Source organism: Tachysurus fulvidraco, chromosome 5, assembly GCF_022655615.1.
Source record: "Tachysurus fulvidraco isolate hzauxx_2018 chromosome 5, HZAU_PFXX_2.0, whole genome shotgun sequence".
NCBI lineage: Eukaryota > Metazoa > Chordata > Actinopteri > Siluriformes > Bagridae > Tachysurus > Tachysurus fulvidraco.
Genome location: NC_062522.1, coordinates 13744411 through 13888589, shown reverse-complemented (window position 1 = coordinate 13888589; position 144179 = coordinate 13744411). Strand labels below are relative to the sequence as shown.

Below are 144179 nucleotides of genomic sequence, written 5' to 3'. Positions count from 1 at the left end.
TGAGAGATTTAGATTTTGTTCACAGCCTGTGTCTCAGTGAGGAGAGCTATCAGGTTGAATGACAGGGTCACACCCTCAGCCTTTTGCTGAATTAAGAGAGGATCGCCAGTGATGAAGTGCAATATTGAAATGCCCATTTGCATAACGTGCAGTGTTATTAAAAGGAATCAGCTCTCCCCAGGACGAAACAACAAATGGAGTGAGTGGAGCAGCGTGCTTTAATATCACAAATTACTCCCAGGGAGTGACCCCTTCACTCTGAGCTTGATTAGAGAGTCTTAATTAGGAAAGATTCCCAACTCTCACCCATCTCTGGCTCCTGCTCCCTGTCTCTCTCTCTCTCTCTCTCTCTCTCTCTCTCTCTCTCTCTTGCGCATATCTGAGAGTTTAGTCGCTGATTCAATATTTACCCTCCGCTCCTGTGCTTGTATGAGTCGGGGGTGATGGTGGGAGGGGGAGGTTGGAAAAATAAAATTAATCATAAACCTGAGCTCCGTGTGCAGGTGCAAACCAATTAACAAGCTGGCATTTAGAGACGCCTTAATTAATATTTTGTCACAGATGAAATCAGATGTCTGACGTGTTTAAACACCCTCCTGGATTGTGTTCCTGCAGCTGAGGAAGCTTAGTGTCCACACACCCCCTCACTCTGTCTTCAGCACCTTGAAGGCAAGCTAGTAAAAGTTAAACACGATGTTTACCTGTTTTATCCCACCCAAAAACATTAACTTTTTCATATCAATCCTGAGAACTCAGTTTGTTGAAGCAATATTGCAGAGCAAGCACATGACCTGACAGAGGAAGCGCTGGTGTTATGCCTTTTTTCACCTGCTGGAGTTCTTAGTGTCAAGGGTCAACTGTCACAGGAAGCAGGAAACATCCCCTAAGGACCACGATGCCTGGAGAAGTTCTCTTGAAGGCAAGACGCCTCTGCCCGGTTTCACAGCACAGCCCCAAACCGCCCCGGGGCATGAATGCATTTCTGTATTTATGGGGCTGTCGGTTCTGCACTGGACACACAAGTCCCCATCCTTGTGTGTGTGTGTGTGTGTGTGTGTGTGTGTGTGTGTGTGTGTGTGTGTGTGTGTGTGTGTGTGTGTGTCTGAGTGGGAAAGGTTGACTCTCGATGATAAATACATCCTAAAAATTGGTAGGAAATAATCAATCATGGAATAATTATTTAACCAAAAAGACATGAAGTTATACACTGTCCCTTTCTTTTCTCTGAGGTATAAATAATGTAAAATTCATTGTCTCAAGGAGTTTTTTTTGCCATTGTTAAAAGCACAATATAAATAATACAGATGGATATATGCACCTCCACAAGTTTTTTAGGGCTTTTGAAAATGCCATACAAAATGCCCCAAGTTCAATTTCTGGAACAGGAACCAACTCAGCCACTGGGGGGTTGCACAAGCCAGGGCACTCTTCACCGGAACAGTAAAATTGGGATAGAATTAAAAATTTGCTGTTGCAATTCTTAACAGGAACAGACAAAATATAAACATAAAATATCAGCTCCAATGACTGATTCTTCAGTTAAATTAGAATTAAAACCACTAAATTCCAACAGGATAAAAGTAACCCACAACAGGAAATAACAACAGGAAAAAAAAGAGCGAGAGATAACATATTAGCAAAAAATAAATGGTAATAAGTACTATGAGACTGGCTATGTATATTTTGGGGCAAATTGGTGGTAATGAGTCAAGAGACAGAACTGGTTTCACATATATTAACACGCTGATCATTAGGGCGTATGGGATCAGGCTAATCCCGGTAATGACATGCCGTTGCCACTGGGAATAAAAGAGGCGGCCCCAGATGTCAGCCTGCGACGCAACGCAACTCAACTCTCTCTTTCCCCTCTTTCTCCCTCCTTTTCACTATCCATCTCTCTGCCACACAGTAAGAATCCTCATGCATGGCACAGCCACTTCAAATGCAAACGAGGGGGACGCAATCACAGCAAGACTACTAATGAGAATCACATGAGACAGAGTGAGAAAGGGAGGGAGATAGATGAATAAATAAAAAAAAAGTAGAGATCTGAACTGTAGATAAGAAACATCAGCAGGAACCCTGATGTCCCCAATTAGGAGGGATGTCACCCCCTGTCTCCTATGCTGTAAGAAAACCCCGGCTCTGTATTCGCCATCACACAGCTCCAACACTGTTAACATTTTAATGTACTGGGCGTGTGCAGGAACACTAATTACCTCACCATTTGGCTCACTTGTGAATCCTCCAAATGGAAATATGATCTCAGGCTTAGGACCGTTACATTAAATTATAATAAGGCATATTTACCAAGCTAGCCAGTAGCCGTGCTTACAATTCAGTCAATTCATTCATCTTATTGACCGCCTAGATCTGGAACCGTAAAAGGAAATGATTGAGTGAATTTTAACAAGGACATGATCTGGGACCATTTTTTTTATTCTTCGCTCATCTTTTCTCTTTCAGCCTGGCCGTCAAAAAAACCCACTGTTTGAAAGAGGCCATGGCACATTTAGATTTCATTACAGGTGCTTTCAGTCTATGCAGATCCTTCTATTGCAGTCTTAACAGGCAAATCCAATCATTTAAAGTGATCTCTCTGAACCGTTTCAGCCAGCATTAAAATTTATGGTCACTTGGAGGTTTATTTTTCAACTTTATTATAAAAGCTTGGGCCTATCTGTGTCGGATAAAATCCTATCATCTCTAGACATATTCTGTCTCCCTCCTTCTCCCTCTTGTTCTTTGTAACTTCTATCTGTGAATAAAACATCTTGTTCTTACGAGGTGCCTCGGTTGTGGCACACAGGAAATGAACATTCGCCAGCTCCAAATTGACAACTTTCATCTCGCAGATCCCTCGGCCGATACATGGTACTGAAGGCTCAGTGAACCCAAATAGGAAAAGGCTAAACCCATTTGTTGTGTCTCTGTGCGCAAACAGTGCTGAGACACATTACCTTTTGGTAGCAATAACAGAAGAGGCTGTCTTAGATAAAGAGGGGAGATTTGATTTTTTTTTTCCCACCCCCTCCATGATTCAAGGCCAGAGCCATGTGAGAGTGTGGAGAGGAGTGAACGCACTGGTTGTATTACTGCGTTCGGCCATGTATTATTAATGTTAACGTGATCAAGGCAGGTGGGAGAACCCAGGAGAGATAGTCCTGCCTAATGAACACGGCTCTCTCTCGCTCGCTCTCTCAGCGGACAAGGCCTTGGCAGCTGTTACTGTTTCGTTACAAGGTGTTAGCCATGATGCCCGAGCGGTCCCTGCAAGTCCCGTATTTAATTTACAAATAATCTACAGCCACTCGTAATTGACACTGTTCTGCCAGCATTGCTGGGTGTCACACACTTCTGCTTCTTGAATTAAGAGGTAAAGGTGGCCCCTAGATAATTGTCAAGGTTGAAACCCCACTAGACTCTGTTCTATAATAAACAATACGCCGTAATACGCCGTTAGGGTAGTTGTCTGTTCATGTAAACAGAAATTTGAAAAAGACAATCTCTATCCAAAACGTATATATTGCATGTATGTGATATAATCATGTTAATGTATACAATCTGTAAGTTTATTATTTCAGAATAAGAATGCTGAAATTTTCAGTAGCTTCAAAATTGCTTTAGTTAGCAAGCAGGTCTTGCACTACTGACCCTATAAGCTGATGCAGAGACAATCAGAGCATTTCCTCTAACCAACGTAATGATTACTATGCCATTTTATATGGCGGGCAATGTCATCACTAATAGTGAGAGTAAAAGTGGTAAAAATCACATACAGAAATAGTTATAGTTAAAAACATGCAATGGAAATCTTTGTAATACAAAAAAACATTTCTTAACTGTCATTGTTATATAGCATTACTTGTCAGTAGCCCAGAATTATAATTTTTTTAATAAACAAAAAAGCAAACTTCTGACATAAAACAGGTCCTGGCTAATCAGCTGTATTGACTGTAATAATAAAGTAGTATATATGTCAATAAATGTTATTGCTGAATAATTTCTTCAAGTAGCAGAAGACGCTGAAACTTGAACATCTCCATAAGTGATATATGGAACACACACTATTTATAAAAAGTGGGAAAAAGTAGCTGTGAAAAAGTGCAGCGCAGCATCCTTTGTCAAGGCCATGGCCAAATGTTTAATAGGAGCATCCTCACACTACCTGCAGCAACTTACAGCAGCTTACATCATTGTTTCAGTCGGGTTAGAAACGCGCACAAAGCAGAGAATAAAAGGGAAAGGAGTGTGTGTGTCCAGTGCGACTTCGACATAGACTGTATTCAGGCTAATAATGGCTATGAGCATTTGAAACTGAGTTACCACAACTGACTCGGTCTGTGTTTTTCCCTTCCCTTGTGAGTCAAAGGTCCACAAAGGTGTGTTTTCAGGTCACATACTGCCCTCTAGTGCACATGAACGTAATTGCATAATATGTGCTTCTCTCTCTACCCTTAGGAAAATACAGCTGAGGTGGAAAGCTAGCAGGGTTCAAAGAAAATAACTGAGCATCCTTTACAACGATGAAATAAAGACAACTCAACGACTCTAGACATCATTGTTTTTGTTTATAGTAATATTGTTGGTGCATAGGTATTCTGCATGTTTCTGTTAACACTTCAACACCTGACACATTAATTTATTCCTCCAACTGAACATGAATGCTAATCTAAAATGTACCTTCTTTATACATCAGACACTACCATTCAACGTTGAAATCCTGTCTTTCATTCCTAACTTTAGAAAAATCCCTCAGTTGCTTTGCTGCAGTGGATATGTGAAGGTTCAGCTCCAATTTTACACACTTTCTCCCCTCCTACATTTTTCAGCAGCTCATCATTAGCCTGTGTGTGAGGCTACTCATGTATGAGCTGAAGAGGTGAATGGGTTGCTAGTTTAGTGGACAGCTCGAGCATGTTTACCTGCAAGATCTCCATACTGATCAGGAACAGGCTACTGCATGTAATATATATAAAGAGAGAGAGAGAGAGAGAGAGAGAGAGAGAGAGAGAGAGAGAGAGAGAGAGAGAGAGAGAGAGAGAGAGAGAGATGAAATCAAACCCGTACAGTCAATACTCTCACATACTTGCATTTAACTGATGCTAATTGTCCTCAGAGAGGTTTAATTATAGCTGTCCCTCTATTTTCCACCTTTTTACTTTACACTGGTGGTACTAGGTACTTTTCACTGTGTACTGGATATGTACATATACGGTAAATAAATAACCTTGCACCTTAAGGGGTTGAGAATATGGTTCTATTTAGATGCAAGATAAGAGTGTTTCTTATAGAAAAACATCAAATGCACACAAAAAGCACAGCGTTCCTTCATTCCCTTACCTTAGCTAAAAATAATTTCTTAATCCTTCAGTCACCAGATTCCATGAAATATACAGTAACTTTAGGTGTATACAATTTAAGAGAAAGTACATTCCATTTTGTACATTGCTAAAAACCTAAATCAATGTAATTTTTAAAGTGGAATAAGAATGATCTTTTAGTCACGTACTAATCAGGAATAGACAGAAATCAAACAAATGCCTTTTACACTCCAACAGAATGAAAACGGTCTTATTATTGGCTCCATACTCATCCTGCAAACAAACAAAAGGTCAGGTGATCCCCGTCATCATCTCCCAATAAAAAGAAAAATGAAATGTCACAGGGAGGTTATAACATAATGATGGTGTATTCGTGCAGGATAGAAAATCCAGCCTCTAATGTGATGCACAGTTTCAACCCTGCTATTCACACAATTTGTGTTTTTATATTTACTTGCTTTTGCTCATATTTTGTACCAACATACTGTGGAAGCAATGGAAAAGTATGGTTTGTGAATAAAACAGGTGTGCCTGCTTCACTGTGTTATTCAGGGCCTCCTCTATTGCTTATGTATTGCGAGAGGGCAATATCACACATGCTTGGTGTGTTGGCTTGAGCAGACACAGCCGATAGTGGCAACAAAATAGTAGTGGAATGCAAGAACCAAAAATTACCTGCACGCAACAGTGATCCAACAGACACAACGCAATCTTGATGTGATACCTAAAAAGTTAACTTTCTCAAGGCATCAAATTAGTGAGTGGATTTGGAACTTGTGCACCCTGTATGAATGAAAGCCTTAAAATCAACACTTCTCTGGGCATTGTCCTTGATCTCACACATGTAAAAGACCTGCAATCTTAATTATTACCTGCAACCTTTATTATTACACATATTGTTATTATTTCTCCCAAATGAATCAAAGTGCACCCCAACAAGAAGGTAAATATGTAAATTCATTGGTATTCAAAAGCCTTTGTTCTTTTGGTAGAACAAAAAAGTGTGCAAGTTGCACTGCTTCGTAGCTGAGCTTATTATTTAGCTATTTATCTTGAAGATTATTATTCAGAAAAAAAAAATAAAGAGTAGAATGCAGTTACAATCCAGGCAAGTCTGGAACCACTGACTGGAAGTTTAACTGTTTTCCTCAAACTGCACATTCTACTCATTTGCTATATTTAGCACAGTTTTATCTAAATGTTGTTTTTTTTTGTCAAACATTTGCACTATTCACGTTCATACAGATCAGTATTAAACTTCTGCACTAAATATTACTGTACATTTGTTAAGTATATTTGCATAGCTTCATAGTTACCCACCCCTTTCATTATAATCCTTATATCTTTATCTTGAGTTAATTATCATTTTTGTATTATTATTTATTTCTATTTATCATCTATATATTTCAAGCTTGTATTATAAAGTAGTTACTGTGTGCATGTATGCAGTCTTTTCTGGTTTTGAGTCCCATTTGGTCTATAGTACATTTCCACCATTTTACCAATACTGTGTCTGCTTAGTATATACTGTGCAAAATCATTGATTTATAAATAACATGAGTGGATGTTTATGAGCACTAAACTTGATTTTGGTTACGGTTACATTGTCTCTATGTGTGTGTGTGTGTGTGTGTGTGTGTGTGTGTGTGTGTGTGTGTGTGTGTTTAGTTATGCTGTATGAGCTGCATCCATGTGTTATTAATGGTTTATATATACTTTTAAATTTGATCCATGTTTTGTAATAAAGTATTATTGTTTAGTGCTTATAATTGTTCAGGAAAGCATTCTTTGAGTTACATGGATGAAAATGGTTATTAAAGAGGAATAAATGAATGGTTTGTTCATAAATTATATAGCTCATAGAATGTTCACGGATTGCAGGGAATAAAATATGGAAACACACACACAAATTTAGTCCAGGTTAGCACTACTACTCACAAGTTTCAAGGTAGAGGAAGAAATCAAATGAAACTGGGCTCAGACTGAATAACAAGCATATCATTATCATTATTGTTTTTATTAGTAGTAGCTAAGATTAATGTGTATGTCTTGGCAAAACATATTTTCAAAAGGATTTCAGAAATCAGTGATAACTTTTCAGTTTATATGCTGGCTCCTCTTTCTAGCTGTTCATTTTGAAATATAAACCGATAAAGAGAGCAGAATCCTCGCAGAAGTCAAAGTAAGTTGTTTAGCTTGCTGTGACTTTTGTATCCAAACAGCCATCAGCCCCTCATTGTTCAGGGGCCATCTCTGACAAAACAGCTAAATCACACTTCTCACAGAAATCCCTCTTCATCTCTGCACTTCCTTCCATAATCAATATGAAGGGCAATGCGTAGGCGAGGACGAGGAGGGAGGATGAAGGGAAAGCAAACAAAAGCATGTTCTGCAAGGGGAAAGAATTAGCGCTGCTCCTGTCTTCACCTGTCGTTATCTGCTTCAGCACTTAATGAGAGCACCTCTATCCCCGGTCACATCACATTTGTTTTAGACAAGTCCCTTTGAACAGCTGGGAGATGTTGAGCCCTCTTTGATCATGAAATCTTTCTGAATTCAAAAATAAGAAATGAGCATCTCTCTCTCTCTCTCTCTCTCTCTCTCTCTCACACACACACACACACACACACACACACACACACACACACACACACACACACAATGAACTTCATTTCTGTGAATAATTTGTTTGTTTTCCACACAAGGCTCTTTGCCAGAATTTACTGAATAATATGTAGAGAGAAAACTTTACATAAAGAAAGAAAGATAAAAGGAAAATAAAGGAAAATATAAAAGGAAGAAAAAAGCTCATGAGGTTTGCACAAGCAGCTGTGTGGGTTGTATAAAATTTTCTTCATTAATGCTTATAAATACAACAAAGGAAAAATAAATAAAAGTGAAACTAGCCACAAGTCATTGGATTTCAGCAAGAGGCTTAATGATGACCCTTGGCATGCCATAGCGCCTGGGACGTCCCCTAGTGAGCGAAAGAGCCTGACGAAAATGAGCCCGTTCCCATTTCAAACAGAATATCAGCTAGATTGTGATCACAGCACCAGCGCTGCTTTCTTAGAGCCTGTTGAGAGGACATGGAGTCACCTAAGTAAAAAAAAAAAGAAAAAATACTGCAAAGTGACCCCTCACTGGGCAAAAAAAATCTCTCCAAATTTAAGATTTGCCCTCTGCTGGCTGCTGTTACTGCAGCACACGGTGACACAAGTGAGGGACGAAAGGGACATGCGATGTTCTCTGGCTGTTATTCCATCTTTAAAGATTTAAACCATCGGGCTGTGATCATACCCTTTGATGTCTTCTAAGCAGAGATTCTCGGGTACAGGAGAGAGAGTGCAAAGAAATGGGTAGAAACGAGTGGGCGAGGGAATGATTGAGAGAGTGAAAAAGAGAAAAGGAGGAGAGATGGATGAAAGATGGACGGGGTGAGCTGTGGAGCAGCTTCACCAGAAAGTAATCATCTTGCTCGGAGTCACAGTGAAGGAGAGCAGGAGAGAGGGAGAAGAGAGGAGGACGGCATGAGAGGGGAGTTTCAGTGCACTCATCCCGACAAAGGGAAGATGAAAGAGGAGAGGTTGAGGCAGAGGCCACGGCTCGCTGTGAGCCCGAGATTACTCGCTCCGAGACCACAGGTTTTAACGCTTCTCCCACCACTCTGCAGTGAAACTTGTTTTTTTTTATTCTTGCAATCTCTCTTTTGCTCTTTCTATCTTTAATCCCTCTTTGACTTCAACACTCTTAGAAGAACAACAGATTTGTGGCTAAGGTCCTGGAATACAAAAGGTCATTATTTCGAGAGTTTCTCAAAAAAAAAAAAAAAAATGGTGCGCAGTTTTCCAAATTCTTCTATCAGTCTTTGCTGCCTAGGTTCAAATAAGGCATTTGAGGAGCATCTACAAATCAAGGGTAAATATTATTTGAAGATTTCTATATTGACACCTAAGTTCTTGCTTACGACATTTACAATCAAAAAACAGTATTTCTTTTCATTTAACAATATTAGCCATCAATACAGCAACATGGCATAGAGGAAGGAAAAGCAACAAGGGATACTTTCCTTGCATTTATTTATTTATTTGTTTGTTTGTTTATTTGTTTTTTTAGCATCTCTTCATTGTTTCTTTTATTTTCTGTCTTTATGTAATTCCATCTGACATGGACGCACAATAAATAAGAAATACTATTGCAGATTTTCACTTTCCCTGATCAACAAAATGAATAACAGAGTGCAATAAACTCAAGGTCATCACTACAGTTTCAAGAGGTGCTTTTCTCAAGGAAGAGTGTGTTATAAAATGTGAGTGCAAATCATGAACAAGTTCTATAAACAGATTTCTTATAAACAGATCTCTTTGTGCCACTTTTGGGAGCATTTCCAAACTGCACAATAGTATCTGGATTATTTGATGAAGGTAAACTTGTAGGCACTTCTGTGTCTTTTTCTGGTATTTACGTATCTTATGTTCTTGTTGGTAAATGGCTAAATCAAGCAGTCTGTAATTTGTTAGAGAAAATACATTTTTTAAATGAGCTGTGATGATCTGTGTACTTCAGCAGATTTCTTTCATAGACAAAATGAACCTTTTCAATTTGTTCTTCAGTGGTTCTTCTGTTAGATCATACCAGATGGACTAGTGTCTCTCCCAACATACATTAGTGAACCTTGACCCTGACACAAGGTCAGCAGTTTTGGTAGGTTCTAACCACTGCAGACTGGGAACACACACACAATCTGCTTTTGTGGAGATGCTCTGACCCAGTTTTCTAGTCATCACAATTTGGCCCATGTCAAAGTCACTCAGATCCTAATGCTTGACCATGTTTCTGCTTATAACACAACATCTTTGAGTGACTATCTGCCTAATACAGCCCAACCATTGACAAGTGCAGTTTAACAAGAATATCAGTGTTTTTCACTTCACCTCTCATTGGTTTTATTGTTATTGATGATCAGTGTATTTTGTGCCTGTATGTTGGACCTAGTGATACTTTGGTACCTGATTCAGGTGTTTATTGATCTTTTGTTTTTGTTGGTAAAAGACCATATCAAGCAATGTGTTATTATAGAAACTTTATTTTTGAATCAAAAGTATTAGATGACTAAGAGCTTATTTAGCATAAATTATAGAAAAGGGGTCATTTTGTGTAGGAGAAATATTTACATTTGTTCCTTTGGCAAAAACTTTTATCCAAAGCAACTTTCAAATGAGTCAGAATCCAAACTCTCAAAGTAAAGAATTTTAACTCCCTAAACTACACCTGGCATTAATACCTGTTTCAACAACTTTCTAATAGATCTGTTCTAGCAAGATCACTTACTGCCCAATTCTTCATATGTTAGGGCTGCTCCGAGGTCGACCAATAGCACTCTCCTTATCTACAGTACTTACAACACTGATGCCTTGATAATAATAACATTAGGCATTTTAAAGTGCCTTAGAGTACCCTTAGGCTTAGGACAAATCAGCAAAGACATTCATTTGGTAATTACACAAGCACAGCTTGAACACCATCTTCAAACCAGTCTTTTTTGTCAAATGTATGCTGTATTATGGGCCTTGACAGAAATTATTTAATCTTGCCAGCATTACAGAGGACAAGCGTCTATTAAACTGCCTAATGAGCTTTTCTTTTGACCCATTTTTCCTGGAGGCTTTGTGCATGTTCAGCAAGAGGATAAACACAAGAAAGATTCATGTGCCATCAGTGGAATTAGTGAACTTCTGACTTTCTGACGGGACTCTATGGGGGATTGATTGCCTTCAAGTGAAACCCTGGTTCACTCTTTTTAGTCTTACCGCATGGAGACATTTTTTCCCTGACCTTTTAATTAAAAGTATATCAGCACGTTAAGAATGCATTCACATTTGAGTTTCAATATTAAAGATAAATCTACACATATACCAATTTGCCTCGGGGTTGTAGCATGGCAGTGTTTTCACCATTACCATCTTTAAAACCCAATCATTAAGATGAAATATTCTTGCAAACAGGGTTTTCTTTTTCTGTTTGTACTCCTGAGGCTCAGTGTTTTTTCACTCTCTCTTTCACTTGTCAGTCTATATTGTTTACATTGTCCTAAAATGGTGTAAATTGAATGTGTGTGTCTGCTCCCGTCAGTAACTACAAGTGTAAAGTGGTGTGTACAGAGGCAGACGCACATCCTCTATGGACTCCGGCTCCTTTAAGCTTCATATAAAGTGTTGTTCTCTGGAGGAAGGATCAACAATCAATAAAGTAACACAAAGCCTCATAATTGTCTTTTTGTAAAAGAACTGCTGTAGATACAAAAAGAACAAAAGCCAGAGATTTCAATCACTGTCACTTCAGAGCATTTCTAAATCATGCTATTTAAGATTACCAGATGAAAAATGCATTAAGTCTTGATGAAAGGTTGTACCATGGTCTGTACGTACAAAACAGCAACATTATGGTGATTACATAAACAAAAAGCTAAACAATGCACAGCATTAGATGCTTTGCATTTACATGCCACCATAGAAAAGAGATCAAATGTATTCTTCAAAAGTGCATAGCTTAATGGCACAATGATATAAAAGTCCATATCAGTACATTTTATCCCTTTATACCTTTTTCCAGAGCATTTAAAAAGTGTTTTATAGCCTGTAATGAGGAAATGTTAAGTTCAAATCCCCGCTATGAGTCCAAGAGAATAGTTTTCCTCTTTTTGCTTCTCAGTGTGATGCATCCAGAGGTATCTCTGAATAAAATATTGAAAGAGCAAAAGAAAGAAATATTGTTCATAATTTGTCAAGACTGATCACCAAAATTATTGATGGTAAATTTATGGTCAATTAGGCCCTTTATCTTAACATTTTACTCCAGTAGCTATTGATGGCACCACTGTGTTCTCTCTGGTCTCTCCACTTAAACTGTGCTCATATTTATTTATCCATTTTTAAATCTCTAGTTTCTATCATTTCTATTCATTACTTTTTTAAAACTTGGATTCTTAAGTTTACTTCTATGCACAGCCTAAGAAGGAGTAACCCAAGTTTTTTTCCCACTGCAAGCTGAATAATGTATATAACTGTATACATGACAAGTTCTTAAATATTTGTGAGAAACTGGATAGAACTAGCATGACTGGCGTCATATCAGAACACTGTTAATTTGCATTAAAAGTCTTCTGCTGTATCCGAAAGTACAAAAGCATCTTCAGACACTTCCATAAAGACACTTCTATAAAGTGTGGCTCTCATGTTTTTGGTCAGAGGTCTCAATCAAAGGAAGCACTGGAAAGGCCATGGACGTCAGTGGCGGTTCGGTCGCTGAGCTTTGACACATCCTCTAAGCTGGAGAAGTGAAAGGGTGCAGCACTGAGCCGAGTTAAGGATCAAATGACAGCACAGATGTGAAATCAAAGGGAATGTGGTGTGCTTAGGCACCTTTACCCATTTAGAGATAGGTGAGAAGGAAACGATGTCTTTCATTGTGGATGTAATGGAGGGAGTGAGGGGAGGTCAGGAAGCAATCATCACCTCAACACCTTCCATCTCAGCATGAGGTACTTCCTGACAGAAGCTAGATACCAGCTCGCTGAACTGTCCCGATAATGTGGAGAGACAGAACGATAAAGTCGTGGCCCCTCTAGCACTTCTGACAATGGAGAAAGTCTAAAGAAAATTGTTTTTCAGTAAAAGAAAAAAAAAAAAACAGGTCTGTGCAACTCACAAAACTGAGACAACTGTGCTAAATAAAAACAAACACAGGACTTCTATATACGTAACTGAGTCATACTAAAGGAAATAGAGAAAGGGCTGATATTTAAAGATTAAAATATTTTAACACAGAATTTAACACTAAATTAAGAGTAATTTTAAGAATTTAGCATTAAATTAAATTTGAAAAAAAAAGAGAATGTTATTCTGAAAGTGATACAATACAAAAATATAATGCAAATCAAAACTTGTTAGAAGTGGTTGGAATTTTTTCCACAGGACCTGGGAAACAAAATAGCATAACACTGCTTAAATTGTATTTAAAAATAAGGATTAGCAGTACCTCATTAATTAAAGTCAAAATCCATTGCATCAAAACACTGGCAGACACTGGGATTTCCAATATATACGAGGGGATATCCAAAAGATTTTAACTCATACGGGTCTGCAGAAACAAAAACCTGAAAATGAGACAAACTAAACAAGAAGCTAGAAAACTCAGGCTTGTATTTGCTTGTAGTTGTTACAAGCGCTATATGCAACACACAGTTTAATTAAGTGTAGACTTAACAAGCAAAAGCTGAAATGAACTACCTTCCATGGAAAAAGAGGAACAAGAAGAAAGAAAAACTTGTAGAAGGTAAAAAAAGAACATAAAAAGACAGGCTGTGGTTTACACTGAAACTTTGTCCTACTCCTGCTTCTCAGTAAGAATTCTGAAAGATCCTAATCATTACGAACAAAAGATTTGAAATAATGTGCTAGGCTCAACAAAAGGAACAGAATATGAAATCCTGAGTATGCTGGGGGTATTTGAACTGTGTTCTCTGTGTCAGGATTTCTACAATTTGGCCTGGCATGGCAGGGAAACAGTGGGGTCGCCAATCGGTGGGTTCATCAGAGACAACCAAAACATTGAAAGTGTTTGATGAGTTAATAATGATGAAGGACGGATCTTCAGTTGGCCAGTTCCTGGTTGTTAAGTTTCCTAAAACTGAACCTTTGGCCAGTGGAAACCAAAATCAACATACCATTGAGGGCTGGGTTCAAAACCACACCAAAAATCCAAGTAAACATTTAAAGTTACAGGTTGAACCAGCTAACATGAATTTCATTATGGTAACTCATAGTGTGAATGGCCCTTACATGCCTGTATGTACTCCTAACAACATCTGAGCATGCTCCCGATGAGATGGATTCTCAAGGTTCTTCCAGATCTAGTTCAGGGCATCATTAAGCGCCTGATACAGTCTGTGGTGCTTCTTGGCAGCTTTGGATGCTCCAATACATAACAGCCTAAAGGTTCTAAATTTTATTCAGGTCTTCATCATCCAGAAACTGCCTACACACTCTGGTACATGAGGCCAGACATTTTCATGCACCAGGAGGAACCCAGGGCCCATCACACTAGCTTTGGGACGGACAGTGCTTTGTTGATAGAGACTTCAAGGCACTTTAAGTCACTCTGGATAAGGGTGTCTGCCAAATGTCAAATGCCATACATGTAAAATATAAATGACTTATTCTTTTAAAGTGAGAATAGCGAAGAATTACAAAGCATTATTAAAGAACTCACAAAGTTCAAGAGCTGACAAATAGCTGAACATCAGGTGCAAATGCTAACATAATGCTATATTACGCATTATAAGAAGTTCAAAGATGAGTCTTTTATTTATAATGCGATCACTGCACACACCTGACATTTTTTAGGACAATTTAAAAAAAACATTTTTGTATACTTAATATATTTTAATTGCCTATGATGGGAATTATAGCAATACAGATACCATATCATACATCATATAAACCTCTCCTGTCTAGCCTGTTTCCTGCCAACCAGAAGTTGATGTATGCACAGAAATTATAATAAATTATTACTTTACTTACTAAATGAGACAGATTTAATGGATTGTGTCTCCAATAAATATCAATTGACAGTGCACATGCACACAATATTCTTTAGTACTGAAAAATTGCAAGGATAGTATTAAATGAAGTTTTGACCAGTACAGATGACATATTCAGCAAGCAGATTCATGGCTATAACGAGACCTTGTGGCAAAGTATTTTTAGATCCCTTTGGCACAGCTGTGGGTCCTTTAAGCCCTCATATGTCATGCACTGTAAAGCCAGGCCCTGTGGCAGTGCCCTGATGTGCATTGCACATAAAGCAAACTCATTCAAACTCAACAGAAACACACATTTGTCTTTTGGCCTTTAGAATGCGAAACTCATTATATTACAGAATAAATCTATAGACTCTATGGCCTGACCCTTACATATTCTTGAAAGAGGAAACTCCCATATAAACTTACCTTGTATACTATAATTGTTGATCAGTACTATTCAAGGGAGAGCAATAAATTAAAGAAAATTTAATAAAAATTGTGAGCAATCAAATTCAGTACAGTCGTATACATCTGTTAGGTACCCATATGGCAATGAATTTTTCAGCACAAACATTTCTCCCTAAGTTTTGCCTATAAATATTTCCGGAGGTCTTGGATGAATTTTTCATGGCCGAGTGGAGGAGATGAAAGAGGCGATGTTGGGATCAGGGGGACGAGAGCACCAGGCTGCTGACACAAAGTAGAAAGCTGCCTCACTTCCAATCTTTATCAGTGACATCCTGCGTGTGTTATTGCTGTAATTATCTGGTGCTTTGTCCCGGCCCAGCCCTCATTACCAGGGCCAGGTGGAAAGGAAGATGAGTGAGAGAATGCCTGGACGTGAAGTGTTCAGGAGGAGCAACATTTTTATTGTATTTAGCTTGTACATAACCATTTTTAATGAGTGAAACATAATAATAAGTTAGCATGTTCACACTGCAATACATTCAGGGGATCCAGTATAAGCTGCCAGTGATGACAGCAACATGGCAGTGAAACCCAAAGTTATCCAAAATGTGTAAAAATTCTAATGAGAAGTTTTGTTGGTTTTCTAATAAATGGGGTGAATAAGATTTCATATGAATAAGAAAAATGACAAGTTCTGTTAAAATGACTTTTTTATACAATTGATTCTCATTACTATTGTCTGATTGATTGATTGATTGATTGATTGATTGATTATATTGTATTTGAGTATAAATATGAAGAAAAACCCTTATTATTTTGCCATGTTATTGATACAGTGCAATACTATAGGAGCAAACATCTTCAGAATAAAGGCACATAGTATACTTAAGTGCTAGATATTTGTGTGTCTAGCATTCATTCCATCAGTTTTGTCCTGTGCAGTTCACATTTCAAAAACTATGCATCAGCAGAATACTTAACAATATATCAATTCCTCTAGAATGCTATAATGCTAGTCAGTTATAAACTTTGTAGTTTTATGCACTGTTATTGGAAGACAAGCAACATTAGGTAGCTCAAACCAAACATATCAATAATAGCAAATCATTATATTTAAAGTAATTTATTATACTTTTACCACAGCAATAACAATTACAATTAAATTATTTGAAACTTTTAAATTAAAATTTTATTTATTAATATCTAATATATTATATGTTCAACACATAAAATGTTTAAACATTTACAATATAAAAATTAATATTTCATGTTGAGAGACAAAGTAGTACCTGTTATTGCATGATATAGCAGCTATGAACAATCATTCCCTTACTAGCATCTCTTTATTTGTCTTAAAGGAAATAATATAAAAACACAGCATGGTAGGAGAATCCATGCAGAAGTCCACACAATCAGAAATCCAAGCACAGGATGGAATTATGAGCTGTAAGTTACTCAATTTTGGTACTCCCCCAAAGAAACAAGCAGTCAGGTGGATTGGTTGATCAAAATTACCCCAGAGTGCATATGTGTGTGTGAATGGTTCCCTGTGATGGACTCACCAGTATTCATGCCTCTTTTCCACCAAAAAGAACCGAGTGCTTGTCCAAAGTTGGTTCCACCGGCTAGAGAGCCATCACAGAGCCGAGTCTGCCGTACCTGTATACGGGTCACGTTACCCAGCACAGCAACTTCAGCGCAGCGGCGGCAAAAACAAACACAAACACAACAACAATGGCGGATGTTGCTTTACTGCTCATGGCTTTGTGAACCTACATTAGCATCCAAACGCGGCGAATCCAACGTGTACGTGCAGCTCCGTGTGATTTGTATAAACGGAGGTTGTAATCGAGAACGTACATAACATTATTTTATTTCATTAACACAGAAAAAAGTTAGCCTTAGCATGTAGCTACCTACTATCATGTGTGCTAATAATGTATCATATTGCGGTAAAGTAAAAGTATAGTAAACATTAGTAAACTTTAGGTACATTATCAAATGCGCTGACAGTAGCCCCGCCCACAGCCCCTAACGCAAGCGGTTCTTAAGTCTCAGGTCTACTTTAGAACCACTTTTCCTGGTTCAGAGCCGGTGCTTTGGCTGTCGAAACAGAAAGAACTGGTTCTAAATTAGGCTCTGGCTCCGAACCAGCACTCAAACTGCCTCGGTGGAAAAGGGGTTGCAGGATAGCCTACAATCCTCCACGTCATTAATAAAGCAATTAATGAGCGAACGAATAAATGAATCTCCAAAAGGCTCTAGACTTAGAAAGACAGCTTAGTGTAGAATTTTCCACACACACAAAAGAAATAAATCAAGCAGTGTTATTTCTCAGTCATTTTTGAGGTTTATCAACTTCCTTTTTTTCCACTTTATTTTGGAGGGTCCAGTTTATAGTTCCTGCTGCTTAGTTGCTTTGTAGAGTGTGTACATTGGAATACCCAAATAAAGTGTTCCCAATGCATGAACCTAAGTTCTAATTCTATGTAATTAACTTACATGATGTTAACAAATTAGTTCTCTGTTCTCTGAATAAAGTAAGTCATCAATAAAGACAGTGCTCTAATACCTCAGACCAGCTTCTCCCTGTCAGTGAGTGTTGCATCCCAGCCCTCTTTCTAGCCTTTTTTTTTTTTTTTTGCTCTTGTTCACATCTTCTCATTTTGTCCTCTATCTCTCTGCACAGCATCGACTCTTAGCTCCTAGGCTTCAGCGAGGCATGAGAGCCCCCGTATACGTTACTGATAATAAATTTATAAGCCAAACCTAGGAGGGAGGAGTATTAAACAAGCCGGCGAATAGCCGCAGTTCGCTTTACCGAGCAGACGTATCCTTTTGATCAACCAAAATAACTCTTCAAAGGCCGTAAAAGCATGCTTAGAAAGTAAAGGGCCATTTGAGCAGGCGTGCAGAGAATCATAGAGGGGTGGGGGTGGAACAGAAACGATTCAGTTTGAGAGTGAGAAACATTCCCACCAACCTACAAGCTAAATCAGGCCTTTGAAAAACATATAGTGCTTTTAATAATTCAGTCTTTGGTGGGATTGAGTATCTTCTTTAGCGTAAAAAATCTGCTATCTCCTGACATAAGATCAGTCCCCATGGGGTTCTTCCTCTTCCTCTCTCTAAGTTTTTTCAGACGACCTACAATAGCAACTGATTAAGGCCTGTTCAATGACAGAACCCAAGAATTCTCCTTAACACTGGTCATTAGCATTGGAGTTTTCCTACTGAAAAAATAGGAGTGATTTTGAACAGTTATAGTAGATGGCTGGCATCTTAACTGGGGTTGTAAACTAACACTCAGTTGTAAATATTTAATTAACTTTGCACCCTGAACACATTCATATTTCATCACGTAACGTTTTCCGTGCAGTTTATTCTCCGAGCAAAGTGTTGGACTGCATAAATATTCCAGTTTAGCATTTTCTTTTCCAGCCTATTACTTACATAAATACAAAAATTTGAGTTAGCATTCCTCTGAGGGCTAATTTAAGAGAAAACACACATTAATTAATATAACCTAGATGAAAAAGAAGAAATCCCTGAACACGCCGCTGCCGATCATCAGGGTTTATTGCCTTCTACAAAGGAAATGGGGATGATTATTGGAGGAAAAGGCAATTATTATTTTACATTATTAGAGACTTAGGTTCCTCAGATTGACAGGTAAGCCGATTTAGTTTCCTCTGGACAAAAGATGCAGAAACCACAGATGATTTAGAGGTCGGTGTCAAAGCAAGGTCAGCAAATACACACAAGTCATTCGTGTTTTCAGTTACAAAGAAATTCAGACCTTTAATACCCACTGTATGAAAAATTACAGACAGAGCAGCTATTACCGACTATTATATACAGAGTATATGACAAGTAATAAAAAATGAACAACTAAAAACAGACATATATATGTCTTTAAATATTACAGTGTTTTTTTTTCCTACCAGGACTTTTTTTACTTCCTCTGTAATAAATGCATTGTCTACTCTGTCTGGCCCAATCCATCACTCTTTGTCTGGCTTGGAAAAAAGCACTTTCCTGCAGTGTGTGTCTCATACCTGCTGCACTCAAGAGACCAGGCTGATGGACACTGCCGACAAAGCAATGCTACATGAGATTGGTAAACTTCGGCGCTCCTAAAATCCACTTGTGCACACACTCCAGGCTAAATTCCTGGCACATCTCTCCATCCCTCCTGTCTCTAAGGAAGGAATGGTCTTTGTACAAACCAGTAAAGCACCTTATTTTCCTCAGACTTTAACCAGAACCTTCTGCCCTGTTAGTGCAAAGTTATGAGCTATGTTTACAAAGAGCTAAGTAGAGACAAATTAGGCAATAAGTGTATTTCTAATTTGCAAGTCAAAGATAAAATTAGGAAGTAAATGTTTGCTTTAGTATGCTTCTGGGCATGTTATATTGAATCATATGCTTTTTTCAAAGAAAGCAGCTGTATGTCAAAATGGTCTTTCAGTGGGAATGCTTTACCCAGAGATCCTGCTTGCATTTGCTAATGCCTCTTTAACATTAGCATTAAACAGGGAATGTTTCAGCACATCAGTGTTTGGAGCAATTACATTGCTGTGAATGCATTCAAACTGAAGCACACTGCTTATTCCTGCTGGCAAATAGAGATTTGATTTCTAAAATGCTCTTTTGTCTTTTGTCAAGGGAAACAGAGAGTCTTCACTAGAGAAGGTGGGCTGGAAGGCAAATCTAGGTGATGTGTGCTCTCTGAGTGCCCCTGGCTCTATCTTGAGTAAGTAAGGTCTGAAAAAGATCCACCGCTCTGCTCAAGCACAGGAAATTAAGCCAAGCTAAAGATTCTCTCCTAAAGTGTATTCCCAACCTACTCTCTCTCTCTCTCTCCCTCTCTCTCTCTCTCTCTCTCTCTCTCTCTCTCTCTCTCTCTCTCTCTCTCTCTCTCTATTCCCCTCTCCCTCTTTTCTCATCTCTTTCTCATCTCACTTCTCTCTTTTGTCTTTACCATGGCAGAAGAAATTACAGATCATGCCATTAGAGAAATTCCCAGCAGCACCTTCTGTTAAGACCTGAAGGTCCTGGCGGAGTCCCTCATCGTGTGATCCCTCAGGTTTGTTCAAAGGGAAAACTCCACCAGGCCTCCAGGGGATGTTTAACTGATCGCAAGGACGAATATTTAGAGAAACTTCTGTGGGGAATTCAACAAGTTCGGCAACAGCATCGTTTAACTGTCAGGTAGCATAATGTCTCAGAGTTCTTTCGTAAAAAGGAACAAAAGATTTAGATTTTTTTTTCTGCAACAAACACAGCGTCACCACAGGGGAAACTTGCTGCATCTCACAACACCAAGCAGTGCACTTCATTTGAATTTAAAACATTGTAGCTAAGTGATTTAAATGGGAAATTTATCAAAAATGATATCTGTGTTGGAAATGTGGTTCCCTATTTTTCCTCTAAATAGCAAACATGGAGAGAAGGAAGGCAGGCAGAGGGTGTTTTTACAGAGATATGATAAATTATTAAAGATTGTCAGATATGAATGTAATGAACCATTAGTGAGTTTTTAAAATATTGGAAATAAGCTTTAAAAAAAAAAAACAAGCTGGTTGTCACTGGCAATAATTCAAGCTATTTAGGTGTTTTCTAGTATGTAAATACACAAACAATTGGATTTCACTGTTCCTTTTAATTAAATAAACTGAACTAAATATTTAAGGTGAAAATTATTACGTACATACCTTTTGTAATTTGTAACAAAATGATGTAACAATGGTCTGTACAGAGGACAAGTGGGACCTTCAGTTGACCATTTCCTTGTTGTATACGATGTTTCAGTGTGTTGTGGAAAATACACTACTCACTATTAAGGGAAAATTTAAATCACACATTGGACCTCGCTGAACTAAAGGTTTTATACATAGGAATTTGTTGAAAACAAAATGAAGCCAAACAACCCATTGGGGGCTGGTTTTAAGATCACCAAAAAAATCTTAGTCCCAAAAGTAAAAGACTGAAATTCAGTTTTCATGAATTTCAACACGGCAACTCATAATGTAAATGAGCAGTGTGTATGGCCCCCACATGCCTGTATGCACTACTGAAAACATCTGGTACATAACAGCAGTAACAGTACAGCTACCTTTTTGTGTGCTAATGCCACCCTCATGGAGTGCATTTCTGACAGTTTGGTCATAAGCATGCACACCAGCAGCCTGCTGGACGTCATTTTGTATGGCTCTTGCAGTGTACCTCCTGTTCCTCCGTGCACAAAAGCACAGATACTGGTCTTACTGCTGGGTTGTTGCCCTTCTATGGCCCTGTCCATCTCCCCTCATGTAAAGACATATCTCCTGGTATTTCCTCCATGTTCCTTAAACTGTTATAGAAGACACACCAAACCTCCTTTTAACAGCATGTATGGATGCTTCATCCTGGTAGAGCTTATCGTTGTAACAAGTAGTGACAAGGACCCTAACAAAACACAAAACTAGAGACAAATCAATAAGAAAGGATAAAAAGAAAGCAATTGTCTGTGGCAAACCTGCAAAACCATTCCCTTTTTGTGAGTTGTCTTGCTATTGCCTCTCTAGCCCACCTGTTGTCACTTTCTTTGCACCAAAGCAGGTGAAACTGATTCACAATCATTTATGCTGCCTAACTGGACAGATTGATATCACCAAATGAATTCACTGAATTAGTGTTTTTCCATGATAATGTAAGCTTTTAATTTTTTTTATTTCAATATAATTAAAAATATTGCAATTCTAACTCATAATTATAATATTATTGGGGGCAAGGTGGCTTAGTGGTTAGCACGTTCGCCTCACACCTCCAGGGTTGGGGGTTCGATTCCCGCCTCCGCCTTGTGTGTGCGGAGTTTGCATGTTCTCCCCGTGCCTCGGGGGTTTCCTCCGGGTACTCCGGTTTCCTCCTCCGGTCCAAAGACATGCATGGTAGGTTGATTGGCATCTCTGGAAAATTGTCCGTAGTGTGTGATTGCATGAGTGAATGAGAGTGTGTGTGTGCCCTGTGATGGGTTGGCACTCTGTCCAGGGTGTATCCTGCCTTGATGCCCGATGACACCTGAGATAGGCACAGGCTCCCCGTGACTCGTGAAGTTCGGATAAGCGGTAGAAAATGAATGAATGAATTATAATATTAATTATACTGGACAGAAATACACTGGTCAGAAATCCTTGACTTTGGTCTAAGCTTTTGGTTCACCTTAATGTTTTACAGTAGTCTTAAAAAAGGAGAGGTAGATATATGCATCAATTGACATTAAGGATAAAGCTGAATTGACATTAAAACAAATGCTGAAATATTTTCAAGCTTTTTATTTTACCTGGGTGGTGCAAAGTTATACTGCAGGGCCCTCTAATGTTCAATCCAGGGATTTATATAATCATGGGGGTTGATATTTATTGTACATACCAATTTGTTATTCAAGATCTCCATTAAGAATTCATTTGAAACCAGATTAGCTTTCTTCATGGATACAAATCATAAATACCTATAAAGTGTCTATAAAGAAAAGCCTCAGTTGGAAAGCTCAGAGTATCCTTGAGCTTTGGGTAGAGTATATTGAGTTTGTGTTGGCTCACACGTTCCATATTTCAGTGAGTTTACATTTTGAATAATTCATCACCAAAATGTGAAAGTTTAAGAAGCCATGATGTACCAACTACAGGTTATTTTGTAAAAGTAGTCGAGTCTGTGGGGTGCCCTTATGCTGTGTAATCAGGGGGTGTTGTTCTGCCCTTTTCTCCTGTGGTCTCGCCTGACCTTCTGAGTGCTAGCCATGTGGATTAAAGTAGTCCATTTTGAGGCTCTTGCTGGAATCCAAACTCCATTATAGATTTTACCTCAGGAGGGGGTGCTATGAGGCCCAGGAGAGACTGTTTGCAATTTTACCTGTGGAAAAAGTTAAAAGGATGAGCTGGTCCTCCCGAAGGGTGGCATAAAGAAAACAAAGGTACCCTATGTGTATGTGTTTGTACAGCATGACTGGCCTGAGTGAAAATTGAGCTTTAAAAAAGCTCAGAAACCCTGAGCAACAGGGCCAGCACCTCAGGGAGAAAACAGAGAGTTTGCAGATCGTTGAAAACCAGATGAAGATTCCCATACTGAGGAAGGGACCTAGTGAACATGTAAAAGGACAAAAGGACAAAGATGAAGAAGTAGCAGAAAAAAGAGAGGGCCTCTGAAGGATAAAACTAACAGTTATTAATGGAAAAAAGTCTTCCCAGTCATCTTTCAGACCCTGTGTACTAACAAGCCAGAGACACAGACAGATCCAATCATGACACGTGTCACTTTGTGGTGACAGGCTCCTTTAATAAGTGAGGAGGCCTCGATGCCTGTGGGAGCAGGGGGAGCAAGCGAGTCCTCACTCTGGGCAATAGCAGGGCCAAAGCGCCTGTCAAACTTGAGCAATGGATGCCCTTTTTAACAACAACTTGTCCCAATTACAGCCACTTGGTGCCCAATTGGTGCCCGGCTGTCTCACAAGCTGCCAAGATAAAATGACCGCACAAGGCTCACATGCCAATTAGCAGACCTTGTTGAGCTGCTTTTCATCACTGAATGTTTTTAAAATATGTCTTAATTTGGAAATGGTTGGGGGTTTTCATGTAGGATTGTGTGTGTGTATAAATGTGAGATAGAGAGAGATGCCCTAAAGATATAATTAAAGCATAATTACTGCTCATCATCTGTGCAAGAGCTTACAAAGTGCCAATGCTGAATCCCAGCTCCTCTCCTCTGGGCAACACACACTAGTTAACAGATCTGAGGAAAATGCAGGCCATCTCCATTTAATGTCCTACTAACAGTATGCATTTACAGAAAAACACAAATGACAAAATCTCCATATGTGACCGGATACCTTTCTGTCTTTCAGTGCATCTTGGGACAATTGCTAGAATAACATCATATGCTACTTTTACTACACAATAATTAATTTGCTTTTGCCACAAATTAGCTTCTCTATTTTCCTGAATGAGACACATATTATCTATCCTTGCTTACCAAACAACAGAAGCTGAAGACTGCACCATTTCATCACCTCAGGCTTGAGTTTTAAAGTTTGTTTACTGCTGCAGCCTTTGTGATTACTGTCTCGTTGAATTCATGAGACACAAACTTGTCTTGCTACACACAGAGGTGCTGCTATTGTAAGCTTCTGACAAGCATGTGTATTTGACACAGAGCTCCTGTCTCATTAGAGGAAACAGAAAGAACCACAAAGATGGCAGATATCTCAGACAGGACACTGGATAGTACAAGGCAGAAGCGGGTAAGGGGGCATCATGATGCAAAGAAAATAATGATGTGTTCTCTGTGGAGGAGGTGACTTGACTCCTCAGTATGATGACATTGCCATAACAGGCCTCTGCAAGCGACTCAGAAGCCCTTTAGACCGTGAGCTATGTCGGATTCAGACACCTTAGGTGTGTCTATTTTTTTAAAAGGCTTATCCTTAGTAGCAATCCTACTTTTAAGCGATATCTAAAATTGAGATGGCCTGCAAGGAACATGTTGCATTTTCTGATGATAAAAATTACAGTCTGTTATGTATGTCTGAAGATCCAGTATTTGTTTAATAAGGGCACAGAGTACTATGAATGTGAATCAGAAGAGCACTTTATTGTGCTTATCTCCATAAAGAAGTCAATGTACATGTGTGGGACTGACAAATCTTTCTAGAAAAATATTTTTGTTCAATATAAGGTTATCAGATTGTTGTAAGAAACATAAAACAATAAGAAGGAACCTGTTTGTTTATAGATGACTGACAGATCTGTATGTCCTGGCCAGCTGTTTGATTCATCAGTCTAAAAATCATTAAGTCACTTTAATAACCAAAATGCTCATCGTGTTTAAAAACGATCATTCACCATTTAGGTTAGGTATCAATTCTTTTTGTTTATTATATTCATATCTATTTTATCCATAACTTATATACACACAAATGAACAGATCTGGCTTGTGCAGTTTCATACTGTTTACCTATGTTGCAAAGATACATAACGAGTGAATGGATGATTTAGGACGATGAGATGGGGACGTGGGTGATGTGTCATTTCAGTACAACAGTAAACATACGACAGTACAAAATGCAATACTTAACAGTAACCACCTCTATTTCAATATTACAGTATATCACCTGAAACTCTGCCATTAATGTTTAACTGAGTGATTAACACTTACATTGAGAGGTACCAACTCCACCTGAACTATTTTTGCTACTTATAAAGGAGCAACACAACATGAGACCTTTACAGATCCTAATGTTAAATGAAATCACATGGATTAAGCAAACATGTATATCAAGCATCAGAGAATGTTCGTTAGTCCTCGTTTTCCATCTTATCATCCTCAGGTTCAGACAAATCTGAGCTTGTGTCTTTGGCATCCACTACAAAAGGATCTTCTCCCTGAAGGGAAAAAATAATTAACACAGATTATAACATCACCCACCTATGTAGAACATTACAAAAATTTTGAGCTCATGAGCATCATCCACCTTGATGTATTTCTCATAGCGGCTTTTAACAGTGTCATTGTTTATTATGGCTTTAGCCGTCAATACACTCTCCCGTTTCAGCTGCTCTTTGTAGACCTTCAGAGGACACAAATAAAGCCATATTTATTTAAAATGAGTGAAAATAATTGGCTGGTACAAATTTTCAAATATTTACAGCACAGTACATAGCTGATGTACCACTTTGGTTTTTAGGTGTAGAGGGGAACGGCGATGTTGCTGGACAGAAGTAAAGACAGCAGGAATGTAAATGTTGCAGGCCATACAGTGCACCACTTCCACCTTCCTCATGTAGTCATCCTCAGTCACCCCTGTATAGCATAAATAAGATTCAGAGGGGACTCCATCAGAGCTCCTTTCATAATAATGGAGTTTTCTGAAATTGCAACAGCCTAAAAGTTTTTTTTCACAATTTGTGATGTGACTATGATAGCTCCACTCAAGTCCGATACACATTAACAGGCTTTGTCTGACGGGTGTTATGATGATGTGAGTCGCATGATGTATTTTGACTCAAATCGGTGTGAAGTCTGTGGTAATTTTGAGAAAAAGCATGACTTACCAAATCTAGCAGAGTTTGCTTGATTTTGCCTTCTTTTCTGCGATCACACAATCCAACATGGGGATTTGTCGTTATATTAATACCCCATGCTATTTTGTTTTGCTACTTTTGCTATTCTTTGTGTCATTTAATAAAGATACTATAGGCTTTTAAACAATTTAGATTTCCATGTAACGTTATAAGAGTATAAGCAGTAGTCCCTCACCACTCTAGTGTCTAGTCTTGTCTAGAAGTTATCAGGACCCCGAAAAATAAACTTAAAAAGCGTAAAGGGCAAAAAACACCTTGTTCTGAAGACTACTGTAAAGCACGGACAGCCGATACTTCTTCCATTAAGGTTAAATGGCTTTTTCTTTTGCAATTCGTTACCATAATCAATATATGGTATACAACATATGTACAGTACGTAATAACATTTTTAAATTGAACCCATGTATCATTTGCCTCGAATAAATTGTACCTCATGGCACAAATTTGTGAATTCAACAGCTGTTACGATTCCTACACTCAAAAGAAAGTGAATGATGGAGCATCAGTCTAGAATCTTAAAGCACCAACACAAAAATCTTGAGGGCATTTTAAGTACATTCTTTGATATTTCTAATTCTTAGATTCGATATTTCACATCTGTTATTCATAAATATTCATGTTATTCATAGTTGTGAATGTCTGTCATAACTCTTATTCTTAACAAAAAATAAGAAACTTGTCCTTTTTGAAGGAAGGTGATGGAAGGATTTAAAGAAACAATTTTTAATTATAAAGAAATACAAATTATAGAAACCCTACCTTCCATCACTTTCTGGTTTGCTTTCTGTTCTGAAAGGCTGCGCAGCTTGCACAGAGCGGACACTGTCTTACGAAACTTGTGTACCATACAGTCCTTAATCAAAATCAAGAGAAAAATTAAATGATCACATTCATGTATACACACAGTGCAAAAGTTTTACGCAGGTGGGGAAAAATGCTGTTAAGCAAGAATGGTTTTAAGAATCTTTTTTTGTTTGTTTTGTTTATTTTTATCAATTTACAAATACAGTGTTCAAACAGAAGAAAAATCTAAATCAGTATTTGGTGTGACCTTTGGCTTTAAACCAGCATCAGTTTTTGCACTTGCACAAAGTCAGGGATTTTGTAGGATCGGAGTCAGAAAGCCGTACCTCCAACGTGGAAACAAGGCTAAGCTACTCAACTATGCATGAAAACATAGGAACTGAGGTACAGAATAATGGCAGCAGGTGCTCCGGCCTGGGGAGTCAAAATTTGAAATATTTGGCAGGCTGGTTGCCAAAGGGATGGAGAGAGGTGCAGAGAAACATGGTGGATGTTCCTTGCAAGATTTGGTCAGCATTAAATGGTCCTCATTGCTGAGGAATACAATCAGATACTTATCCATCATGCAGAACCATCAGGAAAGTATCTGACTGGCCCCAAATTTATTCTGCAGCAGGACAATGACTCCAGGTGACTCCAACAAATGTCATTAAGAACCATCTCCTAAGATAGTGACGATTTTGTCTGGGATTACATGAAGAGACAGAAGGATTTGAGGCAGCCTACATACGTAGATCTGTGGTTAGTTCTCCAAGATGTCTGGAACAGCCTACCTGCGAAGTTCCTTTAAAAACTGTGTCTAAGTATACAGTACCTAGAAGAATTAAGGCTGTTTTGCAGTCAAAGGCTGGTCATAACCAATATTTTCTATTCTGTTCATTTTCTCTCCATTTTGTTAATTGATGATAAAAAATTAAAATAAAAATTTTGAAAAGCATTTATACTTTACAACGTTTTTGCACACCCGCATAAAACCTTTGCACAGTACTCTGTGTATTTTATATCCGAGTCTTACATGGAGAAAGCTAATGACCCGGTCATCAAACTTGGCCTGCCGCCGAATGTAGTCCAGTGTTTCCTGGTGATATGTGCTTCCAAAATGCTTCTCAATGTCTTTGTCTTCAAACGTGCGAAATTTACAAAAGGCACATGTGAAAGCTAGTCTGAAGAAAAACAAAATCATTTTCGAACAGTGAAGCAGTTGCCCAATCTGAAACGGCAAATAATAAACATTCTTGGAGGGAAAATAATAGCTTGGAGGGTTACTCAATTATGGAGCCAACTTTGCTGGGTATGCTGGAGGTACTGAAAACCTAAGACCAACACTCAGGCAAGTCTGAGCTTTGTTTTACCTGTGCTTGTCTCCATATTTCTCGCAGTTCTTCTCTCGTCTACGTCTTCTCTTCTCTCTGACTCGAACACGCTTCTCCTCCACTGATGGCAGAACACACATTGAGGGGAGGAACACAGAAATGGAAAATGTTTAATATAAAAAGTATAGATTAAAGAGGAATTCCCAAGCACCTTAATTTGTAGAACTAACGTCTTCTACGTCTTAAGGAGCATCTAGTTAGTTTGTTTGCAATGAGTCCAATGAAACTGAACACAAATCCAGAAAAAACAGAACATTACATACCAGCTTCTTTTTCTTTCACATCCTTTCCATCAGAGGAAATATGACTGTCCTTTAAAATGGCGTGTGTGTGTGTGGGGGGGGGGGGGGGGGGTAAAGAATACAAAAAAATGAGTGAACAAGAATACATAATAGAAGAAGAAGTAATTACACATGTTTTCCCCTCACCTTTGCAAAATTCAGTCCTGAGGATTAGAAAATGAAGAAAGGATAATTAATACAACACACGTAATTCTAAATATACGCAAGTGTCTAGTTTGTCATTCCTGCAAGTCATCTTATAGCCAATTATGTGACTGCTGCATACAGTTACAGGACAAAATCTTCAGCTAAAGTTCACATCAAGATTTAAAGTGAAGAAAAGTGTGATCACTGTGACTTATTGGGCTGGTTTGAGTATGTCAGAAACTGTTGCTCTCTTGGGATTTTCAAACACAAGAGTCTAGAATGGTGTGAGGAAAAAACATTGAACGAGCAACAGTTCTGTAGGTGGACAAGCCTTGTTGATTAAAGAGGAACGTGGAAATGGCCAGATTGGTTTGAGCTACCAGAAATGAAATAGTAGCTCATACAATCACTCCTTACAAATGTGATGAACAGAAAAACATCAAAACATTGAACTTTAAGGTGAATGGGCTACAATATCCATGGGCAGGAATCCAAGGTTGTCATGGGGACAGATGCACAAACTGTACAGTTGAAGATGGGAAATAAAGAAAAAGAAAAAGAAAAAAGAATAGTTTTCAACTAACCAGTTTGTGCAGGTCTGTGCCCATGATGGCCTCGGATTCCTGTTCTTGACTGACAGGAATGGAACCTGAGGTCATCTTCTGTTGTAGTCCTTTAAATTTAAACCTAACAGTAAATGTTTTGGTTTAGCCTATACTTTCTTTACTTGACACTGGAATGGGAAAATAACATTATTAACCAGCACTTTTTAAAAGAAGCACTCCAAAACAATTTAGAGTAATTTGTTTGTTTTTCTGAAAAAGTTTAATAAAAAATCATTAATCGGTTTATCAGTTTTTGGTTGCATTTTTTTCCCTTGTAACCTTTCAAATCCTTGACAATTATAAATTTAAACATAGGTATCAAAAAATGTGAATCCTTTACAACAGCAGTCATGAAGACCAACCTGCTCTGATGCTCATTTCAACCCTCTGCTTCTTGGCAAACTTGCCCGGAGGAACTGGAGCCATCAGCATCCGTTTTGTGCCACGAGATGCTGATGTGGTCATGTTTGAATAAAAGCTCTGGATGTTATTAGCACCTGTCGACCTGAAGATCTGATCAGATGTACAAAAGCTTATATTTTATCAACACCCATTACCCATTTTATCAGACTGTGCAGTTATACAATTATTGGATTCTTACCAAGTTTCCGATGTCTCATTGACTCTACATTTTTCAACCTGTGAGCATGAATGTATGAAAACCCACTTCTTAAAGGATATATTCCTCTATATGATTAGTGAAATGAAAAAAAAAAGAAAACGCTATAATTTTAATAGAAATCTGTGGTCCAATAAAATACACTAAGAAGAATGACCAAGAAAAACCTTGGGTAAAAGTATACTAAAACGTGGTTAGTTTCATACAAACTTCATACACAGATTCTGATTTTGACTGGAACAATACTGAAGCACAATTGTGTGTTTAATTTTGCCATCTATTCCCACAGTATTCTGTTCTTTCTCTTCGCAGCATCATACTCACCCCTCTGCTTTTCGCTCTACACATTGCAGCAGTATCCCCTCCTCTCCCACGCGAGCCGATGGGTCTAGGCTTTGTGCATGGTGTGTCAAATAAAGTGGACGATCCTGACATATCGCTGAAGGAGGTGTGCTGACTGCTATCACTGTCTGAAAATGGTGACCTGGACCTCCTAGAGGAACCTCGATAAGGCAAATGGCAGTCTAACAGCATATCATCCATCAGAGCAGCAGTCTGTGTGCCATCACAGGAACTTACATCATGTCCAGCATTTGGGGCTCCAAGACCAAAGAATTCATAGGAACCATAGCTGGGGGATGTTTGCAAAAAGCAGAATGAAGATTATTGGCCATATTACTGCAAACTCACAAAATAAATAAATGAACTCGTATAATAATCAGGATTTTAAAAAAAGGATCGTCTCACCTTATCTCAGAAGAGCTGGATGGGAACAATCTGAACTGTTGCCAACTGTCACACTCCTCTAATTGAAAGAGAAGACAAAAATCTTTATGATGTTCATTTATCACACATACAATGCAAAGCAACCTAGCAAAAAAGTTGTGTAAACCCTATTGCAATGATGACACGTCTGTTTCTCAGATGATAACATGACCAAAATAACTTATGTAAATTATGTATTATGATTATTACTATTATTATAAAATCAACAATACAATTATTAATAATATTAATTTAATAATATTAATTATAAGTTATTATTATTATTGTTGTTCATAATAATAATAATAATAATAATAATAATAATAATAATAATAATAAATACTAATAGTAATAAATGCTCATTCACAGTATGTATAAATGTCAATGTATCAAACAAAAAAAAATACAAAAATAAGACTAGCAATATCAGACACTGGATCAGAACATCATAAAGATAAATAGCAACAGCTAAACTTTCTACATGTTTGCAAGTGAAAATATGAGAGATAAATAAATGACAGATGGCCTTGCCTGCATCCTTGCAAGGTGTTGACAATATTGATGATGCTCCATCTGCATATCTTAAAAAAGTACATTCACCATTTGATTTTCCCAATATAACATTTCCGTAATTGTAAGATGCTTTTATTTACAAAACACAGATGAAGCTTCCAGAGTCTGACAAAGAACCTACTTTTGAAAAAGACCATAGGAATTTTCAAATGATCTTGGAGCAATTTCAGAGATCTTTCCTCTTGAATCACCAGACATTATCCTTAACCTTGCATCAAGTATCTATTGAAAAAAAAAAAAAAAAGAAAAAAAAAAAAAAAAAAAAATTATTATTTTACTGTCTCTAGCTACTGAACCTCCCACATCAAACATCTAGGCCAAACCTCTTACCAGTAGGGCTTTATAGGAGTTAAAGGTTATGCTTAGCTATGCACATAACAGTAAAAAAAAAAAAATCAATCAAAAGGTCCAATAAATCAGATACATCTACAGCTAAACAGCTGAATAAACAGCAATATTCAACACAATCAGAAAGCAAAAGAGCTGATTTTCTTTTACTTGAAACTCACAATTCACTGCTGGTTCTCCCCAAACCAACACAGCTGACTTCAATCTTCAACTGATGGCTCCAATCAGAGCAGATAGCAAGAGGCACAGTGTGCTGGTCTACTCTCCTTACCAGCAAATGAATAGAGAAGCTTTACTTCATTCAATCCACCAGCATCCAGCACATTAAAGTTTTCTTTAGTGGGTTCTCCTGAGGAAATCATTAAAGGTTCTACAGTATATAGAACCCAACACCTGGATTTACCTTTCAGCAAGAATTTAAAGAAGTAAATCTTAACCTTTGTCTTAACCTTTTAAAATTCAAAGAGCTCAGAAAGCAGGTATATGAACCAGCGTGTAATTTATTTAAGAAATTAGCACCAGTATAAACACCACTCCTTACTGCCTTTAAAGGCAATGTAGTGTTTACTGCAACATTTGAAGAAAGGATCTAGAACACAGTATATGTATTTTCAGACTTCACACAAGGTTATTGCCCAACGGATACATAATGTTTGTGTTATTTTTCTCATGTAAAAAAAAAAGTCGCTTACTTTTATTATATTTTGAGCCAGCAGATAAATATAAAGACTGCATATCATGATTGGAACTCTTTGTCATGACAAAATGCGTCCGCAAGAGGGCGCGCCAATTCCAAAATCAAGCCAGTTTACTCACTAAGCACACACAAACATACTCACAAACAGGTGCTAAAGGTTTAGCTCTCATTAAACTTGTAATGATTTTATTGAATATGTACTTTTCGGAAAAATATGGAAAGGTTCTCCGACTTTTTTGTGTTTTACTATTTACTTTTTAATTACTATTTTAAATACTACACAAAGCATGCTGAGGTTCATTTAGATTCAAAGTCTGACACTACTCTAGATTAAAATAGAATGAGGTGTTTCTGCCTGAGGTGAAGTGAAGCTTCATAGAGTTTATAGATTTTTATACAGATTTTAGACATTTGTCATATGGCTAAGGACATATCTAGGTATAAACTAAAGAGGAGAAGGATGTTTCTGGATTCGGCTTAAAATCTATAGAACTACAGTAGCATATGTGTGTGTGTTTGTTTATTGAACATCCACAACCTACTTATATATGCCAGTTTCCCTGCTGAAAAAGACAAACCTACCTTCAATTATGTAATGGTTCATTGTAATGAAACTGTAATGGTGTGGTTGTTTAGTGGATACCATTAAAGACCAATGAACACCTTTGGCATCTATTAGGTCACATCTTGGTATCTAATGGACTATTAAGTCATTATTAAGTATCCAGATTCCAGAACATTTCTACAATGTTTTCTTTGGTTTGATGATAATGATTTAATGATGTACACAAATACTATATTTAATAAACTGTGGACAAAACACACTACAAAACTTTTTGGAAACCATTTGGAAGAAGTTTTAATGAATAAAAGCTGCCGCTTTTAATGGTATTTGTAGTTAAACCATTATAATTTCATTAAAGGTTTCTAATGTTTTGTTTTTTTTGCTTCAGTTGCTGGTACCTTGTTCAATGCTACACTTGTCTGTGCAGTTTCAGTCCTTACAATGTCCATATGGATTTTCTCTGGGGTCTACAGTTTCCTTTCACCTCCAAAAAACATGCTGGTAGCTGAAGTTCATACTTTATGTTTGTGTATTTGCTGTGTGCATTGTTGAATGTCAGTCACTACTACATATGTATTTTACTTTGTAGAAAATTGGGTTTATTATAACACAGTGAGGCCTATTTGTAGTAAAAATTAGGAAATTATGCAAGTATGTGAGGAAGTCCGTGGGTCAGTATGTAAATAAATAGCTTATGAAGTATGGTTATGACATTATGAGATAATATATCAAAATGATAAAACATTACAGGATGTCTGTATCTCACATAATTGTGTTTAGTTTGTACACTGAGGAATAGCTGCGTGCCAGTGACAGGGTGTAGCTTTGTGACATCAAGACAATAAAACCCCAAAACCTAATTTGCAGTCCCTACTCACTGTCTCTGCAGACCACACAAAATTAATTTCCCTTCCTGGTTCTTCCAGCACTCCCATTCTGCTGGAGTAAGTACCAGTAAATTGAGTGCGGGCAGCAAGCTCTGGTCCAGTGTGCTACAGCTGTTAGAGATGTCAGAAGCTATAGAACAATTGTACATAATAAACACAGACCACCAAACTCCTTGGTTAGTGAGCAGACTACTTCCAAATTGCTCAATAAAATTCGACAAGACTTTATTATGAAATTACCTTTTTTGGAATTAGATGCTATAGAAATGTGTCCTAACCGGATGTGTAGGCTTTTTGAAATTGAATTGAATGAACCCTAGATGCATGTTGTGTTCACCTGTCACACTACAATGCTAAAAATGAGCCAGCGATGAGATAATTGGCTTAATATCCCTTTATAGTTTGGGTAGAGAAGAGCTAACAAGTTCTTGTGCTTTAGTCAGTGACTGCTTACCTACAAATTGTGCTTTCATGGAAAGGGTAACTGACACCCTGTAATGTTTATTATCCAGTATGACCCACTAGTAAAAGTTCCCATTAATGTGGCATGACTAACAACAAGCACCAAAGTAGCATTTACTGTGCTAAAAAGATTCAAGAATTAACCACTAAACGACATGCTGTTATAGGAAAATTATCAACTTCTTGTAACGGTGACCCAGCATGTCCTGATTGTTTTATTCCTCCCATACTACAAAAATGTATTTATTAAAGAATAACATATTGTGCTGTTAACTGTTTAAAACTACATATGACGTTGAATGTGTTATTATTTTTGTAGCTATACCTGTCATCTTTATCTTTCTTCAATAGATGCAGAAAAACCAACCTGTCATCTTACCAACAACTGGAAAGTGTGAAGTCTTCTGTTCTGAAGGTTCTCTTTTGGAGGAAAATGTAAAGGTTTTAAAGCGCTGACACCCAAGACTCCTTCCATAAATGATAAGAAAAGCTATACAATATCAATGATCATTTGTTTTTCACTGTTAAATAACACAACAGTTCTTATATACAATTATGATTTGTTCTTAGATTATGTGGTGCATAAGCAAGTCCTTGTGAATGTGTTACTACTGTCAAAGCTGCTGCTAAGCAAAGTTAATTAACACCTTCTGAGCAATTAGTTTAGAGAATTCGGATCTGAGAATTTGATAATACTGTAAATTCAATATTACCTTTAAAAAAAAATTAATTTTATGAGCAATCAAAGAATATTAGGAATATAAATAACTTAGCTGTGATAATATATACAATTTAATGTGCAGAATGCTGATTTCACATAAATTACTTTGCTGTGTTTGACTGGTCCAGTCACCTTCTGATGCTTTAGATTTAGCATTTACTTGTGCTAGTATTGCACTTCTAATTTTATAAATGTGAGATATTGCACACTGAACATGTCATGAATATTTGTCAAGTTCATGTCTAATCTGAACATGAAGTGGCATATAGAGTAGCTGGTAACTGAAAACAGTGGGTAAACTTTTTATGAAGCAAAAAAAAATTATAAAGTACAAGCATTTGTATTCCCACTTAAGAGTAATCAGTACAATGTATAGCAGAAGGTTTTAACATAAATTCTGATCTTATACATGTCTTCTGGCTAACATGTGGAAGTAGAATAGTATGTCTAATTATGAGAACAATCATTTTTATGCTAAAGTGTAATGAGCAGCAAAGACCATGCATTGGGTGCACTAATGTTCCTTATGATTTGTTGTCATACACAAATATTTTTCATTTCCAGATTTCTTTCAAAATTAATAAATTACAGGCAGTAACTGCACCAAAATGTGGGTTGTACTGTTTGGAAAGCTGTTAGTTAGAATACAAAACATGGCAGCATAATCAATAAACATGAAAGAGTGCAAAAGGAGCAGTTTGCATTTGAAACATACAATGGTTGTCTTTGTATCAGGGAATTGAAAATATTGCAAACAGAGAAAATCATTGTTTTTAAAACATTTCCAATCAAACCACTAAGATTTGTTTGTACATCAGATATATGTTCTACTACTTATTTAATTTGTAGACAACAGAATCAACTCTAATATGCTTGGTTAATCCCAATTGTTTAAAGCATTTAATTTAGGTGCAACAAGTCCTCGGCCACCAGCTGACCAACTTGTACAAACCATGGTAATAAAGAGAAACATTGTGCCCACTTTGTATAATCCCATTTAACATGGATTCTGGTTTTTGGTCAAATGACCAGCAGAGGGAGATATAGAGACTGTTGACTGCTAAACTCCTACATTCCATTAGCATATGTTGCATTACTTTCCTGATTAATGCTGTCTTTGGCCTCTATCGGCAGGGAGTCGAACAGGTGATCCTCCACAATCAAACCACTTCGGCGCAAGAGTCTGCACTGTCCAAGCTGAGCTGGAAGGCGGTCCAGACAGTTTCCCTTTAACTCTAGATGTATCAGCTGCACCAGCTGGCCAATTTTCTCTGGTAGTGACGAGATACAATTTTGGCCCAAACACAATGTACGCAGCTTGGTGCATTTGAACAGGTGCTTTGGCACCACTTCCACCTTGTTTCCTGTGATGGCAAAGTGCTGGAGGTTCTGCAGGAATCCTACCTCTATTGGAATCACAACAACAGCATTGTAACTCAAGTCCAAATACCTTAGCTTAGGTAAACTAAACAAAGGTGCAGGCAAAGACTCTAGTTTGTTGTGAGAAAGATAAAGGGACTCAAGGTTCTTTACTTGACCTATGGACAGCGGAATGGTGATGATTTTGTTGTGCCAAAGTTTGAGGCAGGTCAGCCTTTTTAGGTGTTGGAAACTGATAACCTCCTCAATAGTGCGAATATTGTTGGATTTCAAGTCTAGCTCCTGCAGATTTGTCAAACTAAAAATGGCATGTGGTATCCTTTCCAGTTCACAATTATGCAACTCAAGATCAGCAAGATTCATCATCTTTTTCAAACTATTCAATACCAAGAGCTTAGTACCATCATTATGCACCACAAGTTTGATCAAATGTGGGGCTAAGTCTGTTATGTTTGTTGGGACCTTAGTAAGGTTGCTCTTCAGATGTAGCACTTTCAGATGCCTCAGGTCCCTGAGGGATTCCAAGCCAATCATTTTGTTATTTTCAGAGTTGAGGTGTCCTAATAAGTAGAGCTCCCTCAAGTTCTTCAACAAGTAAACCCATTGGGGTATCTCTGCAACATCTGTAAACTTGACATGAAGGCACCGTAGGTGATCACGGAGAAAACTGAATGCAGTCTGCTCAACTTTGGAAGGGCAGTGATATAAATGTAGTTCTTGAAGGTTGGTCATCTGGGAAATCTTTGCTGTTATCCGTGCTTCGGGGATTAGCTCAAGCTTCAATATTTCCAAGTCAGTGAGGTCAAACACTGCGTTGGGAACACCTGAGAGCATAAACAAATGGAGCTCTAACTTGTCTTGAGCGTTCCGTGTCACATGTTGTCGTAACTTCTCGAATGTCCACTCATGATTCAAGCTGATTTCTCGTAGTTTGTTTTCACTGACCTCTGAGAGAAAGACACCAAATCGTTTAGAGTATAACTGGTCATACTGGTCTACCATGTGCAAGAGGAATGCAAAGTCATTCTTTACATCTGGTATGTCACTAAAACTGCTCTCCTCTCTCACCTTCTCAAATGAGTACTCCTTCAGAGGGCGTCTGAATAACCAAAAAAGAGTGTGAATGCATACCAAGCCATAAACACAAATGATGGCTATGTAGCTAATGAGCAGCTTTTTTAACATGAATGCCATATTATGAGTACACTGAAATTTGGTGTAGCCAGTTAAATGTTTTACATCAGGTTTGCAATCATGCTCAAAATCAATGTATGCAACAAATGTTGTTGTGTAACACAAGATCAAAATGAACTTGACTGTCTTAATTATAGTTTGAGCGACGTACAGTTTGTAGATCAAGTCACTGTCCTCAACATGCACACGAAACTTCCTCACTTTTTCAAAAAGTGCCTTGGCTTGCTCACCATCTTTCTTATCCAATATGGTCATGCTTGGAACCTCAATAACAGGCTTTTCAGTAGAAAATTTAACACTGTTTTTTCCCAGCATTGGTGTGGATGGGCTTGGACTCCCCTCCTCACTGCTGGTGGATAAATGCTTCGGTAAGGAGAGTCCGCCTGTCATCCTTTGTTTATTCTCCTCCGAGTCTTCACAAGCCGTCTCAGACAATGCTTTAGTGGTCCATGGAGACTCAAAACATTTCCCCAAAATTGACACAAAATGCTCAATTTTTGAACTAGTCTTTGGATACTTGAACCAAAAGTTACTGCTGACCATGAGGACAATTGTGTGAATGAGAGCAAGATAGGGAAAGTATTTTGAATACCAGGGAAGAGCAATATGGTAGCACATCTGGTTGACAAAGACATACTGCTGATAGTCCATGTTAGTTTTCACCCCTGTTGGCTGAGGATGTATGGTAGCTTGCTGAGAGAAATGCAGTTGGTGGACAACTGTGTCGGGCTGGCCTTTGCCCGTTAAAGGCGCAGCTGCTAATGTCACTCTGTTTCCTCCTGTCCCAAAGCCAGAAGCTGTTTCTGGTGGCTTCTGTGTGGTGACAGACTCTTCCCATGAATTCAGAACAGGCAAGCAAACAACCTGGTCTTTGGTTAACTGCATCGTCCCAGCAAATATTGCCACCATAAGCATTACAATGCCCAAATAGTCCATGAACACATCCCACCATGGTTTCAGAATGCGATAGGTTGGTTGGATGTCGTTCAGTGAAGCAACTTCAGTGAGGGTGAACATTCCTATGGGAAAGAACAGAACACCACTGATGAGCATTTCAGTGACTGTTTTCAATAGCTAAGATTCTATATACCCACAATTGAGCTAAATATAGTTTTAGGCACTATTGCACAATTAAATCTGGGTTTACATAAAGAGTGTCTTCACCAGATTCTGTTTGCTTATGATATAGCCCATGCCTAAACACTGAACCATATGCATAAGCCTGATCTATACACACACACACACACACACACACACACACACACACCAACACAAAGCAGATAAGTGGTAAATATTAATATTCTTGTTATGCTAGTTTACATAAGTCCAATTTGCTTTAATATACTACTTTTTGAAAATTAAAATGACATACCTTTACAATATGTAATGATACATTTCGGTTTTCAAAATGCCTTCCTCTAATATCTACTGAATTTTGCACTTTTGGACTGCTTTTACAATATAGATTTATCATTTTATATACATGTATGTATTTTTATAATTAACTCTAATTGCTAAGTAATGTCTAAACATAGCAACCATTTGCCAGGACTTGGGTGTAGTCCACACCTAACGGTATGAAATGCATTAAGATAAACACATTTATAAAGGAGACAGTAGGGTGTTAAGGCTCAGCCCAGTATCAGTTTCCATGAGAGAGCTCTTCAGCTTGCAAATGCTTAACCAACTATATAACACTTGTTTGTATCATCAATCCGAAACTATTAAAAAAAAATAAATAAATAAAAATCCACACACACTCACACATTGCTTGCTGCAGTGGTGGACTGGCCAAAAATAATGTTTTCATGTATTATCAAATTTTGAGCCGTGTTGTGAAGCCTGAGACTTTCCCACCTCCAGAGATAAGATCAAATTCAAAGAAGAACACAATTTCAAAATGGCAAAAATAAATAAATAAATAAAATAATAAAAAAAAATACAAGTGTCTAGTACATTAGTAAAGCATTTGTTATAGGAACAAAATAAATCTTTTTATAGTTCTTCTTATTGGATTAGAAATGCTCATTATTTAAATACATTACCTTTGTTCATTAGCCTCTTTTGCATCAAGACAAAAATTATTTGCAAGTAGACTTAATATTTTGGTGTTTTTGTTTATGAAAACTGTTTTCAGTGTACTGACAGCAGGATCTATGATTAACTCAAATAAAGAGCACAAACAGCAATATACTTATAGCACTATTCAAAATAGTACTGCAATCATAAATATGTTTTAAATGTAATTCTATGCAATATTCTACCAAGATCCAAATTTGTACAGAATCACTAATTTGTACCTAGACACAGTACTTGGAACATACAGTAAAGATCCTCTCCCATTTCAGTCTTTTAGTTCATTCTTGGAAATTTTTCTTTTAGCTGAAGGCCAACATTCTAGTGTTCTAATCTCCTTCTAGTTGATGTTGGAATGGTACTGTATGCAAGTCTTTTAGATCAATATGTTTTGCCATCCTGTTTCAAACATGTAATAATAAATAATTTAATCTGATTAGAAAAATGCACTCAGCTCCACCTATTCCATAGCGCCTTTTTAGTTAAAAATGGCAAATAAACCTGGAAACAGTAACTACTCATAAGATACACACAATGTGGCAATTTGTAGGAGTTTAATCATTCAGTGGAAAAGAGGCTATGGGTTGTACAATTACTTCCTGGGCTACAACTCTCCCAGTACAAATAGTGTAAGGAATAGCTGCAGGAAACAGTAAGCAGTTGAGGTCCTGCATATTTTCCACTCTCAGATCTAAAGTGCATGTCAAGACCTGAATCACCTACAGCAGCCACGTTCTTTTCCCCTCACTGAACTAACCATTCAAGACATTACTTTGTTATTTGCCTTTCCTTTGTAAGGTCTTATCCTCTTTTGTACAGTGCATTAAGGTGGCCTTGATGTCTAGACAGCTGGACACAGAGCAGTTAAAGATGAGAATGGGATTTGCATGTCTGAATGATATACTCAAATAAGCTTCTGCAACCTATAAACCAGAAGAAAATGCAACATGTGCTTGCAGAATAATTTATTCTGTGTTAGAACAGGAGTAAACAGTCCTACAAGTGTTCATTAACTAGTGCATAATTAAATAAAATTATATTGATTACTGCACAAAAAGACAACGAAGAAAGAAAAAACAACCAACCAGTACAACAAACAGAATCACCATCTGCATAGAATTATCCCATTAATGTAGGATTTGTTTACAGAGTAAGAGGGACATGAAGTCTCTTCACCGGGACAATCTGACAGACATTCATGCTTTAAAAACTTATTTTGGGAGAAAAATCCCCCGTTCTCTGATCAAAGAAAAAATAAATAAATAAAGACTCTTCGTGAAAATGACTTAACGTCTATGTCTTTAAAGAGTCGTCATCTCAGTTAGCAGCCTACTGTTAAAAGTCAAAACTTTTGAAGTTTCTGTAATAAAATAAGATGCCTGCCATTAAAAAACTTGAAAGAAATATAGCTCACAACAACCAGACAGACAGTACGTAATAGTGACACATACTGTTGCATTGTGACAATAGCGATTTTAGACACCCAACTTAATTATCTCACTCTTTACACATTAGACTGGCTCATTATCAGTCTCTTTTACTGGCGCTAAACTTATTTAATACTCAAAAAGGCACCAAATATCCAAGATGCCTAGTTAGAAATACATGTTATAGACAAAACATGGTTTAAATATTTTACCATACAGTATAGCACTGCAGTAAAAAGCCTCATGTTAAATAAACAAGGCCTAGAACATGTAACATAATAGGGACATACTGTAAAATACAATCACATTATGACCAAGTAACTGCTTAAATTTACTATAGTGCTATTGTATTATATGCTGTTATACTGATACTTAATGCAGATATGATGAGGTCTCCTAACAAGGATGATCAAGATGATTGGATATAAATAGGGCTTATTCCTTATATAGTAGGCGCATTTATTCAGTGTATTCTAAAGCAAACGATATATTAAACAGCCCAAAAGGGGCTTTCTAAAAATAGTGGAATCAGAACTAATTGGCACTGGAGCTAGCCAAGAATGTAGAAATTATATATATATATATATATATTTGCACAGGATATGAGACTACTCTACAGATACTTGCTGATATTTTAAATGAAGGTTTAGTCCTCAAAATTCCAAAGTATCGATGCATGAAAGGCACAGATCCATTAATGCTAATGTGAACTTTAACATGTAAGACTCTAGTTGGTCTGGTATAATATAACCACATGCAACTGTTTTCATTTAAGTTGTACACTTTTAGAACACGGCCTCCTAAATAAGTGTCCTCGGATGACCAGATATTACAAGAGCAGAAACAGACCGATCCGAATGAGCATGCAAGTTAAGATCTCATGAATTGTTCTTTCTTACTCAGACTTGCTAGCTTCTAAAAAATTCCTAGTTTGCATAGGAGCAATGTTGCTCTCAAAACTATTCAAAACCTCTAACTGAATTGACTCATTTGTCACACAATTTGGTCTAAAACATAAAAATGAGGCAGGACAGAAGAGTGAAAACAAAAGCTCTTCTGATTTACTCTGCAAAGCTTCACAACACTGAGTAATGGAACCACTCAGCTACCATTGAGTCAAATTATTAATAACCATATTAACCGCCGTTTACAGATCCGTCTTGAATGCGACGTGTTTATTGTATTTGTATTATTTTTCATACTCTACCATAATGTATGCTCTATACAAATAGAACTTCATTTATGATTGAAGAGCAAAATGCACTTCAGATGCTGCCGATCAGAAAAAAAATTAAAAAGAGATGGATATCATTTATTCTCTTAAATGTCAGTCATGGTGCCCCATCTATAATCAGGTCACATGCCACACTCTCAATAAAATAAATCAAAAGTATGACATTCCCCATCATGCAGCATGGCTTGATCTTTGTCAGGATATGTGCTTCTGAAAAATGATTCTAAAAGGAGAAGTTAGGAAATATTATTTACAGGAGAGGTAAAAATATGTACAAAAAACTTCTGAGTGTGTGGATACAGTTTCTCAATGCAGTAACTACTAAGGATTTCAAGCCACAATTTACAATATTCTTACAGATACTATATGATCTGTAATCAGTGCAAAAGCTCTTTATGCCATTTGTTCTACTTTTATTGGGCTGTCAAACAGTGAACAGGTCTATGTGATCACCTTCTCTAAGGAGAATACATGACAGGATCTCTATATCGATGCAGATCTAGGCTACGACTGATAATCAGTAAATGAATCTAATCTTACCAGTTCACATGTTCAGAGCTTACAGTGAGAACTGAAGATCAACACAGGAAATCTCATCATCTGTGACAACATTATGCAATAGCTTTAACTGCTTCATTGTGTTGGGCACTCTAATGTTGTAGCCACATGTGTGTGTGCAACCGTGGAGCCTTGTTTAACCCCTTGGTTTTCTCTCTCTTATCTAGGTCACTGGCTGTACCAGATGTACTGATTTGTGGAGTCTTTCATGGAGCCTTTAAAGTGGCACAAGTGGTAACCAATCACAGCTGTTCAAGTATGTGCAAGCTGATTAAATCATTGTGGGGAACACCATAAGCAGACATGTGAAGAGCTCAAGCAGAGGAACACGATGTGATTGGAGAGTTTTCAAATCAATCTAGCAGTGTCTACAGGTCAATGTGTTGTTTGATAACAATGACTGGGATGGTGAAAGAAAATCCCTGAAAGTGTGCATGATGATTCTGCTACCTTTTTAAAATAAAATCCTATTGGATAATTGCATCATGCAGTCACAACAAGTGAAAAAATCCATTTATTCACTCATTCAAGTAGACTGTATATATGTCCTAAAACTGACAGACTGTCTAAAGTCACTTAAGGTAGTCATATGTCATAATATAAAACTTAATTTATTGTTATTTCAATCTTTATACTCCATCACAACGTATCATATCAAGCAGGGTCCAGCTGAAAACTATTAAGTGCTGTTGCATGCTACTTGTAAAACCCTGACTATATTTGTGTTTGTTTGTGTAGTATTACTTGTCTGAGTGACGACTAAATAATTGTAATAAAGCACAAGTAGCCTAAAACAAGGCAGTACAGAATGTTTCATTAGAATAAGCCTCTTGAAGGCATGCAGGTGTTCAGTATCAGGTTTCATACCCACCTCATAGAGCTTCTGAGAATTCTGGGATTTCATAGGAAAAATGAACAGAATCAATAAAAACCGGTTAATCATATATAAAAACAGATTACTTACTGCATCCTAAATCGTATCCTGCTTATGACCCACCATCCACTATCTCATTTCCATCTTGGCGTACTGACAATACTGCGCAACGCAAAGCACAGCCTTGTCCTTTACAGTCCTCATTATAAGGGTGGGGATATGACTGGAAAACAAATGGACGTTTCTTCCCTAGTAAAGAAAATGACAATAGAACCATTTATGTGTCGTACACGAACACCTTGCCCTGTCCTCTGTCTTCTCCTACATGCAGTAGTCGGTACTAACCAGTCTGCACCAGTTTGTTGACGCCTCCGCTTCTCCTTCCTCCAACCTCGGGTTGAATTAAAAAAAACAAAACAAAACAAAACACACCTCAATCCAACGTGGCCATTTTTAACAAGCTACAATCATCCATAGCCACGCGAGCACGGAACATGTAGAGAAAAGAAAGAGCAGGTCTTTAGTATCAACAAGAAATAAATGAAACAATTATGGTTACATACAGGAAGTCTATCAGGGGAGGTGCTTAAGTTTACAAAATCCGGGATGAAGTCCAAACGGCACCTTGTTGGAGATGGAGTGCGCTAGGAAGGGTTAGGAATCTTTTATTTCATGCGCTATGGAGTGCGCTTGTGTAGGGATTAAGGAGTTATTTGGAATTCAGCCCCGGCACTTATAAAAATTAATCTATGAATCTATGAAATTGAATCGAAATATTTCATGGTTTATGTCAAGCTTTTTATTTACGACTAGATATTATTTACATGTTTTGTTTGTTGACTGGTTTTAATATTGAGTGTGACGCTAAAAAACGATAACCCTAAAAATGAGGTACGTCTGATACAAAATGACTCATTAATTATTAATAAATGAATGGAAAATATAGCAAGGTAACTATTTTTTTAATTAATTAATTATTATTATTAATTTTTTTGCATTTTTTTTACAAAATAATTTTTATAAACAGATACATCTAAGGAACAACATCGGATTTATGATTTATGTCTTGTTGAGATTGTATCACATCAGAAACCGCACATTTAAGTATAAACCGATAATATTATCTTTCGCTTATGGCAACAATTACGCATGCATAATGATAAAAGTGGAGTTGAAGGAATAAACTTAATGATTACTCACGAGCAAGCGAAGAGGAGTACAGCACGAGCTCAGAAACCGTTCCTAGGAGGTGTCCTGTCCATAACAGGTGACTTTTACACGTTTTTACCAGGACTGTGAATACTGGCTCCTTTGTTCTGCATCATCTGGAACACTGAAACCTCTAATCCAGAAAGAAAAAAAAGAAGAAAGAAAAGAAGAAGAAAGCAAAGGATACTAAGTAAGTGAAAGCAAGTAGTTGATTTAGTTTCAAAATAAATAAATAACACATTGAGACTTTTGCCATGAATGACTTTTTCTCAGAATAGAAAAAAATAGATTATAACTTACTTCTTATAATTAAGTTTTTGGATCATGGTCACAGAAACTACTTATTTATGTGTTTAAATTGGTCAAACCAACCATTTATTTATTCACAAAGCACAAATTTTAGTTTCAGACAAAAAAAGTAAAACAAAATAAATAAATAAGAAAAGCACAGCAGCGTATGGATTCCTGCGGCAGCTGAAGAAGTTTAACCTACCAAAGGCTATGATGGTGCACTTCTACACCTCCATTGCTGAGTCTATACTCACCTCCTTCATCACCATTTGGTACTCTGCTGCCACTGGCAAAGGCAAGAGCAGGATGCAGAGTGTCTTTTGCTTTGCCGAGAAGGTGATCGGCAGCAATCCACCTCTTCAGGATCTGTACACTTCCAGGACCCTTAAGCGGGCAGTTAAGATTGTGGCTGACCCTCTCATCCTGGACACAGTCTCTTTGAGGCACTCCCCTCTGGCAGAAGCCTGCGGTCTATAAAGTCTAAAACTTCATGCCACCAAAACAGTTTCTTTCCATCCGCAACTGGCCTAATCAACAACATCCATGACCCGGCATGGTCTGTTATTCGCCACTTTAACATTAATAAACGACCCCACCACTGCTCAGACACATTAGGTTAATGATTGCAAACCTTACTGTTCTAATGCACCTTCCTTTCTCACACTGGTCCACTATTGTATATCCTGCACTAATGTAAAGTTAGTTTTTTCTTTCAGTTATAATATATGAAACATTTCTAATTGTATATTTACACTGACCACTTTGCGCATCCTGCATTAGTGTACAATTCATGTCTCTATTTTGCTTACATCCAATTGCTTTATGTTTATAATTATTATTATTATTATTATTATTATTATTATTATTAAGAGTCATATTTGTTTCTTATATTTCTGCTTCTTCTTTATTATTACTATGCACCAACACACCAAGAAAGATTCCTGTACATGTTGATTCATCAGCAGGACCAGTAGAGTTTAGTAAATGGTTGTTGAGGAAATAAGGATGATTAGTGGTTGGTCACTGAGATCAGTGGTGACCAGCGAATTGGTTATTGTGACCAGTATTGATCAGTGGCTGGTTGTTGGGAAACAATTCATCTATTGCAGCTCATCTGTTGTTCATACCAGCAAAGGTAAATGAAAACCCACTTTAAATGAGTTTCTAGTAATATTTACTTTAGAACAATCAATATAAGCACATGAGGTTAAATCTATAATACTTACCATACAGTTCACTGTTTTGAGAAAATAAATATTTGAATTTCATGGACACTCATGTTAACCAGGCATCTTTTTGTTAAAAAACATGTGCTTTCTCGGAGGCGTCCATGCTTCTCCCCACTATGTAATTTGAATCCACCAAGTTCATCAGACTTCCTAATTCCAAGCTGAATGCAACATTACACCATCCTTTTTGCTGTGTTCTCTGGTGGAGAGGGACATCATTACTCTCTCCCCTGTCAGTCATCAGGACACTAATCATGAGTGCCTGTAAACTCACTGGTGTGGAAGAAGGCAGTTAGACATTTCATCTGCGCTGTGACGCAGCATGAGATGGGAGATAAGACTCAGCAGACGTCCTTTTCCTGGGTGACTTACAGAAGTGGAAAGTTATCTGTCCTTGTCTTGGAGGAAGCACATGTTTGCCATGGTTGTTGTGTGATAGGGGAGTTAGCAAGTGGTTCGGAATTAGCAGATGATGAAATTGGGGATAAAGTCCAAAACAAATAAAATATGTTGCAAGAATATATCAGTAATAATTTTAAAGAACATAAGACCTTACTTATCAGTATGTTGGTGTATGTTACCTGGCATAATTATACCGTGCCAGGGTTTAAGTCCTGTTAGGTACTTCAAACCATTGTTCTGCATGGCTTCAAAACTGCATCCATGTATAAATACAGCATCCTGATATTAGCATATCTTATGCTAATTGTAAAAACAGGTCACAAATTAACCATTTTATTCTTTATCAGGCTACACCCTCCACAATGAGATCTCACACCCATTAACTGTATGTCTTAGCATCATTAGCCATCCTAAATATCACTTTGTATGGTGTGTATGTGTGAAATAACCTTTTTTTTTTATTATACTCACATATAATATTCAATAGGTGTAGAATTCTAGCTAAAACTGACTGTCTGGGATAGTGTCATATGAGCTGTAAATAAATACACCTGTTCCAGATCATACCTAAACAAACACCATCATAGAGATCAAGGAGTTGGTTGTGAGTTTTTAAATCAAGGACATTGTTTTGTGGTTTTACAAAACAATGTCCTTAAGCCTCATAAAAGGTTCACCTGCAGGTTTTGTGAATGTGCATCTCAACCTTTACAAACATGTCCATATAACATGTACATATATATTATAGTTTAGAGCTAGTCAGCTTTTGTACAGTTTTGTGACCATATGCTCAGGAACTCCGAGAACACAAGGAACACAATAAAACAAGGATATTAAACTCGTTGTCTCAGAGTTGTACAGAATTCAATTCAATTCAAGTTTATTTGTATGGTGCTTTTTACAATTGACATTGTCTCAAAGCAGCTTTACAGAACATAAACATAGAACAAAAGGTTAATACAAAGAATAATATAAAGATTAATAGAATACAAAATTCAAGATTAATATTAGATATATTTAAATGTGTATGTATTTATCCCCAATGAGCAAGTCTGAGGCGACCCAGGCAGCAGTGGCAAGGAAAAACTCCCTTAGATGGTAAAGGAAGAAACCTTGAGAGGAACCACACTCAAAGGGGAACCCATTCTCATATGGGTGACACTGGAGGGTGTGATTATAAATATACAGACGATTGCAAAAGATCACATGGAGTTCATATCTCCTCTATAGTATCGCAGAGTCCAACTTGAGCTGGTAGATCTCTAGATATCTCAGGATTCTCAGAGTCGGCCTCAACTCAGTGGAGGTCCAAAATCTTCATCGCATGGAAGACGATTGATACAATTTCTGGATGCCTCGGGATGGGTAAAAAGAGAGAAGCAGTGGAGAGGGATAAACATAGCTGCTGTTCATAATATTTTCAAGTCTGCTGTAATAGTGCACAATATTATGAGATGTATTATGTGTACGCCTGACTAAAAAGCTGAGTTTTTAATCTACATTTAAACTTGGAAAGTGTGTCTGAGCCCCGAACACTATCAGGAAGACAATTCCAAAGTTTGGGAGCTAAATAAGAAAATGCTCTACCCCCTTTAGTAGACTTACTGTAGATATTCTGGGAACCACCAGAAGTTTAGAATTAATTCTAAACTTAACAGGTAACCAGGGTAGAGATGATAAAATTGGGGTTATATGATCATACTTTCTTGTCCTAGTGAGAAATCTGGCAGCTGCATTTTGGACTAACTGTAGCCTATTTATTAAACATGCAGAACAACCACCTTAATGCATTACAATAGTCCAGTCTAGAGGTCATGAATGCATGAACTAGCTTCTCAGCATCAGATAAAGACAGGATGTTTCTCAGCTTGGCAATATTTCTAAAGTGGAAGAAGGCTGTTTTTGTAGTATGGGCGATATGATTTTCAAAAGACAAGTTTCTGTCTAATTTAACACCCAGGTCTTTCACCGTCATGCTAACAGTAACAGAACATCCCTCTAAATGGAAGTTGAATTGTGAGAGTTTCTGTGTACTTGATTTTTGGACCAATATATAGTATTTCTGTCTTATCGGAGTTTAACAACAGAAAGTTGCAGCTCATCCAATCTTTTATCTCTCTAACGCACTGGGTTAATTTTGACAATTTAGCTATTTCATTTGGTTTTGATGAGATATATAACTGTGTACAGTCAGCATAACAGTGGAAACGAATCCCATGTCTTCTAATGATGTTCCCTAATGGAAGAATGTATATAGAGAAAAGCAGAGGTCCTAGGACTAATCCTTGTCTACAAAATGGTATTGATCAGACAGGTAGGAGCTAAACCAACTTAAACCCTGTCCATGAATACCTGTGTAATTTTGTAAGCAATCTAGGAGAATGTTGTGATCTATAGTGTCGAATGCAGCACTAAGGTCAAGTAGAACTAATACTGCAAGGAGAACACATACTGACGATGTGGATCACACATTCCAGCTCCAAATCTGCTGTGCTCAAAAACTCCAAGCACACACACAGACATCTCGGCTTATACTGTTTAAATAGGCAGGTTTGAGCCAGTTCTAACCAGACGAAATACAAATGAGATAGTGGTCTGGACCTGTTGAGGAAATGGGTGCATGTGCGTGTGTTCTCAAATGCAACACAAAGGATCTTTGGCAATAGCAACAAGGAGTCTCTGTTCAAGTACACAACATGCGTTCAGAGAACAGACTTTCAACTTTTCATTGACTCTGCTCCTTGTACATTATGAACAATGCTGTGTGTTGAGACCTTGAATTTTCCTACAACTCAATTGTATACAGATCCATTATTCAAAATGAACGATTTCTACTAGTAATCTAGATTCAAAGTGTTTTTTAGTTAAAAAAAATATGCCAATGATAATCAAGTCTTTAAAAAGCAGTTCATACATAATAAGTGTTGATATTTTTACAGTGATAAGCTTTCCTCATGTACAAACAGTGATAACTATCTGAAGGTAAACAAATAGAAGACAAGTACAGTGTAATAAACATGCCATGAGTTTAACTGATACACTTGTCTTTGTGCTTAGTTTTTGTGGGTGGGTGGTTTAAGGTTTAAGTGCAGCATAACTGTTCCCCTGCATGTTTGTGCAATCACATGAGCCCAGGACTAAATTGTTTAACCTTCAGACAGAGTGACAAAGACTTCTCCCACAGAAGGCTGAATGAAATCCTCAGGTTCACTGGCCATGCTTGAAGAGAATGGCAGTGTTTATTCAAGTGCTGAGTCATTAACTAGTACACCAGATGAAGTCCTTTGCTTTAACTACACTCAGCCAGAGGCAATCATATTCTGCACACAAAAACATGAAATCTCTAGCAGATTGAGAAATGAGGCTGTACCCTTTCATCATTAAAACCCTCTTTCCAAAGAAGGTAAGAAGGCACAGAAGGTGTGCATTGGCAGCATGATAAGCACACTGCACCAGCATGTAATAATTTGGCATTACACTATCAGGAACTATACAAGCACATTTTTTATTCCCTAAGGCGCAAAACCAAAAAACTAAACAAATGTAGTCTGCATTCAATTTCTAACATAACTGGAAGTGTGGTAAGGAAAAATGGGAAAAAGCTAGGAAAAATGTCTTATCAGGAAATTCCCCCCGATTATTGTCACAATATGCACTCTTTTATCAAAATAACAGCAGTGTTTTGTTTTTCTTTTCACCTTTAAACCCTCCAAGATGTGAGAGAAGGGTCTTAAAACATTTCTCAGTACAAAGTCTTTCCAGAATCTGTTGTCTTTGCTTGTGGCTTCTTCTCTATACTTTGTTTCATTGCCTTTTTTAAATTTTTAACTTGAATCAAATTCTTTGGGTAGCTTTACATAAGCTCCTTACAATACATTCATATAATAATTCTCCATATTGCTCCATTCCTAAAGTTCCACTGTTATACTTCCAGTATTTTGACAACTGTGCTTGAATTTAATCCAGCTTTTGAGTTGTGGAGAGGTGAAGACAAGGTGTTGAGAGGTGAGGAAAGTGCTTTTCTCACGTACACACAATGTAACACCATGTGTTTTTTTCCCCCCCCAATAGAGTCAGACAAGTGCTAAATCAAATTCTGCTTAGAAAATTAGAGAAAATGTATCCTCATATAATGTAATAAATATTCAGAGTAATAATGGATCCAGTTGGTCCAGTTTCATTTTTACGTGATTAATACATTACAGCTATAAAAAGACCTAGCATTTCAAAACAAAAACAAAAACAAAAAAAACCCCATACATTTGAAATGTTGCCCTCTCTAGGATTAAAAGGCTACTGCAAGCTTCTTGTTGAAGAATATTTTGTAATGTTTTGTTTCAGGTCTGTGTCCACACACACACACACACACACGGTGTACTTACTTACTACTCAGTATGGTAGTATGTGGTTTGGGATGCAGCACAGTAGAGAAAATCTAATTATATTTTCCAATATTATCAAGATCTTCCAGTTTTTACAGAAGTGTTAAACTGAATAAAAGCTTCAAACTTAATAATGTGACTGTAACAGATGCTGAATGCTAGCTAGAGCACAGAAGTTCTGTCTTATAAGGCTCTGTCTTATAACATTCAAGCAGGTCTACAGAACAAAAACATAATGGAAAAGTATTTTCTATTATTATTTTAGGCACGATGATATGGGCCATACCTGAAGTGGTGCATGACCGGTTTATGTGAAATGTCCTAGTAAACCTGACAGCTCTCACCAAATTACTCTGAGATCCTACAACAGCAGCTGCTCAGAAACACCAGGATTTAAGTGTATTTTCCTCCATGACCAATATAGATTTTCCTTTTTTTAACCAAGCAGTACTATGTACTCTAGCTTTAAGGAAGAGTGTAGGGAAGAAACCTTTTGGGAAAATCCAGGAAACCCTTGTCTAGTTCATGTACTCACTGCTGAATTTATTTTTTTTACTGCATTATACTGCCATCTTGGTGCCTTTTATTGTGTTATGCTGCCATCTTGGTGTCTAATCGCATTAAATGCACATACTCACAAACTCTTATTTAGCATCTTAAAACTATGTACTTAATTAAACCAACAGTCTACATAATATATATATGAACCAAACATTACTGATTGAACTACATCAAGTGCATAATAAAAACTTTAAAAAAAAAAAAATAATTGCATTACTTAAGCCAGTTCATGTTCGGCACTTCATTTTTCAAAACATTTTACTCTAGCTGAGACACAACCACAGAGAAAATGCTGACCTGACAAACCCAAACAAACACTGTCCATTATCACCAGTCATGCTTAGCTGCAGCTCTACAGAAATCTGTAATATTCCACCAAGCACATAAATAGCTTCAGCATCTGACACTGTCAGTCGTCTTCTTCTAAAAGCAGGACAGCACATTAAAAATCATGTGACATTACTAACACATCCGCTCACAACCAAAGCGTTCGGATTGAGTGGCATGGCATACAGTACTGAGCCGTGTCTAACTAATGGACGCAAACTCACTTGTCATTTAGTAGTGTTAGAGGATACAGTCAGGATTAATTCAGTCAACATGTTCAATAAATTCTGTTTAAAATGACTATCAAGAAGTGATTGCAAGTTTGCATGATTCATATGAAATCAATGTAATCAGCAAATGAAATATTAAAATTTTGTTCTGGGACGATGCTACTCTCATTCCCACAACTTTTGTACATGTAATGTAGTACGCACCTTTTACCTGGAAAGGTGCCTGTAGTGTAGCTTTAAATCTTTTTCAACAGTAGGTTGAATAGACCCAAAAATGGATAAAATATACCAGTTCATTGACCAGAAAGATTTAGTACACTTTTACTGATTAAAATCAGTATCATGGCCAATTCAGGCTACATGAGTAAACATGACTAAAAGCACTAGAGGTGCTAATGATTTAGAATTCCACTCCCACATGTTTTTAAAGAACTTCTGACTAATCCCACCATCCTCCTGTTGACATTCTTTACCAAACCCTTGCAGCTATTTTTGTTGCCATTTGCATGTAATTCTAACCAACATACAGTCGTATGCTAAAGTTTAGGAACCCCTGACAATTTCCATGATTTTCATTTAGAAATATTTGGGTGTTTGAATCAGCAATTTAATTTTGATCTATCAATAACTGAAGGACACGGTAATATTTCAGTAGTGATATTAGGTTTATTGGATTAACAGAAAATGTGCAATACGCAACCATACCCTTGCCATTTTGTTAATTTGAATACCTGTAACTAATTAGCACTGATTAATTGGAACACACAATTGGATTGGTGAGCTCATTAAGCCTTGAACTTCATAGACAGGTGCATCCAATCATGAGAAACGGTATTTAAAGTGGCCAATTGTAAGTTGTTGTTATTGTTGACTCTCCTCTGAAAAGTGGCAAAATGGAGGCCTCAAAACAACTCAAATGACCTGAAAACAAAGATTGTTCAACATTATTGTTTAGGGGAAGGCTACAAAAAGTTATCGCAGAGATACAAGTTGTCAGTTTCCACTGTGAGGAACATAGTGAGGAAATGGAAGACCATAGGCACAGTTCTTCTTAAGGCCAGAAGTGGCAGGCCACATAATATATTGGAGAGGCAAAGGCGAAGGATGGTGAGCGGTCAAAAACAGCCCACAGACCACCTCCAAATACCTACAACATCAACTTGCTGCAGATGGTGTCACTGTGCATCGTTCAACAATTCCGCGCAATTTGCACAAGGTGAAGCTGTATGGGAGAGTGATGCGAAAGGAGGCTTTTCTGCACACACACGCCACAAACGGAGTTGCTTGAGGTATGCAAAGGCACATGTGGACAAGCCAGCTTCATTTTGGAATAAGGTGCTGTGGAGTGATGAAACAAAGATTGAGTTATTTGTTCATAACAAGGAGCGTTATACATGGCGGCAAAAGAACACAGCATTCCAAGAAAAACACTTGCTACCCACAGTAAAATTGGGTGGAGGTTCCATCATGCTGTGGGGCTGTCGGCCAGTGCCGGTACTGGGAATCCGGTTAAAGTTGAGGGTCGCATGGATTCCAATCAATATCAGCAGATTCTTGAGAATAATGTTGAGGAATCAGTCACAATGTTGAAGTTATGCTGGGGCTGGATATTTCAACAAGACAACGACCCAAAACACTGCTCAAAATCTACTCTGGCATTTATGCAGAGGAACAAGTACAATGTTCTGGAATGGCCATCCCAGTCCCCAGAGCTGAATATCATTGAACATCTGTGTGGTGATTTGAAGCGAGCTGTCCATGTTGGCAACCATCAAACCTAACTGAACTGGAGATGTTTTGTAAGGAGAAATGGTCCAAAATGTATTTGTAATCCAGACACTCATTACAGGCTATAGGACAGGTCTAGAGGCTGTTATTTCTGCTAAAGGAGGCTCTACTAAATATTGATTTTTCTGTTGGGGTGCCCAAATTTATGCTCCTGTCTAATTTCATTGCATTTTCTGTTAATCCAATAAACCTCATTTCACTATGAAATATTACCGTGTCCTTCAGTTACTTGATAGATCAAAATGAAATTGCTGATCAAAACAAGCAAATATTTATAAATGAAAATCAATAAATTGTCAGGGGTTCCTAAACTTTTGCATTTGACTGTAGCTACATAAACATGCTGCTCAGTAGGACAAAAACACCCTGTCCCATCAGCTACATATTTCACTGTGAGAGAGAGAGATGGAAGTGAACCTCAACTTTATATTGAGCATTTTTTCTGATCACACACTTCCAAAACACTCTTCAAATCACTCGTCTTGTCTGTAACAATGAGTTCTGTTAGATTAAAAGGAAAGATGGATTGCATGAATATCCACTACAGGACTAAGGAACATTACGGACTATAGAACACCTGCTTCTAGAATGGGGAATGCGGAAGCTTCTTTGGCTGACAAGCTAAACACCTTTTACGCTCGCTTCGAGGCTGCAGCTAACCACGCTAGTGGCACAAACAGCATGCACACAGAGAGCTGGAAATGTAAAGATGTAAACACATTCACCATCTCAGAGCATGACGTGAGGAGGGCATTCAGGAGAGTGAATACCAGGAAGGCAGCAGGACCAGACGGCATCACAGGTCGAGTTCTGAAAGCCTGCGCTGATCAGCTAGCACCGGTGTTCACCGAAATATTCAACCTCTCACTGTAATAGCCTGTTGTCCCCTCATGCTTCAAGCAGTCCACCATTGTTCCTGTACCGAAGAAACCCAGCCCACCTGCCTCAACGACTACCGCCCTGTAGCTCTGACCTCAGTAGTGATGAAGTGTTTCTTGTCAGAGACTTCATCACTGCATCACTACCAGACACTGAATCCACTACAGTTCGTGTACCGCCAGAACCGCTCTGCTGAGGACGCCATTGCTCATCTTCTCCACACCACAATGACCCACCTGGACTGCAGAAAAGGGAATTATGCAAAAATGCTGTTTGTGGACTACAGTTCAGCGTTCCACACCATAATTCCCTCCAAGCTCACCTCCAAGTTGGAGGTCCTGGGACTCAGCCTGCCGCTGTGTCAGTGGACCTCCAACTTCCTGACAGACAGACCACAAGCTGTACGGGTGGGCAAACACACATCATCCACCCTCTCTCTCAGCACTGGACACCCCCAGGGTTGTGTTCTGAGCCCCTTGCTGTACTCACTGTACACCTATGACTGTGTGGCCACTTCCAACTACACCACCATCATCAAGTTTGCTGACGACACTGTTGTGGTGGGCCTGATCTCCAACAAAGTCGAGACGGCCTACCTACAGGAAACTAAAAACCTGGAGAGATGGTGCCAGGAGAACAATCTTCTCCTGAAGGTCAGCACAAACTTCAGACTTCAGCACGAAACAGGAGCGGTCATACCAACCGATAAACATCAACGGGCCCCCAGTGGAGAGAGTGGACAGTTTCCGGTACCTAGGTGTTCGCATCACACAGGACATGTCTTGGTCTCGTCACACTAACACCCTGGTGAAGAAGGCCCGGCAGCGTCTGTACCATCTGAGACGCTTAAGGGACTTTAGTCTACCCCCTCAGGTGCTAAAGACTTTCTACACCTGCACCAATGACAGCGTCCTGACGGGTAGCATCACTTCCTGGTTCGGGAACAGCACCATGCAGGACAGGCGAGCCCTCCAGAGGATGGTGCGGTCAGCTGAACGTAGCTTCCACACTGAGCTCCCGGACCTGCAGGACATTTACAGCACGCGGTGCCGAACCAGAGCCAGGAAGATTGTAAAAGATCTCAGCCATCCCAAAAATGGACTCTTCTTTTTTGCGTTCAGGGAAACGCTTCTGCTCCCTGAAAGCAAACTCAGAGATGATGAGGATTAAGCTTCTTCCTGCAGGCCATCCGGATCCAGGAGACACCCAGGATCTAGGACTGGACCTCTATGACAGCACAGTGCCACTTTATACACTATTTACACATCATACTGCACCTGGTCACTTTAAGGTCAAACTTTAAAAACCATACACATTTATGTATATGTATATTTATGTATATGTATATTTTTATATAGTTTTCTTATAAAAGTTTTTACTTATTTTAAGTTTTGTGCTAATTATTTTATTCTTATTTTATTTTTTGCTTTTTTATACTTTTTTGATATTCTTTATCCTTATACTGGACAGTTGCATAAAGCATTTCACTGCATATCGTACCCTGTATGTATGTGTATGTGACAAATAAAATTTGATTTGATTTGATTGATTTGATTACAGTTCATGAGTAGTTTACACTTTTCTGAGTGCAAGCATGCGAATTTGAATTTAATCAGGAAAACATGAATAACTTGCATTTGGCAAAGCTAGCAACTAATGTGATCTCTTTTGTTGCTGTTAACGTATAAGACCAGTATTCCACATTCATGCATTTTGCAGTATGTAAGCAGTCACTACAAGCAGCAGTTTTCCCTCAAATATAATTGCATCTTCAGTCTATAAACATTTTCCATGCAACATATATAGAAAACGTGACTAGCTCTGATCATTTAAAATAAAATAAATAAAAATCAGGTGAGTGCTGCTTTACAAACTTTCCAGCAACAAAGACAAAACAAAGCGTGCTCATAATATTCTTCATTTTTATTTTTTGTGTTAACCAAATCTTTTTTGCACAAAAAAAAAAAGAAAAGTTTGAAAACTACAGCAAGCACTTGAGTATAAAATCTTACAGTATAACAGTGCAAAGGCAACTAATGGCAATTAAGAGTCCAAGTTTAATGCCCCCTTTTAAATAGGCACACTTTTTCAGCTCCAAATCATATTAATAAAAATTCCTATACATGAACTTTGTCTAAACAAATGCTTTTTATCTAAAAGAATCTAGGTATATGATATCTAAAACAAACACTAATTTATTTGGATATAGCTGAATAAGCAATACGTGAGCTGTAGAGAGGTAGTGACAGATTAAAAAAAAATAGGTAAGAACCTATGAGTTAGTAGTGATAGTGATGAAATATCACTGTAGAAAAAGTTTGTATGTACAACACAAAATAATAAAACTGGAAAGCTGGCCATCAGTAAGGCTATAAAATGCTTATTAGCAATACTATACAAAATTTGTTCATAAAGAAATAGCTTACAACAGCACACCATAGCACTCTCGTAGTGTATTTAAAGGAGGTATATTTTGAAAGAATTCCCTTCAGCTTGTGATGCAAAAAGAAAAGGACTAGCCAGATTACCTGAGAACACCTAAGTAATTGTAGTGCCACCACTTCCTCTAACAATCAGTGCATAAACCTTCAAAACACTCTGAAAAAAATGACCCAACCAGCAAGTTACATAATTCAATAAAGAACATCTATATATACATATTAGAGTATATTTTGATACAGTTTCTGCACTTGTTATACATATGTATTATAAGCATGCTAAATTCTATTGAATACGATGATGGGATTTTAACATTTCAGTGCAAACTGTTGTAATAGGGGGGAAAACTAGCAAATCAAGAAAAAAAAGATTTTTTTTTACCAAACATACCCTAACATCGGTCAGTGAATGAAATTCCTTTCCAAAGCCTGTGCCAAACAATAAAAGACGATAGAAAAAGTGAAGGTGGTGTGACCACTAAATTAAAGCAAGTTTTCTTCTTCTTCTTTTTTTGGCTGACCAGAGAGACAATGGTTCCACCCACTTGGTTACTATTGGCTACACATTTTCAGGTCTTTGTTCTCATAGATAGCATAATGTAAAATTCTAAAAAAAAAAAAAAAAAAAAAAAAGGAAAATATCATAAAAGTTACACAATAACTGTGATATAGAACCTGTGTAGTAGCTTGGTACTCCAGTCCACTTCTATAAGTGGAGCTGGCTTGCTCACTAAAGTCGTTTTGGTGTAAAAGTCTAGGACAATGATTTATCCATGTAACTTGATAGGCTCCAAACAAAAAAGTTGTGTGTGACATCGGATCTAACTATGGCGTACACTCACTGCACAAGATAAGCCCTTTTCAATCCATCACCACTGTTAGCAACCGTAACGATTCTGCAGACATGTTGTCATTTCATTTATAAAGACAAAATACTGCAGTTTGGCAGGACAACATGGTTCTGTTTATGATTTGTAAAACTTGTACATAGATAACGAAATCCTCACCATTATTAATAATGTAATACATGCAATGCAACGATTCTTTGAATACAATGTTAACACTGAGGCTAATCTCTATTCTTTGATATGGTAGAGAATTCTACATAATAAGGTGCTTATATAAATGAATGATCAATTGTAACATTGTCTTAAATCCTTAAAACAACTAAATCAGCTTTGAAGTACAATACAATACAATACTAAATTCTACTCCAAAGAGGTTTCTGTCCTTTTGTTAATATCATGTGTTTTTCAAATATCTAAGCATTTAAAAGCAGGTACTCACCCGTAAATGTCAAAATATGAGTGGGACACAAGTTCAGTTAAAAAGAATTTGTAACGTTTCCTTTTTTTCTAAACATCTGAGATTTTTTTTAACCAAGGTTAAGGAACATCACTCAGCTTTCATATATTCCCTGACTTCTAAAGGCAGAGTGTCAAACAGGGTGGATTCTACCACAAGGCCACTGCGCTTCAAGGTTTGACAGCAGCCGAGCTCAGCGGGCAAAACTTCAAATTGATTGCCCTTTAACTCCAAATGAATCAGTGAAGTCAGGTAAGAAATCTTTGGTGAGAGCACAGAAATCTTGTTCCTCCCAAGCTTGAGGGTTTTCAGCTTTTTGCAGAAGAAGAGCTCATCTGGGAGGATCTCGATTTTGTTGCTTGAGAGGGAGAAGTACTGAAGGCTCTGGAGAACACCTACTTCTGGAGGAATGAAGCTGATGTCGTTGTTAGAAAGGTCAAGATTGCGTAGCTTGTTGCATAGAAACAAGTGTGAGGGCAGAATCTCGATCTTGTTGTGGCTAAAATCGAGGCGCTCCAGACTGCCCAGCTTCTTGATATGCTCAGGGATGTGAGAGATTGCATTGTGCCACAGCTTCAGGCATGTGAGTTTCCGGAGGTGCTGGAAGCTGATGATCTCCTCAATAGAGCGCAAACTGTTCTCTTTAAGGTCCAGCTTCTGTAGATGGGTCAGACTGAAGATGGCATGCGGAATGCGTTCAAGGTCACAATGAATCAGCTCAAGCTCTATAAGATACGTCATCTTTTTCAGGTTGTTCAGCATGACCAGCTTGGTGCCATCGTTGTGCACATACAGGTGCTGCAAGTGGCTGGACACGTCCACAACTGACTGGGGGATCTTCGTAAGGTTGCTTTTGAGTGTCAAGGTCTTAAGGGATTTTAGGTCACGTAAAGAGTCCAAAGTTATGTTCTTTGAAGCATCTGGACTCAGAGATCCAATCAGATGGAGTTCCTCCAACTTTCGAAGACTGTAGAGCCAAAGAGGAAGTTCACGAATGTCATCAAACTTCACACGCAGGACCTTAAGGTTTTCTTTCAGGTAAGAGAGAGCCCCTGTGTGGATTTTGAGCGTGCACTGGTGCAGAGAAAGTTCCTGAAGATCTTCCAGTTGAGAAACAGCTGGAGGGATTGTGACATTATTAATAATCTCCAGTTTCAAGGACTGCAGTTCGGTGACCTCAAAGACTGTATCCGGAAGCCCTGAGAGCATAAAGAGCTGGAGCTCCAATCGGTCACTAGCATTGGTCTGTAGCTTTTGGCGCAGTTTTTCTACGGTCCAATCATGGTTCAGATTGAGTTGTTTGAGCTTGTTTTCACTCACCTCTGACAGAAACACTGCAAATCTCTTGGAATATAGTGGATCGTATTGGTCAATCATGTGCAACATAAAAGCAAAATCGTTTTTTACATCAGGGATGTCATCAATTCCAGTCTCCTGCCGCACATATTCAAAAGAGTACTCTTTCAGGGAGCGATAGAAAAGCCAGTATGATGTATAAAGGCACGTTAAGCCGTAGACAATTACAAAACACAAATAGCAATAGCAGAGCTTGGAGTAGAGATGGGCCATGGTGTGATTGCACAAAAACTTTTTGTAGCCGGTCATATTCTCCACGTCTGCTTCACACTGAACTGTAATTCGAACCTTTGACACCAGAACACTGTTGTATGCAACAATAAGAACAAACTTGATCACTTTAATAACAGTCTGTCGAACATACATGAGATACAACAAATCCCCTTCCTCCACATGAAGCCGGAACTTTTTAACCTTCTCAAACAGTGCTTTAGCTTGCTCTCCTTCCTTTTTGTCTAGTGCACTCACTGCTGGTTTGTCCACTACAATCCTATCCGGAATAGATCTCAGCGACTGGGTCTTCTCCAGATTACCCTCCACGGTGGAAGTATTAAGGTTTGATCTACTTGCACTGTTCTTTTTGCGGTCTCTCTCATCTGGACCCTCCCCTGACACCTCAGACAGAGCCCTCGTAGTCCATGGAGAATCAAAACATTTTCCCAATATGGAGATGAAGTGCTCAATTTTTGAGCTCGAGCCAGGGAACTTGAACCAGAAATTACTGCACACCATGAATACAAGGGTATGTATGAGCACCAGGTAAGGAAAATACTTGGCATACCAATGCAAAGCTTTTTCATAGCACAGTTGGTTCACAAAGCTGTACTGTTGCAGATCCAAGTTGGTTTTGAGTCCCTTCATCTCATAGGATACAGGCACTGGGGAGACAGGTGGGAGAGAGGAATTGGTCGGATCCCTTGCGAGCTCTGTGTGGTTCAGCAAAGGCACCGTTTGGTTTGGAGCAGAAACCCTTTGAGGAAGACATATGATTTTGTCCTGCATTACCTGAAATAGTAACGGGGAGAGTAATATCAATATTAAAACATTAAAAGCCAGTATAATTGAGTTTCACGCTGATGTATGGATTATCTAATGTTTTTCAACCGCTTATGTCCCAGTGTGGTTCTTCTTCTGGGAAGATAAGAAAAATGAGGAATGTTTTCATCCCAGATAATAATAAATTAAATTGTGCAAAAATAAGATCACAATCAAATAACAAAAATATTTAGAAAAGGAAACAGAATGGGATGGTCATGTTCTATTTTTGTGTACAGACATCAGTGTGATTCACACAGGAAATGAGTGGTTACACTCATGACTCCATGAGACTCCAGAGGGAGACATGCTCAAAGACATTCAGTACAAATTTTCTCAGAAAGAACAGCTCATTCGAGGCTACTGCTTTGGTTATGAACCCAAATTACTTTTTTGATAAAGAGTCATCATGATGTTATTCATATCATGAAAATGAAGGGTCCCTGTGAAAAGCCTTGTGTCTGGTAGGTTAATTACCATTTGCTTTGAATGAGAGGCCCTGTCTGGCGTTTGGCTATAAAGGGCACCACTAAACTGTAGAATAGAGCGAAAGCCACCCAAAACAGCCAGAGTGCTCAATAAAGGCAAAGGGCAAAGATCAAATGGCATTGTATCCACTGATCATTTTAAATTCACTGTGCATAAGAGCATCAGCCCTAAAAGAACTCATAAAACCTGCATGATGTGCCCCAGGCCCACTCAATCATGCTCCAAGAACACAGGCTTTCAGCAGGGTTATGTGTTTCTTCGTTCTATTCATAGCAGGGATATGATACTATAGTGGCAGGAAAAAATAATTCGGCAATGATGCCAAAGATTGAGACGCAAACTCTTCAGATTCATCAGATCTAATCACAGTTGTTTTTAACTGATTAGCGGAATTATCTGAGGGAATTATTAAAAAGAAGCAGGGAGGACACATGACTGGCTGGAGGAGGAGAAAGGAGGGAGACTGCAGGAGAAACTGCATTTTTACAAGCAGGGCAGGGCTTGGGAGGGAGCAAGGAAAGGAGGAGCTGATCTCTGTGTGTGCGCCTGCTGGAATTGCTTCTCCTTCCTGTAAGCAAACCAACACCACTATTTAAGCACACGTCAGGCAACAGTGGCTCGTCTGTGCACAGATGGAGCTTATGTGACTTGACTGTGGTGTGGAGGCGTTTATTTTCCACCCCTTGCACAAGAGGAACACTGTATTGCTCCGTCTTAAGTCACGTTGCCTGTTTATTCTCAATCTGCAAAGAATGTCTTAATTGCCCTTCATTCCAGCCACTCATGTTAAGAATCCCAAACAGAGCAAGTACTCTGCAAGGAAAGGAGTGGGAGCCACATTCAAATTATATCCAAATACTGAGAAGAGACATGAAAGTTGAAAGGCCTGGTACTAACCTGCAGCGTGCAGCCAAACACACCGATCATGAGCATGACAACCGAGAGATATTCGGCAAAGACATCCCACCATGGCTTTAAGACTCGGAACGCTGGCTGCTGTTCCGAGAACTGACGGAATTCCGTGATCGGAATCATTTTCCTGTAGGGAGACAGTGAGGAAACATGAGCTCAAATTAATGAACTTGAACTGTATCTGGGCTTGTCATTCATTTCTGCAGTCTGCGCTCTTGACAAGAGCAAACATTAGGCAAGGATCATTCAGTCTTGTCTAAGGCGTATCACGTTTCAACAGGAAGGAAGATTAGAATGCCATCCTTAAACTGCCCTGATTGCACTGGGAATTAATTTTACTAAAACCGCCTCCATGTTGTGTATCATCATGAAATCCAAGCTTCTGTGCTGCATACATTTCACTTTCTTGTCCAGCAATGTTCTATACCTCTTAACCAAAACAACATGTTCTGTACCAATAATCAGAGTTAATCAGATTAATGATTATTTACGAAAAGACCAAGTATTGAGCTGATGAGCTAAGCCTCCAGTTTTAAATAGTTTGGCCTCAACTAGTATCAGAGGTGCCAACATTACCAACAAGAAAGTCCTAGAAATCAGAATGGAGGAAAAAACTAATTTTTACCACAAGAACTCTAGTGTGTATTGATGAATGAGACAACCATCTTTTCTTCCCCCAGATGTACACCAAGCAAAAGTAAGAAAACAGCTAGGGAACTTTTTACTAAATTTATATTATTAAATATTTAACAATAAGCAGCAGCTATTGGCTCACAAGGCAGCTGTGCGTGAACTCGTACAGTATGAAAAATACAGCACAAAATGACAGTAACAGATTCTACAAACAAATGCTCACCTGCTATATTTTGTCTCCTTTCCTTTAAGTGAAATGCCATTTCTGTTCGATGGGTTTCATTTACGTTTGATGGTTGTTTAATGCTGTTAAATAAAACAAACATTTTCAGATGTCTCCTGGATCAAAATTGCATCCCCTTAAAAACTGTAAATGCTCCAATTGCATATGATGACATGTCTGTGGTAACAGCTAGCTGTATGGGCATATAAACTGTACCCCAAGCGACTTACAGCTGTAATCGCAGCAAAAGGTGGCGCTAGAAAGTATTAACTTAAGGGGGCCGAATAATTTTGCATGCCCAATTTTTCAGTTTTTGATTTGTTAAAAAAGTTTGAAATATCCAATAAATTTCATTCTACTTCATGATTGTGTTCCACTTGTTGTTGATTCTTCACAAAAAATTACAGTTTCATATCATTATGTTTGAAGCCTGAAATGTGGCAAAAGGTCACAAAGTTCAAGGGGGCCGAATACTTTCGCAAGGCACTGTATATATTGAAATATTTTAGCTGTGTGATAAACTACATGACAATTTTTTAGCATACTGTTTTGTCAGTATGTCTGATGCATTTTGAATGTATTGGCACATTTTTTGTTGTATGAACTTTTTCTCACCTCACAAAACTTTGTTTAACCATCTCAGGCAGAATCATTTGATGTTTTTCCATTTTTTCTTGCTTTTGTTTTTAAGATATTATATGTGAGAAATAAAACATAAATCAGCCTGCAAATGTAAAACGGTCACTTTAGCTGAAACGCTAAACCTCATGCCAGTTTCCATATTCACAACATTTTCTTTCATTTCCTCTTTTGTATGCTACATATACTCTGTGTTGGCAAATATATTTTGGAAGACATTTCTCTCTGAATCTCATTTATTTAAGTCTTCATACTTCAAGCAAACTTCCCCCAACTGGTACAGGGATAGCGGCAGCAGAGTGAACAAGACTCCTTTTTTTTTTAAATCGGAAACAAACCCAAACAAATCTATCAATGTATACAACACAGGCTTCTTTGAATCTACTCCACACCATGGAGTCAACCACCCAGAGTGAAGCATGAGGGTGGATTTGTGATGGTAGGAGCTGCAATATCATGGCATTCTCTATGACCACTGTTTGTGCTAGATTGCCACGTCACTGGAGGACTATCCAAACTATTCTGGAGGACCATGTGTGCCCAATGGTTCAAACGTTGGTGAAGGTGATGTCATGTATCAGATCAGAATATTATTGGGCACCTTTGGTGAGTGAGTGAGTAAATGCCAACAGCACAATGTAGTGATGTAGTGGCATGGTCACTGTTCTGCTAGAGGAAAGGAACAAAATTCTTTTGGCTGCTGTGCAGGAATTGTATCTGTCATTCCCAATGCTGTATTGGGTGCAAAAGGAAGCACTACACTATACTATTACAGTTTTGAGGTTTCAGTCTCATTTTCCAACCCGTACCCAACTGTAAGTAACACCGTTATTTCATTTTCATCCATAGTAAATGTTTAAAATAATAATAATAATAATAAATAAACTAAATAAATTAACTATAAGTTCTAACTTGTATGCAAATGTCTGTAAAACTAAATTCCATGACCACATCTCATGCATATACCTTCAAGTAATCTTTCCTGCCAGATAATCATTTTGCAGGTCCTTACCCAGTCAAGCATTTGTCAAAGGTTTCCTCTGTCTAACCAACATGCCAAGAGGAGCTGGGGAGGCCACAGAAATCACAAGTAGCTGACATACTGTATGCTTGACATACTGATGCAATTTCACATCTGGCTGCAATCTAGTTGTGTCTGACTGAACCTAATGCAAGTGCTCTTTAATCTAAGTTCAGTCATATTTCCTCCATCCTGTCATAACAACACATATCCTTGTTGAATAAATAAATTATTGATACCGGCGCTATCCTGCTCTCAGTACTTGTGAAAAGCATTCTGTGGTCGAGTCTTACAAGCAGTCAGTAAGGAGACAATAGAAATCGAGAAATATCTTGTGGATAATTATAGACATTTGAGAAGAAGGCCACTTTAGCACACAGAAGGCCACAATGGCTTCTCATTAAGCCAATACGATCACATCTTATCATATTCTGACCGGACCTAAAATGACATTAGAATCGGCTGTGTGTCCACACTGTAGATTAACCATCAAAATTACGGCAAAGTTTTTACAAATGACATAATACAGTCAATCTTTTCCAAAGAAAACCACTTCCTTTAATGCTAAGAAAAGATATGATGCCAACTGTATATACTGTCAGAATCATGAACCTCCAATGTGATTGGGAGATACAAATACAGAGGCTAGACCTAAAAAAGATGTGTCTGTTAATACATGCAAATGTGATATGCAAATATAATCTGCTGAAGTTAAAAAAATACATCTGTAATTCAAGCTTACAAAGGTTCAGCTTTTTTATGTACTATGATAAATAGATTTATGATAGATAGAAAATCAATCATGTGTCAGTTATATTCCATAATTGTGTGGTTCATTAAAATGATTGGATATTTATTACAGCGACAGTGTTACTGAACACATCTGTAGGTTGATTCTCATTACATCAGTGTATCTGCTTACAAATAGATGACATTAAATGTTGCTATAAGGCTGCAACACTAGTTATATTGCTAATTATTATTTTTAAAATCTTTTTTTTTAATGGCCCTATAGTGAGGATCCCATATAATACTGGTTTAGACTTCACAATTTCAGGCCAATTATTTTGGTCGCAAACCAAAAAAAACCCCAAAACAACACAATCCTTTGGTTATGAGTCATTCAGGTTACATAAGGTGACATACTCAACACCGACGAAGTTCTGGCTGACCTGTACTACAACAATCACTTTAAACCGACAATAGAAGCACAGCATTTGACAATGCGAAACTTATTGAAGAGCTGCAAGTAAACAAAAAAAAAAAGTAGCCGAAAGTAGTAATCATACTTAATTACATTAATAAATTCAAGTTATTACAAAGCCTATTATATATATTTTAGGAAAGATTGTATTGTGATCATCTCATACAATGTCCCACACAATAGACTTGGTCTCAATAGTTTGTCGACTGATTTATATATGTCACAACATGCCACACCCTGATGTACGGCTTATTGTTACCATTCTTTGAAGCAAGACATCACAGACACACAATAACTCAGATTTCACAATAACCATAAACCATTCAACTTTAGATATCTATGCTAAAAATCTTTTAAAAGTATTAGAAGCTAAGCTGAATGGGACATAATGTGACAGAGCTTATCTCTGCTGCAAGCCTTGGATTTCCTCTGAAATCTGTTTACTGCTCTTCGGAATAAACATGTCTTCACTAATAAGCCCACAACAGGCTCTGTGAAATTCTGCACAATTAGGTATTCTCTCTCTTTCTCTCTCTATTTCTCTCTCTCACACACACACACACACACACACACACACACACACACCAACCTCCCTTATTTAGCTTAGACAGCCAACAAACATTAACAATAGTATGCTATGAAAAGCTAGCAAAGTGTCTGCAAAAAGATCAACCCATTAATTATTCTCGCCTGATTACTAAGAGAGCAGTGTATCTTGGGTAAAAACAGTAACAAATTTAGACACTGTGTATGCCTCTTTTAAACATGTTTCAAGAGCGTTCACAAAAAACGATGTGGTTGTTTTAGCACACCAGCTGTGTTAAATCTAGAAAATTTGTACTCTCTAAATATGCATGGTACAGAGTCTGAAACTCAAGAGGTGGTGTGTTGGTGTAGCCAAAAGAATTAATAACAGTGATACACACATGGACTTTAAACTATGACTGCAGTTATCTTAACAGGCTACAATTACGGCAAAGAGTAGTGATGCAGTTCCACCCTTGCCTGAAAATCTGAAAGATGAGAGCTGCCTTCATTAAAGGAAAAAAAAAACACACAACTACACTGGACACTTATAGGCAGGACAGGAAGCAGAGCAAATAAGGGCGGTGTGTGAACTGTTTATGCATTGTTTTAAAACAAAAAAACTGCAACTACCAAAAGTTCAAATGAAGTTAGATTTCCTAAGGGACTTACATTATACTTAGATCACCTTAGGAAAGCAAATCTTCTGGATTATTTTGATAATCTTCATGGGCTGCTTGCTGTTCCGTGAGATTACACCAAGCTCGAGCATCAGGGAGCTGGAAAGCTTTACACTTCTTTATTCTCCTGTCGGTCCCTTTCCTGGCAGGAAATGTGACTGTTCTCGCACATGGGTGTTGAAAAAAAAAAACAGAGAAGACGACAATGTCTCTGAATCACCTCCTAGATATAAAGCTCTGTTGTGGACGGATCATTTAAAACAATAGGTAAAAAAATGAGATGTAAAACATTGGCCTCGACATTCTCATGGGCATCTATTGTGTAGTACCACAATGTGAACATTTAAGAGCTCAGAAGGCTACATGTGATCCTTTGCACACAATCTCTGAGTAGACTTGAAAAGATTTAAACATGTTTACATTCAATTACAGATGATCCAGGTTTTTAAATAGCAGTCCTGGCCTCTAGTGATACATCTTCGACTAAAACGTGGTTTCTGTTCTGTGTGCGTGTCTTTTTAGTTAATAAACCCACACTACCACGTATTTCCCAGCACTATTATTAGCAGACTGGACGGATGGCCCTGTGACACAAAATGTTATACATCAAAAGATAACCAAAACACGCCGCATGCCACTGGACCTGAGCCCGATTGTTTAGGTGAACGGGTCGCTGTTGGCGCGCGCGAGAGGAAACAAAACAAAGTTCAAACATTTATTTACAACAAAACGCATATTTCTGAATTTCTGCCGGCGTGTTTTTAAAAAGCGAGTCACAATAGCGGTTTAAGTACGAAACGGTGAGTTAAAAAAAAGATAGAAGTGAGCACTTACCCGGAAAATGGAAGAGCGCGAGCGGGTTTTTAGGGGATAAATAAAGGAGGCAGGCAGCAAGCATGTCCTTGGGACTGCGGTGCAGATCTCCGTGCACTCGTGCACTCGCTCTCGCTCTCTCTCTCTCTCTCTCTCTCTTTCTCACAAATCACAAAACGAGTTGCAGTGCCAGCATCAGCCGCCTGAGGCAGGCTTTCGTCGTCAATGTCTATGTTATCTTTAATACAAACTTCAATTTCTTTTCATTTCTCGATTTCTTTCACTTAGCTGTGATTTTGTCTGTAATTTTACGTCAAGGACGCCACAATGTTGTTGTCTACTGTAGCCTACAAAGCTACATGGAAATTTTGAGTGGAAAATATTCATAAAAATCCCACAGTAAACTGGTTTTTAGTGAGTGTACACTCATCTATTCATTCATAAATCACTTGAATGACATCTATGGCCCATTCAGCATAGCCAATGCATGTTTTGGGAGGTCTAAGGAAACTCCTCCAGACTAATCTTGATTAGTCTGTTATTAATCTTACTATAATACTTGAATGAATTGTTACTATAAACACCATGATGTATTACAATGAGTGCATGTAGTGCATGAATTTGCAATGCAGCCAGGTTTATTTTCAGAGCTGCTGCTATAGAATATTCATTGAACACCTTCTGCACAGAATTTGAGAATTCAAAAAACAATATAATAATATATGTAGCATACTAAAAAGTCATGGATGCTGATCGACTTCCAAATAAAATGTTCAGCAATAGATTCAATGTTCACTAAATCTGTCTCATCCACGATAGAAGCGGTAGAAGATATACCTGTACTTCATATGGCATATAACAGACAAACACATATAGCTACCAAAGATGACAGCACTATACTTTTTTTTATACTGACTATAATTTGTTAAGTGTTATGGCAGAGCATGCCAATACTGTACATGTGCAGTATGTGATTGATTGGAAAATAATTTGATGGCTTTCTGATTGTCTGAAAAATGCAGAAAGTTATTGTCACACTGAAATCTCTATTATCTATTCATCAAATGAATAAACCCAATATAAACAATATAACCTGTTTAGTTATAGAATGATTGTGCAAACAAAAGTGAAGCAAGTTACCATGGTGCGGAAAGTCAGATTCATAGTGCATACACATGCAGGTCAGTCTATTGTCTCCAGATTTGGTGTCAGATTATTGGGTTACAACTATGTGAATTACCTCCACCATCAGTCTGTAAGAGCACACAGTCCCTCCCTATCTACTGAAAGCACTCTTTCTTGTCCCTCTGGTCTCTTCAGGATCCTCTCATCCACTAAATATCCATTTGGTTTTATGTATTGGCATTCCTCTAGTTGGGCAGATACACTCTCAGCTGCTTCTCCACCAGGACCATATCCAGCTCAAGAATATGTTTCTTGTAGTGTCTTGCATTTGAAAAGCCCATTTGTAAGAGCATAAGTCTATAAGGAACAAAAGTTCAAGCTTTCCTAAATGCAGTATTTATATATGTACACATATATCAATACCTATCAATAACTACTAAGTTTAGAAAAGCTGTACAAAAGGTCTTAGTCAGACAATCATGGGTATAATCAGGTTTTATTAGCAACAAGAGATCATTTTAGTCTGTAATTAAGCTAGCCTTGATCCACAGCCAAAGGAAGGCTACAATAACAATGGTTATTTATGAGAACAATGGTTAACAATGGTTTATTATGAGAGGCTTTTCAAATACTATAGAAATTCACATATATATTTCTTTATCCAAAGCTATTAGAAGAAAAAACATCAGCCTGGGACTGACAATTGTAATCAAATGGATTTTATTTGAAAGGTTTGAGGGTTTGAAGGTTTGCCTACCTTTTTTTTTCTTTTTAGATTATGTTATAAACTACTACTTAACATACAGACAACATTCCTAAACATTGTTGTTTTTAAAATCCATTGCTTGTAAAAATCCATTACCAAATACGAAAGCTTTCCTAATTAACAAATTTGTGTCAGCTAATACTCAGACTACAATAAAGTCTTTTTTATTAATTCCTTAAAATAGTGCTTGGACCCCAACAATTGTCACTTGCAGTATATAATGTAGCTAAATATGTATATAATCTAAAAAAATTCAAACATCATTTTAATGAGTCACTTATAGTGTTGTTGAAGATATTTAAGACCTGCAGGCACTCCAGGGCTCATGTTTCATTTGGGATAGCAGACGGATTGTTATGAATCACACTGACTCACATTCATTGTGAAGATTTGAAGAGTTCAGAGTTCAGGTGAAGCTCTATGGTTCCTAAAACCCCTGTGTGAACAAGGATGTATTTGATGTTGCATGTTAGCTGTGATATAAAAAGCCTTGGAAAGTACTGGAAAATATAATGGTTTCTTCAGTTGTTTTGAGTCTGTTTCCTTTGCGGTCGATTTCCTGCAGGTTTTTCATAGTGCAAACTGAACTTATTCAATATTTAAGATCATCACTAATATATTTTGAGGTTTGCAGGCGAGAAGCTGCAAGTAGGTCAAATGGTTCAGGGTTACATGAGTTGAGTTTGTTTATTGTACACAAAATCTTCAGAAGGGACTGTAGTAAACTCTGAACTGAAGGGACTGTAGTAAACTCATCATTGTTTGAATATGTGGAGGATACGTTCTTCAATGAACAAAAACCCTTAGCACCTCCTGCTTAGACTTGGACATTTGCTTGATAAAAGCAGGAATCCCCCATAAAAGTACAGCTCACTTAACTTCCTCAAGGTTCATTATGGTTCATTGTAGAGTTCTGTGAATTTCAATTGATGATATGAAGCTGAGTTCCTTTTTCTGGGTACATTCGCACCAACTATAGCATTAAAACACCCAGCTCTCTTATCTTGAAACTTGTGCAACATCACTAAGTAAAATGATCTGCTTCTGAGCATTCCTCACCACTTTGTATGCTACTAGTCCAGCAGAAAATAGTTAATTAGGTACAATGTTAGCAATAAATTTTCCGACTTCAGTAATGAACACTACAAATCTCTTTTGATTATCCACAACTAGGAATAAAAACAAGTAAAAAACCACATTATTACCAGTGTTGTCTTAATCAAGAAGAAAAACCACAATATCTAGTTTTACAATCCATATAGCCTTTTAAAAAACTGTAAGCTGCCAAATGCATTCAGCAAGCCCTCATCTCAACAGAGAGCAATTTTCACAATTCAGTGCTGACTGGAAGTCAATTAAAAATTAAGTACCACAGAGAAAATGAAAATCTGAGGCATTAGGAATTCCTTTTAATTTTGATAAATAGACCCTAAAGGCCAGCAGAGCTGGGATAATCCATTAGATCTCACCCTTCAGGATTTATATGTATTTAATCCATAAATAAATCAGTGGTATAATAAATGTATTAAATAAAAGTAGGCAAATTAACTGTAACGGTACAACTTATAAATTTGGCGAGAGGAATAAATGAAAAAGTAAATAAATGCAAAGATTTAAGTACAGGAAAAATGTAAATGAACTCAAACGTAAGAGATATTGATGCTGTTAGCACCTAAAGACAAAAGAGCAAGTGGTGATGGTGATGGTGTTAATGGTGATATCATCATGAATGCCAAAGCTGTGGAAGTACACTGGCAAGTCTGAGAGCACTAGTGAAAATGCTTCTATTTCAAATTATTTTCTATTGTAATACAATTTTTATTTCAATTAGGGACAGCTAAGTAAATGAGGCTGATGAGGTTACAGCTGGACAAATAAAAATCTAAAACCCTGCTGCATTGCTCTTTTTTAGATAAAGCTGAAATGATTGTTAAATCCCACTGGCACCACTATAAGTTTGTATTAAATATAAAATTGAATATCATAGGTTAATTATAATGTTGTCCTGGCTAGATAGATTCAAGCTTTTAGTGTTTATTCTGCCTGTAAAGAAAGAAACATAGTTCAATTAAAATTTAAACATCTACATCTTCCTAGAGGTATTTTATGGAAATTTCTTTTTCACCACTATGATCTGCTGTGAATCAGGGTGTCTAATCTGTCTAAGTGTGTGTGTGTGTGTGTGTGTGTGTGTGTGTGTGTGTGTGTGTGTGTGTGTGTGTGTGTGTGTGTGTGTGTGTGCGCATGCGTTAAAGTGGAATTACTTACAAGGGATAGAAGGAGTGCTGCATAGCAATTTAATGTTCTTTCTGTCTAATGTCATATTCAATATGTCAGCCAATTGTCAGGCCCATTAAGACAAATGTAGAAAAATAGAAAAATACTGTTTGTGATTATCAGGGGAATTGAATAGTTTAGCCAAAAATGTGTGATATCTGAATAATACAAATAACCGAGTCCTGTTAATGTTGTTGAAATGCGTAGAATATTCCCCAACATTGCTAGATAGCCTCCCTGCATTGTTGAACTAATTTACTAGTCTGTTTGTGTATGTAAAGATATATAAATTATACTATTACAATGTAAAATGTATAATAATATAGTATAATTGACCTATAAGCCGATAGACATAACTTTAACATTGAATAACTGTATTGGATAACTTTGATAATCTCTGAGCAATATTCCGCCGGGACACCTTGGCTCCTGGCATTTATGTGGATGTTATTAACTAGACATGGTTGCAGATCAAATACACCCCTTCTCACCCCTAGCTGGCCAGATCAAGGTCTGACAGTCTAAAAAACTAAACTAAAACCATTTTTGTTGTTTTAATTTAATCTTAAAGAGACTTTCTTGAACTTCTGAACAGTTCCTAAGTTGCAGCAGATGTTGACCAGTGTAGTAGTAAAATTTCAGATCAAACTGTGTGCTTTCTATTCCAGGCTCACATGGGATTCATACACAAAAATATACTAGAAATAAACTGCCCCCACCCCCACAAAAACAAACAAATAAATAATAATAATAATTCTGCCTTTTATTGTCCCTCATAAATATTTTGTTAGGTGCGAGTGTTTGGTTGGCTACAGCCCCTAAAACTCACCTCAAGACTTTTTAATGACTTTTTCCCATCATTATGTACACTCATTCAGTTGCATGTGTCAGACTTATGGCCTATGCCATAAACCCCGTGTGAGCTTTAAAACATAATAATTAAACAGCCCACTGTATATTTTAGCCTACATTTTTTACACAACACAACCAAAAATATGTAGACACAACATCTTAATGATTGAGTTGCTAAAAGTGCATAAAATAAAGCACATAGCTATGCAGTCATAGCCAAATAATGACAGTAGAAAGAGTCATACTGAAGGGCCCAGGGACTTTAAACATGGAATAAATAGTCCTAGATCACTTTCTCCTCAAGTCTGTTCATGAAATTAGTGCAATGCATAGGTCTAGGTTTTATCCTATTTGTTATATATGAATAATATGTTAGAAAAAAATACAGGGGAAATTTCCTGTGGAAAGGCAAATAAAACAATCAAAGTTGCCTCTGTGTTATACAACAGAGAGAAAAACCTTCCATTCTTCACTGAGCCTGAGACATAATTAACTGATCTCATAAAGAGTTTTGCCAAAATACAAACCCTGCTTTCAAACTAGCAAAGGCCAAAGCAATTAAATGCTTTCCACAGTAGAATAAAAAAGCAGGCTATTATTGCTCTGAAAGGTTTATGAAGAGTAACCTCAGCCTCAGTATACCTCAGTATAGTCTAAGAAAATCGCCCCTGAGTTGGACACGTGACCGGAAGTTACTGCATATGTTTATTAAATGATGTTTACACACACGTGCGTGCGGTGTATAACCCTGTAACCTATAACAATCGGCTACAATTTTAACCAGAGTAGTGGTTAAAAAAAAGAGAAGAAAACATCATTACTTTCATAACTAAATCTAATCTTCACCCAGTAAATTTATTTAAAAGTCGCTGCAAGGTGAAATAATGTGTGTGCGCAAAATTCACTTCCGGCATCAAACTGACGTCATCGTTGTGCTGTTTATACTTGAACAAATACTTTATACTTTATCTTTTATCCAATGTTTAATAGTTTTTTTTTGTTCTTTTATTTATTTTTTGTGAATGAAGTGTATCGCACAAAATCAACCGTATTAAATCGACCGCGCATTTTAAACAGGTACAAAAGTACATTATGTCACGTGGAATGACGTGTTTGAGAAACGTAAGAAACGGTGAGCTTCGGGAAGCTGCTGGGTAAGTTTACTGCAGGAGACTTAATAAATAGTGTTGACGAACACGTATGTGGGTTGTTTGAGTTAGCTTAGGTTGATAGACAGTTATTTAGTAGTGCTGGAATAATTCAATACATTAATAACAGTAATACTGCATGTGTGAGTAGCAAGTAAAAGTAAAACTGCTCAGTAACCATATGCACCTTTCTTCAGTAATATATGGTGATCAAAGTCTCTTTTTCCTACAAAACCAAAAGAATTGTATTTTATTTACTCCTGCTGTTGTACTATACTTGGACACACTACACAGTAAGGTTTCATGAGCACATTTTTATTTAATGTTACAGACATTTATTTATTCATTCAAATTCATATCCTCAGTAATTGTTTAAGAGTAATTAAGCTTCACTTAATACAATTAAGTGAAGCTTAATTGTATTAAGTGAAGCTTAATTACTCTTAATACAATTAAAAATACTTAATTACTTCACTTAATACAATTAAAGCTTCACCCTTCACTTACTCTGAATATAAGTTACTGTAATTGATAAAGAGTGAGCATTAACAATAAGATTGTAGATATTCGTTACATTCAGAACATTATGAAGTGGTGGGTTTTGGATGTTGTTTTCTGATACTGTATGAACAAAACAAAACTGTACCTAAATATCGAAACAGGCTTAACTTAAACACCTTTTGTACTGATCTTCACTATACTGATGTGTTTCATTTCTGCTACTGTTTTTGCAGACATGTATATCAGGTGCATACAACATAGCTTCAGATCTGTTTATTATTTTCTAGAGTCTAATCCAACAAGGAAGTTCTCCTCCACACACGTAAGCATGAGCTCCTTTCGTTTAGTATTATTAGGTGTTTCTTGAAAATTCTGATGAATTTGTGTTTTCTTTCAGTACAGTATGGCATCGATTAAACACAAGAACACAAAAAGGATAGAAGGACTACACAAAAACATATGGTGAGTAAAGAGGCCTATTCAGAGCTCTTTGATTTTTGCACATTTTATGATGTAATAGAGTGAATTAATGCTGAAAACGTTAGTTTATCACGTTAGTCAATCCTGACTAGTCTCTCTGTCCCTGCAGCTCATAAGCACCTTTATATAACAATGCTGCCACTATCATGCATTACTGCAGAGGACATATTAGCCAGTTGATGAGCAGTTCTCTGGGATTGCCAGACATAGCTCTTTGAGTTTAGACCAGCGAGTTAAAATTTTATCTCAAGTGCCACGCAGTATCTGCTATATATCTTTTACTTGCATCTAGCTACTCCAACATAAAGGCCTGGTCGCTGGGATGTTTCTGAGATGCTTGTTTTGTTCACATATCTGCAGTGGACTTCAAAAACACTGTTAGAATTTTGGCCATAAGGTTTTTGGTCAACACTGTCCAAGATCATTTAAGCCTGGTAAATGTATTTGGTTGACGGGCAGTTCAAGGAAGAGTCCTAGTGGTTCCAAAACCCTTCTATATTACATAGATGGAGTCTGTGACTCTGGGACCATTCAAAGCTTTAGAAGTGATTTTATCATTTTGGCCAAGATTTATTGCTCAATACAAGTTGATTGGTTGTGGATTATTATATGCAGGCGTCTTAATGTCTGAGAAGTACACTCGATCCATGTAAAATCTATAAAAACCAAATGATTGTGAATACTTTCTGAATCCACTGAAAATGTTATGTTTCCTGAACTAATGTGATCTCTGCTGCTTTCATGGCTGCTATTTCATTACAGGGTTGACTTGACATCTATAGCTTCAGATCCCTCTGTCGTAAATCTCGGTCAAGGTTACCCAGACATCCCCCCTCCATCTTACGTGAAAGCTGGTCTAGCACAGGCTGTAATGGTGGACCGGCTCAATCAGTACACACGAGGCTTTGTATGACACTCTTGATCATTTTTTTTTCCATTTCAGAACATGTTATTTCAGGATATTTCTACACATTTAATTATCTCATTTGTTTTACAAGATTAACTGAGAACCAAAATACATACCACAGAATAATTGTGATTATATTTATGCCTCTGGTAATTTTCCAGCATTAGCAAACAGGCATGATGCAGTGGTGGTTCTCTGACAGTCATGGGATTTGAATCGACACCATTTATAGGAACTAGCTGCGGCTCTGCTTAGGTCCATACTTGATGTCTCAGTAAATATGCGCATGTGGGAACTGCATTGTTCACATACTAACCTATAGACCTAATGTACATTCGGAAGATTAAAAGTAGCATCCACTAGATGGCACATCAGAGCTGAAACCTTAGTCTGTCCAGGGCAACCTGTAAAATGTTTAGTGAGTTCTATATTTGGTTCAAAATAGACATTTTAAACCCATTGATGAGGTTTTAAACCAATGTCGTGATTGAAGTTCTTTTTCAAATAGGAACTATGGCATTTAAAAAATGTTATTCATCTGAAAGAAACTAGAATCTAGTCTAAAACAGTACATAGGAAACACACTGTGCAATATGAAACACATCCTTATTTTGTTTAGTATCTGGCGGAGGTCATGTCACACTGAGCTATACCATGCCCACCATTTAGATGTGCTGAATAGAGCAGGGCAATATGATCATATAAGATCAATACAGCATAAACGATATCACATTATGCTTTTCTAGAATTTGTAATTTGTTTGTATTATTTAAAAAAAATATAAATAGTAACAAACTGGAGAAATTGATGCATTATATATAAAATAAAAATTGTATCGTTCATTTTTAATAGTTTATTTATTACAAATAAAAATGCTATTTTTGTAAACAAGAAATACATTATCACCATTTATTAAAGTTAAAAATGTAACACTATTGTATATATCATGACACGTGTATCGCTGAAACGTCTTTGAGAATTATTATTTACTTCGGTCATGTTGCTCACCCCGATGTTGATGGAACACAGAATATGTGTGAAATCTTGGGTGTGCAGTTGTATCTTGTACATATAATGTATAAACCTGGCCTTAATTTCAATTTTTGTTTTGTTGAGATTTTTGTTTTTAGCAGTGAACTTTGCTCATTATGGTCAGTGACATCTCATCTGTAAATGTTCTACTGCAGTGAATGGAAGGTTATTAGTTCAAACTCCTTGTCTGTCAGAAAATTATACATCAAATACTGAAAGCAGGAAATAGAAATTTCAAGATCGTCCCATAAACTGATACTAATGCCTCAGAATCTGCTTTGGTTCATGTTCTGGGAAAATGATGCCATTACAGAAAACTGTGTGTGTGTGTGCTTTTTGATCAGGATTAATAATGATCTATTTTAACAGGGTCACCCAGCTCTGGTCAAAGCCCTGTCTCAGGTGTACAGTAAATTGTACAACCGTCAGATCGACCCATTTAAAGAGGTACTTGTGACTGTGGGAGGCTACGGCTCTTTATTCAGCATTTTTCAGGGCCTTGTGGAAGAGGGAGATGAGGTACAACAGCTCAACATTTTTGCAATTCATTAAAAGCTCAACTGCGCGCTCTTGTGGTGTAACAGCGCTCTTTATCCTGTCCCGATCCAGGTTATAATAATTGAACCCTTCTTTGACTGTTATGTTCCTATGACTAAAATGGCAGGAGCCAAACCGGTTTTAATACCCCTTCGCCTTGTGAGTTTCCCTCTTTAGATGTTTTGCAAGACATTTGTATTTTAAAAAATAAATAAATATGACAAATAAAACAATTTAACATGGATTTTTTCATTATATCTTGTAGAAATCCAGTAAGAAGGCAGACATCAGCAGTGCAGACTGGATTCTGGATCAGGATGAACTTGCCAGTAAATTTAATTCCAAAACAAAAGCCATTGTTCTTAACACTCCCAATAACCCCCTTGGGAAGGTGAGGCTAATTTCTCATTGAGAAGTTCATTATAAACACTGTAACGTGTTGTTCATGTTGTTGCTGCTGGCTGTTTTGTGTTGATAAACAGGTGTTCAGCAGGAGTGAGCTGCAGGCTATTGCAGATCTCTGCATCAAACACGACACACTGTGCTTCAGCGATGAGGTGTACGAATGGATCATATACAAGGGGCATGAGCATGTGAAGATAGGTATGGCGTTCCATCCATACATTTCCTGTACCACTTATCCTACACGGGGTCATGGGGAACCTGGCATGGGACACCCTGGACAGGGTGACAACCCATCACAGGGCACAATCAACTAGGGACACTCAATAGCGTTTATTTAGAGATGCCGGTCAGCCTGCATGTCCTTAGACTAGGGGAGGGAACCCCTGAAGCACAAGGGAAACCATGCAATCTCTGTGCACACAGGACCAAGGCAGAAATAAAACCCCCAACCCTGGATGGTTGGCAAACATGCTAAGCACTAAGCCACCTATAAAACATTCACAGTTCACTTCATGGAATTCAGTTGTAGTACCGTGTCCATTCTGCACCGCTCATTACCAGATCATCTGACTAAAAGTACATGCATGAAGAAATGAATAAAAATGCAGGTATTGTAGGTAACTATGATGTATTTAATATCTCTTCCCAAGACCATATAGTGTCTTTGACCATACAGGTGAGTAGCGATCCCGTGTAGACAGCTATATAGTGATGATACACTTTATAGCCCATATCTCATTCACTAAGATGGAATAAAGCTGAATTTTATTCGCTCTAAGGAATAAAAGGTTCCAGGAAAATAATCAACAATGTGATGTTACCACCACAGCATTGATCATTCTCCTTGTACAACATGCCCAGAAATCTTTTATTCCACATTTATAGATTGGATTCCAACATGGTTTGTCTATGTGCCAACCGAATGAATAAATGTGATGTGAACAGGAGCTGTAAACATTATGCCCTGCCTCTCTGTGTATAGCGACACTTCCTGGCATGTGGGACCGAACCATTACTATTGGCAGCGCAGGAAAAACATTCAGTGTGACAGGTTGGAAGGTAATTAGCAGAGATGACTTTCCTTTTTTCTTACAAATCCCTACTTTTAATATTATATTTTATGTACAGTAAGTAATACAGAAAAGCCTGAACTTTTACACTTTTTGATTTTTTTTTCTTGCTTTCAGCTGGGTTGGTCAATAGGGCCTGAGCACTTGGTCAAACACCTCCAAACTGTCATGCAGAACACACTGTACACCTGTGCAACCCCTCTACAGGCACGTATTACACAGCATACACAATGCAGTCTTATCCCTACAGTGAAGGGATGTATATATTTGTAATAAGCCCCATGGTTTAGGGTTTTGTAGTAAGTGCACTACTGCAGAAGTAATAGGAATGTTTTGGCTTGGCTCTATTGAACATCAGAGATGTGCTGGCAGACGAGCACGAACATGGGGGAACTGATCAGAGAAACAACTTTGAAATATAGAAGTGTATTAATAAGATTAAACATTAAACAGTGCTGTGTGCTTACATCTGAGAAAGGGTCCCTGGCCTGAAAAAACAAGAAACTATTTGTTAGGTGTATTATTATTATTATTATTATTATTATTATTATTATAATTATTATATACATTTTTATTCCGACAAAACGTGCTGGTTACCAAAAAGACTGATGTTGGTCTCGACTGACAACAACACACTTGTTGTACTTCTAATACTTGGTGATGTTTAGCCACTGCCATTTTTTTTTCTTTTTTTGAAAATGAGAATGTTCCTCATCATTAAACTATTATTGTGGACATGCTGAAAGTTTTTCCCATGGTTAAAGGTGACAGGGATTTAACCTAATATTTGCATGCCAAGGAAACCAGACATGGCTAAAGTCAACACACTGAGTTGCTGAGGACTGAGAGCAAAATACACTAATTCTTGTGAATACAGCACCTGCATAGACCTTGCACTAAAGTGACAGGCAAAAAATAAACTGCACATACATGAGTGCTGTTTAGAGGCAGAGCAAAAATGTCTGGTACAGAAATCTTTTAATAATTTGTTTCAAAGGTTGTCAAATGTAATAAGTTGTGACTTCTTGTCTGGAAAATCCAGCACACTTCCTCACAGTAACTCAGCAATACATTGTAGCTGGACTGAACATGACTGTACTGAACTGTTCGTTCTTCTTTTTCGGGAAATACTGTAGGAGGCAGTTGCACGTGGACTCCTGCATGACTGTGAGCGAATGGGGCAACCTGACTGCTATTTCTCCTCCCTAGCCACAGAGTTGGAGGGAAAAAGAGACCGAATGGTGGCCATTTTGAAGCAGGCCGGGATGTGTCCTGTAGTTCCTGAAGGAGGCTACTTTATACTCGCCGACATCACAGCCCTCAGTGAGCAAATATTATGTTGAAAAAATGATTCAAATATGAGAAGCAGCTTTTTGAAAATTTGGAACGTTATAATCTTTTTTACATCGTGTTGTACTCAACTCCTGTGTAGATCAGGATCTTTCAGGCGTGGAAGGTGACGAGCCATATGACTACAAGTTTGTCAAGTGGATGATAAAGGAGAAGGTGTGACTGACAGCAGTGCTTTGTTTTCAACAGAATTCTTCACAATTATGCCGATACAAATTTATTCCTAGATTTATTCTTAAATATATTCTCTTTTTAGAAACTGGCAGCCATTCCCGTAACAGCATTCTGCGGAGAGGAGTCCCAAAAGCAGTTTGAGAAATACATCCGACTGTGTTTCATTAAGGTAGGAGGAATATAATAACGCAATTCACTGGCCATAAATGTCTTAACATTTCACTCTTACTCTAAATATCGTCTGAAGTCTTAGACATTTATAGGTACCAGTTTAACATTGTGCAGACTGCGTCTAGATCACCTCAAAGATTATTAGAATACCTCTGTGCTTTTAAAGTATTAAGCATTTTTTAAGCGACGCAATGTCATTTAAATGCCATTAGTAGTAAGTAAATAGGTTTACTGTATCGGTGTGAAAATGGTTTCCAATGAGGGGGTGTGTTTATTTTTTTCCTTTACAGCAAGATAGCACACTGGACGCTGCTGAGGTCATTCTGAAGAACTGGAACAAAGCCTGACCACGGACGTTACAGCAACAGGTTAGAGTTGTACCAGCTCGACTCCTGAGGCTCCTGTACTTACATACTATTGCAGTTGAATATTCTTTATCCTTTACATGTAGTCTCCTGTATTTACAGAGTGTACTGTGTGTTTGTTTGGTTTGAGAATTGAAAATAATTTGAAAAACTGATTAAAGGGTTTCACACTGGACGGTTTCTAGAGTGTAATTTCTTGGAGATGTTATGTATAATAAAGATTCACTAGTAGCTTTCTACACAACTGAAAACGTACTGTACTTCAGGTCCAAGTTAGATGGCATTGTACAGCACTACCAGCTTGTTTTCAGTCCATTTTATGTTCTGAGGCATAAACTGGGATGGATGAATGCAGGGCATTAAAGTCAAGCAGTTTGTTGGTCTTGCTTACAACATTTGCTGAGTCATCTGTTTGCGGAGTGTTTTATTTTTTGTGGCCCTGCTGATGTTGTTGATTTCATTGTGACTAGTTGTCAGACATGTGTCCAGGGTGTCACTGCTTAACAACTGTTCAGATTCTCGAATTTAAGCTTTGTGTCACTTGACACACCCTTCATAAGTTTATGCACAGCTAGTTATACATCACACCATAGGTCACTAATATTTAATGGATTGAAAAAGAAAGCTAAATACTATTCACAAGCCATTAAGTGTCTTGTCACTCCCAGTGCCACTAAAAAACTAGGCATCTGCGAGTTCATGCATGTGGAGGAGGGCAGTTAGGACGTTCATTAGAGTGTGGAATCATGAGTAGCAGTTGGAAAAGAAGCAGTGGGAACCAGGGGAAGCACATGTTAGCAGTCACACTTTCAGGTCAATAGCTGCTGTCTGATAGAACAAAGCTTGTCAGTGTGTGGGAATTGGCAATTAACCAAACTGGGAGTAAACTGGGTTTAAACTAGATCTGAGATTTAGAGAATTGAAAGTTCACAAATACACCACAGAGAGGAAGATAAATACATCACTGGATTGTTGGCCCTGTTCACCTACCTGCTGCTGTATGTGATGTCAGGGGGCACAAACAATGTCCATAGTAACATAACTAATATTTACTGCAGTCTATTGCTGTTGTGTTTTCAGCGGTCCAGGAAATAATAGAAAAATGACGCACAGAAACGGAGCATCAAAGTCACCGTCAATTATGCTGAATTGTTCACCAAAAACAAAGCATCTGTTTATTCTGTGCATACATTCCTCAACAGCCCTTACCAACGAGGAAGAGACAGAGACCAGACACTGATGTGGGTACAGAGTGTATTTGAAAAAGGTTTGGTGATACACAGAGTGAAATCATTGGCAAGAGTCCATAAGATCTCCTTCTGACAGAGGGGACGAGTCTTCTGCATATTAGCAGTCCATGAACTGGACACTTGGATCCAGGTGTTACATCCACCAGAAACGCCGGGCAATGCCCAAATGTCCGCTTCCTGATTTTCAAAAGATTATTGCTTGGCACACAGCACCACAAACTGTGTGAAAACATGTCTGACCAAATGTCAGGAGAGATCTGGTAGTCACTCTATGTTCATTTTAAAAACAGACTATTAAAAATACAGGCTACTTTGGCATATCCATTTGCCAAAAATATACACTTTTGTGTTCTTTTTGATGAATATACATTTTTACATTCCATTTGTCAGGTTTATGATTGCTCTGTTATTTGAGCTGCCCTCTCCTTAATGATACCCATAAAATTCATTAAAAAAAACAAACACGCACATATGCATACCATACAGCAGATCCAAGATGCTAATTTCCTAAAAATATAATATAAAACTATAAGTTACACTTTTTTTTTCAGTTATGATATGAATACATGTTTAAGTGGAAATTAAATCTGAAAACCACCAAAGATGAAAAAATGGACTTCTTTCTTCATTTCAGTCTGTAATGAAGTTGGTCTTTTGGGTGGTCTTAGCCAAGGACTCCACAGATTGCATAAAGAGACGGTTTGGCTGTTTGCGTTGGAGGTTTTCAGTACCTGATGCTGACTTTCTGGAAGCCCCTCGATCTGTGACGAGTTGAAGGCACAGTGGGAGGATGACACTAAATAAATATGTGAATCAAAAGATAAGTGTTGTAAAATGGGGATTGTCTATGAGCTTCCAAAAACGCTTCTGTAGTGTTTCACTTGGTTAGACTGTGTGTTTCTGAGAAATGAGCACATTATTAGCTTGGAACAGAAGTTCGGTAGTGTTTTCTCGGAACAGCCAGCAAAAGAGGACTTCGGTTAAGAGGAGAACTTGTGGAGACGACTCATGAATAATCCCAGTGCTCTTGACAAATTAAAAAAAAAAATGTTGCTGAACTACTGTGACTGAAACTGAAAGAAAGACTATAAAATATTTTCTGTTAAAAGGGGGGGAAAAAAACAGTGCCAGCTGGCATGGCTAAGAGCAGAGAGAGGAAAAGGGTCCTTACACAGACATCCTCTGGCTCGGACAGTGAGCCTCGTTTGTCTGTTTGGTTCACAGTATTGAGTGTGTGTGGACTGTTGATGGTCAGCTGGAAAAGCTAACACCAGTCAGCGATGTAGTCGAAGTCTGTGAAGAGCTCCTGTTCTAAGGTGGTCAGGATTCTGGGCTCACGTGGTGGGGTCAGGATCGGAGCCTCTGAAGTGAACTCGTCGTCAAAATTACTAACATCCTCCCTTCCTTTAATGGTGGGGACGAACGGAGGCCGGGTCTTCTTAGCCAATAGAGCAGGCCAGTCCATGTTCTGGTGGGGAGAGCAGAGAGAAGGAGAAGTTAAAGAGAAAATAAACAGAAAAGGGGAAAAAACCCTTAAAAGAACAAGAGAACAGAACAAGGAAAAAAAAAGTCAGGCAAAGAAGAGATGATTGAAGAGGAGGAGAACAAACAGGGGGGGGGAAACACATGAGAACAAAGAACAGAACAGACTGATGGAGTGAGATGGAAGCCAGAACTTAGACACAATAAAGGGAACACCAGAGAATAATAAAAGTTGAAATGGAGATCAATAGCACAAATATAGAGTGCAGACACATTAATGGAAACATTAGAAATTCAGGAAGACGGATAAACGTGCAATATATTAGAACCATTAGCAAGAATTTGGGCTTTCGTCTTCAGAGGAGCAATAAAAAATACCAGGCAGGTGCTTTGCATGGTTTCCTCTCAGGAAAACAGAAAATTAGGTTAATAATAATCATCAGATTAAATTTAGCGAAATTTCACAGAATGCTACAGCAGCTTCTGATAATGAAGCATGTTTTGTTTGTAGCCTCCAGAGTGAGAGTTTTCCAACCTTCACCTGTAGGTTAGTGGAGTATAAAATAAATCGGAAACCTTGCTATAATTCACACAGAGGACGCACACACACAATGTGCAGACACACAAATTGCAGACACAACGTGCAGACACACAACATCATATTTTAAACCAATTATTATACATTATTTGAGTTTTACTCTAATTGCTTATATTGCTCTTCTTAGTACACTACATCGCAGGGTACACTGTACTATAATAATTCATCATACTAATAAAGTATCTAAACATTAATGACCGAAACAATCCTTTTTCAGGTTCTGTACTTTCAGGTTCTGTTGATTTGAATATATTTTCATAATAATTCAAAAGTGCACAGTCTGTAGATGGCAGTCTGGTTTCATTCTGCTGTGTCTAATCGGTGTGTTTTATATCAGGTGAAGAAAGTGAAATTTAAACTCGGCGTACTCTGAAAAACGGATGCTTTTTCACTTCCTCGGCGTCTCGCTCTCCCGCACCAAGCCGTCGCTCGGGATTTCTCCTCAGCAGCTGTAGACAGATGAATAGAACAGTACTCAGACATAAAATATCAAGATCCAACATAAATATCAAAAATGAAATCACCATTTTCGAAATGATCAACACTGTTTGGGTTATAAGGGAACGTACTCGTCTCATTATGGAGATTGCCTCTGTGGAGAGGAATCGTGGGTAACGGACTTCATCGTTGACAATACTGTCAAATACCTCCTCTTCATCATCACCTGGAAATGGAGACTAAAGGCAAAGAAAGAAAGAAAAAAAACAAGTGTCAGGGAGATTACGTTGCTGTCATTTGTGATGTAACTGAATACACATTTACTCACATACTACACACTAGATTTGCAACATCAGTTGCATAAGAAATAAATTAGATACAGCTTAGAGGTGGCTGAAGTGTATCATCATTATTAAGTTAGTATTAGCTACATACGTTTAATCTAATATTCACTATTATAATGTGGCTGTGAAAAATACTTATTTCTGATTGGCTAGAATGAGTGGGTCATTTTTCCATAACCTTTAATAGGTAGCGTTATGATGATGTTTTCGTGACACTAATGAGCCTATTACTAGTTAAATAATGTCTACAAGTTTGCCATTTTGAAATTTTTTTAAACTTTATTGTAATTCCCTTTCATCATTTAATACAGGAGTTTCTCCAGGACATTGTGCGGAATTTATCATATCAATTTATGGGTAAACAACTCAGACTTTACGTTTATATGCTGATGAATCATTTACATTTACATTTACATTTACAGCATTTGGCAGACGCCCTTATCCAGAGCGACGTACATAAGTGCTTAAATCTCTAACACTGAATACATTAATGCTGGTTCACTAGGTTACATACTTAAGATACCATGAGTTTAAAATCATGACAGTCATACCCCAAAAATACATGTTTGACTGCTAGTGCACAGTGTTGGTGGCCCTCATTCCCCTTGCCCTTAGCCTTTAAGCACGTTTCTGTAAAGCTGTTATGATGTTGTGAGTACACTGCCAATTATTAATAAAGGTGATCTGTCTTCTCCATTAAGCCTCATGAAAAACTCTGGTGATTGTTTCCTGATAAATATTTCAGTGAACTCCTCACCTCTCCAACCAACATCTCAAAGATGAGCACACCCAAACCCCACCAGTCCACAGCCCGTGTGTATGATGTTTCTGTCAGGACCTCAGGAGCCAGGAACTCAGGAGTGCCACAGAATGTACTCGTACGGTCTCTAAAGCCCATTCCTATACACGGTAAGAGAGAAACAGACAAATACACTGTCAGTGTTACAGAACATGTCCTTCATAAACAATTAGTCCACATCTTCTGATTCAAGAGTAAACCAGGCCTGTGGTATAACCCACACTGTACAAGTTAACCCTAGTCATTTCCTATATCTGCATTGCAACATTTCACGATGTGTCGTTCTGCTCGTCTCTGTTCGATACATAAAAATTCCACTTCCTTTAATGATTACTACATTATTCATCCCAGTGGGAAATTCACATTGTCACTGGCTTTAAAGTGTCTGTCTGTCTGTCAGTCAGTAATTGTCAGCAGAATTGGCAAACAATACTCTTCAGGAATTTAACTTTTGGCTTCGAATATCAATGAGAGCTGCCAAGCCAGCTAGATGTCATGCTCCGAAATGAGTGTGGATTCTTCAGAATCAATTTCTGCAATAAACAGAATGTTTGATTAGATAAATGTACGGAACTTTAAATGACTTAATTTTTAATGAAACTGTATAAGAGAAATAATTGCACTCGATATTATGCAGTTATACTGAATTTCACAGCATGACTGTGATTAGCTACATTGCTCGACTCAGTGGCTTAATACAGAAGGACGGATCTCATCCTTACACGTGATTCAGTATAACTATACTTTTGCTTGTGCGTTATTGCTTAAATGGATCACCAAGCATCTTAAACAGTTGGGAGAATTACTTTTTTATTATGATCACTATTATTATTATTATTATTATTAATTACTATATTATTATCTGATTGCTACTTCCATGTGAAAGATAATCTTCATGTTAAGAAGCAGAAAGGGTCAGAGCTCTATGAGATAAAGCGGGCATTATAGTTAATTATGGGCTTTATTTGACAATAAAAATATAATGTTTGCATTAAGTACATCTTTTAATAATATTTTTCAAAAGTATTCCAGGTGCCATGATAATCCAGAGGGCACAGAACAGCACACTTACCTTCTTTGCAGAGCCCAAAGTCAGCAATCTTTACATATCCTTCAGTATCCAGCAACAAATTATCCAGCTTTAAGTCCCTGGGGGAATAAAAGAGATCATAATCAGATGAATTTCAGTTCAGAGGTAAAGTGTTCAGATTTCATTTGGATGAATGAACATTACCTGTATACTATTTTATGCTCATGCAGAAACTGCAGTCCTAAGACCACACAGGCAGCATAGAAACTGTAACAGGAAAAAAAAAAATACAGAAAGAAAAAGCAGCATATTAGTAGATAACATTTCTTTACTATTATGAGTAATGAGCTGATACACTGGCCAGTTGTTGGATGCAACGCTGCCAGGGACTGCAGCCAAACATTAACTTATGGAAAATCACTTATCTGAGTAAATGAATCCATCAGATATTTTTATAGTTTTTAATAAAGAACTAGATAATGCTGTTTTAACTCATAACTCTTTTTAAAACATTCATTACATGCGAGGACAAAGCTTGTTTCATGTCTGAAGTTTGCTTCTTAGTTTTGCACAAGGTAGGAAAAAAGTACTGAAAGTCTCTCCTACTCAAAACCCAAACAACACTGTGGATATATCGAACTTATGTTTTAAATGAACAACTTTGCAAAATTGCAAGGATCTTCCACATGAAGAAATGGAAAAATTGGAAAGTGGAATTAGAGATGGTGGACAAGTTAAAATAAATAAATAAATAAATAAAAACGACATTAATCGCTATGCTCTGTGAGATATTTTAATTGGTATGCTGTGTGTCTGCGTTACCTCTAGGAGGAACCGTTCACTGTTAATAGAAACAAAGTTCTCTGACAGATGCACCTTTAATATTTCTGATGATACAAATGATAGGAATCCTAGGCTATGGCCGTCACAGTCACCAAATCTCAACAGCACTGACTTTGAGATATAAATTGAGAGAACAATAAATTGGGTAAATAAAATATTCTTCCGCCTAGTCGTGCATTCCCTATTACAGGACATTTGACAATAGTCTGCTCACACTTTCGTCCTTCAAAACATTCCTGTACGTTTCCAGTTTTTTTTTTTCATTCAGTAGTGAATGTGGTCACTTACACAGCACGTGGCTCTGAGAACACGTCAGCATGGATGTGCATCATTAGGTCCCCTCCTGCTGCGTACTCCATTACAAAACACACATGCTCCTTGGTCTGGAAGCAAGCGAAGAGATTGACCAGGAACGGGTGTCGGACGCTGTTCACTGTCTCAAAGATCCTCTTCTCACACATCAAACTGTGGAACAAAATGCAGCGTCTCATTGTCATAGTGCAAAACTGGCACACATGAAGCGTCCAAAATGCAAGAAGTGCATAAGCAACTGTCGTAAGATATTAATTAACTGGCTTTTTAAGCAATGTTCTGAATTTAGATTAGTTTGTTGGCAAGGAAAGAGAGTCCCTATTTTATATTGAAATATTTGATAATATTGATTCTGGTGTTAATTCGGTGGTTGATGTCATGTTTTTATTGCTCTGATGTGAATTCAGATGATTGCTGCTTTGAGGTCACATGGGGAAAATACTAGGAAACAAATACACTCATCTCAGACATAAGAGATAATGGTCAGGTTTTTCTAGTAAGCACATAAAAACTAAAAAGTTTGCATATATTTCTTCCACTTTTTCAGTGTTGCATTAATGAGAAATCCAATTTAGTAGTAGTGGAGGCCACAAACATTGAACTCAAAGTTCACCGCAGCTGCAAAACATTCTGCTGTGGCTTGGATAGTTAGTGACATAAGAGATGATGTGTATGACGCTGTTGATGTTGGCTTCCAGTGTACAAATATGGAAGGGAAGTAAGAAATATGGAGACACTAATGTGCTGCTGCAACTCTCTTAAGGTACAGATAAATTCCCACTGGTGCCACTATCGCTGGGCCGCTGCATGGTATTGTGGGTAATGCAGAAAACCATTAGCCAAAGCAAAAAGTGTACAAATTGCTGATGAAGTGAATAATAAACATTGATTTGCATGTCGGCAAGGTGGAGTTTTGATTTTAACCATTTCCTCAGACTGGTCCAGCTTACCTGTCCACTTCATCACGAGCAACAATATCCCCTTTCTTCAGAGCTTTGATGGCAAACATTTCCCCAGTGATCTTGTATTCTGCCAGTAAGACCTGTTGAATAATTAAAAAGACCTAAGGCAATGAACTCAAACACAAACATAAAACTAACATAAATAATTCTTGTGCCTACTGTTCAGACAGAATACATCCAGTAAGGTAATGTACTATCATTAAACGGCTTTTAAATGGCTTTTACTTTTCCAAAGTGTCCCCGACCCAGGACAGCCACGCAAGAGAAGTCTTTGAGACTGAATTGGATGTCCGGCTCTTCCCTAAAAAACACAGGATAAATAAGATTCGACTTGGTGCACATCAAACCTCAAATCAATATACCTTTTTTAAAAATGAAGCTGTTATCTGTGGCTATAATCTGAGGAGAACACATGTATATTGCACCTTGGTTTTATATGCTGTTGCTCTGTAAGGTCCAGATCAGGCTGCTGAATTTCGTTTTCCACCTGATTGTCATATTCCGGCTTGGACACTGTACTGTTCCGGCTGTCATTCAGGAAGTCAAACGTGGCTAATGCATCCTGAGGGTAATAAAACAATTCAAATTAAGCCTACAGTTTACACATCCCATTACAACCTCATAACGGAAAAGTGTTATCCATTACAACAAGCACAAGTGCATAAAAGATCTAATTAACTGAATTTGATGTTGTGCTTGATTTTGTGTATTATGGCTACATTTACGACACTTTACCTGTACCTCCTTCCTATCTGGGAGTTTGTCTTGTGTTGGTGTTTCTTCTTCCTCTTCTTCCAGCTCAGCAGAAGGGCTAGGGTGGCGTTTTGGAGGAGGAGTGGCGCCTTTGTCGAAGTCTAATTTGGTCACGGTTGGATCACTGAGAGAAAAGGTCAGAACACAACACTGCTGACAATGTGCCAATTTCTGTTTTAGTCCTGGCCTCTGGCCACGTTTGGGCCTGGAGTGTTTCTAGTCAAACCAGATGCCTCATTGAAGGACATGTCTTTAGTGCATTCGAGTGCAGATAACGAGAGGGACTTTAATCACATGGAAATCTGATTCAGTCAGAAAATAAAAGGTTATATATTCATTTGGCAATGAACCAAATAAAAGGGCATAGTATGTGTGTGATTGTTTACAGTGCTGATTCACAGATCACATAACAAGAACAATAAGAATAATAAAATCTTATTTACGAGCTCAAGACAAATACGAGTTTTCTTCACCTTGTTAATAGGCAACATGGCCATGATTATTTTGAAGCACTGTACTATGCAGTGGCAATTTATATAAACCGATGATTGGTGATGACATACGATGGAAAGGTTCCACAAAACATTACTGCCAACCAAACAAGGGAAAGTGTTTGCTTGAACTGGTCATGTGATTTTGGTGAGTAGCCATGTGAGCTTTGTCTGTGCTTGTGTGATTAAATGAGAACTGAAGAAGGAGTGATTAACCATAGTGGTTAGAGTTCTGTGTTAATGTCCGGAAGGCTGAGAGTTCAAATCCCAGGACTGCCAGAAAAACCACAGTTCAGCCCCTTAATCTAGTCTCATAACCCTCGACTGCATACTTGCGTTGCAACCCGTTTCACTTTGCATTTTCACAAACATTTTTCCTGGATAAACATGGCTATATCTGGAAGACTTGCAAGCTAAAGAAAATGTAGCAAATTATGGAGTTTATTGGGATCAGCTGCCCTGTAAACATATGGCTAGCTAATTAGCCTTTAAAGAAACAGAAAACAATGTTTCCATAGGTCTGTGTGAGAGAGTACGTATGTTAACAATTTGGCTTATTTTTTTTTAAAAAACAAGCTGAACTGTGCACAGGGGGAAGTCGTGGCCTAATGGTTAGAGAGTCCGACACCTAACCCTAAGGTTGTGGGTTCGAGTCTTGGGCCGGCCACGACTGAGGTGCCCTTGAGCAAGGCACTGAACCCCCCAACTGCTCCCCGGGTGCCGCAGCATAAATGGCTGCCCACTGCTCCGGGTGTGTGTTCACGGTGTGTGTGTGTGTACACTGCTGTGTGTGTGCACTTTATATGGGTTAAATGCAGAGAACAAATTCTGAGTATGGGTCACCGTACTTAGCCGTATGTCACTTTCAGAAGTTACAGAAGTGGTCAGGACGCATCAACACCCAGCAAACTGGGTCCAACACCAGTGAGAACCTCTCATGAACACGGGTTTTTATCTTGTACTCGAGTATTTACCTGGACAGAGAGAGTGATTCCGGATGGCCGAGGATTCCTGTTTCAGGGCTCAGTGCTGATCCGAGCTCGGTCACCTGAGGGCTGAAGGAATTGTTGACTGGGAGTGCTCTTCTCATCAAACGCCCCCATGTGGCAATGTTAATGTTCATCTGAGGTGCACGCAGGAATGTTTTACCTGCAGCAGGAAACCAAAATACTCATTACACTGGAAAACAATGTAGATTACATTAGTTAAGAAGAACAACCATAAAGATGGTCACAGTTAATCTAAACAAGGGTCAGTGAGAGCTTAGCATTTAGGATCCTGTACTAGTACCTGCATGGGTGTGATATCTCTCACTGATATCAATGGAGAGAAGATAAAAAAATAAGAAGACAAAAAATCTCTTCTTTTGAAGGAACATTAGCCTACCTTGCTGTTTTGAGAAAATTTTCTTTTGCCTTTGTAGTTTTGGTCGCCGCTCGATAACAGGATTGAAAAATGTAACCTGGGTGGAATGAATGAATGAATGAATAAATACAAACTGGATATAGTTTGCCATGTCCGTTATGCTTTATTCGAGTGAGAGAGCGTAAGAGAGAGAGAAAGAGAGAGAAAAAGAGAGAGAAACATGACTGCACCTCAGCAAACAGAGTTCCTTGAGGCTCCAGGTAGAGGCACATGCCATGACGCTGGTTGTCCAGGAAGTCCTCCAGCCTTAGGAACTTGACAGCACACAGAGAGCGCCAGTCTCTCCAATACACAGAGATCTCCAGCTCACGAGACTACGCAGAAATATAATAATAAAAAAATTAAAAAAACATAGCAAATATTTCTGTTGGTTTTTAAAAAACAGTTACTGCCATACTGCCTTTCAGCAGATACAGTCTACAGTGAATTAAAGCTTTGATCTTTAACGCCTCCCAGAGTAAATCCCTATACATCATATACACACAAATGTAGATGTAAAAATAATAGGAAGAAAAAAACAAACAAAAAAAAAAACAAACAGATTACTTAAATATATGGTGAGAGCTTATACAAAGTAGAAGCTGCTTAAAAGTGCAATTTTTTGTACAATATGATAAAACTAAAAATGAACAGAGAACATTATGCAAGTTAAGAAATCACTCAAATAGACTCAGCAATCGTGAGTTGATTGAATTCTGAACCCCTGAAGTCTAACACAAGCACCGAAGGAACAATCACACTACAGAGCATGATGTGGACACACGACTATCACCATTATATGTGCATATGTAACAGAGGGTTGGTCCCGACGTGTACTATTCTGCAAAGTATTCTTTCCACAATATTTTGAAGTGTGGCTGTGAGGATTTGTGCTCATTCAGTCATAAGAACATTAGTGAGGTCAAGTAAGTACTGATGTCAAGTAAGAAGGCTCGGGTACAGTCAGTGTTCCAGTTCATCCCAAAAGTGTTCAGTGGGGTTGAGGTCATAGACCGTGTCTAAGGTCTAATTCAGAGGGACATTAGTAGTGGAACAAATGTCACCACAGGCACATAAAATGTTCCATACTGTACAATTGGCAGAGATCAACCCTTGCATCAGTATGTAAACTCGAGGCGGGAAAGACACGTATGTCCTCTGCATTTAATTATGGGGTATGTCATGTTTTTGGGCCAAATGGGCAGAGTGGCTTCCAGAAAGCAAATGGATCAACCATTAGGCACGGACCAGCCGTGTCTGAATTGTACAGAGCCATACAGTAAAGTGGCAATAGTAAAGTGAACAACACATGACTGATGAGACAGTGGAGACTAAAGGCTATACTGCACCCAACGAAGCTGCAAATGTATGTAAGGGAAATATAATGGCCCTTATGCAGGGAGAGGAGCCTGAACTGGTCCCAGCAAAAATGGAACTAGACCAGAGGAATTTAGGTTGTGTACCAATATGCAGTGTATTTCTTGAGGGCCAAGAGCTATGGCTGCAGTGTGGGTATGAGAACATGGGTATTCTAATGTGTGTTAGGGGATTATATGTAATGGTCAGTGATCAACACTGTTTTAAACCAAAAGATAAACAACTTAACTGCATCAACTGTTGTGCCTCCACAGGGTGGCTGACTCACACCGATCACATCTCAGAAGTTTGTAATGTGTAAAAATAACCCTGCTAGTATTAGGCTGAAACATGATGTGATGGTGTCAAAAGAGAAAGAAAGCAGTAAAGCAAAATGCTTTAGATTTAAAAATGTACATTTTATTATATATTTTTAAACATTCATTGTTCATGCAGGAGTTCATGTAAACAATTAAGTGATGAAAAGATGTAATGGTGCAGTGAGTAGTGTCGCTGTCCTACAGCTCCAGCGTCTTGATTTGGGTTACACAGATTTCCACACAAACATTGATAGGAGAATCAAAATTATCCTTAGGTGAGAAAGAGTGCACAATCGCACATGTAAATAGTTTTGTGTGTGTGTGTGTCATAATTCAAGGTTATATTCCTTCTGGTGTTTTCAGGACACGAGCCAGCATAAAGTGCTTACTCAAGGTGAAAGAATAAATGGTTAAATTTAGGTGCTCATTTTGTGAACCGAGCCAATGAGGGACATCAGCTGTTATTGCAACTGCTGCAAACACAACAGCTGCTTGTCATTTGTAACAGATAGCTGTGGACAACAAGTGGGTCTTCAGCAAAAAAAAAAAGAGAACAGGCTGCACAGTAAAATTACTGGTCAAATCGACACCTGCCATGTTGTCAGCTAACCGACTTCCCGCATTGTACTTAGCAGGCTTATTTAAATGCTGCATGTAAGAAATCTGATCATAATGCACACAGAACACAAATGTTGATAGGGTAAAAAAATACCAGCTGATTAGATCAGCTAATTTTACATCCAAATAATATCCAGATACAGCACCGTGTGTTAAGGTGCACCGTAGAGTATTTGATTACCCGATCAAGCTCCAGTGTGAATTTCTGGTCCCATGACTGGTTGCTGATTGGTCTCCAGGTCGTCTGCCCCACGACTGTGTTGTCCAGTTTGAGGACAGCGCTGATCTCGTCTGTAGATAAAACACAAATACTGGATCGTATATTGCTGGATATGAGGCCAAACCAAATGCTTTTGGTTAACAACAACAATAATAATATTTAGCAAATAATTCTAAATCAATTTTGTTTCAAATAAAACAGTAACTTCACAATCGCTAGACCACTGTCTATTAATCTGCCAAAACAGTCTGAAGTATAATATTGAGATAGAAAGATAGCTAAGCTGTCAATTCAGTCAAGTGCAGAAGCTTTATATGGAATATTCAGGCACTTGGGAATTTCTGAATTTCCTGTGAGTAGATTTCCCGATTTAGTCACAGAGTGCCAAGAAATACAATGTTTTCCAAATGTACCGGGTTTAGAAACCCCTTCTATATCTCAATCAATCATTCCTTTCTAGAAAGAAGAGCTGCTGAAGGCACTCAACTGGACAGCTCATCTGCTTTGGAGAGGTTTCTGCTGCTGCCCGATTTGTTCTTGTTTGTCCGGCTCATGAAGGAGGAGCGTGTTTCACTCGGGCTCCAGCCAGGCAGGGACACAGACGCTGCCTTAGACCGGCCTGGAACGTTCTCCAGCAGATCCTGGCAGCCCATGAGCCTCACCTCCAATGTTCCTGTACACAACACACAAAGTGTTTTGTTAAAAAATCCAGCGTATTCTATTAAATATAATACTGCTGATTATTTCATTTTAAATGTTGATCAGAATCCAGTGGTGTGTCTGAAAGAAGATGTTTCACAAATTAGCCAGACAGCTGATCCTTAATACTGCATTACGCAGGTCTATAGCTATATAACTATAGCTGCAATAGTTACTGCTCCACGTAGACAGCGATGTCTACAAAGATGCCTGCTCCAAGTGCATTATTTATTATGGAATACATGATGGAACATATTGTCTGCCAAGTCACATTATGATGGATCTACTGGAGGTTAGAATAATAAAAAAAAAAATTTAGCTCCTCAAACCAAAACCACTGGCCGAACTTTACTTTAGTTTCATCTTTCTCTACTGAACCATCCATAGTTCTCATATCATTCTGATAGCCGTAGTTCTGATATCATTTATCTCCTCTAATGCCTGGGAGAGGAAAAATAACACAGTACTGTTGGTAACCCAAAATTAATCATGTTTGTGACTGGGACAGCACGACTGGTTAAAATATTCTCATTGTGGTATACTCTCACTCTTTGGCAAACGGCTTGAGCACGTTTTTTTCATCTGATTGATGGTGGCCAAGAGTCTGTGTGTGTTTACCTGTGAGTGCTGCTGGTTTAGCCACAGTGCTGTACTGGTTGTGGGAAGAGATGATGCTCTGGCGTGGGCTCTGAGTCGCCGCCACCACAAAGAGCTCGTCTGAGATCAGGCTGGCCTTTGGGTGGTTCTGTGGCAGCTCGCTCAGCCTCTGCTCCAGAGAATACCGCAACAGGTCCAACTTCTGACTCGACTCGTTAAAGCGTGCTTGGGCCTGAAGTGAAATCAGTTAGATCTATTATATAGCTGGCTGTGCGTCAAATCAAATGTGCACATTATACATGCTCTTATAGACTAGTGAATTCAACTTCTTATTCGCTTATACGCTATGAAACAAGTCCAGAAGTGTGAGAATATTCAGAAAAATCGTCAAGTATTTCTGATGATAAATTTAAGCAGGACTGTGGAATACGTATTGGAAAAGACATCAAGCTTCAGTGTAATACTGAAGAGGTTTACCATCACGAGGTCATGAGCCAAAGACTCTTTAATGTCTGACTCACATTCCACACAGTGTTGTAAGAGCATCAGCATAAATTCACACTGCAATGTGAACACTATCTATTCAAAAACAGAGAAGGCCTGCACTATTCTCAGCCATGCTGAGTTTAATAATAATAATAATAATAATAATACATTTTATTTAAAGGCGCCTTTCTAACACTCAAGGTCACCGTACAAAAGAAGAAGAAAAACAACAAAAAATATAGTTATACAATACTTACATAGAAAGAAAAAAAAATTGGACCAACATTACAAATCATGATCTAGAATATGCTAAACTAAACAGATGAGATTTAAATGATGAAAGAGAATCAATATTACGGAGCTCAGATGGAAGTGAGTTCCAGAGCTGAGGTGCAGAGTAACTGAAAGCTCTGTTCCCCATCGTTACAAGACGGACAGAGGGAACAATGAAATGAGTGGAAGAAGAAGACCTAAGAGTGCGAGTTGGTTTTGGAGTATGAAGAAGATCAAGAAGATATGAAGGTGCAAGATTGTGGATAGCTTTAAATGTTAGAAGAAGAATTTTATACTTGATACGAAAATTAATGGGAAGCCAGTGTAGCTGTTCCAGAACAGGTGTAATATGATGGATAGAGGGAGTACGAGTGATAATACGGGCAGAAGAGTTTTGAACGAGTTGCAGCTTATGAAGGGTTTTGTGAGGAAGCCCAATATCCAAATCAATCAATATCCAAATCAATCAATATCCAAAGTGTGCATTAAAAAACTCAAAAGCAAACTGTTTTTGGCTGATTAACTAGTTTGTGTAAAGGAATCTACCATCTCTGTCTGATGCAGTTAAACATATGGCTGCTATCTATCACAGCTAACACATCCAAACTGTATATTAATAATTGCTATATGTCAAAATAAAATGAACTAAAATTAAAATTAAAAGCACCTCTGAATGCGCTTTTTTCTCAGTGACTTTTCCTGAGCCGAGTAGCTTCATGACGTTTTTGGCTCCCTCAGCCACGGCAGATTCGATCCGGAAGTGATGTCGTAGCTCCTCCAGCCGCAGATCCAGAGGACTGACTATAGACCTGTTTGTAGGCACTGCAGGGACAAAAGGTCACCAAGATTAGCTTCAGTACACACCCAGACAAAGCTTCCGGTAAAAGTATGCAATTAAAAGTTCAACACAAAACATTTAAACGTAACTAATTTTGAGGCACAGACGCAGTGTTGTAGACAGCTTTCTAATTTAGAGGTTGTAACAGAGGTAATATGGGCAGAATTTGCCCATGAGGACGACACGAGTGTATTTGTAGCCGATGCCCATGAGGACAACACGAGTGTATTTGTAGCCGATGCCCATGAGGACGACACGAGTGTATTTGTAGCCGATGCCCATGAGGACAACACGAGTGTATTTGTAGCCGATGCCCATGAGGACGACACGAGTGTATTTGTAGCCGATGCCCATGAGGACGACACGAGTGCATTTGTAGCCGATGTCCATGAGGACGACACGACTGCATTCAACATTCTCATATTGTATCTAGCAAGAAAAAATTTGTAGGCTAATATAAATGACCCAATTTTGTAATCTATTACTAAAAGATGTCCTGTCCCTGTGTGACTAAAAAGATGTCTTGTCTACCCAAGAGTATATATTGAGCAGAACTACAGGGTTAATAGAGTCATTAACCTTCACCTTCATTATTCTCGTAGTTCATCTCATTGGTCTGACTCGCTTTGAGGATCTGCATCCGGATGAACTCAATTTTGGTCTTGCTGTCCTGGAGCATTTGCTGGGCCATGGCAAGCAGCTTACGATCCTAGAAAAGGAAAGGAAAAGAAAACAGTCCTTTAATCTTGTTATGCTTACAGTATTGCATGAAATAACGCTTTAATAAAATCCTGCTTGAAACCTCATCCTGGTACAACAGGCACACTATGTACTTATAACTGTTATTAAAAGAACTCAGCTCATTTCTGAAGCCACGGATTTGTCCTACTTGCTCATCATCATACAGAGTTCAACAACAATGATCTTTACTTTGTACACCACTATTAGCTACACACACCATATATTTGTGCACTGAACAGAGCTGGTTATGAGTCATTAGCATGCCAAATTTTTGCAAAATATGTACATATTTATAGTGAGGCAGCTGCTAATACTCCATTTTCATATCAAAATCCCTGCCTAACAGTTTATCATGCTTTAGATCAGTGGTCTCTAACCTTCTTTACTCTGAGAGCTACTTTAACATAATTAAGGTGGCCAAAAGCTGTTATATTATTAGTATTTATTTACATAACATAGGAATCAACCAAACTGGCTAAATAATCTATTTTTGTGTGAAAAATGAGTCAGATTTTGTACATTCACATAGATTGTTATTTCATCATTATTATAATCAGTAAATTGGTACTTAAATCTCATGGCACATACCCTGAAGGCAATATTATTTATAAACCAGAGACCTGACATTGTATTGGATTTTATTTGATTGAATAATAGTAATTTCATAGCATTCATATGCAATTTCAGTGGAAGATGTTAAATGGCACTTTACTATGAAACACCATTCATTAATTAATAAGACATGTCTACGACACACATCTTTTTCAACGTAATAGCTTTAAATCCTAAACGCTGTCGAATCCCCAGCAGCTTCCAAGTTGATTTGATCACTTTTGTACATTTCCTATGATCCCTTTTAAACCTCTTTAATATTAAAGATATTATCCTCATGTTATATTTCACTTTAGCTTCCTTGCACCTTGGAATAGTGTATTTTATATGAGAAACTGCTCAGTAACCTGACACGGTTGAATCGTATTAGGTTTTCCAGAAGCTATAGCAAAGATCATTTTCCTGAACACAAGCTTACATAGAGGCAATTTGGTCGAAATGGTCCAAGTGCCACTGAACAGAAAGACACACACCTCATTCACCTCACTCAGGGAAGGGAATATAAAGAGCTCAGTACATGACAGAAAGCCCTGGTTGTCCTTTATGCCAAGTGGATTCACAACATGAGTTTGAATTGCACACACATGACTTCAATCACTTGCTAACTGTTGGGTTTGGACGTGACGTAGCAGTGTGCACCCTACATGAGAGATCACAGACCAGGCTCACACATTATATGTGCCTTCCACCAGGAAGCTCAACTGATCCCCAATCCCCACTTTTCAGAGCCGTCCATCGGGTAACTGTCAAAAGCCAGACGCTGGGGTGGCTGTTCCTGTAAATATGTTTGTTTTGTACCAAAACAAGAACAATGAACTATGAGAAATATATGGAGAAAGCACTGGTTGTAGAGACACAACCAATATTATTGCTGACATTTTGCCTTTCTTCTCCAAAACAAATAGATGGATGATTCGAGATGGTTTCCACATATTTCCAAAATTCTGCTTTGTTAGATTTTGTGAGTGGAAAGTCAGAACAAGGTCATCTACGACTTCCATATGTTTGAGCTCGAAACTGGGTGAAAAACCACGAAGTTAGCAACAAATGGCTTGTTTGACATTAGAGATATATATATGACTGAATTTCTGCATTCTCTCAGAATTGTATTTAGTTACAAGTTAAAATTTCTGAGATTTAGTTGCCGGAAAACTGGCACAAACGTCCACCTGCTACTTCCCTTGTACGTTCAGTTATATTGAAATAAAGAACTTGTATTTTCAGCTTTGGTGCTAATAAATATGTGAACATACACTTAAAAAAAGCCACTTAATGTACACTCACTGTACCTTGTACCAAAACTCATTAGCTAATTTGTCAAATACACAACCACCAAGTGACTGTAGCAGGGCAATACGAATATATGATGCTGTTATCATTATATAAGACCTTCAAGACCCACATTTCTATGCATCACCCTATTCATCAGGCACCTCTGCTTGTAGAAGTCTGCTAAAAGTTAACTGCTGCACTTTAAAAAAAATGTCTTTGTGAAATTTTGGCATTTTATAGGTTAGGTGTGATCCAATACTGATACACTGACCGATTACCTCCTGGTCCTATACGTCTTGTGTTGGAGTAATATACATATGTACCATTTCCTTTGTTGTTACTAAAGAGAGCTTTAAAAGTTCACAAATTCTAATTCATACAAATCATAAGTGAACTCATATTTTCTGTACAAGTTAACAGGAACACTAACAGCCATGTTAGATGCTTTATAACTCTTCCACTATAGAGCTCATTTGGCCCATGATCTGCTTTTCTCAGGTTCCAGTTATGTTATGGATTTATAGAGTAATTCCAGCCCACATTACTGGCTTTACTTTTCATTTCATAACATAAAGCCCTTCTTCGAGATCAAAGACAGAGTCGTGGAGGAAGATGGGATTTGTAATAAATCAGCTGCACTATGTATTTTGGAACAAAATCTGCAGCCTGTTTGTTCTAAAACGGCAGCTAAATGCCACTTCACCAGCCAGGAGCTATCAAATCCTCAGCTTCATCGCTAAACACGTGCACTTCGTCTCCTCGATACTCAGACTAATAGCGGTATAGAAGCACGCTACCTTGTAGGAACCGTTGGAGTACATCTGTATCATGTTCTCAGCACCCTGCTTCACTTTAAGCTCGATGTCGTTCTGCTTCTTAAGTGCTGCCAGTCGACTGCTGTTGGTGCTGCATGGAGTGTCTGGAGTCAAAGGGCACTCTGAAACTTAAAAAAATAAAAAAAAACACTGTCAGAAATAGATGGCTCTTTATTTCACAGTTAATAAAGCATGTAGTAATGAATTTATCATTAGGCTGTGGGAAATAAAATAAACTATACACTAAGGCTGCTTTCACATGTTTTTCCTCAACCACTAGCACACAGTTGTTCAACTTTTTAATCAAAGAGCCAAGTCACAACTGTTTTTTTTACCTTCTGACCAATCCGCTTGCATGTTTTGAAGGAAGCGTGAGAAAAACAAAAATGAAAAAAAAAAAAAGCATCAGGTAGAAATGATTTCAATATTCTATAAAATAAGAACTGTATGTTTTTAAACCCAATATTTATGTATTTCCGTCTAGCCGATACGAGAGTTTTTGTTTTTTTGTTACGCTGTGCGTGCCACATGAGATGTTTCTTTTCACATATCACATATGGTACTTACTGAAAGCACAAAGTAAACTTGATTCTATCAAAACCCGAGGGCAATTTACTTCATCACAGGAGCATATGGACAACATCGATTCACAATATGCTTTTTATTCTTTTGATACTACTATGTCAGTAAAACATGTGTGCAGGTTACTTTACTTCCTAAACAAGTGGAGGTCCGAGCACAAGCTGTGGTCACGTCCGCAGGAATCATAGCACAGGTCCAACTTTCATATGACATCACATCAAAGCATGTCTACAGGATTTATACACCGTTCCTTCTGTACATTAGACAGACATGATTATTACTGTGTTTGGCCCATCAGTTCAGGCCTAAGGGCTGGGTTTCCAGACAGAGCTTAAGCTCAGCTTTAGACTAGAGAGCATTTATATATGAACAACCCCCATGACGGTGTAATTTAGTCTAAGACGTGGATTAACCTATGTCTGGAAGACTGAATAAAATGACCGAATTGACACTATAAAACCCAGGACTATATATATAAAAACAACACAGGACATTTCATTCAGTGACAAGTGTATGATTTTTATTTATTTATTTATTTTTTAAACAGTAAAAGGTAGACTAAACTATAGTGAGACAATCTTTGTGATCTAGTGAGAGATAATATTTGGCTTTTTGTGTTCACATTAAACTGTATAAAAAGCTAGGGTCAGGATTATAGACTTCTAGTGTTCACTTCAAAAAATGTCAACATGCACTTTCTACTTTTCTGACCATCAAAACACACAAGACGTTTCTCATTTATGTCATTCTTATTACCCTCTTTACAGTAAACTATTTGCTATGTAAAAAAATAATAAATTACGTTTCAAAATGATATTTAACAATGACCATGACCTTATAGTCGCTGATATTAAATCAAAAAATAAAAAAATCCTGGGATTCGTAGCTCAGTCTTTGCTGTGTGAAAACTGTTTTTCTGATTTTTATTTTCCTTGCTAATTTAATATTTTAAAACGAATAGCAATTACAGCACTGAAAACTCATTTCACTTTTACACAGAATAAGCTTGAAAAACATGGCAGACAGAACACGTTATGGTAACATGACAAAACACTTTGAACAATCTGGCATCATTAAGGAGTTTTTACTGTTGATTTATAGAGAGAGAGGGGGGGAGAGAGAGAGCAGAACACGACACGCACAGATCGAACACCTCAAGGGAGAAAACAAACTGTAAAAGGGGGAAAAGGAAAAGACAAGAAATTGTTTTTCCAGACAACAGTTCAGCATTACTGGACAACACAGACTGGGAATCATGTAACCTGCTGGGAACACTGTGTCAGCACTGGCATGTGCTTGACCGTCAAACCTGCTGACGTGCTGTAAATTATGGACTGAGAACAAGATTAGATCATTTTTACACTCTGGCTTTTCTGACACCATCAACCAAACCACACACACACACACACACACACACACGTAATAGAACTGCTCAGAAATCCTGAATGATGAGATCATACTCTCGTGTCAGAACAAGCACACACACAAGCGCACGTTCAGAGGTAACAGGAAGGTTTCGCCTTTATACAGGCTTCACGTACGCTTTACACAAGCTTCACACAGGCCCACCGGTGATATACAGTAAGACAAATCCAGAATATTAAATGAACAAATCACTTCCTCGGCACTGATTATTCTAGTGAGATCATGTACAATAAGTCCTACAATGCACACTGACCATCATCAACTGAAACACAGCACTACATTTATTTAGCCAACCGGTTAACAAGAGCCTGAATACCAAACTGAGAACTGTGAAATAAACTCAACAAGCTAAGGGTGCAATAAAACTGAAATTAGAGATTACATGTGCATATGCTTTGTGTTGATCAGAAGTGGAAAATTCCTGTATAGAGAAACAGCCCAGATTAACAAGCAGCTGTTTCACTGTCTTACTTCAAGCCCCCTGTTTTGCGGGAGAAGACGTTCGCAGCTTTGAGAGCAGGGGCGATGGAGTCTAAAATACACCAAGAAAAATGCGTTGGTGCGTTGCTGTGAAGTTATATTCTGAGATATAACACAATGTATTTTTCTGTCTCGAAGCAGCAGACGCCATGTTTTCCATCAGATATTTAAATCGTCCAACTTGACAGATCCCTGTACTGTCATCAGCCCCTAATTCAGGCTCTGCTTCAGTGATTGTAAATGAAAATGATTTTCACACTGAGATGTCTGCTGACCTCTGAATCAGACTGATTCCCATTGCCCCTGCAGCATTGGTCATATTTCAAACTCACTTGATTCTATTGAACCCCGACTCATTTGCACTCTGCGTAATACATGACAACCTAGAATTATTATTTTTTTGTTTCTTTATGTTATCTTCTCCGCATATCTGAATAAGGCTGCTTACCTCTTTTCAATGTTCCCCTGAAACTTACACTGCACATGTGTTGTGGAAATGAATGATGTGGTGGACATGAGTACGGGTTGCATTCGCATTCACAGGAATCGCAATTCAGATCCGGTGCAACCGGAATCACACCACCTATAGGATTCTGTATGGCGGTGTGCTTCCTGGTCCATGTAACAGCTCACATGCAAAGCTGTGCTCCGTTTCAGCCTAAACTATCAGTGTGAAAGATCAGCCCGTGTTGTCAGGCAACACGAAACGACCGTGACCTGGGAATATTACATAAAAATGGAAGCGCGAAGCAGACTGCGTGATTTTAAAAAATATCAGAAGGAACTACAGCATCTTCATGGATATGTATTTTATATAACATATGAACAATTAAAGCTGCTCCCAGTGACCCAGTCACCATAATTACACACTGGATTACTGTTTAATTGTAATAAAAACAATAACAAAGGATTTTAAACAACACGTGCAATAACAGAAATTTGGAAAAACGTGCAATATTACCTGTGTGCAATATGTCTGTTAGCTTAACTACTTACTCGTGGTCTCTTTTTTTCTTCTCTGTATTTATACATTGTGTTGTGTATATACTGTATATTATATTATGTCTCTATTCTTTTATATATTTGCATTTCTTTCTCTTTGCTGCTGTAACAGAGAAATTTCCCCTGTTAAATAGGTAAATCTTATCTTATCTTAACAGTGACCCAAGGCTTCTCAACACTGCAGCAGGAAGAGTAATTATGCAAAGACAGAAAGTCAGGGGGTTTTATTGTGTAGGTTACAAACGTATTTGGCTGAGAAAGTTTCAATTCGGCTTAACCCAACCCTCTCGTCTTCAAGAACCGTCTCATAAAATAACTGTCGGAAGCAACGAACGACAGACGAGTATGAAGAAACAGAAACTAACCGAGACTAGGCACTGAGTCATGCATGCAGGCATTATAACTTGTTCTCTTGGTAAATATTATGCACGTAGCAACACTACTACAGCTGAGAAACAAAGAGAGCCTTCAGGAACTGGTCAAACGAAAACCGTGACCGCTAACAAGAAGCGTTTCAAAAATTTAAAAGCTCTAAAAACGAAAGGGATCATTCTTATTTCTCCTGTTAAAACACTGTCTGACTTTAACCACCAAAATAAATTCCCATGTTAAAAATAAACCTAGAGGTATTCGGACATCACTGCTACCCCTACGGTACAGTAGGCTGTACCACAAAGGAGTAGCATGATGCTTAGCATTCTTAAAACACTACGTGGGAAATACTCGGATTAATGCTGTGATTCTGCAGTATGGAAACAATGCACATTAGTGCCAGTCCCAGTGCATTATGGGATAGAACAAAGAGCTGAGTATAAGTGCTATAGGTATTGAATGTTGTTCCTTGTGGCTAAAGCATTCTCTCTTAAACAAGTCAGCAGTTTACTGTGGTGGTGGTAGAGATTTCAACAAAAAATAAAAAACCTCCAAACCTGTTGAGTTTTCTGGGGGAAAATGTTTTTCTGGTCATTATGACGTTGTAGATTACATCTCGATGGCAACACGGTGGATGTTGCCGGAACTGTATTAATTCCAGACACGTATACCGACATGCACATACTGCATCAGCGGCTGATAGAAAGTTACTGTTCTAGGTGGAGCGCAGGAGGCGCCGAGGGGAACGCAAAAGGTGAAACACAAGAGGCGCCCGAGGGGAACGCAGGAAGTGGAACGCAGGAGGCGCTCCACTTAGCAGAAGCCTACTCTTTTATAGGATACCTAGGGCATAAATAGACAAAAATATCTGGACTGGTTTAATTTAGTGTTCTTGTTCACATCTGTATATATGGCAGTGTATTTGGATTTGAGGGAGAAATTTTCAAAACAAACAAACAAACAAACAAACAAAAAAGGTCTATTGAATATTTGTTTAGACCTATTGAAAAAATCTTTAAGCAATATTGCCTTAAAATCACATTGGAAGCAAAAACATTTATAATTAAAAAAACTAAGCAATTAAAAACTGTTTAAAAAAAAAACTTGATTTAATGTGGAACAACTGATATTTATTTTGTTCAGGTATCACACTCAATTCCATTTTTATCTGCTTTCATTCCCAGAAACATTAAAACTAACCTATTCTGGTTCCTCTTGTTGTTTCTAGCACACGTTGTCTTACAGAGGCTTTTACTTGACACTGCTGCCTCTGGTTGCTCATTAAGGATTGAAATCGAATCTGGATTTCTATAAAGCTGCTTTGTGAAATGTCCATTGTTAAAAGAGAGGATATATACAAACAGAGGTCATGACCCTGGCTGTGAATCCCACAGGTCTCCTCCTGCTCAACTTCATTAAATGTGGCAGAGGAGGAAGGATTCCTAACAAAGCGTGAGAAATTGTGCAACCATGGGCTTGTTATGCTCTCCGAGAGATCTTTCCCACCATTCTACTCAAACATGCACACGCATGCACGTGCACACAGAATGACAGTAAATGAGTGTGTGAATGATTGAGATGATTGAAGTGAGTGAGAAAAGAGCAAGAGTGAATGAGTGAGTGAGTGAGAAAAGAGCGAGAGAGAATGAGTGAATGAGTGAGAAAAGAGCGAGAGTGAATGAGTGAGTGAGTGAGAAAAGAGCGAGAGAGAATGAGTGAATTAGTGAGTGAGAAAAGAGCAAGAGTGAATGAGTGAGTGAGTGAGAAAAGAGCGAGAGAGAATGAGTGAATGAGTGAGTGAGTGAGAAAAGAGCGAGAGTGAATGAGTGAATGAGTGAGTGAGTGAGAAAAGAGCGAGAGTGAATGAGTGAGTGAGTGAGAAAAGAGCGAGAGTGAATGAGTGAGTGAGTGAGAAAAGAGCGAGAGTGAATGAGTGAGTGAGTGAGAAAAGAGCGAGAGTGAATGAGTGAGTGAGTGAGAAAAGAGCGAGAGTGAATGAGTGAGTGAGTGAGAAAAGAGCGAGAGTGAATGAGTGAGTGAGTGAGTGAGTGAGAAAAGAGCGAGAGTGAATGAGTGAGAAAAGAGCGAGAGTGAATGAGTGAGTGAGTGAGAAAAGAGCGAGAGTGAGTGAGTGAGAAAAGAGCAAGAGTGAGTGAGTGAGTGAGTGAGAAAAGAGCGAGAGTGAATGAGTGAGTGAGAAAAGAGCGAGAGTGAGTGAGTGAGTGAGAAAAGAGCGAGAGTGAGTGAGTGAGTGAGAAAAGAGCGAGAGTGAGTGAGTGAGTGAGTGAGTGAGAAAAGGGCGAGAGTGAGTGAGTGAGTGAGTGAGTGAGAGAGAAAAGGGCGAGAGTGAGTGAGTGAGTGAGTGAGTGAGTGAGTGAGTGAGTGAGTGAGTGAGTGAGAAAAGGACGAGAGTGAGTGAGTGAGTGAGTGAGAAAAGAGCGAGAGTGAGTGAGTGAGAAAAGAGCAAGAGTGAGTGAGTGAGTGAGTGAGAAAAGAGCGAGAGTGAATGAGTGAGTGAGAAAAGAGCGAGAGTGAATGAGTGAGTGAGAAAAGAGCGAGAGTGAATGAGTGAGTGAGAAAAGAGCAAGAGTGAGTGAGTGAGTGAGAAAAGAGCGAGAGTGAGTGAGTGAGTGAGTGAGTGAGAAAAGGGCGAGAGTGAGTGAGTGAGTGAGTGAGTGAGTGAGAGAGAAAAGGGCGAGAGTGAGTGAGTGAGTGAGTGAGTGAGTGAGTGAGTGAGTGAGTGAGTGAGTGAGAAAAGGACGAGAGTGAGTGAGTGAGTGAGTGAGAAAAGAGCGAGAGTCAGTGAGTGAGAAAAGAGCGAGAGTGAATGAGTGAGAAAAGAGCAAGAGTGAATGAGTGAGTGAGAAAAGAGCAAGAGTGAATGAGTGAGTGAGAAAGGAGCAAGAGTGAATGAGTGAGTGAGAAAGGAGTGAGCAAGTCTAAGAGAGTGGTTGAGTGAATGAGTGAGTGAGTAAAAGTGAGTGAGCAAGTAAAAAAGGAGTCAGAGTGGAGTGATAGAATGAGGAAAAAAGGAGTGATAGAATGAGGAAATGATTGAGTGAGAAAAGAGTGAGTAAAGATTGAGTAAGCGAGTAAAGAGTGAACGAGTAAAAGAGTGAGTGAGTAAAAAAGGAGAGTGACAGAGTGAGTAAACGAGTGAGTGAGTTTACACTTTTGTATAGAGTGTAACTAATATGTATTAGACTAGAATGCATTGTTTATTGTCAGTGCAATTATGTTTCAAGTATTTCTCTCATCTTCCCTTTACACAGTGTTACAACCTGTGAAGCAAACAGAATTTTACTCAGATAAGGTGTAACAGTGCACAATCATACGAGAAGATTGTTTTTACTCAAACACAGAGTCTGGGCAAAGTTCAAGGATGTGCTCGTTTATCAGTAAAGTTAAAAATCTTATTGAAGGTCAAGGACTGGCTGATGAGCACAACCCCACTGCACACCGACTGTGCCCCAGCCAGCATCCCTGTCTGATCTCACTTGCCCCCTTTCCACCAGAAAGTCCCAGGTGCTGGTTCAGAGCTAGTGCTAAGAACCGGTTTGCCTTTCCAGCTAAGTGGTACGTCACTGTATACGTCTCATCTTTCCCAGCAACGTTAGCACAGCAGCGGCAAACACAACAACAATGGCGGATGTTGCTTTACTGTTAATGCTCATGGCTTTGCGAACCTACATTGGCATCCAAACGCGTGAACCCAACGTGTACGTGCGGCTCTATGTAATCTGTATAAACGGAGGTTGCGATTGAGAAAGTACATAACATTATTTTATCATTAACACAGAAAAAAATTAGCCTTAGCATTTAGCTAGCTACTATCATGTGTGCTGATAATTGATCATATTGCTGTAAAGTAAAAGTGTATTAAACATTAGTATACTTAAGGTACATCATCACATCGAAAAAGAAAGAACTGGTTCTAAATTAGGCTCTGGCTCCGAACCAGCACTCAAACTGCCTTGAGGAAAAGGGGCATCTAATGCTGTTGAGGCTGAATGAGCAAATCCCCACAGCCCGCTTTAGGGGAAAATCTAGTGGAAAGCCTTCCCAAGAGGTTACTTTAAAAGCAAACCAGGACTAACCTGAAATGGGATTTTTCACAGGTATATACAGATGTGATGGTCAGGTTTTCACATTCTTTCACCATATTGTAACTTTTATGTCTTTTAATGCCTAAAGACAAAGAGTAATTTTACCTAGAAGGTTATCAGAAAAATCCGTTCGAGGAGTTCCCCTTTTTTTTACAGCACTGCTATCACTTTAGATCACAGAGCTATAAATGTGGACACTGAACAATGCACTTCCTGTGTTTTAACGTTCCTTGCTGGTTGTTTTATTTGTGACTTGGCTTATAATATTCATTATAATCTATATCGCTTTGCACCAAAAGTAGAAGTTTACCTCGGAGCTCATCAAAGTCTTTGACCACGATGTGGGCGTTGAGTTCCTGCAGTTCCTGGTGCAGCTCCTCCACCTTCTTATTGCTCTTCTTCAGCATGTTGTCTACGTAAGCCAGGCTCTTCTTGTCTGTGGTGGCTTTGCGCAGATTCTCTGCTCCTTCCTTTATCTTGAGCTCTTTGCGGAGCTCACGCTTGATCTGGTCCTTGATCTCGTCCAGCTTCTGCTGCACCATGGTATCAGACAGGTCCATGCTGAGTCCCATCATGTTCAGGCGATTGGAAACCATGTGGCCTTGAGCATCCTTGGGTTGGAGAGAATGGAAACAAAGAGTCAATGTTGATTAATCAGGCCTCTTTGGTATTTAAATGTTATGCTGCTTGAAACACTGTTACATTTAAAGTACTGACAAATGACAAAGGATAAATCATGGCTGACAAAATAAATAAATAAACAAACAAACAAACAAACAAACAAATAAATAAATCCACAGCAGATCAATAAAAAATTCCTCACTGGTCACCTTTAATCATCAATAAAAGGTGTAATGGAACTCCTTGCCTTGCGCAAACACACTAAGGGCCTTTTTACACTTGGTCACGTCATGTGTTTTCTCTGATCCGATAGCTATCTGATTTGTTAAAACTGTTACATTTACATTAGGCCACACAAATGCGTCTTGGCGAATTGGATATCAATCTGATCTTTCTACTCCCGCCCAAAATGCAAATATATTTTACCTCATTTCTGGGGTAATTGAAATGGAACACGCTTTAGTGTATGCGGTTTTCTGAATGTAATCAAAAAGAAGACGAAAAAACAGCATTTACATTTATTTGTTTCTGGTGCGATCCACGACTCGTGAGTCACCTGCGAGTGACGTACTTCCGTTTGGGAGGAGTATAGCACTGACGTATGTGGCTTGAACAACCACCTGCATTTACACCTTTCCAGTTTGATCTGAAATGCATCCCAGACCAAATCCTGAAGTGGTCTGAGCGATCAGATTTATATCCGTCTCGAAACCGTTTCGGAGGGCAATTTACACCTGGTCTTTTTACCATCGGATAGCTATCGGATCACAGAAAACGCATGAAGTGACCAGGTGTAAAAAGCTCTTAATACACTGAGAGCACAGGATACGAGAGTGCAAATGCAAATGTGCCGAAAGCAAATTCTTGTCTAGAACAGAGACATGAAAGAAAGTGTGAATATACCCTGGATAGAACATCACAGGGCATCACACATACCAAGGGATGTAGCCAATTCACCCACTGGCATGTTTAAAGTGTATGGGTGTGGGGAGTTGGTAGAGGGGTGGAAGGGGTAAATCCACACAGACAGGAGAACATGCAAAACTCCATGTACACATTAAGCCACGATGAGGATCCAGCTCAGGATCTGTGAGGCGGCAATGCTTCCTGCTGTGCCACCATGCTGCCACGGATTACCTCACTGGTCAAAATGCTGCCTCCTGCTGCATGGAACATAAGGGGAATGGTGGGATTTTAAAGTGCCCACAATAACAGTGCTGTGAGTTAAATTTCATATGGCTTATACCGTCAAAAACACACACACACAGAGTTATTACAGAGTGACTGCATAAAAGAAACCTAGTGCAGTGGCACTGCCTGCTAACATGCACTGTTAAGTTAATCAAGTCCTCTCTGTAACCAAAATGGTTCTGGGTGATAAAACTCAAGGTTAACAACAACCTTCAAAAATATTTTCATTGCAGATATTCAGTGTAGTGGAGTGTGTCAGAGCGATACACTGCTGGGACACACTCCCGAAAAAGAAGTATTTCAGTAATATATCATTTTGGTCAACATTCAGTAATTTTAATGAATGGAGCCATTTTCCCTTAATCCAGGGATGTGGTCTAGAAATAAGGATTCTGCAATGGAGATATAGTGTAGCTAACAGTTATCATGCAAACTCCACAGCATCTTCCCACGCTCATCATACACCACATCACATCATTCAGTAATCTCGGTCAGATGTCTTGTGTGGTTAGACGCTGTTTAACGCATGAATACGATAGAAACAGCACTGGCACCTTGAACCTGAATCACTTTGCTGCTTTATATTCAGACAAGGATTAGCGGTTAGCATGTGTGTCTTACACTCCAGGGTTGGGGTTTCAATTTCTGTCTCTGCCCTGTATGCATGGAGTTTTAAAATACTTCCAGTGCTTTCGGATGTTTCCTCCAGGTACTCTGGCTTCCTTCTTCAGGAGAAAGACATGCTGCACTGTAATCTCAAAGTTGTCTGTAGTATGAATGGGTGTTTGTGTGTGTGTGAGTGTGATTGTGCCCAATGTTTTGTTGGATATACAACACAGTGGCACAGACGGTGGTTGACGGACAGGTCCAGAGTTTGATCCAGAGCTCGAGTTACTGTCAGGGTGAGGTTCTCAGATTGCCTACCACCTCCCCAAACACAAGGTACTGTACATAAATCGACAACTCTCAACTCAGACACACAGTTTCTGGGATCAGCGCTGGTCCCACTGTGACCCTGACCAGAATAAAGCAGTTACTGACTGAATTAATTAATTTAATTCATAATCATCTCTGGGCCCTAAAGCTTCTCTTTCTGCTAGAAGGGAAAGTTATATAAACTTTGACTAATCAGTTAATGTTTTGTAACAGCAGACGTTTAAGCAAAACTAGCCCTGTGGATTAGTACGAAATTTCAGCGGCAGAATGTCAGAATCATATAAACTGCAAATCACAAAGCACATCAACATGGTAATTTGGAAGGAAACACAAGATTTATAGGCTGAAGGAGCTTGTAATTGCTGTAGACGAATTTGTGCAGAATTGTAAAACATGCAATTTAAATGTTACCATACAAGAAGATTACAGTAACCACAGTGAAGAAAAGACCACAGCATTTGTGCGAGCTGTTGAGCTGTTCAAGTCAAATAGCCAAGTCAAGACAACAATTATATACACTGTATGCTCTTGCCCTAATCGTCTGGTGTAAGATTTAATGTTCCCCAAAGTTCATTCCTGTTATTATTTTTTGTTGAGTCAGTTACACACCTTGAACTAATCCTACTGTATCAAGTTTGGTAGCGATTTATAGTCACTCTAGTTGTGTTATCAGCAACAAAGGCTATACATATATACACCCAGCTGCAGATCAGCTATACAATGTTACACAATGGACCTGGGCCAAGCTATACCACTGAAACCATGGCAAGGCTGGAATTCAAAATGCCTCCATACGATCTAATCTATACGATTAGAGAAACTTAAAGGTCAAGGTACAGTCAATGACTATGTGCCTCCACAACGTGGGACTATAAAATTGTTCAGAAAATTAATTGTACGTGGTGCGTCACCAGTTTGTCGGCACATATATAAACTTACAGCTACAGATTTCAAGGAAGTCCAGGGTAGAAGCCACCATTGTGTCTAAACTTCAAAGATGCTAGCCAGACACATAATGGGAAAAGAAAACAATCATGTGCTATAGAAAGCTAAGATAGAAATCAGCTAACAGTAAAATGTGTGTGTATATATTAAATAACATAACGTATACAAAAAAGGAGCGACTATGGCCATGCTTTCCCATCTGTGGAAAAGTTCATACTTGTGTGTATATATAGTGTGATTATTTGCGTATATAATACACTTCACCACCTCACCGACCCTTATAATATAGAATATCTGCCTTTTTAAAATGGAGTCAGTTTGGATTCTGGAGCAGTCACTTGTTTAGTTAGGCTAGCTAATGAATTTAAGATTTGTTCCCCATGTTAAGACATGTTAGAAGTTTCATTTCCCAGATTTATTTGCTGCAATCAGTGCCTGTACCAGGCTGTGGCCAGTGCATACTGAAGAACTGTCAACAAGCCATTCTCAAAATATTCTCTGGACTTGGCAGCTTTGCTGAGATACTGTTGAGTTTCTGAAGCTTAGGCTTGGGCGTGGTGTATCACAGTAACTACTGGCTCTTGTGCAAATCAGTCAAGTTATTCAAGTCTCTCCCTGACGTCCTGTTTCTGAAAGCAACATACAAAGAAGCCAAATCATGACTCAAGGCACATGTGTATGTCTTACCAAGATCTCAAGACGAGGACCCTGCCGTTTTCAAACACTCCTCTGTCACGCAAGCTTATCAGACGAGAACCAGAGCCACTGAAATGTGACATTTCCACTACGGGTTTGGCTCTAATCTCTGAAACTGGCCCATGCAAATCAGTGTCTACTGTGTCTAATAGTGTTCTGATAAGCCTGGAGGATAAGCCTGTGCTTATCCGGTTGATTCTTAAAATAAAGTAACCGTCTGCGAGACACACTCTTCCATGGAGTCTTTAAATCTGAAAAGCAGGTTCCCCTGGCAGGTAAAAGCCATTATTAAGAAGCCACAAAAGGAGCTGCTTTCTGTGTTGCTACACACACCTTAAATGGACCTTTTACATGTTTTTGCTTTATTTTTTCATTCAATGAATTTGCAGGAGCCTCATCCCTGCCTCATATCTCTTTGAAAAAAGGAAATAATTGGTATTTCGGGTATAAGAAAAAAAGAATTACATACAGTTTACATAAAAATACATTTATCAAAAAAAGTTCTTAATTACATGATTAAATGATTCAGTGAGATCAACTCATGTAGGATTAAGGTAAACACTGTGAAATCTCACAAGTAAGTTAACATTCGTGGTAGAACAGTGCAGTGCTAACGTGGCTGAAGCGAAACACCAGCGTCACAGGTTCGATTCTCTGCTTACTCAATGTTTGATTTCATTTGAAAATTCAGACTCAAAGCATGTTGGTTGAACGAAAACAGATGCCAATGTTGCTTAATTCAAACAGACAAAAAAGTACTTAACAGCTTGTTAAGTAAATTCAGAGAGCTCTTTATCCCCCCAGTGTCCACAGTACTTTTTTTCAAGGTTTATATGGTTTGTGTTGCACATACTAGAACTTAATCCTATGCAAACACACAAAAAAAAACCCTGTGTGAGTGAGTCAAATCCTAGTGCTAGTGTTTGTAGTCAGTAAGTGTGAATTATTCTCACTAGCACAGGTATTCCATATTAAGCTCCACTCTCACCACTGTAGTACTACGGACTCTTCGGATTGTCATTCATGCTACGAGACTTGCCGCGAGATCATGCTTGCTTGCCAAAAACAATCCCATGTAGACCTTTTGATCTTGTTGAAGAACAAACAGTAGTTTCTATTCATCATCTGACTATAAATAGATGGCCAGGGTGTCGTCTGTGACCAGCTGGTGAACATGAACTTATGAACCTCCACAAGCAACATATGACAGCAGCGAACGCATAAAATGAGAATGTCTTCAAAAAACATTGCACTTGTCTGTTATATCTATCATTTTACACTTTATCAGTGCTTAGAAAAGGTCCTTGTCCTGAGCATGTGATTAGCAACAAAGCTGCGCTTTGTAGTGTATAGAGTGGATATGAAATTAAACGTCCTGTTCAAACGGTGTTTTTTTTTATATAAAATAGAGACTACCACGACATAAGTGTGCACACCCCTTACCTAATACTCTTGCTTCTGAATTGTGAGATCTCCTGTACAAGCCAAGTTCTGCTGGGCCATACCAAAACAATGATCATCTTTTCCTGAAGCGAGTCCTTTGTTGACTTGGATTTGGGCTTTGGATCATTATTGTGCTGAAACATGACATTTTTTCTTCATTTCCAAATGCCTGACAAAAGGCCTGCAACTTCTGTGCCAAAACAGAGTGGAATTTGGAGCTGGTTGTGATTTTCTCATAAGGATTAGAGCTCCAGACTCAGTTGAAGAGAATATGATGCTGCCACCACCATGTTTCACCCAAGAGTGTTTATTTTGGGTGATAAAAATGTCTTGTTTTTCACTAAAACATATATATATATATATATTTTTTTTAGAATTATGTCCAAAAAGTTCTCTCTTAGGGGGGCATGGTGGCTTAGTGGTTAGCATGTTTGCCTCACACCTCCAGGGTTGGGGGTTCGATTCCCGCCTCCCCCGGTCCAAAGACATGCATGGTTGATTGACATCTCTGGAAAATTGTCCGTAGTGTGTGTTGCATGAGTGAATGAGTGTGTGTGCCCTGCGATGGGTTGGCACACTGTCCAGGGTGTATCCTGCCTTGATGCCCAAAGACGTCCGAGATAGGCACAGGCTACCCGTGACCCGAGAAGTTCGGATAAGCGAAACTTTCTTTTTTCAAATAAATTTTAGAGAAATGTCCTATTCTTGGTAAGGACATTTACATTCATAGCATTTGGCAGACATGCTTTTATCTCATTTTATACAATTGAGGGTAAGTGAATGTTTGGGTTGCTCAGGGGTCCAACAGCGGCAGCTTGGTGTACCTGGGATTCAAACTCACAACCCTCTGACTGGTAATCCAATGCCTTAAACACTAAGCTACTACATCCCACTGTGGTGCCCCATTTCCTCCATCTGTTATGACCTTCACAATGCTCCACTGTACATCTAACATGCTGGAAATTCTATTGTACACCTCACACAATCTTGATCTCATAGTGATGGTCTAACCATATGTTTTAAACTGTTTGTGGCCCTTGGTTTCAGAAACCAAGATGAGGTCATGAACATCCCACAGAAACATCTGATCTTTATTTGCAGTTAATGAGAAACACTTAATTCAAGACTGGTATGTATGAAATTTACTTGGAAGCACGTAATGGAATGTGATTTTTCTAAACACAGTCATGTGCCATATTATAAAAGGGTATGTACATGTACACATCCAGATTATTACAATTTGACATCTATTGTATGACTTGCATAGCTACAAGAAAGGGACAGAGATAGATAGATAGATAGATAGATAGATAGATAGATAGATAGATAGATAGATAGATAGATAGATAGAGAGAGAGAGAGAGAGAGAGAGAGAGACAGAAAACAATGGATGTGTGACGTTTTTTACTTTGAGAATAGATAAGTCTCAAGATCAATCGGATTATTCCTCATATACTCCAAAAATAAAGACAAAGCCAAACACACTGTTGGGCGACACAGCCACATTGTGTAGCTACTTTCCACACGCTGATAGCAACACACTGGCACATAGATGTTTAATCTCAACACTGCTTCACGCTAGCAAAAAAGTACAACAGCGCAAAGGTCACCCAGGTCATTTTGTTGCACAAGTCTCTCTGAAACCGTTTCTATATTATAGCGGCAGTCTACTGGACTGGTTCTGCTACAAGATAAAGGACAAGAGGAAATTACAGTTGAAGTGGATCAGACAGCTTTTTTTTTTAAACAGAGCCACAGTGAGAGGGAGACTAGACGTACAAGTATAGTTTAAACACAGCAGATTTATTGTGTGGCTCCTTGTTCTCCCTCATGCAGTAAGAAAACATGAATGAGCCAGTGACCATCTTTCCACTGACATGGTGCTGGTGTGAGGTTGGGGAACAGTAAAACTTTTTCTTTTTAGGAACCTGCCTGGTGCCTTGATACCATTATATAATCAGACTGTTGAACTTTCTGAGTGAATGGTATAAAAAGAACCCGTAACTTTTTCCTTGGAAAACTTCTTTTATAACTCAAAGTCAAGTCTGTCAGAAACTTTAGCACACAGCTAGCTAATCATTATGGCACAGATAAAGAGTTGTGGGGTTTTTTTTTTTCGTGTGTGTGTGTGTGTGTGATTGTGAAAAAACACTACAGCTCGAGATTAGACACATGTTTTGGAAAAGGATTACATTTACAATCTGGCATTTAGCAGAAACCCTTATCCAGATTGCCTTACATTTTTATTTCAGTTTATACAACTGAGCAATTGAGAGTTAAGGGCCTTGCTCAGGGGCCCAGCAGTGGCATCTCGGTGGACCTGGGATTCGAACTCACAACCTTCCGATCAGTAAGTCCAATAGCTTAACCACTAGGCTACCACATCCCTTCCTTAATGTGGATAAGGACCTCTAAAATTACACACACTCACATGAATGAAATGGAGGTGTAAAAGATGCCGATGTAACAGGAGAGCTCGTGTGGACTTGCTATGAACTCAGGACATGCATTTTAATAGCTAAATTAGTGCTGGGCAATTCTGCTTAAAAAAGTGGGGTACAGTAATAGTAACAGCCCTGTCTATAACAAATGGTACAATCGTTCTTCCCAATAAAGAATTGTGTTTGTACTCTTTATATTATATTTAGTATTTTCAAAAGTTCATTCTAATAATTATAACTGTTTACCGTAGTCTGATACCGTAAATAAAAAATTAAATAAATCTGTGTCTTAGCTACACAAAATTATCTCTTATAGATATACAGATAACTCCTAAGACAGGAAATGCATGTGGGACCTTAAAATGGGTGGAGTTGTGGGGGGGGGGGAAACAATAGAGTAAACGGAATAAAGTGTCCACGATAACAAGGTTGTCTTCCCTTACAGTCTAGTCCTGGGTGCACGAGTTCTCAGAGAATACATTACACTAAAACAGTACCGAGTCCCCAGTCCTAGTGACTGGGCTCATGTCACGTCTCACTAAAGCATTACAGAAAGTTTATTCATCTGTTCATATGAATCACACTGTCCACCATCAAAGCATACTCTGCTATAAAAAGGGTTTTTTGAATAAAAATGGGTTTCATTTCTCCAGGTTTCAGTGGGAATGGTTTAAACAGGACATACATCCAGAGTATACAACTGTCTCAAGAAAGCACAAATATGCAATGAACAAGATCTTGCAACACAGGCAAAGATGCCATTTTTGATCGTCATGACATCATCGGAGTTCTTCAACAACACATAACATAATAAAGCTGAAGAACATGTGATAGAAGTTTACAACACAGACTTTTACAGGTTTGTAAAATAGAGTTCTTTTCTGAACAAAATTGAACGTTAATTTATACTTTATTTGTCAAAGCAGTCAACTGTCAAATATTATTCTCTGGAAAAACATTGAGGCAAATGTAAATCCCTTTTCTCTTCACCAAGAAAGATTTACATTCAATTTGTACATTGAATCCTTATGACCTCCATAACAGCTTCTAATTACAGCTTAGCACCACTTGCACTTATACACACACAGGCATTCAGGGACACACAAATCACCTGGGAGAAACATTAAATAATTCATTTCCTTGTCCTCCAGCAGTCCAGGTCTCTCGCTCAACCCCAATCACAGTATACTTTCTATCCTAAGGCTTAAGTCGTTCTCTATCTCTCTCCACCCCTCCTTCTCTTTCTCAAACAAACGTCAGATAAAGCCCATTCCTGTCCTGTGGACACAGCGAGGTCTTTAAAGTCCCTGCACAGAGAGGCACATAGTTACATTACAGTTTCCACTGTGGTGCTGTTAAAGACTGCAACTTAGACATAGTGCCAGTATATGTGGTATATCTCAATAATAAAAAGGCACAATATTATTATTGTGGGCACTTTATAATTGTCACAACAGGAAGAGGAAGACAGACCCATACGCAGGATAGCTTCAAATAAACAGGGTAAAATAACAGGATGTTATATTGCACAATAAAATTTTATTAAATAATTTAAATAACAATTAAATAACAAATTGTCCTTAAACTGGACAAAGGACGAGGGTACGCTGACATTACATTGACAATACACTGACGAATACACTGACGATGATTAAATAGACACGACAGTTAAATAGACAGATTAATACATAGGGAACAGGCGTGTAGAGAAGGGGAGGAGTAAACAAAGGCGGCGCAGACACGTGACAAACAGACGCACATGGCCAAAAGTCCGGGCTGAGTCCCGAGAATAATACTGTGAATAATTACAGATTGAAAATTTGATTTTTATAAGACACATTAGATTCTTTTCCCATCAACCTACAATGGGACGGCGTGTCTGATGCGTAAAAGAGACATGCCGACGATCCTCACATGGAGGAGAAGCACGCTAGAAAGAGGAATGCTGAAGATGAATATTTATCGCCCTTCTAAAATAGGTAACGCCGGAGGTTTAGAAATATTTAGGGTTCCATAATTGTCAGGCAAAAACAATTGCTTTTTGTGTAAGACATGTGGGATGGAAAGTGGCAGCGAAACATGGGAACACAATTAGCCAGCGCGGTGCTGTACTTCCCATTTTTCTATGTTTTTGAAAATCACATAGAAACAACAACTGAACGATGATTAAGATGCCAAAATAACGTAAACTGTTTTTTTTCTTTTGCTGATAGAACTTTGCTGGCTTTGCTAAAGTGTGCATCTCGCATTTTAATTTTCAGAGGCATGAAGTAAAATTCTTCTTCTCAATGTTACAGAGTAGCCACGACTCTAGCAGTATTTGTTTCTCTTCAGCTAAAGCAAACATTCAGCCAAAGAGACATCGCAACGTCAGGCTACATATGGATCCTCGTCTCATAGGGGCAAAAATATCAATCAGACCAAAACACATGTTGACTAGGATTTCAGAAACTGCTGAAGACGTCAGTTCCACTTAATAAAGTGCCCTCATAAAAGCTTTTTTCAAACTCAGAAATATCCAACAGTGTAAAAGTGGAAGTTGGTAAGCATAAAGCTCAGACAATGGGATGCAGCAACCACTTGCAGCCCAGCAGTGGAGGAAGTGGTCATCTATACATCAGCTTCACCATCCACATCATCACAGACTCCAGACGACCACACTGCAGACATGCTGCATGTGTGGAGCATCAACATGGAGCATGTAGTCAGTGTTAGAACTGAATGCTACCAAGCTAAAGGCCAAAAAAAAAAAGCATATGCTAGTGACACTACCTTCCCCAGCTGGTGGTTTGGGTGTTTTGGCCACAACTTAAATCTGGCTATTTTCATTATTGTTATCAAGAGAACACCACTCGTGTTTTTGTGACATAATTCAACACCATGATAATGCCCTATACCGTGAAAAGCTTCATCAATTATCGCAACATGAATATTTTATTTCACCACATGTCTAGCTACCACATGTGTCAGACACTGTGAAAGTTTGGAGTGTCACTGGTAAACACCCTCCGCATCCAAGTGGTACAATAGCGATGTGAATAGTGGGGGCAGTGTGGCAACATCACACTGTGTAAAACTTGTTTCAAACCTCATACTTCCATCTTGTTCTAAACAGCTCAAATATTAACACTAACCGGTTTTCCTATTATGATTAATCTCAGCACGTGAACTAGCTAAACCTTACAGTTCAGTGTGAAAACAGGACAGACAGGGACGATGGGTGTCAAATTTGCTGTCTAGTAGATGTTTTTAATCTTCCAGATAAGCATAAAGTACACATCCGAGTATGAGAACAATGCTGCTCTTGCTCTTGTATCCGGTATAAACGAAACTTTTAAGCTAAGATCAAACCGTTTGTTACTGCCATTCAGGTTCACATGTACATTCCTACAGCGCCACTGCAAGACGAACCAAACGCTCAGGTGATAAATAAAATTCCATCGGGTCAACCAGCATCAAAGTGTAAAACTCTAATGAAGTGATAAATGATTCCGAACAAAGTGTTTGTGGTTTGCAACATTAAGACAACGTTAAGAATTTACAGCCTTTAAACTACCAAAAAAAAGTGCCGTAAAGACGTCCCAAAAGATTTTAGAATTTAACCCTGATTAATCCCAATTTTATTTTAGCTTATTCATGTTAAAGCCTGTTATCCAATAGCTATTATAAATTATACCATTATTTTAGTAATCACTGAGAAATTAAGAAAACTAATAGTATGAACATGATAGCAAGAAGTCACATTAATGAGTCCTGAACATTACACAGCAATATGACTGAAAATATCGGCCTGTACTTGAGGACAATTACACAAGATATGATATTTAGCATAGGAAGAGTAAATAATACAACATTTAGAGGTGCAGTTGTTTCTGCATGAAATGCTGAATCAGTACTACTCCTAATTTGACATTTTTCAACCCAGTCCACTGACCTATGCTGTATTAGTGCATTTCTGTATTAAATGGTGCTACAGGTGATATTCAGGAGAAAAAGAAAGCTTGCAAATTGGGATTTAAGCATCATAAACCCCTTTTGCTTAAAAAAGACTGAGATTTTATAAACTAGGTGACAGTTCAACAAATGTAATGTTTGCGGTAATATGAAAGCTTTACGATGACTGACATTTCTTAATAAACCCAAAACATCCACAGACTGTAGCTTAATCTGTAGCTTAATAATTATGCGCTAATCTGCAGTATAAATAGTGAGTAGAGTGTTTACAGCAAAAACCCCAACAAGAAGTGGTGCACTTCCAGCACCCAGATGATGAACTTATCCAACTGAGGAAAATGCACTCTACACTCGCAGCTTTGCTTAGCAGGGTTACCGGAGGCTGAAACGACGGCGCTGGTGGACTTCTTATAAGTGTCATTAGTCCACTTGGGGCAATCAATTTTTCAACATTATTAAAAATGCAGCAGCGTCACATTATACATTATGCACCTTTGATATCATTTTCCACTGACTTTAAGCTACATCCAGGTAGTAAAAAAAAAGGGGGTTCCATTTGAGACTCCTGTTATAATACTCATACACTAGAGTACATGGTGCGTCGTTTGGGACGCAGCCTACATTCCACCCTTAAGGATTTGTTCTGGCACTTGACAATATCAAGATGCATCTGACAATATCAAGATGCTACATAAAACCATATGACGTTTGGAGACTCAGTAATATCCAGTGGAGTCCGTGTGAACATAACTAATTCTGACACAACAGAATACCTTACATGAGTGAGCACCTGAATAGGAAATGTTCTGGTGTCCATGCCAGTGTAAACTCTGTAACAGTGTTAGCAATTAGTGAAACAAGTCCAATGATACTGTAAAACTGCCGAATTACTAAAATGTGTTATTATTGCTGAGCTCTGCTTCCTCTACCGCTCTGGACCGCTAGCTAGCATTGCTCACATGCTGACTTGAGTAGAGAAAACCTGTTGGTGTGACCAGGAGGGATAAGACTGATTTTAGTGTATGCAATGATACAAACAGGAATTTCAAATATTAATACGCTCTGTAGTAGCGCACAAATCTCCCATTCAATAATACAGTAAAAAAATTCCTAAATTGTAAATTTAACCTGGTGAGTTTAGTCATACAGTCTGCTGGAGACAAGTTGATGCATTATAATGTGTTTAATATGTTGATCATCAGTAATAGAGTGGCATCTACCCAGAAAAGCTTCTCATTTGTTTTTATTCTTCCCTGTTTTCTTTTGCTTATTATTTATTCCTAAATGAATATGAGGCATTGTTTGCCAGAACAAATAATTCCTTCAGGATTTCTGGTCATTTTTTTGTGGTTGTTGTGGCCAAAAATGCATTTTGCTGCAGCTTTTTTTTTTCCTACAGCTTGAGTATTTGTGCTTTTTTGTACAAACCTACATGAAACTGCATATTGAAACTCGCAAGCCCAAAAGTTACACGACCAAATTCTGTGAATAATCGTTTCGGACTGTGCAATACTTTTGAAAATGCTCCTTCAGATATCACAAAGTTTACTTGGTTTTGCGTTAACATCTGCAATTGCAAAATCACATTAATAATTAAATATCTGCAGTCCTAGTTAAAAATAAAACAACTAAGATAGATTTTATCAACCTTTCAGCCAGGCATTATAATGAAGAACAATACAGTTTATATACAAGCTTACAGTAAGGTATATTATGGTATCATTTATCTCTCAATATTCAATAAGACTTCATAATATTAAAATGACAAGATACAATCTTAAAATGGTTTAAGACTAGAAAGAGAATATCGACATGCCTCATCTGTGCAAAACGCATGCTTTAGGAGTTGAGAGCGTTCAAGCTTATTGACATATTACATTTAATCTACACCAATAGTACCTTTATTTACACATGGTCATTTTGTTTAAGTTACTATCATATCAGTAACAGGGTAGTTTAAACAGAACCAGCGGCATTTGTTTCAGTTTTTACCGTATAGCATTACAGTGGGGGGCAAAAATCTGGAGCTACCAGTGAAAATTCTTTCATTATCCTTTCAGCAAAAACATGGTTGAAACGTAGAATCCCAAAAACATTTGCACGAACGACAAGCATGCACATGAGAGAGCAAAGACTCCACGAGTGATGATCTGTGTTAGGTTCAGATGGCACTCCGGTGGTTTTGATCTGTGCTTCAGTACAAGCATTAACACTCATGGAAAATCTGTCCTATTGTAAGAAGGAGGTAACATGCTCAATATTGTATTGTATTTTCATTTTTAAAAATCCTCAAATGTTTTACTCCACTGTATAAATATAGAGTATGGAGTATCTAACTAAACACAGCTGTTAAGTTGTCGAATAGCCTACAACCTGAATCAGTCCAGCTGTATCATCAGTATTCAAACCAGCATGGGAAATAATGTGTTTTATAGAATGACTCATACAGTTAAGCATTTCTTGTATTCTAACATTGTTCGGGAGCTTAGACGGGAGCTGGCAGCATGATGTGCTACAGGATATTCTGCTAATAATAGATCTGGACTGGAGTTCCCCCACCTCACCACTAACGTAATAACTTACTAAAGCACAAACTGGCAAAATTCTGACACAATTACAGACCACGTCGTACTTTACACCGACTCTTTAATCCCTGTACGTCTCTTGGGTGGATTTTAGGAAGCTGCTTTTTAGTATGGTGTTTTTCCTGGCTAGGTTAATATTACTGACAAACGGAGCGATATACCATGGGTGGCTCAGTCTGATTGTGAAACAGTAATATGCAGGCGAATCCTTAGGCTTTAATCAGACCATAAACATTGCATTTCCCTTCCTGGACACCTGTGTTAATCTCATTATTGTTGTTTAATGCTGCGTTGAACTTTTTTTTCCCTGTTGAGTGACTTTCAAATTTTCTAAAATGTTTCTGTTTTAGTGGTTCATTTTCCTAAAGCACTACAAATCGTTCTACATAAGTGAACTATTGTGTTTTACAGTATGCTTGATAAACAGTGAAGTCAATGCTGTTAAGCCTATTCATTTGGCAGCTGTTATTAATTGTTATGAGTTGGAAATCAATCCAAAATTATTTGTAGAGGTGTGATTGAGGCACATAAACTGTGTGTGTGTGTGTGTGTGTGTGTGTGTGTGTGTGTGTGTGTGTGTGTGTGTGTTATGTATCCAGGGCTTTGGAGCATTAACATTACCTCAGCCATAAAGAATCAGCCAGTACAGCTAATGGGTGGGACAGCATGAAGCTCTGCTGTCAAAAATCCCCAAATAACTAACATTTTCCTATAATTCCTATAAAAACCGTAAGAATAAAATCAGTGTTCTGTTTGACTGGATCTGGTTCCCATTCCACATTTAAGCTATAACTGTTTTTAACACAATTCCTTTGTACTTTTTGAATGAAGACTTATTAATAAAATGCACAGCTCAATTCTATTTATATTATTATATCATTCTTGGCCAATACACTGTGGACTAAAGAAATAGAAAAAAACAAAACCTCAATCTTAAACCTGAATCAACAGTTGGATTTCTAGTTCATTGGTTAAATCCCAAATGGCTGCCTAGTACACTAGGCGCGTGCGGTATAGGCTGTACATCGCCGTTCACTCGTACACTATGTAGAACACTTATGTAGGGAACATCGTTCCATTTGGGATTCTGCAGTTATTTCCTAAAGGCCTTAAGCTCCACTGGGAAACTCTTAACGTATGTAAAATCGATACAAGGAAACCCCTTTATTAAAGCTTCGACAAAGAGAAAAGGCTTTAAAAATGTACATAAGCGCTGTTACTAAGAAACTCAGTAGTTTTGGAGACAGAAATGTAAAGTTTTTCTTACCTGCACGGAATCGGCCGCCATTTTGCCCTCAACTTTGAATCAAAAACTCGGGACAGCAAACAGGAGGCAGAATGTCCCAAGAAGTCGTCAAAAATCCACCACGTCTGCCCCCGAGATCGTTTATTTTCCGCGTTAGAGAACTGAATTAGCTCTCTGTTGTGTGGCTTTTCCGCCGCTCGGTCCCAGCTTCCCAATTTCCATGTCGGCTCGCTTATTAAAGTTCGTGCGCCAAAATTCTTCCAGTATAACCAAAATGTATAATGCTAAAAAACATAAATAAATAAAATTAAACTAAAAAAAAAAAAAAAAAAACCAACAACAACTCCGCAGTCAGCCCGAAACGAAATGTCATTAAAATTGCGAGTAAAATTGAATTTTGGGAAATGTAGGCTGATATTATTTTGGAAACGCTCTCCCTGTGCGCGAGCCCAAATCGGCCACTTTCGGTCACGTGATCAGAAACTCCATGTAGAGGAGGAGACACGAGCTGAAGGCTAATCCGAATGGATTTTCGTTCTAACCACAGCATATAGCGTGTGTGGACAATCCTGACGCCATTGTTTTCCCATCTATCTATATCGAATAGACATTAAGCAGCCCTGAGCACTGTAGCTTTAACCTCTGACACCTGATCCAGAAGTAACCTTTAGTTAAACTAGTGATAAAGAACATTGAAACCAACCAAATTAAAATTATATTCATATTTATCCATCTGTCAGTTGCAGAGATGGGGGACTCGAGTCATATGACTTGACTCAAGTCAGACTTAAGTCGCAAATTTGAGACTTGGGACTTGCTTGACAAATAGTAAAAAAAGACTCGACTTTGACTTGACATTCATGACTTGAGACTTGGCTCGACTTGAATTAAATGACTCAGAGATGGGGGACTCGACTTGACTCGATTCAGACTTAAGTTGCAAATTTGAGACTTGAGACTTGTTTGACAAATATTAAAAAAGACTCGACTTGACATTCATGACTTGAGACTTACTTGTGACTTGCACATGTGTGACTTACTCCCACCTCTGGTCAGTTGTGTTTAGTCGCAATGGGATGTTTTATTACTTGTCACTGCATTGAGTTCTCCACGTAAACTTCCAGTTCTAGCACCAGAGTACTAGTAACAATGCGCAAGTGTTGTTCATCATTGGCAAACATGGCAAACAATATAGTTTTATTCAATATATCTTCTGACTTAAAATATGAAAGTTCGTTATATGACGATGAAAAGAGAAATAGAAGCCGATTTCATTGTTGCACATTCAAGGGAACACAAATCACTGTCAGCTACCTCTAGGCCGAAGGGCTTGTTCGTTGAGCAAACATTATTTCTGCTTATTGTGTCTGAATTGTCATTTAATCAATAGTAATTGTGTATAAAACGTCTGTATAAAAGTAATATTACATTGCTTGTGTGATATTGCTTAAAATATTGATATTGCCCCCTCACAGATTTCACACAAATTCCACCGAAAGACATCTAACAGTTCATCTCACCTCAGATTGTCTGTGTGAAAGTTTACACTAATTTATTTTTTAATAATTCATTCATTCATTTTCTACCGCTTTTCCGAATTACCTCGGGTCACGGGGAGCCTGTGCCTATTTCAGGCGTCATCGGGCACCTTGGATGGAGTGCCAACCCATCGCAGGGCACACACACTCTCATTCACTCACACACACACAGAGAGATGCCAATCAACCTACCATGCATGTCTTTGGACTGGGGGAGGAAACCGGAGAACCCGAAGGAAACCCCCGAGGCACGGGGAGAACATGCAAACTCCACACACACGGGAGTGGAGGCGGGAATCGAACCCCGACTCTGGAGGTGTGAGGCAAACGTGCTAACCGCTAAGCCACAGCGCCTCCTTTTTAATGATAAAATACTTTATAAACAATGTTAAGGACATTATCCATATCACATAATGTCACAAACATCCATATCCATACCCCATATCACATAATGTCACACTCATGAGCGTGATTTACCAATTAACTCCATTCCTCCTTGGTGTGAATGAGTATGTCTTGTCAAGATATGGTGTCCAGTCCAGTGTGTATTCCTACCTCATGTCCAGTATTCCCAAGATATGCTTCTGATACATGTGCCTGACCAGGATAGAGCAGAAATCGAAAATAAATGATTGAATGAACTACTATGTGTCCTGTAAAATCAGATAATACTTTTCTGGCCACAATCTTCAGAATCTTCAGAACTTCTATGTACCTGTGTGTATTTCTGTATGCTGGTTTCCAGTAGGTACACAGAAACACAATTATTTTTGTTTATTTTTAAGAGGTTAATGTAATGTGACCTCTATCTGGTAAAGTAAGTGGTTCTTTGGCACACTCTTTGATGAAAAGTCCTAGATTTGCTAGCAAAGCTAGGTCTGGCTTTCACTACAATACCAAACCAAACATGCCCTGAAGTTACACTGTAAATGTGACAATACTCTATTACAGTCCAATCATACCTCACCTATGCTAATCTCTGGTAACATAACTCTAATGGCAGGTATGTAGTTTCAGCCACTATTTATTTATTTCATTCTCATGAATTCTTACTCCACATGAATATAAAGTGACCTTGTCATGCTGTAAAGTAACACTGATGTTACAACAACATTTTTAGTCTTAATTAAATATAATACAATTAATAAACACAGCAGGTACAGTACAACACAAAGTTTGAAGTTTGCTGATTTTCATAGTGTGTGTTTTGGGTTATGTTTTGGGTTTATGATTGTCTAAAGCCAGAGTCTTTGTAGACCACCATGTCAACAATTCTGTGCCCTCCCTCACGCAACAACACTCCCTCCTTATTTGATAACATCTGGCAATAAATCATTCTGACCACTGTACATGATTACAAAACAAAAAAGCTGGAACTTAAGTGATTTTGCACCTATTATATTCGCCAGTCAAATTGTAATATATAAACAGAACTATAAATTAGGATAATGTCAGATTAAGTGTTTAAAGGTAAATTGTATAATATTTTACATGTTTAGTCAACATAACAGACTAAGGAAACTCTGTGATTAAAGTAATGTGTCTTGGTGTTAATCAAAACAATAGACCTCAATGTAGGTGAAAACAAGAAGAGCTTCATTTGCAGCAAGAAACAAAGGGTACAGCATGTGTGTGAGTGTGTGTGTGTGTGTGTGTGTGTGTGTGTGTGTGTGTGTGTGTGTGTGTGTGTGTGTGTGTGCTTGTGTGCGTCTGCATTTGGTAAATTTATTTGCACTCAGTACTGATGTTAGCTAAAGCTGAGCAGTGGATATCTGATGGCACTGCTCTCCGTAGCTGAAGCAAAAAGCGGATGCAAAATTGTGAAAATTCAGCACTTCTATAAGTAAAATAGATTTTGTCCTGTAACAGATTTAATTTGGTTTTGACTTTGACCAGGTCACCTAACCTAATTCATGCTGTTGAAGCTACAGAGCGTAAGGATACAGGTTCTATCTCATATCTCAAACTTCACCAAACCACTTATTGTAGAATACAAAAATTTCTACCAAGATAGATTTTTGCTATCTAGCATGTAATATTTGAAAGAACTTAACACTTTTTATTGAAATGGTATATTTATTAGCTGTTTGAGACTATCCCACTATAAATGCTTTGGAAATATATTCGTTGTAGGAAATGATGTCATTATGGAAAAAAGAATGGGACCTAAAAATATGTACAACATCCTTGTTGTAACATCATAAACAGCATTTAGTTCAAACTGTGACAACTTTATACATGTTATCCCTACTACTTTTAATATGTAAAGATATTTCTTTATAGTGGACTCTAATTAATAAAAAAAAGTCCTTTACTGGCCTTTTGGGTTATTTTTTACCTGTGGTTTTACTGCCCCAGACATTGATTTTACTTATGAAACCACTTTTGCCACTGTTGTGTCTTCTGCTCAAGAGCACTTAAGGAAACTAAAGGCCAGAAGCTTCCTGTGGTAACAATTGGGCTTCCTGTGTTAGACCGTGTGGTGCTCTATCAGACATGATAATCTTTTGTGGCTTTCATCTAATAGGTTATAAAAATGCACACAGCAGATTATTCAGAGGTTTGAAATGGCAACGGTCTCCCTGTGTTAACGGTAAGTATAAATAAGAACAAAGTGGGCTTGATCTTAAAAGTTTACCAAGGGCAGGTATGAGCACAATAATTAGACCCCAGGTCAGCACCAAAACTGTTTGAAGCAGATAGAATCTGAATGAATTGATAATGTGAAAGCCTTAACGTGGACTTGAGCAGCATAGTGCAGAACCTGTGACTACCTGTAGGAGCTGGTGTGACTTTTGTTGCACTGGATCTGTCCTGTGATTGTAAGCGTAACTTGTACTCGGATCTGCATTTGTTTAGGAAGTAAAGTAACCTGCACATGTGTTTTAGCTGATGACATTATTAGTTACCACAACATGCATGTAGTGTAGCATAAGTGACAGGGGAACCTTGTGGGACACAGATTTGAGGTGAATTGTGTTCTAGGGTCACAATGACCTTTGGGTAATTTCTGCTTCTGAGTTGTTCAGTTACATTGATTCTGTCTCTAGCCTTCTAAGGGTTTATTGAACAAATTTCATTTAAGCAAAGTAAGCAGTTTAACAGCTCTTTACTTGGCAAGATCTAAACCATGGGAAATATTGAGGAAACATCAGTAACAGCATGTTGAACACAGAGCTGGACTACTGGACTATGGCCTCGGTCTATTAGCTTGTGTCTTTCAGACTCATGCATGTAGATTTCATTATTAACCAAATAAACTTTTTTAATAAAATGTTCATACTGTACCTGTACATACAATGGATAATGTCCTTAAACGGCTGGATTCTAAAGTCAAGTGTGCTGTGAAAATAAGTGTACCTTTTGCACCTGTGTCACACTATGAACAGGTTTGTGTTGTAAGTTACGCTGCTGAAATAAGTGTGTGCATGACCCAACATGCTGTGTAAAGACGAAACCGTCAGCTACCTGTTCCACCTGAGTGGTGAGAAAACACCCGTCCTGTGTGGCCCCTCTCTCTCTCTCTCTCTCTCTCTCTCTCTCTCTCTCTCTCTCTCTCTCTCTCTCTCTCTCTCTCTCTCTATGAATCTTATTAGCTGTCAAAGGATTAACTTGTTTGCTAAATGACCGCTCTCCTTGATTATTACAGAGTTTTCTCATGTGGCCCTTCCCTGGCTTACTGTTCACGTAACAGTCTTGTCTTTGAATTCCAGGCACTAAAGGACTCCACATTAGGCACACACATTTTCTGGTTCAAAACTACACATGTGCACAGTGACTCAGGTGTTCCCTGTGTGCTCATAACACAAGATCTTACTGGTTACTGCCTCGCTCCTCAGTGATGCAATAAACTATTAATGAATCTTCAAGCAGAATCCTGTTCCACGATTGCGTTTACAAACATTTAAGGACCTTCTTGTAATATGGATAACTTTCTCTCCACTTGCTTTACATTACACAACTTTTGTATTCATCTTTGGTTTATAAATTGACTTATATAATTATATATGCACTTAAGTTTGAAGGATGGCCAACAAGGATAGCCTGAAGATACATAGGGGGGTTGTGGAAACCTACTGTAATTAAGGCGTTGAACGTATGATTGGAAGGTTGTGAGTGCGAATCCCAGGTCCACCAAGCTGCCACTGATGTTTCTTTCTCATATCGTCTCAGGGAGCTTTTCCACACCACTCTCTCGCTTATTAGAGATGGCCATTAATGTACAGTTTCTATCACAAATTTATTTCTGAAAGCTGCATTGTGACAATGTTCAGTGTTAAACTCCCTAGCTCTCTCTTGGAATTATATAAACTCTCTTCTTTCAGGTAAATAATACCTTCAAATGTAAGTATAAGTGCTATACATAATCTTCAAACAGAAATGAATGGCTTTATGACCCTAACTCTTTAGGGTTCATACAGGTTAAACCTTTTCTCCTCACCTTTGCCCAGTTTGATTGAATACAATCAACCACAGCAAAGTTTGTGGTTTCCAATAGCTTCTTTAATACCTTAGCATACTTCAGTAGTAGTTGTCTTGATAAAGCTCATGTTTATTATTGGCATTACTAATTTCCTCCTGTGTTATTAGTTTTGTGTTAATTACAATAATTACTTTAATTCTGGTTTATATAAAAGGCACTTTATTTAATTCCCTTACACCTGTACATTAATCATCTCAAGTAGTTGTTGAGGTTCTACCTGCTCATTTTAACCTTTCAAAAAGCTTAACTATATTTATTTCATCCCTGCTACATATTTCTTAAAAACAATGCATCCAATGTCAGCATCATAACCTGGGTTAGTACCTTTTTCAATAGACATAACATGCTTTCTTATATGTAATTAAGAAAAATAGAAAAAAAAACACATTTATGTTCTTGTTAACAGTGCCACATTTTTCTGCAATACACACCAGATACACATACAACATTAATATAAAATATAGAAACAGAGAGTTTAAACAGACTAATTAAACATGTATAAGCACAAGTTAGAGCTAATTAACTGCTATGGCAATGTGAGACATGAACAGGAAGCACCAAGGCATATAAGACATATGCCTACAGTAATAATACACAATATTACTAATAGTAGTAGAGTACCTATGATCATAACTTACCACTGAAATGATTATAGTTATGAACTTTGGCTGCAGAGAGAGAAGTGAAGAACTGAAATGTGTTTAACCGTGATGATCTCAAACTGTATACTGACTGCACTCCAGTGGCCCAATGTTGATATTACAGTCCACAGGTCTTAGTCTTGGCTTTTTCACTAGTGTAGCCCACTTTATTCTTAAAATTAGCCATATATACGGATATCTCATTTATATTGACCTAAATTGGCCTGTACAAATTGGAAGAAAAGACACTCCAACAACAGTGTTGGAAAATAATAACAAAACTATTAACCTGTCAAAAAGAAAAATAGTTAAATAATAAGCAATCTTAACAGTTCAATGATATGCAACTTTTAAATATCACTTACTTCAAAGTGTAAATGTTTAGACTTTTCAAAAAAGAATCATTGTGATAGTGTGGGCTGAAGACCAAGTGGTCATGATTAACAAAGGCAAATTTACAATTCAAGGCCAGAACACAAATGAGTGGGAGAAACTAGACAGTGAGAATGATTATCCAGGGCCATGATGAGAGGAAAGCCAGTGTTCTACTAGTTCAACTAGTTCCCAGACTGGTTCTCAGGCAGGATATTCAGATTTATTAGTCACTTGAAAAGTAGCTATGCAGGAATAAAATGAATTATTAATAACATGTTTGTGTTATCTTTTTTCTTTGTGGTATTATAATTTTCTAGACTTTCAATACTGCACCGTTATTTCAACCTAGACTACGGTTGCAATACATAATCCCCATTCTTTTTACGTTATGATTTGTTTTGTTTGTCTTTTCTTAACTTACCTACCTCATTTCATTGTGCATTATGCTTTTTGTTGATTAATGGACACCTGACCATTAAATCTATCTGTGGACTTTTCCTATCTGTCTGCCTGGATATTGGACTACCTCACAGACCAACCACAGTATGTGAGGATTCAGGACTGTGAGTTTGACATGGTTGTCTGCAACACTGGAGCCCCGCAGGGAACGGTTCCGGCCCCGTTCCTCTTCACCGGCTACACTGCAGACTTCATGTACGGCTCAGCAACCTGTCACCTGCAGAAGTTCTCTGATGACTCTGCCATCATCAGTATCACCACTGATGATGATAGGGAGTACAGAGGACTGATCCAGAACTTTGTGGACTGGTGCCAACGGAGCTGCCTCCAGTTAAATGCGGGGAAAACCAAAGAACTGGTGGTGCCGGAACCGATTTCCGTAGGCACAAACAAACTTCATTACCCCCAGTGATGATTCAGGGAAAGGACATTGTGAGATTAGACTCTTACAAATACCTGGGTGTTCATCTGAAGAGCAAACGACTGGACAGACAATACTGAGGCAATCTATAAGAAAGGACAGAACAGACTCATTCTGCTGAGGAGACTAAGGTCCTTTGGAGTGCAGGGAGAGCTACTGAAGACCTTTTTTGACTCTGTGGTAGCCTCAGCTATATTCTATGGTGTGGAATGCTGGTGCAGCAGCATCTTTACTGCAGAAAGGAAGAGACTGGACAAACTGATCAGGAACACCAGCTCAGTCCTGGGGATTCCTCTGGACACTGTACAGGAGGTGGGAGAAAGGAGGATGGAATCAAAACTATCATAATTGCTGGAGAACGACTCTCACCCCCTGTATGAAACGGTTTCATTTCTGAGCAGCTCTTTCAGTGACAGACTGTTACATCCCAAGTGTCTGAAGGAGCGATACAGATGGTATTTTCTCCCTGCTGCTATTAGACTTTACAATCAAAGCTGCTCCCAGTGAACCAATCACCATAATACACATTGGATTACTGTTTAACTGTAATAAAAACAATAACAAAGTATTTTGAAAAACATGCAATATTACCTGTGTGCAATATGTCTGTTTGCATAACTACTTACTCGTGGTCTCTTTTTTCTTCTCTGTATTTATACATTGTGTTGTGTATATACTGTATATTATATTATGTCTCTATTCTTTTATATATTTGTATTTCTTTCTTTTTGCTGCTGTAACAGAGAAATTCCCCCATTGTGGGACGAATATAGGTATATTTTATCTTATCTTATCTTATCTTATCTTATCTTATCTTATCTTATCTTATCTTATCTTATCTTATCTTATCTTATCTTATCTTTTGTACAGGATGTTTTTGTATGCTGTAACATTACAATTTCCACTGAAACTAAGAGGCACAAACATTTTCCAGCATGACACTGCCCTTGTGCACAAAGAGAGCTCCATGACTTTGCCAAGTTTTGTTAGTAAAGAATTCAAATGGCTTGCACAATGCACTGACCTCAACCCCACTGAACACCTTTGAGATGAACAGGAATGGCAACTGTGTCCCAGACCTCCTCATCCAACATCCGTGTTTGACCTCATGAATGCTCTTGATGCTAAATGAGTAAATCCATACAACCTCACTCTAAAATCACAGAGTGGAGGTTGTTACAACAGCAAAGGTGTTATCAAAAAGACCCAGTGTCACGAAACCTGAATTACACTTCCAATCAGGTCCAGCATGGCACATTGTCATTTGCTCGCTTCTGTGTCTCATTTCACCCCGAATAGCACCACTAATTAAGTTCCTTCTTTTCAGCATCTCAGTGTTAAGCTTTTGTTGTCATGCTCAAGTGCCGCCACGTGTACCATATTCTCGGTCATAGTCTGCATGTTTATTCCTCATAGCTCACAGTTTTAGTCTTTAATTTGTACTTTATACAATAAGAATATGCACTTTCATCCACTGCCTCTACATAACAATCCACAAATATTTAGCCATAGACTGCATATAAAGTATTGATTTTGATACATGTAACGAAATGCTGTAAAGCAAATTTACCTTTGAATACAATGATATTAAATATTTTCTGAAAAGTGGTTTATTATATATATACTGTATATACACTATTACTACTACTACTACTACTACTACAACTACTACTACTACTACTACTACTACTACTACTACTAATAATAATAATAATAGTTTTCTGTATTTTTGTTGTTGTTGTTGCTTTTGTTTTTGGAGAAAAAACATAAAATTGCTCTTTCAGGAAAATGAGCAATGCCCAAACGAGTTCATGTTTAACACCCCTTTTATTTAAAGCATCTTTATATAAGGCAATAGGTCCCATCTGGTCAGTTGGAAGACAGACATCTGTTAGCTCTGAACAGGTGGGTACATTGAGAAGCCTTGTATAACTGTGCAAATTCCTGACAGCAGAAAAAAGACAGATAAGTCCTTTCTGGAGTCACACTGAATGGGAAATCATTACAGAAAAGAGATTCCAATTTTATTTGTCACATACACAGCATCATACACAGCACAACATGCAGTTAAATGTTTTTTACGAGACAAAAAATGGAAATAACATTAAAATAAGATAAATAGAAATAATATAAAAAAAGAATATATAAGGAGGTATATGGGAGAAAATGAACAATTCAAGAAAATATAAAGGAAATAATGTGACATTTGCAATTACTGTTGATTTTCTATTGAAGTTTAAGTTTGCTGTAACCAAAACTAGAACAAATTTGTTTTTCTGTTTGTTTATTAATGTTAATTAATGTTTGATGTTGTGCTTGCTATTATTCTTAAAATGAATACACCATTAAAAAAAGTAGTTTGTAGCTCACTAGTTTGAAGGCATTTGTCACTGAATGAAGTTCAGCCTCTCCACCAGAGAGGGGAGACAAAAGCCAAAGCAATGTAATTCAAATGGAAGAGAGTGTTGGAAATAAAAACCCTTGGATATGGTTAAAAGGGAAGGTGATCAAAGTTAATAAGGGCCACGAATGTCAAGTTTAAAAACACCAACTTCAGCGTAACTTGACTTTTACCAACTTATATTTAGATAGGACACAAATGTAAAATACAAATATACATGCATATACAAGCATACAGTACATGCAAATGCTGTTCAGCTGTGTATCTTCTGCACTGTAGATCAGTACTGCAGTTTAAATGATCCACTGGCAGGGGATTTCTTTTTATTACAAATTAAATGTATATTCACTTATGTGTTTTTCCTTTTGCAAAAGAAAAAGGCTTAAAAACTGGGGCAAATGGGCAGGTGCTAGGGGGCTCGCAGATATATGACCCTGTTGCTACTGCATGTTTGCCATTGACCTTTGCAGAGTGTTGTGTTTATACACATTCAGAACCCTTATGTCTATGTTTTAATCAATAGTACAATGCATTAAAATGCTGAGTTGTGTCAGAGCCTCTGGTCTACAGGTTTCCGATGTTCATTTTTGCAGCAGGGCAAGTCCTCTCTCACCTCTAAAGTTCATTTATAAGGGTAAAGATAGACCCGGGTCACCTGTCCGAGCCTTGTGTGTTCATGTAATTCATCAGTTCAGAAGGTTTACAGTTTCAGCAATCAGCACTAAATATATTAATTTGAGGAAATCTGAGGGTAGGTGGTAACAGAAGCTCTCACTTGGCTATTACTGTTTAACTATATTTTATAGTCAGAATGAGCAGTTCAGTCTGTGTATTTGATCTGTACTTAAAACTCAAGGTCTGAAATGAAAACAGAAGTCCACTTGTATTCGGATCCCTCTTGATACTAAAATCATTCAAATCAATTTTTTTTTCTCATTAATCTACACTCAGTACCCTGTAATGAAAGTGGAAACAGAACTCTAGAAAATTTATTACAAAAAAAACAAAAACAAAAAAAACAAACATGTACATAAATATTCAGACCTTTTGCAGCAACACTTAAAATAAAAATAAAAAAAAAATACAAAAAAAATTGAGATAAACTTTATTGTTTACATGATCATCTGTGATTGTGTTACATATTTTATTATTTGTGAAATCGATGTGGTTGTTAGAGTTTATCAAGAACAGTGTGTCAACCTGCTCTATTTCTTTTGTCACAACTTACACATGACCAGTGCCCAAACTTTTTTAATTCATGAAATTGTGACAAAAAAACAACAAAAAAAACAACAACAGCATTCCCTTTAATTGTTTCAAAGGCCTTATGATGAAGACTCATTCCAAAAATTGCTAAAAACTTTGCTGTAAATGTTACACAATTACACACATTTTGTTTCTATATATGTGGAGCTTCTGCTGTCCCTGTGTAGATTTTTACTGTAGAAAAGATTTGAAATAACAAGTGGATTCATTATGGTCCTGTAAACACCTTCTGACCAATAAAATTGAGCAGAATTTAGTAATCAAGCCCAAATGTTATAAAAAGTTTAACAGTCTCTGATACAAGCATTTGCACTATCACCTGTGTGTGTGTGTTTCTGAAGCAGATGGCAACCATCATGTTTATAAAGCAGCCTATGGATCACAGTGTGCACTGGGATGTTGAGACATTCATGAGTTCGAGTTCATACAGTACAGTCGTCATCTGAGACATGTTACATACACAAGGCCAAGTTAAACTAGCCAACGGTGCTCAATATTTAGGGGCAAAGACACAGTTGTTACAATTCAGTGAACAGGAGACCAACCGCTGTAGGAAACCCTGCTCTACAAGGCTTTTCCTGGCAAAACCTTTTTTCTCATGTAATTAAACACAAATTAAACACACACATATTTTGTTAGCTATATTAGGATGACATTAGTTTTACAAGAGATGTAATTCTATCCTTTCTAGGTGGTACAAAGTATTTTAATTTCTTTCTGGATCAGCAATGTCAGTATTTATTTCTCTCTCCCCACCCTGGAAAATTCTAGTCTAAAAGACGTTTTTCCCCAAACTCAAGGGTGGTCTGTTCATTTTAGTCCAGTCCAGATAGACATCTCTGTAATATTATAAGCAGATGTTACCTCTTGTGTTGGAAAACATTTAGACCGCAGCTCCTTGTGGCTATATGCTGCAGTTTTATGCTGTGTTTGAGCACAGATCTAAAGATTTTTTTTTAAACAATGGAAATCACTGTCTTTCATGAGAACCTGATTAAAAAGAAAGAAAAGATAAATCAAGCTGTGTTATTATAATAACCACTACAGGTATAGAGACTCAATTTCTGTCTATATACACCATGAAATCATGTTCATCATGTTGTGTAAATCTCTGTTTGACTCCAGCATCCAGAAAAGAAGCCTGCTGGACACCCACTCATTCCATGTTAAGCTGTCTGGATCCAAGAAAAAAAAATACCACGGATTACAGGAGACGTGCAGAGATATGCAGATATTTTATTACAAACCTTTCTACCCAGATCATACCGTACATTATGTTCAGCAACTTTTAATTAACATTCTATACCAACTACATTTTGCATTCGGTTCATTTATCTATGTTCTAGGATAAAGGTTAAAGGTGATCCTTCATTGCTGAGTGAAAAGAACAAGCTACAAGGCTGCTCATGCTATCACATTAGGAATGTAATATTCTGGAGTTCAGTACTGTCAGCTGTAAATAGTGGAAAGTTTACGTAGAATAATTTTTAAAAACGTACCTTATCAGAAGTCACTACTAATGTATATTTTTCTGTTAAAAGTATTAAAGTATAAATGCCATACTAAACATTAGTCTTTAGGATGTCTTTTTCTTTCTTATTTTACTGGAGATCTTTTTTTTTTTTTTTTTTACACCTTTGTTGATAGAGAATCATGTGAAAACATGAAAACAGTTTAATTTGGCATAAGAGAACATAGGTTTAAATTTAAGTTTAAAAAGAGAATCAAGTTTTAATATCTTTTTAATTTGATACCTGGTTTTGACATCTGTATGTGAAGGATATCTTTTTAAGTACTAGAGGCTTCATTTAAATGCATTCACATAATATACTGTACAGTTAATATATAGGAACTGAGAATTCCAGCCTTGTTCACACTTTTCCTATAGATGGTGCAGTTGCCCAGTAAATTACCTAGCTCCACTTCATCATTTACTTTTAGAAAGATTTAGAGCAAAAAAAAAATTAAATAAAATAAAAATTAAATAAATAAATATTTACAACATAAATAAATAAAACAGAGTAAAATCAAGTCAATAAACTTACATATATTTTGTTATAAACCTGGAGACAATTAACAACAGCTTTCCACATACCCCCGATTCTTCTCTGATATACAAGAAGTTAAAGTATTTTGCAGTGGGTTTAAGGAGAGTTATTGAGTGTAGAAGTATCTGTGAGAATCTGAGGGGTTTACTCTTCCACCCCTAAAAACATGGCCACTCTCACACCAGCCATATGGCACACACAGCCTGCCCGGGCCTCCAACGGCAGCTCGGCATGCCTAACATCTTGCTGGACACATAATTAATTTGCCCCGGCGTCTGCCATTTATTTCCCAACCTACATTTCGTTAATTGGACAGAGGAGGTTAAAATCAGATGATGTCTCTGGATAAAGTGAGGCATTCGCTAATTTGTGTTGCGCTGGCTCGAGGGGTAAAAGAATCCACGGCTGGTCTTAAGGCCGCTCGAGGGAGGCTGTTGTCATTGAATAAGGGAAAGTGTCATTTGTACATGCGCGCTTTGTGTTAACACAGAACTCCAGTGCTCGCAGATGTTCATAGCCTTGATTAATGCACTAATGAGTGCAGGGATTATGGGGCTAATGACATGGAAGGCATTAATGCCTCAGTGGACAGATCGGAGGTCGTATTTGATGATGGACACCACAGGGAGACAAGAGGACAGGCCACAGGCAGGGCGTCCAGAGTATTCTCACCTCGTAGGCTTGACAACCTCTGGGTGACCTTTATATGGACCTTCAATATATTAATGAGGAGCATCGCTTCATAACTGTAGAGCAAATGTCCTGTATGTAATAGATGTAGAATAAATGCATTACATTATTAAAGGCTCTTATCCCTCAGCTACTCAGTTCTATGCTTGAATTGGATTCGATCAACCTTGTGAATCACACTGAGGTGAAAAAAATGTGTGTCAGACCAAGGTTTTTCAATCTTTTGAACTCAGGGAGCCCTTTACCCTCTAAAATAAATATTGTACACCACCTCAGAAGAGATTTATTTTACGAACATCATCCAACTATGTTTCATGAACCCACTTTAAGAACTGGGTTGGAAAACACATAAGATAAGGCAGAAAAAACAGTAATACCAAGGTAATAAGGTAATACTGTTGAAGTAATACAGCAGTTTAACATTAATATTAAAAGTAATGCACTCATAAGCATCTCTATATATGAGATAATCTTGTTTCATTGTTTTACATTATTTCATATTTTCATATTTTAGCCCAAACCAATGCGTACACCAGACTGCAGGTTAAATACACCAGTAACCAAACCTAATTAATAAATTTTTCAGTTTCATATTTTCGTACATTCAGTTTGATATAGAATACTTATAATTTAATTAATCTTTTAAGAAGCAAGAAGCAATAATCCATAAATGATTGATTATATTACAAAGCAAAAGCATTACAGAAAACTTCAGTGCGCTCTGTGTGATTAAAATCTACATTTCCTTCCTGTACTTCTTTTTTTAATTACGAAGCTAAGGAGCGACGTTTTATTTCACAGGTTTTAAAAGAGAAGGCTGAGTGACACTATAATATAGTGATGACTATCTCTCAGGTGTTTAGAGATTCATTTCCTGCTGAACCTGTTTGTTTTATCTGTAGTTTGCTGTAATTGTCGCATTGCTGTATCTTTATTAATATCTTGTGTAACCGGTGTCGAGGATTCAGCAGTTGAGATATTATTATCTGTTTTGTCACATCAAACAGACAGACTGGTTTCAGTTTAAAGGGGATGTGAGAGAGCGAGAAAGAGAGAAATAATGAGAGTATAATTTTTTAAATCTGATGTCTGCTCTCTCTCTCTCTCTCTCTCTCTCTCTCTCTCTCTCTCTCTCTCTCTCTCTCTCACTGTGACTCATTGTACTGAATCGCACTTGGGCGAACGGCAGCTGAGAACTCACACATTGAGCCCGTTCTCATCGCCCATCTGTTGTTTTTTTCATTTGTTGTCTTTCTGATTATGGAGATGCAGGGGGCGGGAGGCACCTCGTACCACATGCATAATTCTGCCTCATTGCTGCTGCAATTATAACTAATGATGATTTCAGCTCTTAATCATAGAAACGGAATAAATATAAAACGACGAGTGATTAAAAAGACATAACTTTTTCATTGCAAAAGCGATTAGTGAAAGATCAGGAGCAGCCAAAACCTAATGAGGAGAAGGGCACTAGTGGCCATCTCGCAAACAGAGCCGGTCTGGAACACTGTGGTGTGTTGGACACTAACACACTCCAGCAGGCACGCTCTTGCTTCCGGCCCCTTATGGCTTGACTGGCCTTAGAAAGAACCATGGAGCAGAAATGTACTCTGTGTTCATTCTCCCACATCTATCAACTTTTTTTTCTCAGATTATAAACCTATACATATAATTGACTATTACATACAAACTTAATTAGGAGTCTAACAGAGTAGATAAATCTGTGATGCTTTCTTTTCAGACAAAAATTGTGGAAACTTATTAGATAAATGATCATATGAATTTGATCTGTTCGATTAAGCAAGCAAACTATTTGAAGAAGAAAAAGAAGAAGAAGAAAAAGAAAGAGAGAAAGAGAGAGAGAGAGAGTGGGGGGAATGTGTGGTTATTCGGTTTATATCTGCAAAGCATTATACTGTATTAAAGACTACAAGTCACCTTGGACTGAGCTTAAAAGGTTTTCTTTAACTTACAGGTTAAAGCATGTTGATTCATCTCTTCCCCATCTAACAGCTTTAATGTTAATGTTCCTAAAATACAGGAAACTTCCATTCATCGTGTAGTGACACAAAGGACTAAATGACTATGAAAGCAAACAAAGAACTCAACACTGTTACTGTAAGAACTAATTCAATGTTTCTAAAAAAAAAGTTAAGATAAGGGAAAGACAATAGACAATTAAAAAAGAAAGTTAATAACACCACCTCATTTGTCCAAACTGACCTGCAGAGACTGAATTTGTTGATGTTCACCCACAGAAGTCTGGATCTGAATCCCTTGGTAAGCATAGCAATTAATAACATCTGGGCAACATCAGAAAGAAACATGCCAGGACCTGAGATTTAAAAAATAGTGTTTGTTAATTTCTGATAGACATGCTTAGTAGAATTTTAGCGATTAAAGTGAAGTTTGTTAGACTTTGACAGCAATATCTATGGCATCTTTAACTGGTTCTGAGCTTTTTGGTTAATGAAAATTCATAAGATCATATTGATTTCCGATTCATTTATGTCGTTATTTCATTAAAGTCCATATACCTGAGCAAAAGTGATGCCTGAAGGTGTGGAAATACATAATCAGTTTAATTCTGATTTACTACAACTGCACAAACAATTGGATGAAACTTGTACATCTTGGTTAGGTTTCATTAGCTTTCAACCAGTCACACATGAGCAGACTGAAGGTCAGGTTTTACCCTCATCTGGAAAAACACATTACTGAAAACATCGGCTGCTGTGTTATAAGGCTCCAGTTTGCACATTGCACACCGTTGGTCTTATTATTATTATTATTATTATTATTATTATTATTTATTACCATTGTTATTGTTGTTGTTATTGTTAGTGTTGTTAATAATAACAGAAATAATAATAATAATAATAATAATAATAATTATATTATTATTATTATATTAGCTGCTACACTTTTCTGAATAATAAAAAAGTAGACTTTTTTTTTCTTTATATTTGCATCTGATTATTATCTGCTGATTTCATTTAGCATCCCTTTTTGTTAGGTTCTGAGGGATATCTGATCAAATCTTGCTATGTGATTATGTTACTATTTACTAGTCATTATAGTTAATAGCCTGTTTGACTGGTCATTTTATTTCAGTGGGTTGAATCCAAAACCTCTAAGTAAAAGCAAATAAGTTCTGTGGTGAAAAGTTCAGGAATAGAAAGCTCTATATAACACTGCTGCTATTTAAACAGTTTACTGGATATGTTACATGGGTTGTATTTGCCGATGGTTCCACGGGCTCTGTATGAAGCTGTAAACAAGTCTCTAAAGCAGGACGCAGCACTGTCCGGAATAACAAGAGTTAACGGCAGTGTGTCGGTAGGAAGTCGGCGGAGTTGCTCCGGGCGCCCGTCCGGTGCCGACCGCGCATGCGCACTGACTCATATAGACACGCACGCGCTCGCCCGAACGCCACAGCGGTCCCCGACGTTGTTAATCACGCGCTTCCCGCCTCGCGCCTCCGCCGCTCCCCTCACGCGCTGATTTGCAAGAGCAGATTAATCAGAGCTCGAGGCTCTTGATGAAATTTTGCTGTTATTGTGCCCAATTTTAGCAACATCTTTTATTATCTTCATTATTCATTTATGTGGAAAAGGGAGGGCTTGTGTGTGTGTGTGTGTGTGTGTGTGTGTGTGTGTGTGTGTGTGTGTGTGTGTGTGTGTGTGTTTGTAAATGTTTTTATATCGTGGCAGAACCAAATGTTTGGATAGTAACATGTGAGAATTTTGACCCATGTGGGGTCCTGCAAACGTATTAAAAAAAAAAGAGAAAACCAAAAAGGTTTTCTGTTGGGAACTAATGTAAAGGTTAGGGTTGGCTAAGCAATAATTAACTGCATTAATAATTATTTCAGTGGAAGGTCCTCAAAGGGATAGTAAGACAATCGTGTGTGTGTGTATGTGTGTGTGTGTGTGTGCGCGCGCGTGTGTGTGTGTGTGTGTGTTTGAAGGGGAGGGGGGATCCTGACAGGCGTGTGCTGTCAATTATGCAAATCACATCCCAACTTTTGCAGATTACTTCATTTGCCCCACCATTGTTTGTGAGAAATTTATTAATTAAATATTGTCAGCCTTACGTTTTAGGCTGAGGGTTTGAGGCTTGGATTTCATTTCGGTTTCTCGTGCAGCTGCTCTTATGTGGCTGGCCTGTGCCAAACTGCATGGCCAAATAAACCCTGAACCCTTCAAGCAGCGAGCGACGCACCTTCAATGTAATGAGCAGAAATTGAATTCAAGTTTGCTCGGAATTGACTTCAATTAAGGGCTGCCTTAATGATAAATTAATCTTTTCTTCTTTTGTAGGCATTTGTTTTTCAAAGGCCTTCTTTGGCAGCTGCACACAGAAGGGACCCAATAAAGAATCCCAACCGGAGCGAGATCCGTGAGATGATAGCAAAATTAAAGCTTTTGTAGTTAACATGCTTGGATAAAATTGGATGTAGGCAAAGCACACATTCTAATTTTCATTCATTGTACCACATTTTCTCGCACATGGATAAACTGGCA

At 38.1% G+C, this 144179-nt stretch overlaps 5 protein-coding genes and 1 long non-coding RNA gene across 23 annotated transcripts; 2 read left to right on the top strand and 4 right to left on the bottom strand.

Annotated features, from left to right (window-relative positions):
- Nucleotides 1-24923: 24923 nt before the first annotated feature.
- znf326 (zinc finger protein 326) lies at nt 24924-32721 on the bottom strand. Of its 3 annotated transcripts, none has more exons than XM_027146962.2 (14): nt 32109-32569; nt 31721-31821; nt 31558-31607; nt 31009-31066; nt 30586-30892; nt 30005-30155; nt 29038-29054; nt 28873-28921; nt 28589-28670; nt 28252-28399; nt 27192-27285; nt 26021-26151; nt 25823-25918; nt 24924-25733 (listed from the first exon to the last, which is right to left on the bottom strand). In XM_027146962.2, exons 2-14 carry the CDS (start codon nt 31795-31797, stop codon nt 25647-25649), a joined length of 1347 nt encoding a protein of 448 aa, XP_027002763.1. In that variant the 5' UTR covers nt 31798-31821; nt 32109-32569; the 3' UTR covers nt 24924-25646. The 3 variants fall into 3 exon arrangements, with proteins under 3 accessions (XP_027002763.1, XP_027002764.1, XP_027002765.2); XM_027146963.2 differs by lacking the exon at nt 32109-32569 and adding an exon at nt 31930-32102; XM_027146964.2 differs by lacking the exons at nt 31558-31607; nt 31721-31821; nt 32109-32569 and adding an exon at nt 32640-32721.
- A 2844-nt stretch (nt 32722-35565) lies between these two features.
- Nucleotides 35566-46102, bottom strand: lrrc8db (leucine rich repeat containing 8 VRAC subunit Db). 4 transcript variants are annotated; one of them, XM_047813665.1, is made up of 5 exons: nt 45777-46102; nt 45223-45364; nt 44368-44483; nt 44113-44271; nt 35566-38872 (listed from the first exon to the last, which is right to left on the bottom strand). In XM_047813665.1, the coding sequence occupies exon 5, from the start codon at nt 38868-38870 to the stop codon at nt 36348-36350; it is 2523 nt and encodes an 840-aa protein (XP_047669621.1). In that variant the 5' UTR covers nt 38871-38872; nt 44113-44271; nt 44368-44483; nt 45223-45364; nt 45777-46102; the 3' UTR covers nt 35566-36347. The 4 variants fall into 4 exon arrangements, with proteins under 4 accessions (XP_047669621.1, XP_047669622.1, XP_027002762.2 ...); XM_047813666.1 differs by lacking the exon at nt 45777-46102 and having other exon boundaries at nt 44368-44413; nt 45223-45383; XM_027146961.2 differs by lacking the exons at nt 45223-45364; nt 45777-46102 and having other exon boundaries at nt 44368-44894.
- Nucleotides 45279-47272, top strand: LOC125141211. Its single transcript, XR_007140573.1, has 2 exons — nt 45279-45421; nt 45635-47272. It is a non-coding gene; the product is annotated as an uncharacterized LOC125141211 (long non-coding RNA).
- Nucleotides 47273-57224: 9952 nt separating this feature from the next.
- On the bottom strand, nt 57225-68765 carry lrrc8c (leucine rich repeat containing 8 VRAC subunit C). 3 transcript variants are annotated; one of them, XM_027147244.2, is made up of 5 exons: nt 68615-68765; nt 67773-67938; nt 63712-63794; nt 62841-62982; nt 57225-61424 (listed from the first exon to the last, which is right to left on the bottom strand). In XM_027147244.2, exons 4-5 carry the CDS (start codon nt 62976-62978, stop codon nt 59154-59156), a joined length of 2409 nt encoding a protein of 802 aa, XP_027003045.1. In that variant the 5' UTR covers nt 62979-62982; nt 63712-63794; nt 67773-67938; nt 68615-68765; the 3' UTR covers nt 57225-59153. The 3 variants fall into 3 exon arrangements, with proteins under 3 accessions (XP_027003045.1, XP_027003042.1, XP_027003043.1); XM_027147241.2 differs by lacking the exon at nt 63712-63794; XM_027147242.2 differs by lacking the exons at nt 63712-63794; nt 67773-67938 and having other exon boundaries at nt 68615-68764.
- Nucleotides 68766-74528: 5763 nt separating this feature from the next.
- LOC113643266 (kynurenine--oxoglutarate transaminase 3) lies at nt 74529-81926 on the top strand. 10 transcript variants are annotated; one of them, XM_027147440.2, is made up of 14 exons: nt 74529-74767; nt 75496-75584; nt 75660-75724; nt 76505-76649; nt 78051-78200; nt 78291-78377; nt 78484-78609; nt 78701-78821; nt 79606-79682; nt 79811-79900; nt 80830-81016; nt 81126-81199; nt 81300-81386; nt 81679-81926. In XM_027147440.2, the coding sequence occupies exons 2-14, from the start codon at nt 75498-75500 to the stop codon at nt 81733-81735; spliced, it is 1353 nt and encodes a 450-aa protein (XP_027003241.1). In that variant the 5' UTR covers nt 74529-74767; nt 75496-75497; the 3' UTR covers nt 81736-81926. The 10 variants fall into 10 exon arrangements, with proteins under 10 accessions (XP_027003241.1, XP_027003245.1, XP_027003242.1 ...); XM_027147444.2 differs by having other exon boundaries at nt 74530-74767; nt 75550-75584; nt 75665-75724; XM_027147441.2 differs by having other exon boundaries at nt 74530-74767; nt 75550-75584.
- A 1067-nt stretch (nt 81927-82993) lies between these two features.
- pkn2b (protein kinase N2b) lies at nt 82994-125834 on the bottom strand. 2 transcript variants are annotated; one of them, XM_047813837.1, is made up of 22 exons: nt 125353-125834; nt 109584-109884; nt 101289-101434; nt 98452-98575; nt 97696-97850; nt 96291-96501; nt 95461-95646; nt 94935-95044; nt 92651-92794; nt 92442-92517; nt 92030-92204; nt 90553-90688; nt 90237-90373; nt 90037-90112; nt 89800-89891; nt 88826-89002; nt 87899-87961; nt 87737-87813; nt 86623-86765; nt 85653-85760; nt 85452-85532; nt 82994-84471 (listed from the first exon to the last, which is right to left on the bottom strand). In XM_047813837.1, exons 1-22 carry the CDS (start codon nt 125371-125373, stop codon nt 84268-84270), a joined length of 2943 nt encoding a protein of 980 aa, XP_047669793.1. In that variant the 5' UTR covers nt 125374-125834; the 3' UTR covers nt 82994-84267. The 2 variants fall into 2 exon arrangements, with proteins under 2 accessions (XP_047669793.1, XP_027002780.2); XM_027146979.2 differs by having other exon boundaries at nt 90547-90688; nt 125353-125832.
- Between the last annotated feature and the right edge of the window lie 18345 nt (nt 125835-144179).

Bases quoted from the DNA above. Each gene is read 5' to 3' on its own strand.
- znf326 (XM_027146962.2), bottom strand. From the start codon at position 31,797: ATGTCTGGTGATTCAAGAGGAAAGATCTCTGAAATTGCTCCAAGATCA. The intron at 30,893-31,008 runs GTGAGACGATCC...AACATCCCCCAG, and splicing joins TCCAGCTCTTCTGAGATAAG to CTATGGTTCCTATGAATTCT. The intron at 30,156-30,585 runs GTGAGTATGATG...ACATCTGATCAG, and splicing joins GTAGAGCGAAAAGCAGAGGG to ATCTTCAGGTCGACAGGTGC.
- lrrc8db (XM_047813665.1), bottom strand. From the start codon at position 38,870: ATGTTCACCCTCACTGAAGTTGCTTCACTGAACGACATCCAACCAACC.
- lrrc8c (XM_027147241.2), bottom strand. The intron at 61,425-62,840 runs GTTAGTACCAGG...TTACTATTTCAG, and splicing joins TGTTTGGCTGCACGCTGCAG to GTAATGCAGGACAAAATCAT.
- LOC113643266 (XM_027147436.2), top strand. From the start codon at position 74,943: ATGCACCTTTCTTCAGTAATATATGGTGATCAAAGTCTCTTTTTCCTA. The intron at 78,201-78,290 runs GTACAACAGCTC...GTCCCGATCCAG, and splicing joins TTGTGGAAGAGGGAGATGAG to GTTATAATAATTGAACCCTT. The intron at 79,901-80,829 runs GCACGTATTACA...GAAATACTGTAG, and splicing joins CCTGTGCAACCCCTCTACAG to GAGGCAGTTGCACGTGGACT.
- pkn2b (XM_027146979.2), bottom strand. From the start codon at position 125,373: ATGGCGGCCGATTCCGTGCAG. The intron at 92,518-92,650 runs GTGCAGTCATGT...CATTCCACCCAG, and splicing joins AAGGAACTCTGTTTGCTGAG to GTTACATTTTTCAATCCTGT. The intron at 90,374-90,546 runs GTAAAGTGTCGT...TATTACCCTCAG, and splicing joins CAGATAGGAAGGAGGTACAG to GATGCATTAGCCACGTTTGA.